This window comes from Pelodiscus sinensis, chromosome 7 (genome assembly GCF_049634645.1).
Source record: "Pelodiscus sinensis isolate JC-2024 chromosome 7, ASM4963464v1, whole genome shotgun sequence".
Classification (NCBI taxonomy): Eukaryota; Metazoa; Chordata; order Testudines; family Trionychidae; genus Pelodiscus; species Pelodiscus sinensis.
Window position 1 is genome coordinate 42003683 of NC_134717.1, and position 144179 is coordinate 42147861.

The 144179-nt window shown below is 42.7% G+C and overlaps 2 protein-coding genes across 11 annotated transcripts; one reads left to right on the forward strand and one right to left on the reverse strand.

The window, feature by feature from the left end:
- Positions 1 to 553: 553 nt before the first annotated feature.
- Positions 554 to 23820, forward strand: PDK1 (pyruvate dehydrogenase kinase 1). 3 transcript variants are annotated; one of them, XM_006116470.3, is made up of 12 exons: positions 554 to 1072; positions 8829 to 8920; positions 9350 to 9491; positions 13737 to 13808; positions 14653 to 14837; positions 15154 to 15249; positions 15556 to 15633; positions 18922 to 18998; positions 19686 to 19784; positions 20879 to 20989; positions 22529 to 22642; positions 22753 to 23820. In XM_006116470.3, exons 3-12 carry the CDS (start codon positions 9382 to 9384, stop codon positions 22891 to 22893), a joined length of 1083 nt encoding a protein of 360 aa, XP_006116532.1. In that variant the 5' UTR covers positions 554 to 1072; positions 8829 to 8920; positions 9350 to 9381; the 3' UTR covers positions 22894 to 23820. The 3 variants fall into 3 exon arrangements, 2 of the variants coding, with proteins under 2 accessions (XP_006116532.1, XP_006116531.2); XR_012905216.1 differs by lacking the exon at positions 8829 to 8920 and having other exon boundaries at positions 20879 to 21551; positions 22753 to 22776; XM_006116469.3 differs by lacking the exon at positions 8829 to 8920.
- Positions 23821 to 26028: 2208 nt separating this feature from the next.
- LOC102463966 (neurabin-1-like) lies at positions 26029 to 119977 on the reverse strand. Of its 8 annotated transcripts, none has more exons than XM_075933635.1 (19): positions 119839 to 119977; positions 117104 to 118983; positions 109049 to 109181; positions 108249 to 108369; positions 101892 to 101996; positions 101556 to 101676; positions 100424 to 100573; positions 98855 to 98908; positions 93194 to 93423; positions 84879 to 84975; positions 84618 to 84798; positions 78039 to 78190; positions 75712 to 76045; positions 67071 to 67155; positions 63484 to 63555; positions 62283 to 62481; positions 47653 to 47769; positions 34599 to 34679; positions 26029 to 27615 (listed from the first exon to the last, which is right to left on the reverse strand). In XM_075933635.1, exons 2-19 carry the CDS (start codon positions 118727 to 118729, stop codon positions 27448 to 27450), a joined length of 4026 nt encoding a protein of 1341 aa, XP_075789750.1. In that variant the 5' UTR covers positions 118730 to 118983; positions 119839 to 119977; the 3' UTR covers positions 26029 to 27447. The 8 variants fall into 8 exon arrangements, 7 of the variants coding, with proteins under 7 accessions (XP_075789750.1, XP_075789746.1, XP_075789748.1 ...); XM_075933631.1 differs by having other exon boundaries at positions 34491 to 34679; XM_075933633.1 differs by having other exon boundaries at positions 34491 to 34679; positions 119866 to 119968.
- Positions 119978 to 144179: the final 24202 nt, after the last annotated feature.

Sequence of the window (144179 nt, forward strand, 5' to 3'; positions counted from 1 at the left end):
TTCTTATTCATGTCTCCACATGGTTTATAGCACTCTAGCAAATCCCACCTTTGTAATGGCTTTCCCATGCTGAAATGGGAGCGGGGCCTGCTTTTCCCTCAGTCACATATGAGCCCCCCTTCCAACCACTAAGATAAAGACGATATGGTCGGCCTTCCCCCCCCCTCTTGATTCAGTTTTTTGGTGGGGCCTTCAAAGGTACCTCACTAGCTCTTTTGGCCACAGTCACTCTGTTTGCTAAGCTTGCCTTCTTTCACTCTACTTCGCCTGGTGGGTACCACCCTCTGACTCCCCCATGGGCTCTCTAAAACACCCCCCAATCTCTGCCATGTCATATGTTCTGTCTCTCCCTTTCCCCCAGCCTGGGCGGGGGGGGGGGGGGGGGGGGGGAAGGAGAAAAGAGAAAAAAGCAAGAAAAGGTGCAGGTGGCAAGAGTCCCGGGGTAATGATTAATCGTGGGACCCGCCCATTGCTCAGTTGCTAGCCAGCGGGACGAGCAGTAAGCGACTGGCTCAGAACCTGCCCCGGTTCCGCAGGAGAGCAGCAATGAAGAGAACCCGCCATCTCAATCGACAATCTTAAACCCAATCTTCTTCTTCGCCGAGAAGTGGGGGCCGGGCCGGTCTTCCCCGCTAGGGCCCGAGCTCAGAGCTCCTGCCCGGCGTAGCAGGGGGGCGGCCCCGGCCCCTCGGAGGCAGTGTCAGGTCGGGGCTCCGCGATCGACCCCCTGCACCAGGCGCGGCGTCCAGCAGGGCGGAGCAAGGAGGGAGGCGGCGCCCGGCCTCCGCTTCCCGCCCTCGTCCAGCGCGGCGGCGCCCGCCAGCTCCTCCGAGGCCCGCGCAGCGCGGGAGGCCAAGGCCCGGCAGAAGCCGAGGCTCCGGGCAGCTGCCCAGGCGGGAATGGCGACCGGCCCGGGCAGGGAGTAGCGGAGCCGCGTCTCGTCCTCGGGCCGCCATGAGGCTGCTGCGGGCCCTGCTGAGAGGCGCCTCCCCGCCCAGCCTCCCGCAGCAAGTGGATTTCTACTCCCGCTTCTCCCCGTCGCCCCTCTCCATGAAGCAGTTCCTGGACTTCGGTGAGTGCCTGGCCCCAGGGGCCCCGGCTCCATCCGGGCTGCAGCCTGAACAGCCGCCCCGCCCCCGGCCTGTGACCCCGCGCGCTGTGTGGCTGCCAACACCGCCTCAGCTCAACGCCCCCTTCGGCCCCGGTTTACCTGGAGCTTTCAGGCAACAGGCTCCTCTTCCCCCCTGCAGGGTCCGCACATCGCCCCCTCCTTCCGTTCCTGGTGCTGCAGACATGGGGAAAGCATCCGGGGCCCTGTGCTGAGGAGAGGGTAGCTGGGCGTCTGGGTCCTCAGTCCCTATGTCTCAGCAGGAGCCTTGCTCAAGAGTGCTCTGGCCTTCTCCCCATGGAGCCTAGTTGGCTGCTCTCCCCCTAGGAAGGGGGCTGGTGGGGCAGGCAGCCAATCAGACGGGGGTTTCCAGCTTTCTGGCCCCAAGCTCTAAAAAGGGGTTACAGCTGCAGCCAAAATGGAAACACTAGTGAACAAATGGTGACAGCTGGCCACAAAGCAGAATATCCCGCTGAGCTTTTAAAGTTCTAATTGCAGTCTGCCACTAGAGAACAAAGTGCCACACACAAAACAATCTTAGAGGCAGACATTAGAAAGCTTATCACGTGAGCCTGGGTATGGAAGTCACAATCCAATGCATCCAGCTTCTGGAAGTTCATCTCTTTGATAAATTCTATGCAGACATACCTGGGAACTCTAAGGCTACGTCTACACTGGCCCCTTTTCCGGAAGGGGCATGTAAATTTCACGAGTCGTCGTAGGGAAATCCGCGGGGGATTTAAATATCCCCCGCGGCATTTAAATAAAAACGTCCGCCGCTTTTTTCCGGCTTTTAAAAAAGCCGGAAAAGAGCGTCTAGACTGGCCCCGATCCTCCGGAAAAAGTGCCCTTTTCCGGAGGCTCTTATTCTTACTTCAAAGTAAGAATAAGAGCCTCCGGAAAAGGGCGCTTTTTCCAGAGGATCGGGGCCAGTCTAGACGCTCTTTTCCGGCTTTTTTAAAAGCCGGAAAAAAGCGGCGGACATTTTTATTTAAATGCCGCGGGGGATATTTAAATCCCCCGCGGATTTCCCTACGACGACTCGTGAAATTTACATGCCCCTTCCGGAAAAGGGGCCAGTGTAGACGTAGCCTTAAGTGAAACACAGGCCTCTACTATTTCAGTTAAGGAATCTCTCAGCTATTGAAAGTGATGGAGTCCCTTGTCCAGTCAACATTTTTTACATCATTATTCATTTTACAATATGCTATGTAAAGACAAGTGTATCATTAATATATAAAAAAACTATTGTAAATTATATTAAACAACTGCAGAATTACACAGTAATTCTATTTACACTATGTTTGAACAAGGATAGCAGTACTGTTCACAATTACAGTAGTTTATTTTTAAAAGTGTTTCCCATACAGTGGAAATTTACTTTAAATATTTTCCTAGAGCAAATCAGTAACTTCTGGCCATCAGTGTTAGATATAAGGTCATAGATAACCTGAAAAAATGGTCAAAATATACCAACTTTTTGTCAGGTTCTCAAAAGCTAGAAACAAGTGGCTGAGGCTAAAAATTGTAGTAGTAGATGACACAGGTTTGTGTTCAGGTGTCAGAATCGGACAAAAATACACAATCATTTTCTGTGCATTACAATAGAATGGCATTTTCAGTCTGGATTTTCTTTTTAAAAGCTGGACCATTCACACTGACACAACTTGAATATTTCATACTACATCTACATTAAAAGAACATACAGGTAACAAAATCATATGATGTCATACAGGATGCATTGATTTAAGTAAAAGCAATTTAAATCACTGATTTAAATGAGTAAATAGGAAGCTTTGATTGTGCTTGCACTTTTAAGTTATTGTCCTAAAGAGCTGCTGATTCACGTCTTAGTAGCTATTAAAACGATCAGCAAGTAAACAAAGCCTTTGTATTAAATTTGGTGCTTCTTTTTTCTAATCATGTAGATATATTGTATCTACACACACATTTAAGCATTTGGACAGCTTAAAATATGTAGTATCTAAATAAATGTTATTAGATTTATTTAATTTTTTACTTGTCATCCAAATTGAACTTGACATAAATCACAATTCAAATGCAATTAAAATGCACAAAACTAACATTTTAAATGGATTATTACATAAGAATGGCCATCCTAGGTCAGACCAAACATCTAGCTAGCCCAGTATCCTGGCTTCCAACAGTGGCCAATGCCAGATGCCCCAGAGGGAGAGAACAGAGCAGGTAATCATCAAGTGATCCCTCTCCTGTCATCCATTTCCAGCCTCTGACAAATATGCAAGAGACACCATTCGTACCAATCCTGGCTAATAAACATCGATGGACCTAGCCTCCATGAATTTAACAGGTTCAAAAAAGAACTAGATAAAGTCCTGGTTTTCACAATATCCTCTGGCATGGAGTTGCACAGGTTGACTGTGCACTGTGTAAAGAAAAACTTCCTTTTGTTTGTTTTAAATCTGCTACCTATTGTTTTAAACTTGCTACCTCTTAATTTCATTTGTTGACCCCTAGTTCTTTTATTATGGGAACAAGTATATAATTTTTTCTAATTCACTTTTTCCAAACCAGCCATGATTTTATAGACCACCTAGTCTCCTCTTTTCTAAGATGAAAAGTCAGTCTTTTTCATCTTTTTTCATATGGGACCCATTCCAAACCCTTAATAATGTTTGTTGCCCTTATCTGAACCTTTTCTAATGCCAATATATTTTTTTGAGATGAGGCAACCACATCTGTATGCAGTATTCAAGACGTGTGCGTACGTGGTTTTATATAGAGGCAAAAAGATATTCTCTGTCTTACACTCTATCCCTTTTTAAAAGATTCCTAATATTCTGCTTGCTTTTTTGACTGCTGCTGCACATTGAGTGGATGTTTTCAGAGAACTATCCACAATGACTCCAAGATCTCTCTGTTGAGTAGTCATAGCTAAATTGGTTTCCATCATTTTGTATGTATAGTTGGGATTATTTTTTCCAATGTGTATTACTTTACATTTATCAATATTAAATTTTATTTCCCATTTTGTTGCCCAGTCACTTGGGGCACCTCTATACAGCAGGGTTAAGGCTGAAATAAGCTACGCAACTTGAGGTATGTCAGTTGCATAGCTCAAGTCAAAATAGCTTATTTTGGCTTTTGGCGCTGTCTACACAGCAGGAAGTCCGAGTTAGAGCACTCTTCCTCTGTCTTCCCTTATTCCTTGTAAAATTAGGGTTACAGGAGTCCGAGTAAGAAGTCCTCCAGCTCGTCATTATTTAGAAATAAACGGTTGTAGTGTAGACATGCACTATCACACTGCTGTGTAGACATAGCTTTAGTTTTCTGAGATCTTTTTGAAGCTCTTCACAGTTTAATTTGGTCTTAACTATCTTGAGCTGTTTAGTATCATGTGCAAATTTTTGCCATTTCACTGTTTACCCCTTTCTCCAGATCATTTATAAATAGATTGAATAGGATTTGTCCCAGTATGGACTCTTGTGGGACACCACTGAACTAAAACTACCTTAAGTATGCAATCATGGTAGGGCTAAGTATTATCTAGATCTGGGGTGTCCAAACAGTTCTGAAGTGAACTAGCTACTAGTTCTATAGTAAATTAGTTACACGGAACCCACCAAATAGTCACATTGTTCAAGCCAACTAGCCATACTCAACCAGCCAAATAGCCACGTGGCTAGTGTGTTGGACACCATGGATCTAGATCATCCCTGACAGGCATTTGGAGATTTTTAAGAGCAAGTTAAACAATGATGGAGATTCCACAGTCTTCCTAGACAATTTATTCCTGTGCTTAAGTGCCATGACAATTAGGAAGGTTTTCCTAATGTGCAAACTAAACCTCTTTTGCTACAATTTAAGACTATTGCTTCTTGTTGCGGAAGAAAACACAGTCTTCACGTTGTGTTTGTCTCAGATTTGCCAGAGACCCCTTTATTAAAGAAAGTAAGCAGCTGCTGGGAGAGTCATCACTAACTGACACAGACAAATTGCACAGTTAAGAGAGCTCCTCCCTCTCCTCCCCCCCCCCTTCAGCAGGAAAATTACAGAGTTGTTATAGTTGGTATACAGCATAGGTTTCTCAGTCCCAAATAAGGAGACAACTACCAAATTAGGAAAAAGCAAGGTCACTAAAACAAAAAACATATCTAACTGTAGTTAACCTGATTGTTCCAGTTTTCTCACAACAAAGAACACTAAGCATTTTCCTATCTTTACTCAACAGCATTTTCCTTATCTTTTCTCATCCCTTTCTCGGGCCTCCAAGCAGGCATGCACATTTAGCCAGAGTTTTAGGCCTAATTTAGGGCCTCGCTTATTCAGATTCTACATTGTCCTATCCTCAGAGATTAAGTGCAGTTTTTCTCCCGCCTCTTTGTAACAACTTTTTATGAACTTGAAAATGGTTATGTCCCCTCTGTCTTCTCTTTTTAAGACTAAACAAATGCAATTTTTCCATCTCACCTCACAGGTCATGTTTTCTAGACCTTTAATCATTTTTGTTGCTTTTCTCTGGACCTTCTCCAGTTTGTCCACATCTTTCCTGAAATGTGGTGCCCAGAACTGGAATCAGTACTCCAGTAGAGGCCTAATCAGCGCAGAGTGAAGAAGAACAATTACTTCTTGTGTCTTGCTTACGACACTTCTGCTAATCCATCCCAGAATATCTGCTTTTTTTGCGACAGTGTTACAATATTGGCTCATGTTTGGTTTGTGGTCCACTATGACCCCCAGAAACCTTTCCGCAGTACTCCTCCTTATGCAGTCATTTCACATTTTGTATGTGGGAAACTGATTGTTCCTTCCTGAGTGAAGTACTTTACATTGTTCTTATTTAACATTATCCTATTTACTTCAGACCACTTCTGCAATTTTTCCAGGACATTAATTTCATTCCTGCCTTCCTCAGCACTTGGAATTCTTCCAGCTTGGTATTGTCTGCAAACTGTATAAGTTTAATCTTTACATTATCTAAATCATTGAGGAAGATATTGAACAGAAATGGATTCCTGCAGAACCCCACATGTTATGCCCTTCCAGCATGACTACGAACCATTGATAACTACTCTCTGGGAGCAGTTTTCCAACCAGTTTTGAATTCACCTTCTAGTAGTTCCATCTAGGTTGCATTTCCCCAGTTTGTTTATGAGAAAGTCATGCAATACATTATTAGAAGTTTTACTAAAATCAAGATATACTACATCTACCACTTCCCCTTGTCCACCAAGCTTATGAAAGAAAGCTATCAGGTTGGTTTGACATGATTCGTTTTTGATAAATCCATACTGATTGTTACTTATTATGTTATCTTCTTGATGTTTGCAAATTGATTACTTAATTATTTGCTTCGTTATCTTTTGGGGTACAAAAGTTAAGCTGACTGGTCTGTAATTCCCTGGGTTGTCCTTATTAGGTATGTTAAATAGTGTGTAATTGAATAGTTGTGTAATCACATACATTTTAGCGGTTACACTTATGTAACAATAGTTACAATAGTCCCTGGGGGCGGGGCTGGCAACAAGTGCACTCTGTTCCCATTCCTACGCTGTTGCTTCTCTGTCAGGCATCAGCATAGGGTGGTAGGCTGGAGTTAGTCCGCTAGGAGATAGGGATGTTAATTTTAGATTAATGCGCTAATTGAATAGTCAGTGCAATTTGCATCGACTATTCGATTAGTTGTTAAGAGCACCTTCGCCTTTGAAGTGTAGCAACAGCCCTAGGGCTGCTGCCAAACTTCAAAAGCGAAAGTGCTACAGGAGCACTCAAGCAGTCCCCCGTGTTCCCTGAGGTGTTCAAAGTGGTAGAGCTGCATGGTGAGCCGGGGAGTCCCCAGCTGACCCCGGGCTCCATGCAGCGCTGCCACTTTGAAATTCTGTGTGCAGCACGGGGCCAGCTGGGGACCCAGGCTGCACATGGTGTTTCAAAATGGCAGACTCTGGGCTCCATGCGGCACTGCTGCTTTGAAGCACCCTCTGTTCTTCCCCCTCCTTCTGATAGAGGCAGCGAGGTGCGGGGGAAGCAACTAGTTGATTAGTGTGTCGACTATCCAATAAGCATTTCCTTATCGGATAGTCAACTAGTAGTTCACATCCCTACTGGAGGAGCCGATTTAAAAACCTGCTGCAGCCTGGCTCCATCCAGCCGTTCTGCACTGCTGCCTCTGGTACAAAGGCAGCAACGTAGGGTGGGTGTGAGCTCCCTGAGGACAGAGGCTGGTCCATGGGATGCGGAGCAGTTTCTGTGCACCATGGGCTCAGACCCCCTGTGGACAGGGGCTTCTGCCACAGAGCAGCCACTGTCTGCAGCAGACCCAGGCTCACCATGGACACAGGATGCTCTCTCCCTTCCTGGCTATTAAGCCGGCTCCTGCCTGCCTCTATAAGAGGCAGCAAGGGGGGGAGGCGGGTCCTCAGAGCTGGCACATGCAAAGAGCTTGCTTGAAAGCCCGCTCTTCATGCATCTCGGTTTCCGTCTGCCCACCTCAACCTCCATGCTGTTGCCTCTTTATCAGAGGCAGCAGCACAGGAGTGGGCTGGGGAGAGGAGGCGGATCCAGTGCTCGTAGGGAGCTGGTTTAAAAGCTGGCTCTCTGTGGGCACCTTCTCCCCCCCCCCCTCTCTCCTTGCTGCCTCTGATACAGAGGAAGCAAAGGTGTGGCGGAATGCATATAGTTGATAGGATTAACCAATAAGCCTGGGCTTATTGGTTAATCATGTAGTTGTCTTTACATTGGCATCCCTAGTTCTTATTTCCCTTTTTATAGATTGGTATTATATTTGCCCTTTTCCAGTATTCTGGAATCTACCCCTCAACCATGTTCTATGACTTTTCAGAGATAATTGCTAATGGCTAAGATATCTCTTCAGTCAGTTTCTTGAGTATTCCAGGATGCATTTAATCAAGATCTAGTGACTTGAAGACATCTTATTTGTCTAATTAAATTGTTCTTTTCCTGGTTTAGCTTCTGATCCTACCGTATTTTCACAGGCACTCACTAGTGTTCTAGTTACCACCAATCTTCTTGTTGAAAACCAAAACAAAAAAGTCCTTAAGCACCATTGTCATTTCCGCATTTTCTATTGCTATTCCTCCTCCCCTCTTGAGTAATGGTACGATCCTATCCGTGTTTTTTGTAGAATGTTTCTTGTTACCCTTTATGTCTCTGGCTAGTTTGATCTTGGACCTTGGCCTTTTAATTTTGTCCCTGTATACTTGTGTTACTTTTTATATTCATCTTTTATAATTTGACTTAGTTTCCACTTTTTGTAGGACTCTTTTTTTTTTTTTTCAAGATCATTAGTGATATCTTGTGTAAGCCAGGGTGGTCTCTTGCTGTACTTTATTTTTCCTGTGCAGTGGGATAGTTTGCTCTTCTACCTGACATGTCTCTCTTTAAAATTGCCAACTCTCTTGAATTGTTTTTCCCCTTAGGCTTGCTTTCCATGGGATCTTACCTGCCAACTCGCTGAGTTTGCTAAAGTCTGCCTTCTTGAAATCCATTGTCTTTATTTTGTTGTTCTCCAACCTACCATTTCTTAGAATCATGAACTCTGTCACTCAAACTGCCTTCCACTTTCAAATTCTCAACCAGTTCCTTCCTATTTGTCAAACTCCAGTCTAGAACAGCCTCTTTCCTAGTAGCTTTCTCTATCTTCTAAAATACAAAATTATCCCCAATACATTCTAAGAACTTGTTGGATAATCTGTGCCCTGCTGTATTACTTTTCCAACAGATGTCTTGGGAGTTGAAGACCCCCATCACTACCAAATCCTGTGTCTTGGACGATTTTGTTTGTTTTAATCTAGTCTATTCTCCCATGCTGAGGTAAAACAAACATTTTTTTGGATGAATGATAAAAATCTGTATTGGGGCTGTGAAGGCACAGGATTCTTCAGATCCTGTTGATGCACACTGCTTTATGGTTGTGTGTGATATCCCTCGTCCTCCCTCCCAATGCCATAATATTATTTGTAAGCAACTGAATTATTTAATTCACAGTGAAAAATCTTTTCTAAAACATAATTGTACCTCAGTGACAAGGGAACTAGCACTTCTTGACTTTTGCTTTGAAGTGAAATAATGCAGTTTTACAAAGGGTCACTTTCTAGTTTATACCTATGTTCCAACATAGTCTAATTTAACGTCAGGGCCAGACCAGAAAATTTGCAGGAAAATACTGACCTATAGCTGTAAAAAGATGTTCCACAAATGTTAATATCATGCTGATTTTTTCCAAATATATTTTGGTTTTAGGATCTGAAAATGCTTGTGAAAAGACTTCATTTATGTTTTTGAGACAAGAGTTGCCTGTAAGATTGGCAAACATAATGAAAGAAATAAGTCTGCTTCCGGACAACCTTTTAAAAACACCATCAGTTCAGCTGGTGCAAAGCTGGTAAGAACTGTCTTGTATTAATTTATTTTACTTTTAAAGGTTATTGCAAGTGCACTATGCACCTGCGTAAGAAACTCTTCACATACTTGTCTATTATATGGTGGTGTTAAAACAGTATCTTCTGAGTGTGATTGTTACTATCTAAAATTCTATTTTGAAAATATCCTGATCTATATTAATAGATTGAGAGAGTGTTGAGTATTTTACTTCTGGCCGATCATCATGTTTTTACGCCTTGCTTTTCTTTCAAGAAAAAAACAGACTAGTCTGTTTCACTTCATTCCATAGTTCATATTATGTCAATTTCATTCATCCTTCTAATTAATCAACGCACTTTTACGATATTTAGGTTGAAGACACTGCGAAGGCATTTGTTTGTTTTTTAATTTTAATGCCCAAAGAGAGACCATCATAATTTAATCTGACCTCGATAACACACACAATCTCAACCATTAGTTTCAGCATCAAGCCCATAACTTTTATTATGACGTGTTTTAGAAAGATATCTACCTTGATTTAAAGATTTTGAGAGATGGATAATTAATCGTATCCATAGATAAGTTATTCCAATGGTTAATTGCCCTGACTGTTAAATTTTTACCTTAGCTCTAATCTGAATTTGTCTAGATTCAGCTTTCAGCCACTGGCTATTCTGTCTTTCTGCTAGATTAAAAAGCTATCAAACATTAGGTACTTTTCAGCTGATCAAGTCACCTTTTAACCTTCTTTTTGAAAATAAGTAGATTAAGCTTCTAAAGTCTGACTAGAAGCGTGTTTTCAAGATCTTAAGTCATTCTTTTAGCTCTTTTCTAAATCTTTTCCAATTTTTCAGCGTCCTTTTTGAAGTGTTGACACCTGAAGTGATGCGGTAGTAGTCTCACTAATGTTGCATAGAGAGATATCATCTCCTCCCCCCGCTTGATGTTCCTCCATTTGAATATTCGGAGATTGTATCATCCCCCTTAGTATCACACACAAAGGCTTGTCTAGGCTCCCCTATGCCAAATGTCCCTTGAATCTTTACATGTATGCTATCTTGAGTCTGTTATATACAATATGTTTATCCCTTAGTTTAGATTAAGCACCCTGAACTGCTCTAGATAGTCTGTCCCGCCCCCACCCAGAAGATTGGTTCTCCTTCTTCTCAGATGATGGCAGACCGAGGCCCACATTTTCCTTTCTCCATTGACGGTGATCCAGTGTTCCACAAAAGAACAGGTTAGACAAACAGGGATGGTCTAGATCAGGGGTCTCAAACTCCCAGTCTGTGGGCCAGAGTGATTGCACAGTCCGAGCTGGGATTCCTGGGGGGTGGGAGAGCTGTCCGCTACTGGTCCCCAAGCTCCACCTCTTATCACTGTGCTCTTCCCCCGAGCATGCAGTTTGGGGAATCATGGGGGGAGGGGTTTGGCACATGCAGTGGAAGCAGGTGCCCTCACCCGTGAGGACAGAGGAAGTGCTGTAGCCAAAATATAGTACAGTAAACTTCCGATAATCTGGCACCTTTAGGACCCAGGGGTCAGTTTCAGCAGCGGCTGAATCGGGGACGCCTGGGGCAGAGTAGCTAGGGTGCTGTTGGGTTGGTCCCGCAGTGCTGAGGGGCGGGCGCTACGGGACCAACGCTGCAGCACCCCAGCTGCTCTGTCCCAGGCGTTCCCGATTCAGCCACTGGAGTCAGCCACTGATCAGTTTCAGCAGCGGCTGACGTGGGGATGCCTGGGGCAGAGCAGCTGGGGTGCTGCCAGGTTGGTCCTGTAGCGCCACCCCTCGGCGCTGAGGGACAAACTGGCAGCACTCTAGCTGCTCTTCCCCAGGCGTCCTCAAGAGCAGCTGGGGTACTGCCGGGTTGGTCCTGTAGCGCCACCCCTCGGTGCTGAGGGACAAACTGGCAGCACTCTAGCTGCTCTTCCCCAGGCGTCCTCAAGAGCAGCTGGGGTGCTGCCGGGTTGGTCCTGCAGCCCCGAGGGGCAGCGCTACGGGACCAACTCGGCAGCACCCCCGCTGCTCTTCCCCCGGCTTCCCCGATTCAGCTGCTGGTCAGTTTCAGCAGTGGCTGAATCGGGGAAGCTGGGTGCAGAGCAGCTCCAATTGTCCAGCAGCTGGAGCACTTCTGGATTCCTGATGGTGCCAGACCATCAGGAGTGCTGGAGCATTGGATGCCGGACCAATGGATTTTTACTGTATTTTGGTATTGGTATAAGAATATAAGTATGATGTATAATTACTTGCTTATAAGTTTTTTTTTATATGCTTCTATCTTCTGTTGTCTCTCTTCTCACTTCTTGGACAGAAAGGATGTCAGATTCTTGCCTCCCTCTCCCTTTAAGATCTTGGAGCCTTCAATGATCTGCAAAATGGATCTATTTCGATTACATAAATCATGAAAATATTGGATTTTGTTAAGTCTGATTTTAACAAATGTTGGCCCAGTCAGTCATGATTACTAATAATTAATTTTGCAAGACATTTTTTAGAGAGTTACCATTGCTATACTGAACAATCATGCACTAGCAGTGAGATTAAATACATAGTGCAATTCGGAAGGTTTTTCCATTTTTAGGTTTGTTACTCACACCTTCTTTTTTTGAATTCTCTATAGGACTACTTTCCTTAGGCAGTAACGTTTTTGTTTTACTGTCACATTTAAATACTGATTAAAAACTTTCAGAGATTAGCTCATTTTCTCCAATATATCACTTAAAATAAATCACAGCATTTACCATATCAAATACATACATTTGGCTGGGGCTTATTTGTTTTGGCTTTGGACTCACCCACTGCCTGTCTTCCTGTTTAGAATTCCACTCTCAAACTACACATAGACTCTCATTTAGCAAACATCATCCCTTTATGGCAGGGATGGGCAATAATTTTTTACTGGGGGCCACATTGGAAATTTTTGAAGTGGCCCCGGAAGGGGCGGAGCCTCAAGTGGAAGGGGCAGGAGCAGGATGCTTCCTCACCCACAGACCTGGATTAGTCTGTGGGTGGGGGAGCGCATGGAAGTCTTACCCCCACCCTTCCACAAAGAGAACTAACAGCTGTTCTGAATCGTCAGCTGTCCTGATTGGCCTGGGGGTGGGGGAGCAGCAGGACCTCTGTGGGACAGATCAACCTGCTTGGCGGGCCAGATCTGGCCTGTGGAGGCCCTTTTGCCCAGCCCTGCTTTATGGGTTCTGGCCTACTCTACAGTTTTCAGCCTCTGGCTGGGTGTTAGCGGTCCTCCCTGCAGCCTAGTGTTTCCTGAAGACTTATTAAGGTCCCATCCCCTCATGGCAAATAGCTCAAGTCATTTGCCCATCTTGCTTATACAGAAAATCCTTTCTCAAATGTTCTCTAGCTCTGTTATATGAGTATTCCTGTAATATGAATATCTCTCTCTTTCTAACTGAGCAGACTCCCTTTTATCGGAAGTACCAGTGTTGATCTGAGGATCATGCAGCTTGCTGATTATAACCTGACCCTGACCTCGAAACTAGGGATGTAAGTGACTAGTCGATTATCCGATAAGCAAATGTTTATCGGATAGTTGACTAGGGATTCGACTAGTCGCTCCCCCCTACCCTCACTTGCTGCTTCTATCAGAGAGAGGCAGAAGTGGGGAAGCAGGATCTGGTGCTGGGGGGAGCTGGTTTAAAATCTGGTTCCCTCCCTCCCCCACCAGCACCATCTCCATGGGGAGAGAAGCGGGAACACAGCAGGGAACTGGTGGCGCTTCTACCTTTGAAATGAAGCAAGAGAAGGGCTCTTGCTACAGTTTAAAAGCAGAAGCGCTGCGGGAAGCCTGGGGTGAGCTGGGGACTCAAACAGTCCCCTGCTAGCCCCGTGCTCCCTACTTTTGAACATTTCAAAAGCAAACTGCCATCGGGAGCGCAGGGCCAGAGGGGGACTGTTCGAATCCCCTGCTGACCCCACACTTTGCTTTTGAAATGTACAAGAGCCCTCCTGGGAGGTCTTTTAGCAAACTAAAAAACTCACTTCATCAGATGATGGCAGGAGAATAAGCCAAGGTATTTTCAGCTTACCAGAAATTAATTTGGAAGTTGAAAGTGCCCAAAAGCAGGAACTGATAATGAAAATACCTCTTTAACCATACCTATAACATGACTGTTTTGAGTCCATGCTATGGTTCTTGATTATAAACTAAAGAAATGTTTAAAAGAAAATTGTTAATGTCTTCACAAAATAGAAGGATTTGAATGGAATATCATGGTAAAAATCTAGCACACAGGATTTATATTTTAGGTATGTCCAGAGTCTTCAGGAAATCCTTGACTTTAAGGATAAAAGTGCAGAAGATTCACAAATTATTCATAGGTAAGTGTGTTTAACATTCTTTTAAATATATATATTTATACACACTGGAAAAATGATGGTTCAGATGAACAAAATCTCTAAGGATATGTCTGCTCAGCAACTTGGCATCTGCATCTGGCCATGCCAGCAGATTTCATTCAGCCTTTGGGACTTGGGCTGTATAGCTTTCCAGGCTCGTGTGGGAGCCAGTTCCAAGAACCTTCCAGTCTGTGGGGCCCTAAAGCCATCCCAAGCCTGGAAATCTACACAGCAGTAAAACAGCTCCGTAGCCTGAGCCCTGCGAACCTGAGTTTTCTGGCATGGGCCACCTGTGGGTGTCTAGCTGCTGTGTAGACATACTTTCATGTCATTGACCTTTTAGTAATGAATCATAACAACAACATGACTCTGTTTTTCACTAAATCAAGAAAAAAGAATGTTTCCTTTTGTTTGATTTGTCAACAGTATAATTGTGTTCCAAAAATCTCAGTTTCTGTGAAACTGGAGAAGTCGAGAGTGAGTAGAATGGTGTGGTTTAGGAAATGGCACGTGCAACCTTTTTACTTTTAGTCCAGGTCAGGTCACCAGTGTCTGAAGGTAGTTGCTATCTGACAGCCACACATTTGATCTCTGCAAACATTGTTGGTCTCACTCCAGTTCTTATTGAAAAATAACTATAAAACCCCCTATTATATATGGCACCCTTATTGGAAATTTCAGTTTAAATGAGACTCAAAAGAGGGATCTGTCTTTTTCTGCTAAGATGGTTCTTTGCTATATCAGTAAAGAGTGGGCTTTGCTGACAGGAATTTAATGAGTGTTAAATTCACTTGAAAGTGAAAAATTGACAGTTCTTTCATGTTAGGTTTACAGATACTGTGATAACAATCCGGAACCGACACAATGATGTCATTCCTACAATGGCTCAGGGTGTGACTGAATACAAGGAAAGCTTTGGTGTTGATCCGGTGACCTGTCAGAATGTGCAGTATTTTTTAGATCGTTTCTACATGAGTCGCATTTCAATCAGAATGCTCCTCAATCAACACTGTAAGTACCACTGTTAAAAGGGAAAATCATGAATGGGAACGTGTTGGTATGTCTTATCTTTAGGTATTGATTATTTAGTTAAATATGCTGCTTGCAGCATTTTCTTGATCCCCTTAGAAACTCCTGAGTGTGCCTACAAAGCATTTTTTGGGGCCATCAGCAAAGCAGATGAACCATTTTTCTTTAAGGTCGTCATAGCCAAAATTATAAGCTATGCTCATTCTTTTCCATTCAGCAGTGCTTCCATTCAGAAGACATGAAAACTGAAAATTGTGAAATCGCATTGCCTATTAAATGTTATTTTCTTTGTTGGCAGCTTTGCTGTTTGGTGGGAAAATTAAAGTTAATCCAGCTCAGCCCAAACACATTGGAAGCATTGATCCTAACTGCAATGTTGTCGAAGTTATTAAAGGTAAATTCAGGCTGACCAGCTGAACAAGAATTTTGAAAAAAAGTACATTAAAATTTAGAACTAATATACATCAGATTCTTCTTATATCTTAATAATAATCTTATGTGGAGCAGAAAACTCCAGTTCAAATTTAATAGTTCTACCAATATTTCAGTTTTTGTGAGGAAAATATAAAAGGTCTGCAATAAGAGTGCAGGATGTTTTTGTTTTTTAGTTCACATTCTTTTCAATAAACTACAAAACATCTTAAAGAAGAGGAAGGATATGTATTTGTTGTTTACATTTTTCTGTCTTGATTTCCTATAGATGGCTATGAAAATGCTAAGAGACTTTGTGATTTGTATTACATGAGCTCTCCAGAACTTATGCTTAAAGAGTTGAATGGTAAGTGTACGTGGGAATTGTGAATCCTGCTTCAAATGAGGAAGCTTTCTGTTAGTTTTTCAATGCTTGCTCCAACACAGTATTTTTCAACATGGGGTCTGCAAACTATGCGTGAGAGATCTGTGAAAGATTGACATTATCATAGAACAAGTGATTTTCAACCCTGGATCTATGGACTGGGTCTAAAATTTCCCCTTGGATCTCCATTAGACTTTAGGGGTTTGCAAATGCAAAAATGTTGAAAATTCACTGGTCTCACAGCATTGCAATAAATGAACAGGAATGCAAAGGAATGTTGACATGGTTTTTTATCAACATAATTTTAATTACATGACTTTTTTCACATTTGGGGAAAATTATTTATAACAGGTCAACTATAAGGTTGGTATTTGTAAAATTGAGGTTCTGCTGTAAAACTCTAGATATACCAGGTCTACTGCAGCTACCTTATCCACTAGGCCAGTAACCCTGTGAAAGGAGGACATTAGGTTAGTTTGGCATGATTTTTTTTGTCAAATCCTTTTTGGCTATTACTTATAACCCTGCTATTCCCAGGTGTGTACAAATTTGTTTCAGTATCTTTCCAGGTATTGAATTTAAATTGATTGGGCTATAATTCCCTAGGTTCTTTTTTGTTCTTCTTTTTAAAGACATCTGATATATTTGACCTTCTCTAGTCTTCTGGGACCTCAATGGTCCTCCAGTTTTCAAAGATAATTACTAATGATTCCAAGATTGCTTCAATTAGTTTAAGTACCCTAGGGCGAATTTCATCAGAAATTGTTAATTTAAAAAATATTAATATGAGTTAGATATATTCCACCTATTCTTTATCTGTTTTGGCTTGCATTCTTTCCTCCTTGTTGATATTGTGTTGAATAGTTGGTGACTGTTAATTTTTTTATGAATATTGAAATAAAATAGGTAATGAATATTTAGTCTTCTTGATAGCATCAGTTTTAGCTCTTCTTCCCTCTAAGCGGAGGATCTACATTTTTTTTCATTGTTCTCATGCTCCTAATATATTTAAAGAATCTCCTCTTAGTGCTTTTCACGTTAGGTGTAACTCATTTTAAACATTTGCCTTTCTAATTTTGTTACATGCTTGTGCTGGGCTTTTTTGTACTCATCCTTGGCAATTTGTCCATATTTCTACTTTTTTCAGATCTTAAAACCTCCTCATGGAGCCTTATTATTGTATTAGGGTTCGTCCACGCTGCATAGCTATTTTGTGTAGCTACCCTGCGTCTACACAAGCCGCCTGTTTTTTTTTAAGTATTTTTCGAAATAACAGACGTGATTAAGGGATGGCTTGAAATTGTGCATTATTTCAAAATTTGGCGCTGTATAATGCACCAAATTTAAAATTTCAAAATAAGATACGCAATTTACGTAGTGCAAATTGCATCTCTTATTTTGAGTTCAGGGTGCTGTGTAGATGCAGCCTTAGTGTTGTTCTTACCTTTCCTTTACATCGGGATAGTTTGCAGTTGTGCCTTTGATATTGTTCTCTTGGAAACTGCCAGCTCTGAACTCTTTTTTTTCCCCTCAGATTTTTTTTCATATTGCATCTTATTTACCAGTCTAAGTTTGATCATCTGTTTTGAAGTCCATTGTCTTTACTCTGCTGCTCTGACCCCTTCATGCTTTTTGATAACTCATTCGCACTAATTAACTAGAATTGTGTTTATTATATTATGTGATTGAATTACTTATTAATTTTATACTTAGCATTTATATTTTTTAGATTTTAAGTACACTACTTAAGCTAGGTCCTCCTATATTGTAGTTTATGCTTTAATGTAGTCAGCTGGTTTTATGATTAGTGTTAATTACAGGCATTAAATTCATAAAGTATGGACATAGGTTAAAACCACTAATTGTAACTGCAGTGTAATTAATTATTGTATAAAACATTTTCAAGACTATCTTTTTAAAAATGGTTATTTCCCTTTCCCAGTTATCTTATTTGAAAATATTGTTAGTAATAACTTAGCTGCTTCTTATTCCCTGGAAATTGTAGGGCACTCATTCAGTGTCCCATAATCTTGTTTCTGACAACCCAGTCTCTACAACAGCTAATCGTGATAGCACAAAGATAAGATTTAGACTTCAGATGATGAATAAATGACTTGATGTTCTATGTGCAACACTTGCTAGCTGAGATTCTCCTGTGCATTATGACTGCCCCGTTCCCATTCTGGCAATACATCCTGGACCTAAAGCTGACAGCCAGCTACAAGAGGATCATCTCAGGGTAGGGGTAACCTACCGTGGAGAAGAGCTTCTAAACATCACCTTGTGACTAGTGCAAAGTGATTTTCTGCATCTCAAGAATGTTTAGCTACTATAAAGGTACCACAAGGCCATAGCAGCTAATGCATCTTACACTTACTTAGTGCCCAGTGATGGAAGCACAACAGTAGTTCAAAGCCACTTTTGCACTTCCCAGATTCTGGGCCAACTGTGCATGCTTCACCCATTATTTGCATGGCTAAGCTGAGAATTGAGGCCCCCTATAGTAATTTTAATCAAAGGTAAAATAGTGCTGCAGCCTGAGTGAGGGATAAGTGTAGACGTGGTGTATGTTAAGATCCAATATATTTGATCTGCGAGGGTAAAAATAATTTTCCATATTTGAAATCCCAGATAGCAAACAGCACTAATCTCTAACTGCAGTGGTTTACCAAATGGAAAAGACTATTACAAATGTAATTAGCTTGGTAAACTGATGGAAATGTTTTTAGAGCCAGTAAACTTTTCCACGCCCTGGTCCTGGATTAATGATAAAAAAGGGAGGAAAATCCACGAAATATTACTAATAACTTGTTTGTTTTAAAGAATGAGAACAAAGAGAGATTTCAAAACCAAAATGAATAGTATTATCTACAAATAGAATATTTATTAGAGGTTTTTGGATACATCAGATCTTTAAATAGACAAATTAATCCAAGACCACATTGTACTGAAGTTATTGCTTAGATATATTCTCAAATGCAACATTAGTAGTAGTGGGAATAACTTTTAAAATTAATTCAGACAAGTTAAAACAAGCTTTTCAGAATTGTGGAAGAACATAGATTTTGAATGAGTTTTGACAAACACAAGAGTAACAAATGTTTCCATGATTTCTATTCAAATTCTCTTTTCATTTCCCTGTACTTTATCAGTGAAAACAAAGAAAACAAAACCAGATTATATTTGTTATTTGAACTGCTTGAATGTTGCCAAAACTAAAAGTAGGCCTCCACTATGTTGTCCAATTAATTAGGTTACTTTCTTTTCCAGCAAAATCATCAGGACAATCCATGCAAGTAGTGTATGTACCATCTCATCTCTATCACATGGTTTTTGAGCTTTTCAAGGTTTGTGCAGTAGGATCACACAATATGCATGACATGTTTGTGTACTGAAATGTGTATTAATTTGGCATGTTGAACCAATTAAAAAAAAAGCAGCTTGCAAATTTGTACCTGCAATTGTAAGATTCAGACTGCACCCATAGATCAGATAGAGGTCTAAATCTTATCATTTGTACACAAATGACTGTGTGTAAAATCAGAGGCTTTGAAAATGTGGCCTTTATCTCAATTGTTCATACAGGAATACTAAGACTTACACATCAGGCCACATCTCTTCGGAGTCTTTTCTAACATATAGAACCTGTGCATGCTGTAGTTTAGTGAAACTAGTGAAGCAATTCAGAACTAAAGCTGCACTCTTTCATATGCCTGTAAACTAATTTTTTTTTCAAATTGACTAGAGAAACAGTGAATTTATGATATTGCAGAAGACTGGTCATTGAGAGAGAATGTAAAACTTTATTTTTCATTAACAGTTGCTGGTATTTTAATTCCAGCGGCTTAATTAATCCTTGGAGAGAAGATGTTTCTGTAAGAATTCAGATCCTCGCCCCTTAGCATGAGGTTACCTCATGATCTACATCTCCCTGTTTTCCTAAGTTGACATGCCAATAGCATAAGTTAAAAGTTACTGTCAAATCTATGATTTGATTAAAACTCTTTATTGTATTTTAATTTGAAATATCTCAGAATGCAATGAGAGCCACCATGGAACACTGTACTGATCGAAGCATTTACCCTCCAATTCAAGTACATGTCACATTAGGCAATGAGGACTTAACTGTGAAGGTAACTACTTTGTTTGCTGTTTAATTACTTTGATGGAAAACAGTTCAGAATCTGTGGGGAATATTTTACTATGAATTGGTGATGTGACACTAGCTGGAACTTGTACCAGTGCTTATAGTGGATTGTGTGAGGAATAAGCCTGGGATTTCAGGCTTTGGGTCAATTATGTGTGGGAACATCATAAAGATGTCAAGTCTTATGTGAATGGAAGATGTCTTTTTACCATTTCAACATATTTATTCTTTTGTTACTATAATGTACATAAACCATGCTTCTGTTCAAGGGTAGAGTGTGAATTTAGGAATGGAAGATAGCCAAATTTGTAGTTTATCCAGAGCAGGTGTCCTGTGTGACTGCTTGAGAGAGGTGTAGCACAGATGTGGAATAAAGCAAGTCCAGCGCAGGTTAAACCTACTAAGGTAGGCCTTGCCTTGTAGATATCTCTTTTCAGTGCAGCATTTCTCTTATGTGGCTAGTGTTGGGTATCCAAGGTTGGTTGTAGGTTTTCCTTAACATTTATCTTTACATAAGAAGTAGAACCAAATCTTCAGATTTGCTCTAGTAGTAAATAAGTACTAATACACATTGCACTATGTATCCTCTTTCCTAAGTGCTGGCTAAAGCACTGAGAACTTAGCACCTGAATCCTACAGTTCAATGACCATTGCTGACTTTTACTCAACCTGACTTCCTTCACATGGAAATTAGAAACTGGAAGGAGGGTGAGGAAGTAAAAAGCAGAAAAAACATGTAAATGGGGAATGTGGATGTGAGCCTCCCAACCCATGTCAAGAGGGGGGTTGTGCTGCTGCACTAAAATGATTAGTGAAAGGTGGACTTCAGAGACTGAACACCATCTTAAGCTGTAACTTAAAATCACCATCTACATGCTATTTTTAGTGTAGCTGGGATTTGTGTATATATTGCTGTGATTTATCAGCTGATGGGTTTTCTTTATAATGATATGATAAGGACAAGTTGAGACACTAGAGTCCTCAGACTTGTTTTGGACTTTATTCTTTATGAAAATCAGCTTGTGTGTGTTCTCTTTTAAATGGAACCTGAAGTTATTTCTGTGCTCATTCATTTTGTAGATAAGTGATCGTGGTGGTGGCGTTCCTATGAGAAAAATTGATGTACTGTTCAACTATATGTATTCAACTGCACCACGTCCTCGTGTTGAGACATCACATGCAACACCTCTGGTCTTTATGAATTTACTTCGTTCTCTTGTATATTTTTAATAGTAGGGAAAGCAGAAATTACCTGTATCTTTGCGGAAAAGTGATCTGGCAGTTCTGGTGTTAATTAAAATGCGTTTCTGAGAATTTTTTTTCAGCATTAAACAGAATTTATAGCCTTAAAGATAAATAAGAAAACCACTATTTTTTAATATTTACCAAAATTCTGCTTCTTCAAGCTCTAAAGGAGAGAATAATGAACAACATCCCTTGAACTGTGGTAGGAGTTACCATTATCTGTTTGAGAGAGTACAGGATTGCTAAACTTTGGTCCTGGAAGGATAGCAGAAAAGGAAACTAACTCAGGGATTGTAATTAATTTAATTTAGGGTTTTAGGAACTTCTGGTTTTAAAACTGCCTCTTCTTTTGGATGAAGTCCCTGTTTGTCATTTTGAGTGAAATAACTGCAGTTTTCAGTCGTATAATCCTGACAAGAACAAAGCGATATGAGATGTGGTCATGCTAATAAAGAGCTTGCTCCTGTGGGCCTCTCACACACCTAGTTACTTCAATGGATGCTTTAAGGTAGGACTGTAGCATTGGACCCACTGTTATTAACTTCTAGTTGATGTTACCATCACATTATTCTGCCTTGGAACCCCTCTCACCCCATTATTCAAAATATTGGCCTATTTTATTAACAATTTTCTATATACAATTGGATAATTCACACCAGCATAAAGCCATCAACATGAGTGAAAGTTTCCTTAATTCAGATTAAACGGTTGCAGAGAGTGTGCAAATTAACCAGCGATTAAGTTAAAGGCCTATTTCTAATTTTTGCTCAGTGTATCATTAATGACTTAGGACAGACCCCTGTCCTGTCAGACTTTTTTTACAGTATAGGCATAAGCAAATTTAAGGAGGGTTGCTTCTTGATGCACTTACCCTGTCCTTGGCAATCCTAACATCTCTGGTTTAAGTCTCTGCCTTCTTGCAGCCAGACTAGAATTGTGCCTCCATAGGAATATAAATCATCCAATGTTCTGCAGCAAGGCAGAATACTTGTACTAGAGCTCTTGCCTTAGGATAGCTGCATTAGCACCAACTGCATTATATAGTAACCCTTTGGAGGGAGGGTTCACTCCATGCAGGGTCTAGGCTCTGCACTCCCCTTCCATTGAAAAGCTAAGATGATTTTTGGGTAAATGAGTAGGAAAGGAGGGAAACATGGAAACTTTAGAGTATGGAGGAGAGTAATAAGATTTAGAGTCTTCACCATCTTTCTGATCCTATATGTCAGGGGTTCTCAAACTTTGTGATACTGTGAGCCCCCTCTAAGTTGCTTACGACCCCCCAGAGGGGTCAGGACCTACAGTTTGAGAAACACGGCTATATGTGATTGCAAAAGCTAACATGTATTCAGCAATATGTTGACCTTACTTGGATTGTCTCTAAATTTAAGGAGAGCTGATATTGGTCTGGTATGTTGGCAATTCTTTTGCAGATGATGCAGTTAACTCAAGTGTGTTTTTTCTCTCTTCTGTCTTCCCTTTTATCAGGCTGGGTTTGGTTATGGTTTGCCTATATCACGTCTGTATGCACAGTACTTCCAAGGAGATCTGAAACTCTATTCCTTAGAGGGTTATGGTACAGATGCCGTTATCTACATAAAGGTATAGTTTATTACCTTAGGGTAGCAGTCTTAATATAAAATGTAATGTAAATAAAACAATTTAATATGCTCAGCAAAATGTCCTCCACCTAGCTTATGTTCTCTTTACAGGCTTTATCAACAGAATCAATTGAAAGGCTCCCTGTGTATAACAAGGCAGCTTGGAAACATTATATGGAAAACCATGAAGCAGATGACTGGTGTGTGCCAAGCAGTGAACCAAAGGACATGACCACATTCCGCAGTATATAACTGTCCAGTATCCAGAAACAGGAAACATACTTTTGTTGTTTGCAAACACACTGCTTTGCTGGGTTACACCAAATATGGTTCAAATTCTTTGTGGAAATGTTTTTAGTGGGGAATAATAGGAAGTTGAAGTCCAGAACAGTTTTATAATACTACCTTGAGTAATTAAAGCAAAGTATACAGTTTAGGAAATACACTTGTAATTTGTTCCACTTTGTATTTTCAGTTTACTTTCCTACCTAGAACTAAGGAGCAGTAAAACTAGATTTTAAACAGGGTCCATGGCAACTTATTTCTCAGCTGCTTTGAATAGCACAAATCACACAACTCTGCTAATGAAAGCATTATTCAAATACCAGCTAGCTAGAGACACCAGTTATTTGTACTGAGCAGTGGATGAAGTTCTCAAATGATCTAAACATTGATGGATGAAACAATTAAGTAATTTAAAGCATTAATAGACTTATAAATTCAGTCAGGCAACCTTTCACACTTCTCAACCATCTTCTAGCCAAGGAGCTCAAAAGTGTATTGCAACCTTGAATAAATTTAGCAAAATTAGAAGCAAATATTTGAATTTAAGTACAGATGCTCCAGTAGGTAATCATGTAGTTTCATTTACTGAAATCAGTGAATTTGTGTGTACTACCAGCATTAGATGCACTCAGAGGAACAAGGCAACAGCTATAAACTATTAAGTTGTGTTGTATTTGCCTATACAATTTCAGCTCTGAAAATAATTTTTTAAAATAGCTCTTTTTGAAAATCCACTCTAAATGCTGCTTTTGGTATAAAGCGTTGTAGGTATCTAATAGTTACAGGTCTTCTGAGAACTATATTGAAAATTCATGACAGACAGAAGATAGCATACTTAATGTGAAATAGTAGCTTCTCAGGGTTTATAATAAAGATTTACAGGTCATGTCCAAATATCATTTGTGAGTAGTGAGTAATTTTGACACTCTGGTGAAACCTTGAGCTCGGGGATCATTTGTTAGGTGACACCAGTACTACTGTTAATAAGCAGAAGGTATTGCAAAATTTGTTTCTTTACTGGGCAGATCACTGAAATAGCTGGACAATGGGTCTACCCAGTTAACCAGCTTTTCAGGTTTATCTAGAGTGCAATTAATGTCAAAATATCAGTTTTTGATATACTGTTTTTTTTTCTTATAATATTTCAGGTCTATCCGCTCCCTTTCTAGTGAGGGATGCAACCATGCTGATACCTTCAGCTTTGCTGTTGACCACACCAGCTATTTAAGACCATATAATCTCCAGGTCATAGATATACATCTCACTCAGTTCTCATTTCCCCAAAACTCAGAATGCTACAGTGAAGCACTTGCAGTCCCAGTGCCTAACAGATGACCAATGCTTAATTCCTGTATCGGTGAGGGATGTGGATGTGCCACCTCAGAAAGCACGACCTATGTTTAGCACTCTACCAGATCAAAATAGAGTAGAGGATGGTGGTCTGCCTGATCACAACCCCGTGATTTATTACTGAATAGAGAAGGAAAGAGACTGGAACAGTAAGTATGTTACAGTCCTATTTGCATGGGATAACATCAGGAGAATTCTCATCTGCAAATTGAGACTAGATACTCCCTTACATCAGAGGAGTGTTTGTTACAAACTTAAGTTTTGTTTGTGAGGCCCAACACCATTGTAAATACGTGTCAAAAAGGCAATATTTATTTCCTATAACTGAATCCGGGCAGGAAAAGAGTTTAAAAAATGGGGTCAAATTTTATATAAAGGAGGGGAGTGTTTGCTAAATGGCTGCAGCTGTCACTCTTGACAACCTAATGCTTAAAGTAACAGCATGGGTTTTTAAAATGAAAAAAGTTTCAAAGCTTATGTTAACATATTTGAACTTTTCAGGAAAATTTGTATAAAATTTTGAAATATTTAATTATACTTGAATTCAATTAAACCGATTTTAGTAACGTTTAAGAACAAATATGGCCAATCATTCTATGGCAAAGCATCGTAACAGTTTGCCTGTAATGAAAATCTTTTGAAAGAATAAAAGATTTCATGTGGAATTACTGATGTAAAAAAACCTTTGCTTATATCGTGGCTACCCATAGCTTAACATAAGTTTTGATTATCAGAACAAGTCATGGCCCTTAAACTATTCCAGTGTAGATTAATACTTTTTTTTTTTCCTCCTCCACTGACTGTGGTGGAAATTAACCGTTTAGTAAATTTCAGAATGTGTAGTATTTACCCCTAGACATGAGGGTTGACTTACTTTGTTTGATTTACTTCACTACAGTAGCTGGTTAAAAACATTGATTTTATACACACATCTTCATTGCTGAAAAAATAATCAGTGAGATGGTTGTCAAGTATCAACAGAAAAATGAACTGGCTGCAACTAAGGTGAAATGGATAGTTCTCTTGAAATACTGGGATTCAGCTATATATTTATATTTGAATTTTTGCTTGTGTGTGGCAAAGTGAAACTGCAAGGTAATTTTTTATCATATTGAAGCAATAAATATGTCCATTGATGCAATTTATAAAAATCAAACTTTCAGCTGTCTTATTCTTTGGGTGATTGGGGCCTGAAAAGTTCCAAGGAGTTATCCATCCCTTTCAGGTGCTAGAGGCTGAAGTAGTCAGTATTCTTCTGCCGAGGAGGGAGGCTCTCTTTCAAAGACTCCACATGCACCACAACCAGTCACTTCATCTGTACCTCTCTGCTCCTGTTCAACTGCCACAGCACTGCAGAGACAGGCTTTTGAAACTACTATTTAGGTATCGTCAAACATGGTGCAGAAGCTGGCAGAAGACAAAACCTTAGGACACAACAACCACCTCCATTCCATTGATCAGCCAGCCCTTCACTTATTCCTCACATACACAAGGGGGAGGGAATCCAGGGTGAGATGGAAACAATGCCAGGCATTGCAGTCTTGTAGCACCCTAGAATTCTGACCAACCTGTTCCAGTAGACATATTGTCCTCCTTTGCCAGCAACAAATCACTTCTTGATCACTCAACCTCTGGAAATTGATTGACTAGATGTCAAGGATAATCTAATTTCTTAGGAATTAAAGTTAAGCAAAGCAATATGTTTTCTTAATTAAAAACACTAAAATAAATAGAGAAGACATTTAATAGACATGTATTTTTAAATTTTATTTGAAAATGAGAATGAATGTGCATTTCCACAGATCTTACCTCTTCTGAATTCCAGAAAATTTTTCCATATTTTAAACACTTGAGAAATGTCAGACATTGAAATGATCATTTAAATAAAAAATGAAAAACTAATTCATATTTTTAAAGGAGAACTTGGTCCACATAATTGAAATATTTTAACTAGAAATTCAGAATGCTAAGACTTTGTAATTTTCTGCTCCACTCCATGATGGAATTAGTATTTTTAATCCATTATTCTTCTGAAATCTAATTAAGGATGTGCTTTTGTAATTTCTAGAAGCTATTATGTAATTACACAAGAACACATATCAAACCATGTTCTAAACTATTTCAAGAATCAAATCCTCCTTTAAAAAGAAAGTCTGTCATCTACAATTGAACAATTAAATACAATGCAGTAACCCAGTGCTTTCTTGAAAATTGTAGAAAACATTTATTATCTCTGTCTTAAGTATGGAAAAACAGTATGGTTAAAAATTAGCAAATATATAGATTTGGTCCCCAAAAATCTTGTAGCGAGTAGAAAAGAGAAATACTAATTGCAAATGGATCTTATTTATAGCATAAAACTATAAAACTATATTATTTAGGAAAACTATGCAAAAATGAACTTTTTATTTATGTTTACACCCTGTTCCAACACCCCATAGTAGCTTGCAAAGAGAATATAGTGTTATACTTTCACATAAGTAGTTTGTGAATACTACTTATACATTTTTCAGTAAGTTGCAACACAAGAAATTCAAAAATCAGCATATATTACAGTACATTCTGAATTAAAAATGGACTACCAGGAAAACACAAGATTTTAAAGAAAACAATTCATTACATTTGAAATAACATGCTTTGTTCTTTTTAAATAAATTTGAAATTGCTGTTTTCTTAATTTTTTTTATTATACAACATTAGTGGCAACAGATAAACAGTGTCACACTGAATTTGATGGTAGGATTTTCTATTGATCATGTACCCAGTTAAACTGAGTATTTATAGTTTGTCAACTGCAAGAGTTGGCTAATATCTGAATGAATACTTCCCACCCTCCCACACCTCATATCCCACTTTCTACAAACATACAAGTTTCAATGGATATTTCAGGGATATGGTGTTTTTATATAGCAGTCTTAGACACACGCACAGTACTTAAGGCAGAAAGTTAAATTATTGACTATTAGTACAGGCAGAGTCAACTAGATATAAAATATTGAAAACATTTCATTTTAATGGAACATGTAATGAGGAGGTACTACAGACATTAAAGTAAATAACCTACCATGTTAAACTGTTGCACTTTCCCTCCTCAATTGTACAATTATGTACAATTTTTGTTTCACTTCTTCAAGGTGAAGTAAGTCTGTACTAAAATAAAACTACATCATTTTAGCAGCTTGATTCTATGGCAGCAACCACTCTGCCACTCTTGCGAACTTCTCTTTCCTTCTTTTGAACTTTTTCTTTCTGCTTTTCCAGTTTCTCTTGTGTTTTTTTAATATCCTTAATTTTCTTCTTTATTGTGGCTCGGTCATTTTGGCTGGAAACCCCCAGAGCCTTTAAGAGAAATTGTATTTTTAGGTACTCTGCTTTCAGACAGAGGCATCAACCCTAGTTTCAAGGAAGTATTACACAAGCTACAGTAAACTACAGTTCTTTACATCGGAGACAAAGGGAATAAATCTATAGAAGATAATTTACATTTAATGATAATTTCCACTACATGCATCTGACGAAGTGGGTCTTTGCCCACGAAAGCTTATGCTCCAACACTTTGGTTAGTCTATAAGGTGCCACAGGACTCCTCGCCGCTTTTATTTTTAATGTAATATGATGGATACCTTGCTGAGAAACGGGAGCAAGGGAGATGGGCAGCTTTTGTATTATGAATAGCATGTTTCACAGGAAGTAAACCATCTGAGACTTTCTAATAAAATCAAACTAAACTCTTATCTCTGGCTCCCCTGATACAGCTGCATTTTACATACACTGACTGCTGTTACTGTATTCCTACTTCCCCAGTTCCTTTACTGAAAATGTGGCTGAACTCATATCAATCACCTATGGCTGCAAACTGCTGGGCCCTGCCAGAGCTGAAGCCAGCTCTTTGCAGCAGCTCAGGGAGACAGAGCTGGGGTACACCCCGGGGCCCTCTGAGCTGTTGCACAGCAGCCAGCTTCAGCAGCTGCCACATGGTAGATGGCTGCTGTACCTGAGGCAGCTGTTTGTGGTGGGTTTGGCGGCCGGGGCATACCCTGGCCCCGGAGCCACCGCAGAGCAGCCAGCTTCAGTTCCAGCAGCCAACATGTGATGGGTGGCTGCTGCAGTGGCCCCTTGGCAGACCAACAACATTTTATTTGCATATTTATTATTTGCATATAAAATGCTACCTGTCTGCCAAAAGTTTGTGAAGGGGTTTGCCAGTTCATGGTATTAAAAAGGTTGGGAACTAATGACCTATGGTATTTAGTCGATTGAGAAAAATACCCATGAAACAAACTTGCAGGAATCTAACAAGCAACTTAAGATCAAGTCACGTACAATTCTTGGAGGTTCAGTGAAGTACATGAAACCAAGGGCATGTCTACACTAGGAGACAAGGTCAAAATTATTAAGGCTGACTTTTTAGCACCTGATGTTGTAAAATCAAAGGTGCATGCCCCCACTCTGGTGCAAATTTTAACACCGCTAAGGCAAAGTAATAAAAAAAAGCCAAAATCCAACTTAAAAAATGGTTTCAAGACACATTAAGGAAAAGCGCATTTATGTCCATTTTTTAAATCATTTCATTAGAAGCAAAAAGGGGGAAGCTCAAAGATTCCAAGCCCTCACCCCTTAAAAAAATTGAAGTATTTTTTTCTGAGGTGACTTTACCTTGGAAATTAAGGTTCTGTTTGCTCTTGAAGACATTATCATGAATGAAGTTGAAAAGACAACATAATGGTGAGATCTAAGTAACTGAAGAGATTTTTATTTTCTGTTTAAAAATCTGGTTTTTTAGTAACATGTATTTTACTCCCCTGCCGGCACTAACCCTAATTTCCCGTGAGCCCATACCAATCACTTCTATTGCACTACTCCATTCTCATTCCCTTCCTAAACCTTTTTTTAGCTTTTCATTGCCCTTTGATTCCTTTTACAATGCAAGCCCACACTATTCTCTACAATCCTCAAACACCACCACACATCCCACAAGAGTTTCTCTCCAAGAGCTTCACCCTCTCTCTCCTAGTCACCTCAACTTTTCAGCAATGCAGCCTACAACTGCTGTATATAATCCCCCCCTTCAGCTCTTTATTTCAGCCCTTTCAGTATTTTTTTCTTCTCCATTCTACTGAAATGATCTACTAATCTCGCCCCTCCCCAAACCTCACGTCTTTAGTTCTACTCTTTATACCTTTCTGTTGCTTTTGATCAGGGATGTAAAATGCCATTTAATTAGTTAACTCGTTAAATGTTAAGTTTAACCGATTAACGATTTAACAGGGGAGGGTTAGCGCCCCTGCATTTGTCACAACTGGGTTGGAGCAGGCCTCGGCCAGGGGCCTGCTCCCAGGTAATGGTTAACCATTAACCCCACTGTTAAGGTTATGCATTCACATCCCTACTTTTGATCATGCCCTTCTTAATACTCCATCCTCATTGCTCCTGAATCTCCTATGTCTCGGGTCACATACAGTAGCACTTATTTTGGTGTAACTAAATAAGGGATTTGGAAAAGCCACCCTCTAAGCACTGTAAGTCTCACTGACCTAAGTGCCGGTGTACACAGCACTGTCAGCAGGAGAAGCTCTCCCAGAGGCATAGCTACTGCTGCTCAGGGAGATGGATTAATGACATTGACAGAGGAGCTCTATCCCATTGGCATACAACGTGCAGTAGCAACACTACAGTGGCACAGCTATATCAATACAGCTGTGTAATGTAGAAATTCTACTGTAGACCTCAGCCTGTTCCTTCACTGCCCATTCAGAGAGGGTTCTCCAGGACTCAGTCCTTAGGTCAGGAGTAGGGAACCTAAGGCACGGGCTGGATTCGGCCACTGGCTTGCCTGGATCCAGCCCGTGAGGCTCAGGGCACCCCACCCCCAGCACTGGACCCCACACCAGCATTGTCCCCATTTCCCTCCTACCCCAACTAGGGATATAAGCGAGTAGTGGACTAGTTGACTACCTGATAAGTCTAGGCTTATTGGGTAGTCAATTCGACTACTCGCATTCCACATACCCCCTTGCCGCCTCTATATCAGAGGCAGCCAGAGGGAGGAGGAAGCAGAAACTAGTGCTGGGGGGACCAGCTTAAAAGTCGGTTCCCCCTCAATACTGTCACTGTGGTGCCGTCTGCCCCCCGTCGCTGCTGCAGAGGCAACGGGGGGAGGGGGAGAAGCAGGGGAGGGTGCTCCGGCAACAGACCCTGTCTGCGGAAGGTCCCAACTTGCCTGCAGCCTGCCCCCCAGCTCCTACTGCGTTTTATATTGCAGACACATAGCAGGGTTTGGTTCTGGCACAAGCTGGCACTGAACCAAGCTGCCTACCTGCCTAGCTCATACTATGTTTTAAATGCAGAGCCTGGGCAGATCTGATCTAAAAGGCAATAGGAGCCAGGCAGGCCAGCTCAGTCCCTGCTCACACAGGGGCTGGGACCAAACCCCTCTATGGCTCTGCAGTTTTAAAATACAGTAGGAGCTCAGGGGACAGGCTGCCCAGCTCCTACTGCATTTTAAATTGCAGAGCTCTGTAGAGAGGTTTGGTCCCGGCCCAAGCTGACTGCCTTCCCCTACCAACTAATCGAGTAATTGATAAAAATTCTATCAACTACTCGATTAGTAAAATAACCACATTTTAACATCCCTAACCCTGACCTCCCAACCCCTTCCTCGCAGCTTCCTCCCACACACTGAACCCCTCATTTTTGGCCTCACCCCCGATGCTAGGGGGCAACTCATAAAATCTACTAGTCCAGGCCCCGTAGGCTCTGGTGTGAATGTGTGTCTTTCTGCTTCTGTCAGAACCACATCAGTGTGGGTTTTTTTCCTTCGCTTCTCACTTTTGTACAGCCACTGACAGATTTTTATATGGGTCAGCAGCCCCTGACATAAAATGGCTCCCCACCCCTGCCGTAGGTCTTTGTTCTTCTTATTTTACTCTGAGTGAGCTCATCCATTTACACAGCATTAAGTATCATTCTTGTGATTCTTCAAAAAGCTCTGCTCTTTCTTTGCAACCAGTACTATATTTCAATCTCCCTCACACATGTGACCCTCTTGGATATCTTGCTATCAGCTTAAACTCAATATGGCCAAAACCAAACACCTAAGCTCCTTCTTAAATTGCCTCCATTTTCCCCTTCTGTTGACACTGCCACCGTTCTCCCTGTCAATTAAGGCATGTGTTAAAAGTAGAAGTCCCCAAACAGAGGGCTGTATCCCCATGGCGTGAGATGAAAGAGGAGAATGATGTGGGGAGGAGAGCATGGTAGAGTCAAGCCAGCCCCAACAAGGGGCAGGAAGGAAGCTACAGCTAGCCACTCCCGGTCCCCAGCTTTGCTCCAATCCCTTATCCTCCACCCTTGGCACAGCTCTACTGCCAGTTCCACCCTCAATCTTAGCCACTTGCCACATCTTTCCCAGCCTGGGGCCACGGTAGGGGGCAGGGCTGCGAGCAGAGTCATCCTTGGCCCCAGCTCACAGCCCCCAGATCTGGCCCTCATGCCCTTGATTTGAGTTTCCCACTCTGCCCTGGAGCAGTGTCCCCTCCCAGCCTTAGAAAAGGTACAGACATTTCTCTCTAGTCTATTTTCCCTGTATACCTGACAGTTACACTTCTCTATAGTCTCTTTCTTTTAAATTTTGTTCCCAGGTTCTTATACTTTAGCACAGCATAAACCCAAGCACTGCAGTCCCCTTTAAAAAAATTCATTAGACTTCTAAATAAATTCATAGAAGCATTACCACTAGTCTTAGTTTGCAAAAGCATGTTCATTACTTAAAATTTAGAGTAAAATTGCCCCAAGCAAGGTACTTTTTAGGCAACTGAAACTACTATAATATTAAAGGTAGGAGTAGTAAGACTGAAAACATCTTCCATAATTTTAACCTGCAAGGTGTTTATACATTTCATCTTCTTTAATGACACTATTGTATTAATAGGAACAATAACATTTGTGAGTAGAATGCATTTCAATTTTTGATCAGCAGAGGGCAGCATCTGATTTCAGTATCCTATACTTCTTAACTCCATTCATCTGAAAATGTGGGTTGTGCCCATGAAAGCTCATGATATCATCTACATGTTTTGTTAGATTCTAAACTGCTGCAGAACTATTCATTGTTTTTTAATTTTTTTCAGTTACAGACTAATACACAGCTACCCTTCTGAAACTGATAATAGTGTTATTTTATATTGGGGAACTCCCAGTGGAACACTGTGAAAATGACTGCTTGAAGCACACTTCCCAAACATAGTTACATTTATCTGTTAAGTTAATGGATATCACTTTCTCTATTGTCCAAAGAAACATTTCTATGTTAAAATTACAGGAAACTTAGACTTGCAAATCTATTCCAAGAAGCAGATGTATTTAAAAAGGCAAAGTTAAAGGTACACAGAGCTACATTTTTCCTTCATAAAAAGATTTTCTAATCCTGCTATTAATCACTAGATTTTGATTTCCAACTATACTGAATTCTGAGAAATCTTTTAGCATAATACCTTGACAATCCAAAAGCACTCCAGTAGCATGCATGAACAAAGAAGAACTGGACTGGACATATAGCATGCAATTATCAGAGGGAAAATGACTACCTCAAGGTGGCAGCTGGTTGTCTCTAACTGTATTTTTTAAACCCAGATATATATCAAGAAATCGTGCAAGGAAGGGCTTTTCTTAAAAAAAAAAAAATCACAGTAGGCTGTTCAACAACAGCCAAATCAGAAAGTAGTAAGATCTTAGTGTAGAGGTGGACAATAATTTTTTATTGGGGGGAGGGAGGAAGAAGAGAGAACACTAGGGTTGCCAGGTCTCTGGTTTTGAACCAGACACTTCAGTATTTGAGCTTTCTGTTCAGGAAACAAAGTGAGAAAATATAAATGAGAAAATAAAAATCTCCAGTATTTTCTAAATAAGATGTAATGTAGATTGTGATGTAATGTCAAGTGTGTCCAGTATTTTTGTTGAAACCATCTGGCAACCCTAGGGGCGACTCCAAGATTTTGGAAAGTGGTCGAGGGCCATACTCTTCCATGATATTAATGGAGGAGATGCGAAGTCTGAGATGGAGGTTAGGTGCAGAAGGGCGCTTGGGGTGCAGGAGGGAGACTGGAGTCTGGGAGGGAGTTGGGATGAAGCAGGCTGTTGTGACCTAGGGCAGGCGACTGGAGTGCAGGGGTTTCGGATGTAACCTAGGATAGGAGAGTACTGTGATCTGGGGCAGGAGATTGGAATACCAGATCTGGGAGGGGGTATGGGTGTAGGAGGGGGACAGAGAGGGTTTGGGTATGTTTGGGGGAGGGGGGAAGAGTTGGGGCAGGAAAAGGCTGGGATGCCAGAAGCAGGCTGTGGCTAAGAGACTTACTTGCCAGCTGCCAAACTAGCCTGCTTGCCTGCCTGCAGAAGTTAAAATGTTTCCCAGCCAGCCTGCTTGCTTGGCAGGCCATGTGCATCATGAATAACTGATTCCAAGAGAGGGGGCGTGATTCTTCTTAGCTGCCTCTTAGTTCAAGAAGCAGGTCCCATTGGCTGGTTTCTGCTAGAAACTGGTCAATGGGAATGTACTAGGGGCAGGGCAGCTCCTAAAACTTCCCTCTTCCCCACCAGTTTTAAAACAGAAACAGAGCCCTTCCAGTTGCATTTGTGCATGGCGCTCAGGGCTGCGGGTCAAGTCTGGAAGCCTGCCTGGGGCTTCCCTCTGCCTTCATGGGCTGGATCTGGAGGTTTGGAGGGCCAAATCTGGCCCATGGGCCGTATTATACCCAGTCCTGTCTTAGGGAAAGAGGGCCGAATTTTCATCTAAGAGCTGTGGATCTGGATGAAAAACAAATTTCAGCATAGTATGCTCCAGTTCAATGTATGAGAGTGAGTCAGGACCTATTTTGCCACTTGAGAAAAAACACACAAATCCCATTTGGGTATTAATTGTTTTGCATATTAATTGTTTTGCATTTTAACACATTGCCACTAAGAAACAACTGTTTCATTTGTTCTTTCATTTTATTGTATCCTTTTCATATTGTTTTGATTTACGTCACCTTTAATTTGATGTAATTCACTAAGTGATCCTGTACTCCACCATAGCAAGCACACAGCAGTAACTGTCACTCACAAAAAGAGAACAGAACAGAATTCATCTATATTTAAATGAAGTATATGAATGGTCAGACAAAACCTCCACACATATTTATAAATTACAAATACACATGGGGCTAACTACTTACCTTCAACTTATCACTGTCAAGCAGCATTAATTGCTGTCCATCTATATTCTTGGCGGTGAACTCTGTAATATATTGCTCCATGTTCATCCCCATTAACCAATGGCATACCTGTTGTGTCGTCCACTCAGAAATTGGTCTACTGTGCCACTGATTTTGTTTTCCTGTTGCTACACAATCATCCTCTAGTGCCTAACCAATAAAGAAAAATACAGTGACTAGTTTAAAATGAAACATTTCTCCAATTTAACTGTACATCAAATTTCAGTTATTGACTGAGTTTGGGTACCAAAGTTTTTTCAATATAATTTTAGCAATTTTATCACACAAAATCAATTTACAATCAATTCTGAACTTGAAAATTAAATATAAAACTTATAAACGTTTTATTTTGATCTAAATTTAAGTAAATTGATTTTAAAGTTTTAAAAGTTGCTCTGGACCTATATAGGACTTGCAATCAATAGTATAACAAGCAGTTTTTTTTGTGCTCATGGTTCTCCCTAAGTGAACACATTCAGGTGGCCTGGAAAATAGGTGTTAAGTAAACCTGTTCATACTTTGCAAAAATTATCCCCAAAATTAGAATTCCCAATAGCTGTTTGCTTTAATCATGTTTGTATTCATTGTTGATAAACACAATCAAATATGAAAATGTCTCTGAATAATGCATTTAGTTCATAAATCGCATAGTGTTAGTTGCATAATGCAACTTTAGCCAGAATTTTAGTCACCATGTACCGGACATGCAGTTAGAATAAAGTTTGGGGAGAGGAGCGGTTAGTTTTGTTTTGGAGTCTCTTGGCGTCACAAACATCTGGAGCACGTGTCCTACTAATATATATTTTGCGTTACAGCATCAGATCGAGGAATCCTGAACTCTGGTACTCGGAAATATATTGCTTTCAAAACTGGTTAAAAAAAATCCTTTTCCAATCCCATTAGTAAAAGTGACGAGGAGTTCTGTGGCACCTTATAGACTAACTGAAGTGTAGGAGCATAAGCTTTCGTGGGCAAAGACCCACTTCGTCAGATGCATGTAGTGGAAATATCCAGAGGCAGGTATAAATATGCAGGCCAGGATCAGGCTGGAGATGACGAGGTGGATCCAATCAAGGAGGATGAGGCCCACTTCTAGCAGCTGATCTGGAGGTGTGAATTCCAAGAGAGCAGAAGCTGCTTTTGTAGTTAGCAAGCCATTCACAGTCTTGCTAACTACAAAAGCAGCTTCTGCTCTCTTGGAATTCACACCTCCAGATCAGCTGCTAGAAGTGGGCCTCATCCTCCTTGATTGGATCCACCTCGTCATCTCCAGCCTGATCCTGGCCTGCATATTTATACCTGCCTCTGGATATTTCCACTACATGCATCTGACGAAGTGGGTCTTTGCCCATGAAAGCTTATGCTCCTACACTTCAGTTAGTCTATAAGGTGCCACAGGACTCCTCGTCACTTTTGCAGATTCAGACTAACACGGCTACCCCTCTGATACTTAATCCCATTAGTAGTTTGTACAGTTGACTTTCTCTCTGAACTTCAGGAAACTACTGCCTGACATCTGAGGTAGAAAAATCCAGTACATTGAGTATTTCACACAACACTGCTTTGAAGCTATTTTGTAAAATTGTGAGACCTTCTTGTATGTGTCAACTAGGGGTGTGAAAGTTTAACTGTCAAAGGAAGCAGTGCGGGGAAAGGCGACACTCAGGAAAGCTGGCTGCAGGGCCATATGCTGCTGTGAATGCTGAGAGCCTAGAAGCAGGGGGCAGAGGCTTCTCACACTGCTTCCACCCCCAGCAGCTCCCACTGGTCGTTTCCAGTCAATAGCCGCTGTCTGTTGCTACAGGACAGGCAGTATGTGAAGTGCCCCTTCCCCCAGGCTCAAAGCAGCAAACATGGCCCCTGTAGCTACTATGAGCTGTACAAGAGTGTGGAAGGTAGGGTTGCTGGCTTGGAGCCATCCAGGTAAGGTCTCCCAGCCAGAGCCTACCTCTGCCAACCGAGCCCTTTCCTTCCCTCCCCTAACCTTCTGCTCCCTCTGTCTCCCACCCCATGTAACCCAAACTTTCTGCATCCCTGCTCTAGCCTTCAGACACTTTCCCAGACACTGCACCCCTTAGCTTACCCCTCCTCAGGTTACAGTCCCCTCCAAGACCTTACACCCCACTCTGCTATCCCTGGTCATAGCCCAAATCCCTGCATCACCTCGTGCACTCCTGACTCAGGTTACAACCCCCTCCCAGATCCTGCACTCCCTCCTCGTACACCTCTCCCCCACACAAGAATTCTCTCCTGCACCCATATCCCTTCCAGACTCTGCACCCCAATCCCCCGTCCCAGGTCACAACCAAAACCCCTGCACCCGTACCCCAGGTCACACTCCCGGGTGCCATTTTTTGAAATTGACAAGACTGGACTTACTGCCCGCATCTACATGCGGCAGTGAAACAGCCGTTCGAAATAAAACCCTATTTCGAACTACCTATTATTCCTCCTGCAATGAGGTTTAACAGGTAGTTCAAAATAGGGCTTTATTTCGAACGGCCGTTTCACAGCCGTGTGTAGACGCGAGCAGTTAGTTCGGTCTTGTCAATTAAAAAAAAATGGTGCCCGGCTAGGAAGATGCAAATCAAGCGCGGGATATTTAAATCCCAGGCTTGATTTGCAATTTCGAATGCCTACATTTGAAGCCCTATTTCGAATTAGGCTGCGAGTGTAGACATACTTTAACAGATTTATTTGGGCATAAGCTTTTGTGGATTAAAAACCATTTCGTCAGATGCCTGATGAAGTGCTTTTTACCCACAAATGCTTATGTCCAAATACATCTGCTAGTCTATAAAGTGCCAAAGGGCTCCTCATTGTTTTTGCAGACTAACAGGGCTACCCTTCTGGGAATCATATTGTTGTCATTCCAGAACACCAGTACTTAGGCTGATATATTTCAGATAGACAACCTCAGGGACCTGCTTTCCCCTGTTGCATTAAGTGGACACTTAGTATATCAGAGAATCTCGATCAGTTTATCTGTTATAGCTATGTAGTTCCCAGGGAAGATCTGTGCTGGCCTAACCTACTCCTGATGGCAACACTCAAAGGCGCTGACACTCAGGCTATGTCTACACTACAATGTTTTTGCGCAAAAACCTTGGAAACGTCCACACCTCAAATGAGCTCTTGTGCAATTAAATGGGCAGTTAAACGGCAGAAGGGAGGGCTATTTCCACTGTAGGTAAGCCTCCTTTTCTGAGGCATAACTGCTTTTAGTGCTACAGCTATTGTGCAAAAAGGCCAGCGTGGACACTCCAGAGGGGTTTCTTGCACAAGAAACCCCTATGGAAAAAGCACAGGTGCTCTGATGGCCATTCTGTGAATGGCCATCAGAGCTTTCTTGCACAAGAGCATCCAGCAGTGGCCCCACAGTATGCTAATATCTTTATGGCTGACCTAGAACAACATTTCCTCAACTCCCGTCCCCTTTTACCCCTTCTCTACTTACGCTATATCGATGACATCTTTATGATCTGGACGCATGGCCAAGAAACGCTGGAGACATTCCACAGAGATTTCAACAACCTACACCCCACCATCAACCTCAGCCTGGACCATTCTACACGAGAGATCCACTTCCTGAACACCACAGTACAAATCAGCAATGGAAAATTAGACACCACTCTCTACAGAAAACCCACTGACTCATACAGTTACCTACATGCTTCCAGCTCCCATCCAGAACACACCATACGATCCATCATCTATAGCCAAGCCCTTCGATACAACCGCATCTGCTCTAATCCCACTGACAGAGACCAGAAACTTCAGGATCTCTACCAAGCATTTATAAACCTCAACTACCCTCCCGGAGAAATAAAAAAGCAAATTGAAAGAGCCAGATGAATACCTAGAAACCATCTACTTCAAGACAGACCCAAGAAAACCAACAATAGAACATTGCTTGTCATCACTTACAGCCCCCAACTTAAACCTGTCCAACACATTATCAATAAACTACAGCCTATACTGGAACAGGATACTAAACTCCAAGAGGCTCCTTAGACAGACCCATAGTCTCCTACAGACAACCGCCTAACCTCAAGATGATTCTTACCAACAACCACAGGACATACCACACTAATACCAACCCTGGTACCTTCCCTTGCAACAAACCCCGTTGCCAACTTTGTCCACATATTCACTCTGCTGATACCATTATTGGACCTAACCAAGTGAGTTATAAGATCAAGAACACATATTCCTGCACATCCAGAAATATAATTTATGCTATCATGTGCCGAAAGTGTCCGTCTGCTATGTACATTGGACAAACGTCTCAGACACTTCGCCAAAGGATCAATGCCCACAAAACAGATATTAGACAGAATCACAAAGAAAAAACAGTTTCTTGCTATTTCAACCAGAAAGGACATTGTCTCAATGACTTAATTACCTGCATCCTGCTTCAAAAGCCTTTTAAGACTGCACTTGAAAGAGAATTCTCTGAACTGTTATTCATGCTTAAATTCGACACTTTACACCTGAGTCTGAATAAACAATCTAATTATCTTGCCCATTACAAAGATAGCTTCCCCAATTATAACCTCTAATATCATTAGCTCACAGACATTTACCTCCCCCCCCATCCTCCTTCTGTTCTGAAATTTGATTTGTCCTTTTCATATGTGTTCATCTTTTTAAATTGTATCCTTTGGTATATATGGTTGTGACAATTTTCTTCCACTATTTGATCTGAGGAAGTGGGTCTGGCCCACGAAAGCTCATCACCTAATAAACCATCTTGTTAGTCTTTAAAGTGCTACATAGTCCTGTATTTTGTTTCAGCAGTGTAGACGCTCTCTTGCGCAAAAGAACATCGCTTTTGCGGTGTGCTTTGACGTGTGGACGTGCTCTTGTGCAAAAAGATTTTGCACAAAAACTCTAGAGCAAAAGGCTTCTTGTGCACGAAGCCTGTAGTGTAGATGTAGCCTCAGTGATATCCTCAGATTATCATTCCCGAACCTAGACCCACCCCCTATGCTAGTGTTGCAATGCAGAAGCCACTTAACACTGATTATGCCTGCTCAAAGCTCCCCCACATCAACAGAATTCCCAGCTGGCCAGATCCAGCTTCTTTCCAGCTGCTTTTCTCTCTAGAATACCCCAAGAGAGCCAGAAGCTGGCTCATATGCTTTCCTTTGTTATTAAAAAATGACATGTTAACATTACAGTATTATGCTCCTTACTTATTTGCTTATTACATAAAATAATTTGTAAAATAATCTTATTTACTTGTTATATCTTATTTTCTGTTCCTCCAAAACTCTTTGCTCTTTGGTGCCAATAGGTCTTTCACTCTCCACCCCTTAAGATTATAATTTCTGACTCAAATTGTCAGATTCAGGCCTGGTTTATACTAGAAAATTAGGTTGGAAAAATTAGGGCTATGAAAAATGCAAACCTCAAGCAGCATAGTTAAGCCAACTTAAGTCCCCTTGAGAAAAATGTATAGGGTTTTTGAACATGTATTACATACATACCGGAGAAATTAGGGCTAAAAACAGCTTCTGCCCTAAAACAAACAATACAATACAGCCCCCACTTTACAAAAGTCAGAGGTTTCTGACCCTATACACGTTTTTATTTTTCATTATCACACAGTGAAAGCAAGGGGGGGGGGCGGGTAGAAGAAAGAAAACAATAGCTAAAATTTCTTTAAAGAATATTGAGGAGGTGGGGAAACAGAATGTTAGCCTTTTGTAATTTAACAGAGTTTATAATGCAGCAATAAATGTGATTAAAAGACTCTCAGAAGATTATGTTTGGAAGGTATCTCAGGAGTAATCTACTCCAACCCCATGCTTGATGCAGGACCAACCCAAACTAAATCATCCCAGCCAGGGCTTTGTCAAACCCTAAATTGAAAAACTTAATTTATGGTGTGGGAAGGCTTAAAGAATGGGAGGTGGTGATGGTTAGTCACTGTGAGCAGTAACTACAGGTTGAACTTCCTAGACCAGCACCCTCAGGAACTGACCAGTGCTGAACCAGGGAATTTGCCGAACCACACAGGTGGTCAATATTGTTGAGCAGCATTACCAACACTTCCACTGCTTACTGGGCTCTTACAAAACATTTTAGGGTAAATCAGAACTAAATAACAGCACCGAACATTGAGATCCAGGACTGGTGGCTGTAAACAAACTATATGGGATCACAGGAAACTTGGCCACACCCATGATAAGTGGACATCTGGCCCATGATAAGTGGATATCTGGACCATGGATGTTGCCGAACCAGTGTGCGCCAGACTAGAGGTCCAACCTGGTAGTTCATTGAGATGTGTCCCCCATGATGGCTCTACTTCAATATGCATTCATCCCATGCACCTTTGATCTGAGATTTTCATTAGCAGTGTCTGTTCAACTCATACATGCAGTGTTGATTGATACCCTTATGCCCTGCACCAAGGCTATATCAGGGAAGAGGTTTCCCAGAACTTTAATTAATTTTAAATCTGTAGAGTGAGCAAATACCAAGAATCCTCGATTGTGCAATGCAAAGCTGTTAAGGTGACCAAATGGGGGGTTGTAAGCTGGCTGATTTAGTCCTGGGTCCCAGACCTGAGCTTGGGCCTGTAAATAAATGTCCAGCAGTCCCCTTCAAACCCTGGGTCCTGAGTACAGTGTAGACCAGGCAAACAATGACATTTAGCAGTTCCCTAGTTTGTAAGGCCCCAGGCCCTGTTTCAGGGCGGGGCAGCAAAGCAAACACAGTCTCATAGTTAGTAAGGCCCCAGACCCTAGTGCAGGGCAGGGGAGGCCCGTAAACAACAGGCCACTGGCAAGAGAGAGGGGGAGACTGCCACACAATATGTGGGATAGCAGGGGGACATGGGCCCTCTCCACTCCTCCATGTCTTGGCCCAGGGCGCTAGCAGTGGCTGCCCTGGCTGCCACTGAGGTCAGCGGGGATTCGGCCCACAACACACAGTCACCCTACAGGATGATGAGGTCAGATTGACTGTTGTCAGCTTCCCCGGGCCACTTCGCCCCAACCAGTCAGTAAATGATAGCTGTTTTCCTATACTTTCACTGAGGGAAATGGATTAAAGCATGGCTGGACTTTTAATGGAAATAGAGAAGCAGCAAAAAGAGAGGCTGTCACAATGAGCAAATGCCCATTTAAAAAAAAAGAAAAGAAACCTAGTGGTATGTTAATTTTTAATATTTACGAATCTGTATCTGATCCTCTCTTTTGCATAGGCAGAAGTGCTATCCCTGGCTGTTTGTACATCAACGGGGTGAAGCGAATCACAGGAGCCGTTGCTGGGAAAGTAGTTCTTACTTGAAGAAAAAGATGATTGCTGTTTCATAGAACAGGATCCAAGACCGCTGTAGAGCACGGAGACAAGGGAGAACTACTTTCCCCACCCTAAAGAATCTGGGCAATCCTGGGAGTGACTGAACCAAAAACAGAGGGTTCAGCTGAAGATGTACCTGTAAGGGGATGGTGGGACACCAGTAATAGATCAAAAGGTTCCCAAGAGAGGAAGAGAGGAGCACCTGTATGCTGGATGGCAGCCAGTTCACTATCAAGCCATTTGAGGAGCTAGGAAGCTCAATATGCAGGACTGGCTTCACTGCTTCTAGTCTGCAGAGCTCCCCAGTACTACCACTCTTCACTGACTCCTCTATATATTGAAAGTATTTTTGTGTTCTGTCATGTCCTCCATTGCTATAGAGGAAGGAGTCAGAGTCAACTCCTTTCTCCACCCAACTCATGCACCTTTAGGTGTTATTTCATCCCCAGCCTGCTCCCATAGTGTAGCACCCCAATGAAACAACCATATCAAATACCTCAGTTACTGCACAGGAGAGTAATTTTCTCTTCTTCAGGGAGTGTCCCTGTGAGTGCTCTACTGTAGTTGACTGTAGACTCAACTGACTCAGTGAAGGGGAAAGGCTTTGGAGTTGCTTAATGTATGCTTCCAACTGACCAGAGTGAACATCAGCAGCTGACTGTTGCTTCAATGTGTAGGAATGAAATGATGCCCTACTAACTGCTTTACAAATGTCAATGATAGGCATATCTTTGACAAAGGCTACTGATGCAGATATAGCTCTGGTAGAATGTGTGCAAAGACCAGAAAGAGGTTCCAGATCATGTTCTTGGTAGGATAATCAGATACAGTTAAAAATCCATTTTGAGAGTTGCTGTTTTGAAACTGTTACACCTTGGAAAAATTCCACTGTGGGTACAAATAATCTGGAGGATTTTCTGAACCTCTTTGTTCTTTCTATACAGAACATGAGCTCTCTACAAAAATCTAGCATGTGAAGGGACACCGCCCTGATGTTAGCATATGACTTAGAGAAGAATACAGCAAGCAGATGGGTGGGTTGAGATGGAAGGATAGAGGCCACTTTGGCTATGAATTTAGGATGTCAATCAAAGATTATCTTGTTCTTGAACAAGGGATGTTAAATTGCGAGTAACTGACTAATCAAATAGTCAATGTATTTTTGCATTTGCTTATCGGATAATCCCTATCTTGAACGTGGTGTAAGACTGGTTTACCATCCAGGCAACCACTTCTCCCACCCGCCCTGCCGACATGATCACTACTAGGAAGATAAGCTCCAAAAACAAGTGCAAAAACAAGCAGGTAGCTATAGGTTCAAAGAGTTTGCCCATAAGAGTACGGAAAATGAGGCTGAGGTTCCTCACTGGAGTTGGGTCTTTCAGTGTAGGATAAATATTCAGTATGCTTTTGAGAAAGCATTTTGTGAAAGGGTGGGTGAAGACATTTAGTCTATCAACCTTGGAGTGAAAAAGAGGCAGGAAAGTGCACTCTGAGTGAACTAATCAAAAAGTCAGGCCTTTGTAGCATGAATTGGAATATTTTGGGCAGTGAAGCAAATCGCAGGGTAACTTGTTTGTCCTGGCACTATCGGAAAACGTATTTCCTTTTGTGTACATATGTTTTTCACATGAGTTGTTGGCTATTCAGCAAGATATCCTATACTTCCCTGGAACAGAATACGTTAATCAGCCATAGATTATGCATGCCTTAAGACAGAGAATCAGAATGTTGGGTAAAGGAGGCATCCCACACTGTGTGTGAATAGGTGAGGCATGAAGGGAATGGTATATTGTGGTCTTGTGGCAATCTGGCTCTGGTATGGAAACCAGATTTGTCCGGGACATGTTGATGCAATTAAGATTACTCTGGATTTATCCTTTTTGATCTTCTGAAGGACATGCCTCAATAGTGAACTTGGGGTGAGGGAGAAAGGGGAAAGCATTCATCAGAGGGATGTCCCATTTCAAGAAAGGTGGTCCCCAGGGAATTTTGTCCAAGTCCTGCCTGGGAGAAGTATTGTGAGCATTTGACATTATGGAATGTTGCAAAGCAATCTACTGAGGGAAGGGCCCGCTGTTGGAAAATAACTGTCAGAATTCCTGGGTCCACATTTCATTCATGCACTTGAGAGATGTTTCTGCTTAGGTCATCCACTATGACATCCTGGCTTCCCAGTAGGTAGGATGCCATAAGATCTATGTTGTTCGAGATGCATCAGTCCCAAAGATGAACTGCTCTGCACACAGACTGGGTAACATGGGGCCCCCTCTTTGGCAGTTTATGTAAAGCACAGTGACCAAGTTGTCCATGAGGATCTGTATAGTCCTATTGTTTAAGGCAGGGCAGAAAATGGTGGAATGCATTTTGGACTGCTGAAAACTCCAGTAGAATCATGTGGTGCATGGTTTCTGCCAGGAACCATCAGCTCTGGATGGTATTCTCAAACAGGTGTGCTCCTCATCCCACAAAAGAAGTGTTAAAATGGACACCTATGCAAATGTTTGTTTGATTTGTCCACTATGTGCTAGGCACTATCAGTCCTCTGTGGATAGAGTGCCTACAAGGCGTATAGAAAGCACAGAGATAGGCTTGTAAACACCTTACATGAAGCCTGGTGTGTTTCATAACGCACATAGTCACAAATGTTTGCCCTAGGAGTTCTAGGCACGTTCTGGCAGATGTATGTGTGCTGTTTTTATGGCTGTAATGGGGTTCATTAAGGCAGTAAATTGTTGAGGCAGTGATGCTGATACCATGCTGCAGTCGAGGCATGCCCCTATAAAATCCAACTGTTTTGCTCGGATTAAGGTTGCTTTCTGAAAGTTGATTTGTAACCCTAGTTTTGTTGACGGGGGTGTAGTGAGGTGAAGGTCATCTGCTATATCCTGGTATGCTGGAGCTTTCAGCAGGTAGTCATCTATTCAGGGAAATCTAATCACATCCTGTTTGTGACAATATGATGTAACCAAAGTGATAACTTTGTAGAATACCCATGGGGCCGTGGATAATCCAAAGGAGCATATACTGTACTGGTAGTGGAAGTTCCCAAGTGTAAAACAGAGGAATTTTCTGTGCTTGGGATGAATAGTGAAATGGAAATACATGTCCTAGAGGAAGAAGGCCGAGAGCCAATTTCCCTTCTCCAATGCCAGAATTATGGAGGCTAGGGTGATCATTTAGAAGCACTGTGTTCTGGCAAACTTATTAATTTACGCAAGTCCAAGATGACTTTTCATCTGCTTGTTTTCTTGTGTTTCCTCTATGCTCGGCAGGCAGGGTTCTACTGCACTGGAGGCAGGAAATGGTTTATTTTCTGCTTTAACAGGTGCTTGTGAGATGGGTCCCTGAAGAGAGATGGATAGGTGGGACAGAGGTAAAGGGGACAGAATATGCTGTATGATTTCCAGAACCTACCTGTATGATGTAATGGTTGCCCAAACCTGGTAGAAAGGTGTCAGGCAGTCCCAAAATAGGGTGGAGTGTATCAATGAAATATGTGGTGTTCTTGTGCCCTCGACCAACACTTGAAAGTGCTTGTTTAGAAGTGGGTGGTTGATACATCATTGACTGTTCTGGGGGTTACTGGCATCTTGTCTGGCATTGTTTATGGTGCTGGTCATGTAATCTTTGAGGTAGGGCACATGGGGCAGCACAGACGCGCATGGGCATAAGGTCTGCCTGGGTTTTTTTTGTTCCCAGGGATCTATATTCCCAGGATTTTCAGGATGACATAAGAGTGAGGGTGCAGATAGCTGCATCCACACTATCAGCAAAAAGCTTTTGTCCTTCAAAGTCAGTCCTCAACTATAACCTGAACTTCTTTGGGGAAACCTGAAAGGTGGAGGCAAGATACCTTCTGAATGACTATGGATGTCGCAATGGAGTGGACCCCTGTGTCAGCAGCAAAGAAACCTGGAAGGCCAATCTAGCAATGAGGGAGCCCTCTGTGAAGTTGGCTTTGTATTGTTCTTTTATTGGTTGGACCATGTTCAACAGAGGTTGACATATGTGCAAAGATGTGTAACTGGCTAGTAAGATGGGTTGTAGGGATGAATATTTTGGCCCTATACAATATCCGCAGGTCCCAGTACAGCCAGTTTGATGGAAAGACCATTATGGGGAGTTGCCACACTGTGGTCTACTGCCATGAGGGTCCAAGTCTGAACAAGGAATGGCTAGCAATGCACATTCCTGCTGCCACTTCTTCCCTGCCACTCCTTCACTGGAAAGAGAAGGGGCTAATCCCACAGGAGCATTAGTCATACTTGTCCTTGGTCTGGCTGGGGGTACTATTGGTGCTGAAGAGAGGCATACCCAGAGTAGAAGTGATGAAGAGGTCTGACTGACAAACTACTGCAGGATGTCTAAGAATGATACCAACAGAGGAGGCACGTTTTGGCTGGGGTGTGTTACTGGTGCTGTAGGCTTGCTGCCATGTATTTGTGCAGTAGGTGGCACCATTTCACCACTCAGTGGCTTAGATTTGCTATGTGTACCTGCCTGCGAGCTAGGATTTTTGTTCTTCAGGCCATCACTGCACCAGATGGTCCAAGTGCCTTGTGATCTAGGTGCCAAAGGTATCCGGGCAAATTTTGAGGGTAGAGATAGTTTTTATGACGGGATTTCTCCATCTTCATGAGTTTTACCTGGCGAATGAGATCCCTAACTTTTCTTATTCTCACTGTCAATTTTTTGCAGTTGTGGCACTTCTGAGTAACACGAGTTTCCCCCAGACAATGGATACACTGTGCATGGCTGTCTGAGATTGGTACAGGCAGTCTACAAGGTAGGTGAGCCAGGCATGGCAGAGACTCCCTTCTAGATTGATAGGCAGATGTCCACCAGTGGCGAGGGGAGAAAGGGATAACTAGAACAATTTCCTGGGGGAGCTGCTGCTGTTCTGACCGAAGTCAATGGAGGTAGAGAAGGAACTGGGGGATGGTTGACTCTGCTTGTGGAATAGCTGCTCAGAGCAGTATAAGATGCTGACACATATGCACGGCCAACCAAGCCACTGCTACTACAAATCTCTGACTATAAACACAGCAGGGGCACACAAACACCTGACGTGGAGCACCCACAGGGACACTCATTGAAGATTAATATATTTTATGCACTTTACCAAGTTAATTGAATAGCATCAGATCATTCATGACCTACTGTTAAAATTTCTCTTCAAACATCACTATCAGTTTAGCTAGCTTGAAGGTGCTATCTGAAAGATGACTGAAGTACAAATTTTGCAATTGCTTTTGTTCTTTTGTTTGTTTGTTCTATAAAACATAATTACTTAATAGTTCCTTTAAACAGATTTTTTTTAAAGAGTTTAAGAGACTAGATTTACTCTAAGATTTCAGTTGAGGACAAAACGAGTTTTGCAAGAAAGAACTCTGACAAATATTTATGTAACCTCACAGAATGTTTTTAATAGATTAAATATATCTAAATAGTTCAAAATCTCATATGTGAATAAGAAATGTAAACATTCACTGATGTGAAGCAAGTTGAAAAATGCTGCAAATTTCATTTACCCACTCAAATTTTGGGGGTTACATATTTTTTAAATTAATAATTGTAATTTACAGTATAGCATTACTACCAATTCAAGGTATATTTAACTATAAATTCTGAAGCAAGGGCTAAAATAACTCCTTACAATCTGATTCTTTAGTTGAGAAACTATGTTAGCAGTAAAGATGATAAAGATATCTGTGATTTTGGTTTTATAGATGACCAGTTATATGAATAAACAGTCTGTAGTACGAATGGTAACATCAACAAGACACAAACACACTTTGAAACTCACCTCATTTGAAGAGACGGTTAAAGTGTGTGAACGCCCTGACAGATTTGGTTCTGTCACTAACCCTGACAGATCACAACTTGGCCTGCTATGGTATGAATCATCTATGACAATTCTACTCTGCAAACAAGTGAAAATAATGTTTTGTTAACTGAACCCTTGGAATAGATCACAAGGAGACATTCTAGTACCCTTGATACTTTCGTAAAAAGGAATTATACATAAGTTATCTATAAATTTTAGATCAACCATGTATGAAATATATTTACTACATCAGGAGTCTGACTTCTTTTTGCTGAACTCCCAAATTAATAATTATTATAACAGTACTGAAGTCATTTTGGTAGTAATACCAATTTATGCAGCAAGCCAGTCATGTTAATGTTAAGTAGAGTTAAACCATGTTAGTACTTGGAAAGCATATTTTAAAAAGGCACACCCAGATTATGCATGAAATGGTTGAAAATTCAGCTGATCGAATTATTCCCTTTGAATCTGTATGAAACCACAGCCATAGCTTGGTATTATGGGACATTGAAGATGCTGTCTTTTGAATGACAGAAAGTTAAAATCCTGACAACTTATGATCATTTAAGTTTCCCTACCACAAGAGTAACCCCGTGCGTTGGGGAAATTTATACTCTTATAATTCTTCTTAAATGACCTCTGAAGTTTTAATTCTGTCTTAAGCTGTTGTGCAATAATGCTATATACTTAAAAAGTATCCTTATTTCATCCTGGAGGTGGCTGCATTTCCACAGTGGATAAACTGATCAGTGCACAGCTAGGTCTGTAATGTACACTAGAATAGTATCAGCAGGAGGAACTTAAATAGGAGTTATAGCTGCTCTGTTCTGGTATTTTTTTAAAAGACAAAATGTGTCAAGTCTTCTATGTATAATCAATTTCAGTCAAAATGGTTTTACACGGCAGAAGCCCCGTTTCTGTACAGAACTGAAATGAACAATATATTTTAAAATGCAAATAAAATAATTTCCCAGAGATCTTCACAACAAATGCTTGTGGTAACATTTACAGGAGCCACTTCACTGGATAATCTACATAAGCTAATACATTCTTCTAAATATCTCCCAAATAGTAAATTTTGGTGTACCTATTCTTAGATACTTGCCATAAGTGACTATACCAGAAGTGGGCAATAAAAAGGCAGCAGTTTACCATGGTTCACCTGATCAGCATCAGTGGGAGCTGTGATCCCCAGTACCTGTGGAGGTAAATAAGGCAGTGTGGGGGACATCAGGGCCTAACCCTGGCAGACCAGATGCAGCCCATGGGCCTATATTTATCCACCGCTGGACTATACCTACTATACTATCATTCAATATTTCTGACTATACATTGTTATTCAAGTACATTTCAGGTTAGAAAACAACTAATGTATAGCATACATTGAAAATATTTAATCTTCCTACTGATAAACTTTTAAAATACTTAAATCAATTACTGCTTAGTCTGGAAATCACTTTAATCTATAAATCTTGGTAAGGAGCTGAGAACCAGAACATTCTGGGTTCAAATTTAGCTGCAGCCACTGACACCTTGCATAAGTCACCTCAACCTCTTCTTGTCACTCAATCAACACAGCTGTAACTTCAGATAAAACTAAAGTCCTCAAAAAAAAAAACCCCCAAAAAAACCACACACACACACCAAATACTATCGCTAACAAACTTTTCAGAGCAAATCTGAACACACAAAAAACTACATTGCCACAGGATAAACTCAGCATTCCAAACAAATAAGACCCCAAAAGAATAGGTTCTAAGCTCCTAAACACAATCTTCTACTTTTATCATGCTAAAATAGAATTCACTGAGGCATGTCATCAAATGAAGTTAGTTTTAAGCAATATAGGAATTGCCCATACAGAACTTATATTTTGTTCCCAGGTACACACATACATACTCCACTGAAGATAGGTATGCTTATGGAGGACAGCAATAGGCTGCATGGTATATCACTGTATATATTTAATAGCATCTCTTTTTTTCTGACTACTGCAACATCTGTGTCTTTGGTGTTGACCCCCATGTTACCTTTCTCAGGATACTGCAAAATACTTTATCAAGAGCACATGCATTATACATTGCTTTGACCAAGTCACTGGTCATCCTTTGGGTTGAGTTAAAGTTGCTTAGATTCTTTACTTATATATTTCCATACTTGCTGTTTATGGATTTTTAAAGCTTAGCTTTAACTCTAAAATCCCTGCACATTAAATACTTGTTTGGGGGAATAATTCTTTCTTCACTGTGTTATTCTTTACCTGATATTACTGATAGATATTCCAAATTTAATATCCTATTAAAAGTTTGCTCTCTCACTGGGATTTTCCTACTTTTTTTTAGAGAAGGGTGTATTTTAAATCTGTACATGCTTATTAGTAGGGTTTGCAGCCCAGATCTCTGGTTTTACTGGTTATATTCGATTTTAGGGTTTGTTGAAGCCTTCCAGAGACAGAAATGTTATCTCTAACACTAGTATCTGTCCGACAATCTGATTATTACTGCCTTCTTTCACCAAGTCACAAAGCAATTCCAACCAGTAGAGGAATAGACAGCAGCAGCACCCCCAGTAGCATCTTTATTTCTTTCCTAGTAAGATTAAATAAAGACCCAAGAAAGGGCTACACTTTAAACAAACAATTAATACAAGGAGAGGGGGAGTGACACCAGAGTATTAGAAAGAAAACAGATTCAGTATGGGTTCTCTTTCTATTAGCTGTCACAGCTTCTTGTCTCTTAGTTTAGAGACAACTTCCTGTCAGGATTTGTAACCCTGAACCTATTCACAGAATGATAAGCTGGTACTTTTCAGTTAATGTTACTGGTTAAACTATGCCCTGCTCCTAGGGAGGCGGCTTCCTTGCAGAAGCAAAATCACCTCCCTGGAAGCAGAGCTAGCAGCCCCTTCAGCATGTATCTATTTAAAATTGATATCACAGAGCCTATTGCACAGTTACCTTATTATATGACATTTAACATCCCTAACACTGAGTAATTTTTCAATCTCAAAGGGCAAACAACTGAACAGACTGCTGGAGCATGTTGGCAGGACAGTATAGTATAGGGAAATTTGTACTATTGATGCCCTTGCTATGCTGAGAGTACAGTACTGAAATCACCAATGCTGTCATGTTTCACAAACATTAACTTCTCTTCAATTTTTCATGTCTTCTCCGCAATGGCTGTAAAATTATTACCAAGGAATAAAGAGAAGTTACTCACTCTGTGTAGTAACGATGGTTTTTCGAGATGCATGTCCCCATGGATGTTCCACTGTTGGTGTCAGGCTCATCCTGGTGCCACAGATCAGAGACTTTTACAGCAGTGTCCAGCCAGGCTGCGCGTGCACAAGTGGCACTTAGTGTTCCTGCCTTTGAAATTAGAGTGCGCAGCTCAACTCCTCTCTGTTTCTTCACTGATGCCCTACTGGCAAGTTGTCAATGCCCAAAGAAGCGGGGAGGAGAGCAGGTAGTGCAGCACCCACATCTCGAAGAACCATTGTTACTGCACAGAGTGAGTAACTTCTCTTTCTTCTTCAAGTGATGTCCCCATGGGTGCTCCACTCTTGGTGACTGTGTGGCAGTGCCCAGTTAGATGGTAGGGGGGTTTCAGTAAGTTGTTGCAGCCCGCAGAGATGTGCGCAGTATTCTTTGGGGTGCCTGTTGTCGAGCATGGTGGAATTGCATAGTACTTCATGAACATATGGTTGGATGACATGTTGCTGCTTGATGTATTTCATGGAGTGACACTCCCCTGACGAAGGCAGTTGATGTTGCCATCACTCTGGTGGAATGAGCTTTGGGAGTCATCGATAATGCTTTATTCTGGAGTAACAGGTGGTAATACAGGATGGTATCAATTTCGATATGTGATGTGAAGAAAGTGGTTTTCCCTTGGACCTTTTGGCTAGAGATTCAAGCAGTCTCTGTGATAGTCGAAAAGACTGCATCCTGTCTGAGTAGAAGGCAGTGGTCCTTCTCACATCTAGAGTATACAATATGGCTTCGTCTCTGGAGCGATGTGGTTTTGGATAGAAAGTGGGAAGGACTATTGGTTCATTGATATGAAATTCAGAACAAACATTGGGTAAGAAGGAGAGGTGGTATTGTAGAATAACTTTATGTTTGTGAAAGCTCGCGTATGGAGGTGAGGCCGTGAGTTCAGTAACCCTTTTTGCAGACATGATTGCCAGAGGGAACAGTGTTTTCATGGTGAGAAAGGTAAGTGATGAAGTTGCCATTGGCTCGAAGGATGGTTTTGTGAATGAGGACCAGTTCTAAATCCCACAGGGCAGTACAGGTGTAGATGGGGGATGCAGGTTCTGTAGGCCCTTCCAAAACCTCTTAGAAATGGGGTGGGTAAATATGGAGAATCATTTATCGCAGTGAAAAGCCGTAATCATGGCCAGTTGAACTCAGAGTGATGAAAAAGATAAATTTTGTTGTTTCAGATGCATGATGTATTCCAGGATGAAATGGAGCGGAGTCATAGATGGTTGGACTCTCTTCTGGGTGCACCACTGTGTAAATTGTTGCCATTTGTACAGGTAGTATTACATGTAGTTTCTCTTCTGCTTTGTAGTAATACAGTGCTTACTTGTTGCAAGCACTGTTGCTCTGCTCCCAAGAACCAGATAGGTACAATGCCATCAAGTCAGTGTTTGCAGCTGGGGGTAAAGGATCATGCCCTTGCTCTGGGAGAGGAGGTCCGGGCGGGTCAGAAGTGGGCACGGAGGTCACAGAGATAGTTGATAAAGACATGGAAATCATGTCTGCCAAAGCCAAGCTGGGGCTATTAGAATTACTTGGGCCCCATCTCTCTGTATCTTCCACAGAACTCTGGGAATCAGAGGGATGGGAGGAAAGGCGCAGAAGAGGTAAGTATTCCATGGGAAGAGCATTGCATGTCTTAAGGAGTTGTGGCCTATGCCCAATCTCAATCCGTATTGGGGGCATTTGGAATTTTGGCTGGTTGCAAAGAGGTCTATCTGTGGTCGATCTCAATGTTGGACTAGATCATGGGTGACCTGACTGTGCTGTTCCCATTTGTGCTCTGTAACAAATTAGCAGCTGAGGATATTGGCCATGGTATTCTTGTCCCCAGGTAGGTATGCCGCCATGATGGTTATGTTGTGGCAGATACACCAATTCCAGAGCCGAATCACCTCTACACACAGCAAAGGGGATCTGGCTCCTGCTTAGTGGTTGACGTAGAACATCGTGGTCATATTGTCAGTGAGGATACGCACCGAAGATCCCAGAATATATGGGAGCAAGTGTTTGTACACACTGTGAACTGCTTGAAGCTCAAGCAGGTTGATATGGAGTCTGGACTCATCACTGATCCTCTTCCCTTGCATGTATTGTTGCTAGAAGTGGGCACACCAACATAGAAGTGAGGTGTCCGTAGTGATTTGTTTGGATGGTTGATCTCGGTGGAAGAGTACCCCACAGCAGAGGTTCTGTGCCTGGGTCCACCATTGTAAAGAGGTTAGGACTTTCAGAGGAGGTAAAACATGCCTGTGGACGTGGTGTTTGGTTGGTGTATACACTGAGGCAATCCGGTGTTGGAAACATTGAGGCTACGTCTACACTACATGCTTCTTGCACAAGAAGCCTTTTGCGCAAAAACTTCTTGCACAAGAGCACGTCCACACCTCAAAGCACATCACAAAAGCGATGTGCTTTTGCGCAAGGGAGCATCCACACTGCATGGATGCTCTTGTGCAAGAATGCTCTGATGGCCATTCAGAGAATGGCCATCAGAGCACCTGTGCTTTTTCCCATAGGGGTTTCTTGCAAAAAAAAAACAACCCCTCAGGAGCATCCACACTTGCCTTTTTGCGCAAGAACTCTTGCGCAAAAGGGAGTTATGCCTTGTAAAAGGAGGCTTACCTACGGCAGAAAAAGCCCTCTGTTCTGCTGTTTTACTCTTGATTTCCTAGCGCAAAAGCGCATTTGAGGTGTGGACAGGTTTTTGCGCAAAAACCTTGCAGTGTAGACGTAGTTTGAAAGTGCAGTCTGGCAAGTAGGACAACATATGTGGTAGCTGCCATATGCCCCATGAGTGTGAGACAGGTTCAGATGGAACAGTTGGGCTGGTGGTCATGATTGTGACCAGGCTTTTTATAGCATCGAAACGTTGACTGGGGAGATAGGAACATGCTGTCTATGTGAGCCCCTATAAACTCTAGGGATTGTGTGGGGTGTAGAGTAGATTTTTGCTCATTGATAATGAACCCTAAAGACTGGAGGAAGGCCTTTGTGAATCTGATCACGTCCCTTTTGGTCTATGGAAGGGATCTCAAATGAGACAATTGTCCAAATAAGGGAACATTGTGATGCCTTTTCATTGGAGATGCTCCTCTGCAACTGCCAGCATCTTGGGGGGTAGAGGAGATTCTGAACAGAAGGACTTTGTATTGAAAATGTTCTGATACTACTGTAAAGTGTAAAAAACATCTGTGCATGGGATGTATCGTCATATGGAAGTATGCATCTTCGAGGTTGAGGGCCTCCAACCCTGTGTTTTCTTTCCAGTGAGAAAGTAGTTTGAGTAAAAACCTCTCCCTTGGTATTGTTTGTGCACCCGTTCTACAACTCCTATGATGAGAAGGTGCTGGACTTCTTGGCGGAGCAAGGTTTCATGAGATATAATGGATATAAAAGGGATAGAGTACCCGCAGCTGATGATTTCTAAAACCCACCAATCTGTGGTGACTGCTGCCCACTGGTTATAAAAAGGGCGCAAGCAGCAGTGGAAGATGTTGGGGTTGCCTGGCACTGGTGTGGGTGGAGGACAGGGGTCAGGCAGAGTCTTAACCAAATTCTCAAACCTGCTGTCTACAGGCCTGACTCATGGAAGTGGGTGTGTTTGGGGCTCTTCTACATTCGTTTTGTGGTTGGAAGCGGATTTGGTCAAATGGCTGATGCTGCTCTTGTCTGCCAAAGGTTGTGTCCCTGTGTCTTTGGTAGGGCACAGAAAGCTTCCTTCGGTGGCGGGGTGGAGGGGGGGGGGGGGGAAGTATGCATCGCCAATGTGTGCAAGGTGATGCATGAGTCTTTGCTAGAATGCAAAGCTTCATTGGTCTTTGCAGCAAACAATTTGTCCTTATCGAATGGTAGGTCAACTACCTTGGCCTGGAGGTCTCTAGGAATTCCAGCTGCTTGAAACCAGGATGAGCATCTCATTACTATGGATGTTGCCACAGCTCGACACAGTCTCGGCGGTGTCAAGGGCCATCTGTCAGGCTGTACAATATATTGTATACCCCTCTTTATTGGTGGTGGTGAGGGTAGCTCTCTTATTATCTAGATGTCGCATGAGCTGTGTTAGTTTTGTACAGCTGTCAAAGTCGTGATTAGCAAGTATAACTGGGTAGTTAGCTATGCAAAGTTTAAGGGTAGAGGAGGAGTACATTTTCCTCCCAAACAAATCCAGGCATTTGTGGTCTTTGTCTTGTATATTTGTTTTGTATTGAGGATTTTTAGACCTTTGATTAGCAGTATCTCCACAAAGGAATTGGGTTGAGGGTGTAAGAATAAAAAAGTCCATGACTTCTGATCGGACAAAATATTTTCTATCAGCCCTTTTGTTGCTTGGAGAGGCCGTGGCTGGCATTTGCCATACTTTGTCCACTGCTTTAAGTACTGCCTTGTCTAAAGGCAGTGCAATTTTGGATTTTGTAGAGACTGAAGGTTTTTTAAGAGCTTGTGCTGCTTTTCATGCACTACTGATAGCACAACCTCCTGACTAAGGTGAAGGATCGACTGGGATAAATGCTTCATCAGGTGCAGAAGACGAGTTATCATTTGGTGGCGTGTATGATTGTGTGTAGAGCAACCATCAGGACGGAGATCTACGAAAGTGTATTTTACACATGTAGATTCTTGTTTATTACATAACTACACTCAAAAATAAAACAAATGTAAAACTTTAGAGCAGGGTAGAGCAATATTTTTTGATGAGGGGGCCACTCCAAGAATCTGTAAGTGGTCAAGGGCTGCATTGTTCCGTGATATTAATGGAGATGCAGGGTCAGGGATGAAGGATGGGTGCAGAAGGGAGCTCAGTGTAGGGTCTGGGATGCAGGAGGGGCTATGGGATCAGAGAGAGAGTTTGAGTGAAGGAGGGGTTGTGACCTGGAAATTGGGGTGTAAAATCTGGGAGGGGGAGTTGGGTGCATGGGGGGGGGGGGAAGGTCTGGGGTGCCAGAGGCAGGCCTTGGCCAGGATATACTTACCTGGATGACTCCTTAGCAAGGCTCCCTGCCCCCGCAGGCTGCTCAGAGCAGCTGGCTGCAAGTGCCATGTGTGCTGCTCTGAAGGCTGATGGGAGAGGGACAAGGGTATTTCAAGCAAGCACTGACTGTTCTTCAGACTGACCAATGGGAGCTGAGAGATTGTGCTGGGGAAAGGGACAGTGTGCAAAGCCCTCTTCCCCTGGGCTCACAGCGTTCAGAGAACTGCTCACAGCAGCATGCAGGGGCGGGACAGTCAGGGAGCTTAGATGAGGCTCCTGCTGGGCTGCTGGATGGCTATGACCAGCCTATGGGCTGTATTTTGCCTGCCCTTACTTTATAGCCTCTATTCCACATAGTCTTACTTCTTGTTCAGCCAGTTGCCAAGACACACAAGTTTGTTTACATTTACAGGAGATAATGCTTCCTGCTTCTTATTTACAATGGCGCCTAAATGTGAGAACAGGCATTTGCACAGAACTTTTGCAATGCCAGCTACAAGGTATCTTATGTGCCAGTTGGGGCATACACATCTTTAGCATTTCATGCTTTGATTACCATTCTAGATGACATGCTAATGATGCTTGTTAAAAAAATGCATTGAGTTTGTAACTGAATGCTTTGAGAGAGAATAGTATGTCTCCTGTTCTATCTCCATTCTGTCATGTATTTCATATTATAGCAGTCTTGGATAATGACTCAGCATATGTTTCTTTTAAAGAACACTTTCACAGCAGAGTGGACAAAATTCAAAGAAAGTACCAATGTGAAATTTTTTAAAAGCAGTTCCAGAAGCATTTGACCTCTGGTTAATGCAGTCCAAAATCTGAGTGGGACAAGGTATGGAGCATGCTTTTCAAAGTCTTAAAAGAACAATATCAGCAGGTGTGTTGTAAGCAAAACTTGTGAAGTCATTCTGCCGCTCTACTCTGCACTAGTTAGGCCTCAGCTGGAGTACTGTGTCCAGTTCTTGGCACCACATTTCAAGAAAGATGTGGAGAAATTGGAAAGGGTACAGAGAAGAGCGACAAGAATGATTAAAGGTTTAGAGAACATGACCTATGAAGCCAGGCTTCATGAACTGGGCTTGTTTAGTTTGGAAAAAAGAAGATTAAGGGGAGACATGATAGCGGTTTTCAAATATCTAAAAGGGTGTCACAAGGAGGAAGGAGAAAATTTGTTCCTCTTGGTTTCTGAGGACAGGACAAGGAGTAATGGGCTTAAAGTGCAGCAGGGGAGGTTTAGATTGGACATTAGGAAAAAATTCCTAACTGTCAGGGTGGTCAAATATTGGAATAAATTGCCAAGGGAGGTGGTGGAATCTCCCTCTCTGGAGATATTTAAGAATAGGTTAGATAGACATCTGTCAGGGATGGTGTAGACGGAGCTTGGTCCTGCCTTGAGGGCGGGGGGGCTGAACTCGATGACCTCTCGAGGTCCCTTCCAGTCCTATTATTCTATGATTCTATGAATATTCTGCTGGTGGCATCTGACTCAGATGATGAAAATGAACATGCATTGGTTTGCCACGCTTTGTATCATTATTGAGTAGAACCCATCATCAGCATAGATGGATGTCCTCTAAAATGATGATCGAAGCACGAAGGGACACATGAATCTTTAACACATCTGACAAAAATATCTTTCTATGTCATCTACAACAGTGCCATGTGAACACCTGTTCTCACTTTCAGGTGACACTAAACAAGAAGCAGGAAGCATTATCTCCTGCAAATTTTAACCAAAATTGTTTGAGTGACTGGCTGAACAATAAGTAGGATTGAGTGGACCTGTAGGCTCAAGTATAAAAACTATTTTACTTTTCAATGCAGTTATTTTTTGCATATAATTCTACATTTGTAAGTTCAAGTTTCATGATAAAGAGACAGTACTTGTAACAGGTGAATTGAAAAATCTTTTTTTTAATTGTGCAAGTATTTATAATCAAAATAAATATAAAGTGAACACTATACTCATTGTATTCAAACTTGTGGTTGAAATCAATATTTTTAAAGTGTAGAAAACATCTAAAATACTTAAATTGTATTCTATTTTTGTTTCATGACACATTTAATTGTAATTAATGTATTTACAATTCTAGTTTTAAATGTATTTTAACTACATAGTCATGTCATTAGAAACTAGATAAGGAAAAATCAGCACTAGGATATCAACGAACTCCATATACTTATTAGTGACTTCCCTATACTACAGTATAGAAAATCTCTGTTGTATATGTTCCATATTAGCCTAGATTAAGTGGTGAAACAGAGTGTGTTAAAGTCCATTGTAGAGGACTAAAGACAAAAACAAACAAAAAAATTGTGGGAATTAAAACTGAATGTTGTGAAAGTTTAATATTTTAGTCGTTTGGCTTATTTCTTGTCTGAGATTACAAAAGGAACACAGGAATAATGATAAACAGATAAACAGGTAAATTAAAAATTAAATATAGTGATTAGTATTATTTGGTTTTAAAAGTATTTAAATGTATACTGTTTTTAAATGTATGAAAACAACAACCAGTGTTTTATGGAAATTATATTCACTTTAAATATAGCTAGTAAATGAAAGAGACAAAACTACTTAATGGGACGTTATCAGAATTTCTAGTAAATTCCACTTTCTGCTTCTTAACCCCTCCACCTCCCCTAAGCCTAACAATAATCTTAGCCAAAAAGATTAGACTGTCAAGACAGAAACTTGATGGTAGCACAGGTTGGACCTCCCTGGTCCAGCACCCTCAGGACCTGACCAGTGCAGAATCAGGGAGTTTGCTGGACAAGGGGAGATCAATTCTGGCCTCCCTGCCACCGACCACCCCACCCCGGCTTGCTCCTGGCCCAGTCATTGGCCCAGCTGAAATTGTGACCATAGCAAGGATGCTAGCCCCCATACCGCTGTCATACTGATCCCCACTGCTGTTGCAGCCCTGCTGGCCCCGCTGCTGCCTGCTCAGCTGGACTCCCAGGGAAGGGCTCCCACTACCAGTCCCCTTCTGCCAGTACAGCTGATCTTCTGGCCCTTAGAGGGCTCCCAGACACTGACCCTACACAAGGACTCTGTGATCCAGGAGCTTTCATGGTCCTGCCGGTCCACAGATGTTGCCAGACCTGAAAGTCCCAGTTAAAAGGGGTTTCACCTGTAGTTTGAATTATGTATTGTCACTTTTTACACAATATAATGAGAGCTTCTTTTAAATTCATTAAATCATTAATAGAACATAAGAACTGCGATACTGGGTCAGAACAAAGGTTCATCTAGCCCAGTATCCTGTCTTCCAACTGTGGCCAATGCCAGGAGCCCCAGAGAGAATGAACAGAAGAGATAATCATCAAGTGATGCATCTCTGGTTGCCCATTCCCAGCTTCTGACAAAACAGAGACTAGGCACCATTCCTGCCCATCCCAGCTAATAGCCATTTAATTTAACTAGCTCTTTTATGAATCCTGTTTAAGATCTGGCCTTCACAACAGCCTCTGGGAAGGAGTGCCAGACTGACTGTACGTTGTGTGAAGAACTACTTTCTTTTGTTTTAAACTTGTTACCTTTTAATTTCATTTGGTGACCCCTAGTTCTTGTGTTATGGAAGCAAGTAAATAACCTTTTCCTAATTTACTTTCTCCAAACCAGCCATGATTTTATATCAGTTATATCCCTCCTTAGTCATCTGTATTCTAAGTTGAAAAGTCCCAGTCTTATTAATCTCTCCTCATATGGCAGCTGTTCCATGTCCTAATCATTTTATTGCCCTTTTCTGAACTGTTTCCAATGCCAAGATATCTTTTTTGAAATGAGATGACCACATCTGCACACAGTATTCAAGATGTAGTTGTACCATGGATTTATATAGAGGCAATGAGATTCTCAGTCTTATTCTCTATCCCTTTTTTTTTTTTTTTAAATGATTCCCAACATTCTGTTTGCTTTTTTGACTGGCTGCTGCAAATTGAATGGATGTTTTCAGAGAACTATCCACAATGACTCCAAGATCTCTCTCAAGTAGCTGTAGCTAAATTAGCCCCATCATATTATATGTATAGTTGGGATTATTTTTTCCACTGTGCATTTACGTTTATCAACATTACATTTCATTTGCCATTTTGCTGCCCAATCACCTAGTTTTGTGAGATCCTTCTGAAGCTCATCATCTGCTTCAGACTTAACTATCTTGACTTGTTTTATATCATCTACAAATTATGCCACTTTTCTGTTTACCCCATTCTCCAGATCATTAATCAATATGTTGAATAGAATTGGTCCCAGTAAAGACCTCTACGGGACACCATTACCTCTCTCCATTATGAAAACTGACCATTTATTTCTACACTTTGTTTCCTCTTTTAACCAGTTATCAGTCCATGAGGAGACCTTCCCTCTTATCCCATGACAACTTACATTGCTTAAGAGCCTTTGGTGAGGGATCCTGTCAAATGCTTTCTGGAAATCTAAGTACACTATATCCACTGGATTCCCCTTACACACATGCTTATTACCCCCTTCAAAGAATTCTAGTAGATTGGTGAGGCATGATTTCCTTTTACAGAAACCATGTTGGCTTTCCCCAACAAATTATGTTCATCTATATCTGGCAATTCAGTTCTTTACTATAGTTTCAACCAATTTGCCTGGTCCTGTAGTTAGACTTACCAATCTGTAATTGCTAGGATCACCACTAAAGCCCTTTTAAAAAACTGGCATCACATTAGCTATCCTCCTGTCATTTGGTACAGAAGATGATTTAAAGCAGTGGTTTTCAAACTTTTTTTCCTCATGACCCAGTTGAAGAAAATTGTTGATGCCCGCAACCCAGCATAATTATATCTTTTGATTAGAAGGCAGACTATGAGGTGGGGCCAGGAATGAGGGAGGGAGCTCAGGGCTGAGGCAGGGTATTGGGGAGCAGGCTTACTTGGTCAGCAGTGCTGCAGGGATGTTAAGGCAGGTTTCCTGCTTATCCTTGCATCACAGACTATGCTGCTCCCTAGAAGCAGCCAGGAACAGGTCCAGCTCCTAGGTAGAGGTGTGCAAGTGCACTGCTCTCCCCAAGCTCCTACTGACCAGGAACCAGCCAACGGGAATGGGGAGTTGGTGCTCACAGCAGGCGCAGTGCTTGGATACCTGGAGCCCCGCCCCCCCTTGGAGCTGGACCTGTTGTTGGCCACTTCTAGGACCCAGTGCCTGTCCTTCTAGGACCAAATACTGGGTTGCGACCCATATTTTGAAAATCACTGATTTAAAAGGATAGGTTACAAACCACAGTTTTCACATCTGAGTTTTCAGAACCTGTGAGAGTGTCATCGGATCACGATGACTTATTACTGTTTAGTTTATTAATTTTGAGAGATCCTTTTGTAGTTCTTAGCAGTCTTCCTGGGATGTATGTATTTTGAGTTTTGTATAGTCTGCAAATTTTGCCACCTCCCTATCTACCACTTTCTCCAGATCATTGTGAATGTGTTGAATAGCAGTGATCTCAGTATTTACTCCTGGGGGAGACCATTAGTTACCTCTCTCCATTCTGAAAAATGACCATTTATTCCTACCCTTTTTCCCTATCTTTTAAGCAGTTATCAATCCATGAGAGAACTGTCCCCCTTATCCCTCTTAGTAATATTATTTGGAATTCCTTAGTAGGATTACTCAGTAGCACTGTCGATGATTTAAAAAACAGCATTTCTCTCTTCACTCCCCGATTTAGCAATTCGGAAAGAGCTGGGTGGTCACAACTTACAACACCTGTTTGTGACCTCACATTAAGAACCCCAGATTACGTTTTTTAAAAGACATTGGGTGAATTTTTCAAAAGCACCAAAATTATTTAGGAGCTTTTCAAAAGAGAGCTTTAGAAAAAATTTAAACATTGTCAAGTTTTACTGTTTGTACTCGAAGATCAATTAAAATTCATTTTGTTTTTCCTTCTGACATGTATTGCTTCCTCCACTCTGATACTTGGCTCTCTATGAATGCTGAAGTCAACAAAGCGCTATTTTATTTTCCTTCCTTTCTTTTGCATAAAATTAGGTGGCCATCAAAAATATGCAGTTTAAGGAACTGTTAATTTCTGCACAACCAGCTGAAAGAATACAAAACAAAATACATTGTTTCTGAGCAGGACCTATTTAATTCCTTTGCAAATATAAAGTAAGATGTTTAGCATTTCAAAGCTACCTCTCACTACATTCTCATTTTATACAAACTCATATGTTGCCTACAAATTCTGTAAGAAATTGAGAATAATTTCTTTTACTATCTGCTGACATTTATACTAAGTATTAGCTTTCAAGATCCTAAATACTTAGAACCTGGACCCTGAATGAGTAAAATCACATCAAACACAAATGTTCAAATAATCTGTATACATTTACCTTGCTTCTGTTTTTCTCTTGACCCTGTTCAAATACAGTGGTCTGTCCACTCTGAGCAAACGTTAGGCTGCTACTGGAAGCCTGAGGCTCTTTGTGACTGTCCCCAAACCAAGAGAAAGGAATGCAAGTAGGAACAGGGGAATCTGAATCTGATGCAGACTGATTGTTGCCAGAGTCTTCCAATAACTCTCGGGAACCTCTGAAATAAATAAACAGAATGATAATCATGCTGCAATAATCAGCTGTACATCTTTAATAATTGCCAGCAGATCTAAAGAAGTTATTATTCCCCTTTATTTGGCACTGGTGAGGCCACATCTGGAATACTGTGTCCAGTTCTGGGGCCCCCACTATAGAAAGGATGTGGACATATTGGAGAGGGTTCAGTGAAGGGGAACCAAAATAATTAGGGGGCTGGAACACATGACCTATAAGGAGAGGCTAAGGGATTTGGGCTTATTTAGTCTACAGAAGAGGGGAGGGGGTGGATTTGATAGCAGCCTTCAACTTCCTGAAGGGAGGTTCCAGAGAGGATGAAGAAAGGCTGTTCTCAGTGGTGACAGATAGCAGAACAAGGAGTAATGGTCTCAAGTTAGAGGGGGAGGTCTAGGTTGGCTATTAGGAAATACTATTTTACTAGGAGGGTAGTGAAGCACTGGAATGGGTTACCTAGGGAGGTGGTGGAATCTTCATCCTAAGAAGTTTTTAAGTCCTGGCTGGGATGATTTAGATAGGGTTGGTCCTGCTTTAGGCAGGGGGCTGGAATCGATGACCTCCTGAGGTCTCTTCCAGCTCTATGATTCTATGATTCTATATCTAAATGCCATATTAATCAAAATGTATGTATTTCAGAAGATTAATAAATAACTCAGGAATTATTTTTATAAGAGCTTCAAAAAAAATTATTCAAGATGGGTTACCCCGTATCCTGGGACTACTAAGAATTATTCCCAAAGTGAATTTCTTTGTTTCATTGCAATATAATTGTTGCTTAAAAGCAGAATGGAATTTCTTTCATAATATGAGTAACATGTACATCTACTTTCCTTATTTCATAAGCAGAGAAACCCATCTTCCCGTAAGTGTAATAATTTATGCAATATTTAATTATTCTTATACTGAAATGTACTTGAGCCTTAAGAACATATAGTAATGGTAGTTAATTATTTTTAAGAATGCAATATATATTTATAAAAAATACCGGCTATCCAGAGAGCCTCTCAGATTTTCCTTTTCTTGTTTCTTGCCTTTACCACCAGATTTCCGTAAACCTCTGAAGTAAAAAAAAAAAAAAGCTTTATAAAAATATTACCACCAAATGCAATGCCATATTTTAAAATGAGTTAAATTTTTGTTATGCATTAATACAAATTTAGTTCAGAACACATTCATAAAAGTCATTTAAAATACTACATACTGTGGAGCCCAATTTTTTTAGGATATCTTTCAGGAAATTTAAGATGCATTATTACATAAAGAAGCTACACAAGAATGAAGGAAAATATTTAATAAATCTCCTACAGACATGTACATGCTAAATATATAGATACAAGAACCAGTGCAGAGAAAAGTGGTTCAAAGGAAAAAAAAGTTGGATCAGGGCCCGTGTACTTCATTTCACAATGGCACATATTCCATCTGAGAACTCCTATGTTCCACAGCAACATTTACTCTATTTCCATGTATTTACTCTATTTTCATATATTCTTAATGTCACTTTGTGTGAACTCTGTTAATTACTTTCAAGGATTTTGTTTTCTTTTGGTTTTGTTTTTTCCCTATGCTCTCTGGAAAAATCATGGACGGGATGTTCAAGGAATCCATTTTGAAGCACTTTGAAGAGAGGAAAGTGATCAGGAATAGTCAACATCGATTCAACAAGGGAAAGTCATGACTGAACAACCTGAATGCCTTGTGTGACAAGGTAACTGGCTCTGTGGACATGGGGAAGGTGGTGGACGTGATGTACCTTGACTTAAGCAAAGTTTCTGACACAGTCTTCCACAGTATTCTTGCCAGCAAGGTAAGGAAGAACGAGTTGGATAAATGGTGCATAGAAAGCCTGGCTAGATTGTTGGGTTCAACAGGTAATGATCAATGGCTCAATGTCTGGTTGGCAATCAGTATCAAGCAGAATACCCCAAATGTTGGTTCTAGGGCCGGTTTTGTTCAACATCTTTATTAATGACCTAGATGAGGGATGGACTGCACCCTCAGCAAGTTCACAGATGACACTATGCTAGGAGGAGAGGTAGACATGTTGGAGGATAGGGACAGGGTCCAGACTTACCTAGACAAATTGGAGGATTGGGCCCAAAGTAATCTGATGAGATTTCACAAAGAAAGTTCAAAGTCCTGCACTTGAGACAGAAGAATCCCAAGCACTTCTAGAGGCTGGGGACCGACTGGCTAAGCAGCAGTTCAGCAGAAAAAGACTTAGGGATTACAGTGGATGAGAAGCTGGATATGAGTCAACAGTATGCCCTTGTAGCCAAGAAGGCTAACAGCATACTAGGGTGTATTAGGAGAAGGACTGCTAGCAGATCTAGGGTATGTCTACACTACCCCGCTAGTTCGAACTAGCGGGGTAATGTAGGCATACCGCACTTGCAAATGAAGCCTGGGATTTGAATTTCCCGGGCTTCATTTGCATAAGCGGGGAGCCGCCATTTTTAAAACCCCGCTGGTTCGAACCCCGTACAGCGTGGCTACACGGGGCATGAACTAGGTAGTTCAAACTAGGCTTCCTAGTTCGAACTACCGTTACTCCTCGTGGAATGAGGAGTGACGGTAGTTCGAACTAGGAAGCCTAGTTCGAACTACCTAGTTCGTGCCCCGTGTAGCCGTGCTGCACGGGGTTCGAACCAGCGAGGTTTTAAAAATGGCGGCTCCCCGCTTATGCAAATGAAGCCCGGGAAATTCAAATCCCGGGCTTCATTTGCAAGTGCGGTATGCCTACATTACCCTCCTAGTTCGAACTAGGAGGGTAGTGTAGACATACCCCTAGATAAGTCACTATTCCCCTTTATTCAGTACATATGGAGTATTGTGCCCAAATATGGGCCCCCCCATTACAGAAAGGATGTAGAAGAAAGTTCAACGGAAGGCAACAAAAATTATTAGGAGGCAGGAGCACATGACATATGAGGAGAAGTTGAGGGATTTGGGCTTATTTAGTTTACAGAAGAGTGAGGGGGGAATTTAATATCAGCCTTTAACTACCTGCAGGGAGGTTCCAAGGAGGATAAAGAGAGACTGTTCTCGGTAGTGACAGATAATGAGGAGTAATGGTCTCAAGTTGCAGTGGGGAAGGTCTTGTTTTGATATTAGGAAAAACTATTTTACCAAGAGGGTACTGAAGCACTGGAATGGGTTACCCAATGAGGTGGTGGAATCTCTATCCCTACAGGGTTTTAAGTCCCGTCTTGACAAAGCCCTGTCAGGGATGATTTAGTTGGGGTTGGTCCTGCTTTGGCAGGCAGTTGACTCGATGACCTCCCGAGGTCGGTTTCAACCCTATGATTCCAGACAGTTTGGCTTCATCCCCAGATTCCTGCTATGTTAGAGAGATGAGGAAGACACGCCATCATTTTATAAATGATCTGGGGAAAAGGGTAAACAATGAGGATACGTCTATACTTGCTCCCTAGTTCGAGCTAGGGATGCAAATGTAGCTGACTGAAATTGCTAATGAAGCAGAGATTTAAATATCCCGCTCTTCATTAGCATAATCTCGTCCATGCGCTATTCCGCTCACCAGCTGATTCGAACCAGGAAGTGCGCTCCGGGATGTGTTAGTTCGAATCAAACCTCTTGGTTCGAACTAACGTTACTCTTCATTTTGAGAAGGTCAATTACATTTGCATCCCTAGCTCAAACTAGGGAGCAAGTGTAGACGTATCCTGAAATGGCAAAATTTGCACATGATACTAAACTGCTCAGGATAGTTAAAACCAAAGCAGACTGTGAAGAGCTTCAAAAAGATCTCACCAAACTAAGTGATTGGGCAACAAAATGGCAAATGAAATGTAATGTTGATAAATGTAAATTCACAGTGGAAAAAATAGTCCCAACTATATATACACACAATATGATGGGGACTAATTTAGCTACAACTCCTCGAGAGAGAGATCATGGAGTCACTGCGGATAGTTCTCTGAAAACATGCACTCAATGTGCAGCGGCAGTCAAAAAAGCAAACAGAATGTTAGGAATCGTTTAAAAGGGATAGAGAATAAGACAGAGAATATCTTATTGCCTCTATATAAAACCATGGTACACCCACATCATCCCACAGGCTCTGAAAGGGGGAACAAGCAGCCCAGGAAACCACTCACCAGGAGGCCTTATCGCTGCTCCTATAGGCCAGAATCACACCCTCAGGCATTTCCCTCATGTCCAGGCCCCATAGCTCCACCCCCGACACACTCCTCTCCCAGCAAGACCCTGCACCCTCATTCGGCTCCTGCATCCTCCCTCCTACCCAGACCCCCTCATCCTCAGCCCTCTCCTGCACCCTAGCGCACAGCCAGGCCCCCACCTCCAGTCCACTCCTACACCTTACCTACCGCCCAGCTAGATCCCGTAACTCCACCCCCTCCTGCTCCCACTTTGTCATCATGGATGGCTGAGTAGTAGTCTTTGGAAAGGTCTGTGTTGAGCAGGGTGAGCCACGGGCCAAAAGGTAAAAGTAAAGTAAACCACTGATTTACAAAATATGGTAGCCTATCATAAGTACCATTTTAAACCCCTTATTAACAAAACAAACTCAAAATAGAAGTCTCTTACCCAAAATCTGGAAATCTTCTTTTGGCCTTTCCGGATGATATACCTTCATTTGTTTCTACTAGCTTGTCTTCATTTCTTTTGTCATCTATACGAAAAAAAAAAATCTGTGAACTTAACCACTTACTAAACCTATTTGTAAGCTTTGAGTGTATTTGTTAAGATGCACACCCAACCTAACCATAACAAACATTTCAAAAAACTCAAAGCACAAATTCACTGTCTAGTTAATTCACATCCATTGTACATCTACAGGAGTGGAAAACTAGTGTTAACTGAAAGGAATAGATCTTTCAACTTCCCATTTTAAAAAAACTGCAATTGCATCTTGTACTGTTTTACCTGATATAAAATCCTTAAATTCCTGCCATCTTGTTTTGATTCAAGTAGGTCTTAAAATTACATTCTGCAATGTATTCCATCGGAAATTAACAGAAACTTACATTTCCAAAGTTAAAAGAAAATCCACCGTTAAGGTTGTCTCACTATTCCTTCAGTCGGTATTCCTTTTTCCTCAAACTATTCTCACCTATGTCCTTTCCTTAGATATCTTCAATCAGGTATTTACAATTATCAAAATGACATAACACAGTGAACACCCATCTCTGGTGGGTAAATATTAACACTTTGGATTAGGAATGTGGATTAGGAATATAAACAAAAATTTATAGGTTAATGCTATAGACTACACACATTCCCCACCCCGGCCAGTAAATTTTTTAGCAGGCTAGGCAACAGCCCGACTCAGTCCTGGCTCGCATCGGGTCCGGGACCTATCCCAGCCGCAGCTCTGCATTTAAAGTGTATTAGGAGCCAGGTGGAAAGGCAGACTGGCTCAGTTCCGGCTCGCACCTGGTCCGGGAGCTCAGTTCCCCTTTCCCCCTCCCCCCCAACAGGGGCTATTGCCACCCTGTTCTGCTGCCTGGGTATCAGAGGTAGGAGTGCAAGGCAACAGGCAGCTGGTCCGCAAGGGGAGCTGGTTTTTAAACTGTCTCCCCTCGCGGACCAGCTACCACCCTGCACCCCGCGCTACTGCCTCTGATACAGAGGTAGCAGCATGGAATTGGCAGGGGGCTCCTTGGAAGTGGGGCTGGAGCACACTGGCTGTCTGTTCCAGCTGTGGGATCTCCAGAATAGTCGACTAACCAATAAGAATTCATACGGTTAATCGACTATTCACTTAACCGACATTTAACATCCCTACTTTGGATTAGGGTTAAGCAAAAGAAAGGAGATATTTACACAATTATTTTGATGAATTAGCATATAGATATACTGGCATGAGATATTTCTTCTGTTTTCCTTTCATTCTGGTTATGCTATATTGCTATTTATCAGTAACTGTTTTTGATAAGTAGCATGGTTTAGCTCCTCCAAATAATCAACTCTGTCATCTTAAATTTGTTTTGCTCAAGTCTTACTTTCCAGGGTGCACAAGAGAAAATGGCTTCAGAATGGTTTTGTCTCCTCCCAAAATATAAACTCCCAAGTCACATTGCTCTGTGTTGTCATATAAGCTGTACTAGGTACAAGGTACACTTCCCCTGCATGGCTTCCACACCCCTACTAATAGGTTGCTAACTGTCTAATTGTGCAAACCCAAAGATCCTTACCTCAACCCCCTTCCCTGAACCCCCTCACTCTATCAGTTCCTCTCCTTCCCCACCCTCACTCACTTTCACCTGGCTGGTGCAGAGAGTTGAGGTACAGGAAGGGGTGTAGGCTGTGGAAGGGATTTTGGGTGTTGGCTTTGAGCTGGGACAGGAGGCTGAGGTACAGAAGGCAGATGGGGGTTGGCACTTACCTCAAGCAGCTCCCAAAAGGACCAGCACATCCCTCTGGTAGCAGTTCTTAGGAGGGAAGGCCAGGAGATGGCTGCATGCTGCTGCCTGAGGCACCGCTCCTACAGCTCCAATTGGCTGCAGTTCCTGGCCAATGAGAGCTGTAGATTTGGCACTCTGGGGAAGGTCAGGATGCACTGTCACTTGTGCCCGCGCCCTTCCCCTCCCCCCGGGACTCAAGGAATGGTGCTGACCTCTTCCAGGAGTAGCACATAGTAGAAATCTTAATGTGTTTAAGTAATTGTGTAACCGCTGAAAAATTCAGCAGATGCATATAGGGCACCAGCGTGTGCTCTTGCCTTGGACAGAAGCTGCTTCACAGCAGCCTCCCCTGGCCCTCCCCCCGCACTGCTGCCTCTGATAGAGGAAGTAGTGTGGGGGGTGGAGGAGCCAGGCAGTACCACAGAGACAGTGCTGGGGGAACCAGCTTTTAAGCTGGCTCCCCCAGCATCTGTTCCTGATCCCCACCCCTTGCTGCCACTGTTACAGAGGCTGCAAGGGGATGGAATGTGAGTAGTAGACTAGATTAACCGATAAGACTAGACTTATCAGTTAATCATATAGTCCACTCTCGCTTACATTCTTAGTGGTTACAGTTAAATTTAGAACCCACTCAGGAGTATGAATAGTTTGTTATTCTTTCCAATGTTTATTACCTTACATTTGTCATAAGTGAATTTTTTTTGCCTTCATTCTGTCCATTCCGATAGCATTGAAGGCCTCTCAAATTCCTCAATCTTCCTCTATTATTGACTAACCTAAGTAGCTAACTCCTGCAAAATTCATTATCTCACTGTTCACATCCTTTTCCAAATGTTTCACAGGATCATTTAAAAAAAAAAAAAAAAAGAGAGAGAGAGAGAGCGTGTGACAAAGCAATGCCAATCCTAGTGGTTTGTCATGGAACAAGATCACCAGTTGGATCTTGTGACTGATCGATGAAATATTTTCTGCATCCAATATATAACTCCATTCAGAAGTTCTAAATCAATTGTCTTGGAAGCAAACAAAATTTTATGGTTAATTATCCAAATTGTTTTCCTCCTGGAATATCAAACAAAGCATCCAATATGCAAGGCACTGAACCAGAATTCCATTTTTTAAATTGGAACAAAGACGCATTTATTCCAAGAAGTGAAAATTCCAGCAAGTTTACAGTTTTTTCCGGTTAGTTTATGCACAGTCCTCAGGTACAACTTAGTAGGGCTGAGCTTTTCACCGTCAGAAGCTTTTTCAACTCAGATTGCCACTTTTCTTTGGCATACCATCCCCCCATAACCTCTTTTTCTCTTGGGATCTCCTTAGACTATTGTAAACCTTTATGTTTTCTTCCTTTGAACCCCTCTACTTATTGGAATCATTTATTTTAATAATTCAATGTGTTTCTACTTGGCAATTAAATCATCTAGCTGGAGGTCTGAAACAACTGTGATTTCCATGAAAGAACTATACCACATTGTCATGAGGCAATGTCATGAGGCTCTTATAAAAACTTCCGGATAAACACTGCACTCCACATTTCCCAAGAGATTGTACAGCTTACATTTTGTTCTAAACTCTCTTTCTAAGCAATGACTATGAAAAACTGAGTCCTTATGGCCTTGAAAATGTTACAGCCACCCATAGTCTGTATACAGTACAGAGAAAGGTAAAATACAATCAGCTGAGGATTAGTGATTTCTTTTCTTTTAAGACATGGAGTGGTTATTTTCATTCTAAGCACATTACCATCCTTGTATCCACCTTGAATTTCATCTGCATCCATGTCACAGTTCCCTAACATTTTTTAGAGCTTACATTACTCTGAGTAACATAGAAAACGTTACTGGCAAATTTTGCCACATCACTGTCAATCATCCAAATAAATACCATTTAGGTGCACCATATCAGAAATCTAATTCCATGTTGAATATTTAATTCTACCTTTTGTTTTCTAACGTTTCCCCTGAATAATTTCCAGGCAATGACAAAACTTTACCTTCATCTCATGACTTAGTTGCCTCTTGAGAAGCTAAGAGGAATCTTGGGGCCACAGGCCATGCCCCAAACGTGTGGTCTTGGATAGGAAGTGACTTGGAGTTCCTGGGCCAGGAACACAAGCGGGACAAAGAAGCAGTGTATCCCTCACCCCTTTGCCTGCTTACTCAACAACCTAACTACTAGGCTACACAGCTGCCAGAGACCAACCACAATACATAGTAAGTATATGCTATAAGACAACAATTCTTGTATAGTCAAGTGTACAAGAATTGTTGTCTTATAGCATATACTTAATACATATTGCGTAGCATTTCAGTGCTTCTACTCTAGAGATATGCTTAATCAATAGATTACAAAACAGCTGCTGTTGGCTGAAGATATAAAAACTACATTGTCCAAGCTATGCAATAAAGAGTGCAATCATTATCTGCCTTAACAGCCTGTTAACTGGTAGAAGAAATACTTGCCTTACAAAATGTTTAATCTGGTTCCCTTTTCAATTACTCTATGAGAAAAAGAACATATACTTCTCACATATTATGACTATTAATGACCGGCATGATTATAATCTGTCCAGCCTTCTCCCATTTTCTGCATCCTAAAATATGAAAGCATTAATATAGTAACTCACTAGAATTTTCATAACCTGCTATTTTGCTTGAACTTTCAGATCACCTTGGAAAAGGTCAGGCCATTGCTGAAACTTTGCAGGAGTTAATTTACATCAGCTAAATGAATAAGTCTAAGGTCATGGCCCAAGGAAATGATGGGCTAAACTTGTAGCATATGTTCAGATGATAAGTTTTCTAAAATATGTATTCTAATTCAAATAGAAATTATTTCAAGGAAGTTCTGTGTCCTCTACTATACAGTATGTCTAGATAATTACAGTGGTTTCTTCTGTCCTTGGAATCTTTGAGTCAAATAAGGATAGATAGTATCCTTGAAATGTATTACTACATTACCCACAGATTAGCTCTTTTGTATACCCAGACAACTGACATGGCTTCTTTATTACTTATGTGTAGACAGTATCTTAGACTTCTGGGAATTATACATTTGAATTAGGGATGTAAAATCCTGTTTAGTTAGTTAACCGGTTAAAATTAACATTTAAACGGGGGATGGCAGCTGGGATGCAGCTAGGCTGGAGCAGTCCTCTGCCCAGGGTGGGCGCCATGGAACTAGAGCAGCTAGTCTCCACCAGTTAACCAATTAACCATTCACATCCCTAATTTGAATTTGGGCAAAACTGATTTAGACTCTCTCCCGCTGGAAATAGATAAATTGAGCTGTACTGTTTAATCTTCTATCTGCACTCTATATAGATGTTGAAGAACCCATGACACTTAAGAATAAGGGAATTCAATTTCAATAATCTTAGTCAAAACTTCCCCCTTCCCTACCTTATTAATATACAGCGTGATGTATGTCAGCTATCTTATTGCACTTGTCTACCCTAACAGGAAGCTTGCTATGTTTCAGTGGTGTTGTATGCACATGGCTTCTAAAGTGCTTTTGGATCTTTCAGAACAAGAAGCTTATCAAAGGACCCTGATAAGCTATTCTGTTATTGTAAAATTTGAAATCCTGTGATAGACTTTAAACAAGATAACGTTTGGCTATATATTTGAAAATGTGTAAGATGACAACGCATGTTCTAAGCAGACTGAACACGGGACAGAGCAAAAAATCCCACAACTCTGATAGACTCAAGCCTCAGCAAAACAATTTCTCTCTGTTTCTCTTTTTAGAAAACAAAAATGGAGAAATACCAACCTAATAGCACTGTGAGAGTCCAATTAATATTTGTAGAGCCACTATTTTTCATAGTATTAAACAAATTATTCATTTTCCACTTTAGATGCAGAATATTACACAGTAATTTATTAGCGTGATTAGGGCCCTACTGAATTCATGATTCATTTTGGTCAATTTAACTGTCACAGGATTTAAAATTCATTAAGTTTAATGATTTCAGCTGTTTAAATCTGAAATTTTACAGCATTTTTATTGTGGTGGTCCTGATTCAAAAAGGAGTAATGGAGAGTGGCACGGTAATGGGGGGCGGAGGGGGGCAAATGGTAGTGCTATCCCTATTACTCTGCTGCTGCAGGAAGCCTTGTCGCTGTCAGAGTTCAGTGGTTGGGAGTGGCATCTTCTGGCTGGAATCCCAGCTTTGAAGGCAGAGCAGCTGCCAGCAGCACCGCATAAGTAAGGGTGGCATGATATAGTGTTGCCACCATTACTTCTGCACTACTGCTGGCAGGACACTGCCTTCAGAGTTGGGCACCCTGCCAACAGTCACTATTCTCTGGCCACCCAGCTCTGAAGGCAGCATAGAAGCAAGGATGGCAATAGCATGACTCCCCTTAAAATAACCTTGCAACCCTCTTCCAACTTTTTTTTGGCTTAAAACCCCCAATTTAAGAAATGATGGTCCCAGGAAATCTATACCGTATAGAAAACTGTGTATAAGAGACCAAATGTCACAGTCAGTGATGCATTTCTCATGGCTATGAATTTTGTAGGTCCTTCAGCATGATTCTTATTTAGCATATATGTTAAATAAGAGTTTAATCTCCACAAAGAAAGCATGACTATTCTACTTGCCCATTAATCTATGTCAGGAAGCTTTCATTGACAAGTATGGGGCAGGGAGAGATATGGATCTAAGCCAAAAAGCTTCAGCATGTGTTTGAGGGTGGAATCCACCCCAAATTTATGAGGCCCTGACTTCCTCCATGTCCCTTCGTGCCATTCTGTAATATGTCTAACACCAACAACCTAATTTACTGCCTGCTGCTCTGACATAAGGGCCAGGGATATATGTTAGTTCCAAAAGTGCCTTTTGGGCATCAATGGGTATTAATTCAAGGAATAAGCAGTGACATTTTAAACAGCAGGCACAGTGTTGTATCAAGCATACAGTAAGCAGAGCTGTACCCTAGGTGTCTAAAGCAGAAATGTTATCTGACCTCATGCTCATGATGTGAACCCAAAGCATGATATGAACTGAACTCAGAGTATCATTTAAATTTATTTTTTAAAATTTTCAGAAGCTTATACATAACAAATAGAGAGGAATTTAGTCTGTGTATTTCTTCCAAACATCAGGTTCTAAATGGTACAGGTTGCAGTACAGGCAGTCCCCGACTTACGCGGATCCGACTTATGTCGGATCCGCACTTACGAACGGGGCTTTCTCGGAACGAGAAAGCCCCGTTCGTAAGCTGCTCCGGTGCCCCTGGTCTGCTGGAGACCGCCGCTGCTGCCGCTTCAATCTGGGTGCCTGTGGTCTGCTGGGGACCGTCCCCAGCAGACCACAGGCTCCCAGACTGAAGCCGCAGCCGCGGCGGGGTCCCTCCCTCTGAGGCTTTGCCAGAGCAAAGCCTCAGAGGCTCTGCTCCCCGTGTCCCTGGTCTGCTGCGAGCGGGGGGGGGGAGGAGGGGGGGCGCAGCTAGTGTGCTCCCCCCCCCCAGCAGACCAGGCTTTTGTTTTGGACTCTGGGGCACAGCAGCTGGGGCACTGCCGATTGGTCCTGCAGCGCCCGCTCTGGGCACTACTGGACCAACCCGGCAGCACCCCAGCTGCTCTGCCCCAGGTCCTGATTCAGCCGCTGCTGGTCAGTTTCAGCAGCGGCTGAATCAGGACGCCTAGGGCAGAGCAGATGGGGTGCTGCTAGGTTGGTCCAGTAGCATCCAGGAGCGGCGCTACTGGAGCAACCCAGCAGCACCCCAGCTGCTCTGCCCCAGGCGTCCCCAAGTCAGCTTCTGCTGAAACTGACCAGCGCTGACTACAGGAAGCCCCAGGCAGAGTTGCTCTGCCCCGGGCTTCCTGGAATCAGCTGCTGATCAGTTTCAGCAGGTGCTGACTTGGGGACGCCTGGGGTTCTTAAGTTGATTCTGTATGTAAGTCAGAACTGGCGGTCAGTTTCAGCAGTGTCTGAATCTGGATGCCAGTTCCGACTTACATACAGATTCAACTTAAGAACAAACCTACAGTCCCTATCTTGTACGTAACCCGGGGACTGCCTGTACTCACTTGTGTATTTGCTGTTATTGGCATTGTCTTTTCTGTAGTATTTTTAAGCTTTTTAGTCTATTATATTAAATGTAATACATTTTGCTTTCTGCAAAATACTGTGTCAGCTGTTTTTCTATAAGAAGGGAAGAGACATATATCAAAACATCAAATGAACTGTTTAATATTTAACCCATGAGAGCTAAGAGAACAGTTTGCTTCTCTGAGCTGTTTGTGCCTATGCAAAAGTAGTCGCTTAGAGTCAAAGCTAATTTAACTGAAATTGCATTTTGAATAGTTTATTTGAAAGAGATATTGAGTTGGACCCTTTTAGACACCTGGTTGCTGCCAGATGTATCAAGGAAGAGAAACTCACTTTCAGCTTTGCTTCAGGTATATGAGATACTGGAATGCTGGCACTTCAGCAGCAATGTAACATATATGGACTTTAGGAAGTATTGTCCCCCTCTGCACAGAAGCTGTCACTATTCAGTCATCTAAATCTAAACTTTGTTCCAAAAGAACATAACCCACAAAATCTTCATTTTGTAAATCTTTCTAAACCTTGCTACAGTATCGACTAGGTATCTTGAAAAATCACAGTAGTTCTACAGTGTTAAAATTTTTAACTAGTCTCATGGCATACAATTTTAACTAAGAATATATTTTACATGAGATTACATAGCTTCTTTTTTTCCCCTAGACAGAGGATGCAAAAGCTATAATTGTTCAATAGTAATTTCTAAAATGGAGCAAAAATATTTTGATTAAAAGGCCTTCAAATAACCTTTATGACTTACCTTTGGGCTCTCTTCCTTTCCCTTTTGATTCTCTGTGCCTGACATTCTTAGCATACCCTTGAGGAGAACTGGGAGTTACATCATCACTTGGAGGAGAGTGAGTGGTACTTGTGCTGTTTTCATTGTTTGGTTTGTGTACTGGAGAAGAGTGAGCAGAAACAGAAGGACTTGACTCTAACAGACTCTCTGTGCTTTCCATATGTTCAGGCTTTTCAACCTTTTGATCTGCATCATTCAACTGGGATAAAATTGGCTGTTCTGTTATTTCAGAAGACTTGATTTTATATACTGTACCAATTTCTCTATTGTGGATGGCATCCTCTGTATCATCATCCTGTAAATACATTTTTTAAAAAGGGTTATGGTAAATACAGTATGCAATTGTGCAGTTACAACTTTTATGGTAAACACCTTTTAAAAACACAGCATTACAAAAATAAGCCTTAAAACTTAATTTGCTAAAGAAATTACATTGACTGTTTCCTGTTAAAGACTTGAGTTTATTTTTCCATAAGGCACATGGAGATTAAATTTATATTACATAAAATCAATTATAATAAAAACAGCGGCTGACTATATTCCTTGAGCTTTTTATGACCTGAGCACATAACCAAACATACTAGGATATATGTGCATACAGACAACTAAACTATCTTAGCACACAGAGAGCAGTCAACATCAAACGTCAGATTTTATTAATCACTTTCAGTTATCAACATGAGATAATCTTTAACTCTCTCCACTTTCTACATCTTCAAAAACCAACATTTCCTCTTCATCTGAACCAATGAAACCCTCATAAATGCCTTGGTCGTCTTCTAAGAATGGTGATTTCATTAACTGTGTCATCTTCCTAAGCTTCTCCTAGGTCAAACTAAATAATTCAAACTAAAATCATTCAACTCCTGCCATGTTACAAACTCCTGAATTCTTTAACTGGCTTCCCTCCTCATCTGCCTCCAGATTACATTTTCTCACCTCACCTTCAAGGCTTACTGAGAATGTTCTACTCACAACTCCAGTCTCAGTCTTTTCTATTTCCCCTCTCAGTTTCCTTGGTGAAGAAGCCCCCTTTCTGAAATCTGTAGCCTGTTCCATTTATCAGCCCATGGTCATCCCTTTAATCCTTATTGTTAGCAGTGCAGTGATAAATAATAAAATGTTTAGAAACTAGATATCCTCCAATGTCTATTAGAAAACTATAATGACACCCTCTTTTTTGTGGAATCAAGTGGCCTTCCCAAAGTGGGGAGAGATTTTATTTTAAACCACATTTTGGAAGATATAATGAATGGAGAATTAAACCTTAGTAAACAAACAAACATATTCCAAATTACCAGACTACTTGTTTAAATTTAATCACTTATATCAGGCCCATACCCAGGGAGGGGAAGGGATGTGTGTGCGAAGGGTGTGAAAGACTCCCCCAAGTAAGCATGCTCCAGCTAGCCAGGGGAAGGCAGGAGTGGTGCGCTGCCAGAGCCTCTAGCCAGTGGTGGAAGGCTGGAGCTGATTTCCCGGCTTACTTTGGGGGGGGGACTACGAGGAGTGCATTCATACCCACATTTACAAAAAAAGGATCCCGCACAGAAATTCCTGTATATTCATGTTAACAGTTGCTTTTCACAAAAGATTGCCATTGAAGTTATGAATAGAGGGATCCGGTCTGCCAAGATTAGACCCTGGAGAGCCATCACTGCTATATTTATCTGTGCCTCCACAAGTATTGTTGACTGCAGCTCCCATTGACCATGGATTGCTTGTTCCCTGCCAATGGCAGGTGTGGGAAGCAGCGTCCCGGTCTGCGCTGCTTCCCACCTCTCCCATTGGCAAGCAACGGTGAACCATGGCCAACAGAACTGCAATCACCAGTACCTGTACAGGCACAGGAAAAGATAGCAGTGGCAGCCTGTCAGAGGCTAACCTTAATAAACCACCCGTGCACAGACAGTGAACTTTGATGGACTTGTTCAGTCAACCAAGCATGAGCATCTGTGATACTTCTGCTCTGAATAGGCTGAATATAAAGTCCAAGATTCTTGGTGTACTACATTTCCACAACAATACTCCTGTATTAAAAGTAACATTCATCACAATAGTATTTATACTTATTTTTTCACCCTTACCTACTTGATTATTGAAAATATTAAATACAAAATAAGAATCATAAGTTTTAGCTGATTTGACCTACATATTTCTAGCTGAATGGATTTATTGATTCTAACTGGAAGTCACAAAACAGAACTTAATGTCGGTCAGTATTTAAAATGGTGAATATAAATCAACACACAATGTACTGAATATATATTATACATAGATACTGATACCTGTAAATCTGAATTCTGCTGTCCAGTTCCCAGAGATTCTTTTAGCTTTGATCGAGAAGGTGGCTGACGTTTTACTTTCAGAGCAAGCTGAGCTCTTGCTTTGTGAGCACTAGTGTCTAATCTTGGGGTATCCCCCATAAAAGCATCAAAATCTGCAACAAACATAAAACGCAAGTTGTGCCAGGAAAAGTCTTCCAACAAACTAATCTTAGAAAAAGTCAAATATTTTTTATTACTTTCTATATACATCTTCAAAAGTAAAAACAAAATTTCTCTCACCTTCTAATTTTTTACCATTATGACAATATCTCTATACATGAAGGGTTTGTCCCTATATCAGTCAGACACATGGCAAATAGGCTTTTTCAGTTCCTTTTCTTCCTACAGGGAAGGCATATTTCCTAATTCCCACCCTCCCACACAATAGCTGAGAATTTCCAAAACAGCAGAAAAACAAGTTAGCTTTCTCCAAGTTTCCCAAAAGGCCACCTTGCCTGAGTCTGATATCTGACAAGCAGCAAGAGATCGTGAAAACCTGAATCTGATTTGTCTGATTCTCTGACAGCTTCTGAGCAGGCAAGGTGGTTTTTCTGTAGTCAGATGTCCCTATTTCAACGATCTGAAGAATGGATTAACACATTATAAGTGACCTGAAAAACCCTCCTACCAAGAAGCTGGTAGTCTATCATCCAAGATTGATTTTTGCTCTCAGACACCTTCTGAGTGTCTTAGTGAGGAAGGAAACTAAGTAGCCTGTTCCTTGGGGGAAACACCATTAGGATTTTCCAAGGCATGAGAGAGTGGGGCAGGACAAAGGGCAGGGAAAGGAAAATTAGCATTTGGCCTAGTTCTCTCTTTTTCAGGAAGTCTCACTAGGGTTGGAACACGAGATTTTCCTTTTGAGAGGCAGCACACAAGTCCCTAGAAACAACAAAAGAAAGGGATTAAGAGTCCCACTTCAGATTTTTCTTTGGAGCCCCAAATGAAGAAGAGATGAATAATCTAAAGTTAACCCAAGCAATGGCAGAAATATAAAGCAGGCCTAGGGAGAAGATAGACACACTGAGCAATAAGAACTCATTACATTTGTTGAACAGGATAGAGCTTTTTTGGCATCTCTCCCCTCCTGATTCTTCTGCTTCATAGCTGAAGCATGAGGTCTCAGGAAAATCTCTTGTGTTCCAAACCTACTGAGACTTCCTGAAAAAGGGAGAACTAGGCCAAATGATAATCTAAAGACTGCTCTGTTGCATAAAAAGGCCTCTGCCTGAGCTTACTTGATTTTTCACATGCATTTTCTGGAAAATACACTAACTGCAAGGTCTAAGGTTTTAAACTGAAACCCATTGTAACCTTTGTCAAACCTTGCAACTTGCTGAAATCTTTGTAAAATTTTGTAATCTTTATAACTCTCAGCCACCTTGCTTGTAACTTGCTCTAAACTGCATTCTCCTGAGTGAATGAAGAGGTGTGTGTGTTTTTGAAGTTTGCAGTGCTGAGGCTGGAGCACTTGGTGAAGAGTCAGAGACTGCTGCTTTGCTGGATAAAGGGAAGCCTGGGCATGCTCCCTGGTGAAGAGGTGGATGAGTCACAGGGGCCACTCAGACACAATAAAAGAAGAGGGAGCACATGTGAGACTCTCTCTTTTTCCTCTTCCTGAGAAGCACCTCTACAGCCAAGTGTCTTACCTGATCAGTCCCTCCCCCCTCCCCTGCCATGATCAGCAGACAGAGCCTCCAGAATCTACATGCCTTGGCTCCTTCTGCAACCCATATGCCTGTGTAAGAGTACGTCTAGACTACATGCTTCTGTCGCCAGAGGCATGTAGCTTAGGCTACCAGACATAGGAAAATGAAGCGGCGATTTAAATAATCGCCGCTTCATTTAAATTTACATGGCTGCCGCGCTGAGCCGACAAACATCTGATCAGCTGTTTGTCGGCTCAGCGCAATAGTCTGGACGCGCGGGTGTCGACATCAAAGGTATTTGTCGACCACCCAGGTATGCCTCCTCGGATGAGGCATACCTGGGTGGTCGACAAATACCTTTGATGTCGACACCCGTGTGTCCAGACTATCGCGCTGAGCCGACAAACAGCTAATCAGCTGTTTGTCGGCTCAGCGCGGCAGCCATGTAAATTTAAATGAAGCGGCGATTATTTAAATCGCCGCTTCATTTTCCTATGTCTGGTAGCCTAATCTACATGCCTCTGGCGACAGAGGCATGTAGTCTAGACGTACCCTAAGTGTGTGAGTGCCTGAGGGCAGGAATGAATGTCTGTGAATGAGTGAATGAATGGAGGGGTGTGAGTGTGAGTGTGAGTGTGAGAGAGAGAGAGAGAGAGAGAGCTGGTTCCCTCTTTAGTTAAAACCTTTGGTGGCAGCTCTATTTTTGTAGTGCATATAATGGAGTGCTAATTCCTCAAATAATAAATCCATGCTAGTGTAACACTGGGTAGTCTCCAGTGGGAATTTTTTGGGGTAACACGTTCTACTGCAGCTGCTCCAAAAAGAAGCCTGCCTTTCACAGATAGTGTGGAGGGGGACTAAGCACAAATACTTCTAGCTCTGGATTGGCTGCTATCTCTTTGACAGGTATATTGGACATATGGCAAAAACCGGTAACTGTGGCAGATGCCATATGCATTGATATGCCACTAAGTGTTAAAAGTTAAACATTTCACCTATTGCAGTTTCTAACAAACCCTAAACAGCCAGTCAATCAAGATGAAATTTGCACATCTTTATAAATAAAGCTGACCTCAAAATCAGTTGCATTTGTTTTCAGAGGAGACCATCCAGGAAATTTGAAGGTATAAGCTGAGGGCAACACACAGGAATAATACAGATGACAACTCAAACTATATAAAATATGAATGTACAGTAGACTTCCGATAATCCAGCACCTTTGTGCCGGATTATCAGATATGCCGGAGTATCGGGAGGTACTCCGGCGGGGGGGCTGTGAGGGGTCTGTCAGATCCGCACTGCATCTGGGGGCTGGGCAGGGAATGGCCCAGCGAAGGGCAAACCCTCCGCCATTGTGCAGGAAGGCGGGGGAAGCCCCGCACCGCTGCTGAGAGTTTCTGGGAGGGGAGAGGAGAGAGCTCCCCACCCCCCAGACTTCAGTAGTTATCCCCGAGCAGGGGGGTAAGGGGCGACACTGCGGGACCAACCCGTCAGCACCCCAGTTGCTCTGTTCTGCAGCTTCCCCAAGTCCACCCCTCGTTAGTTTCAGCAGCGGCAGACTTGGGGAAGCAGCGCAGAGCAGAGCAGCTGGGGTGCTGCCGGGTTGGTCCCACAGCGCCGCCCCTCATCCCCCTGCTCGGTGCCCGGCTGCACCCCAGCTGCTCTGCTCCACAGCTTCCCCAAGTCTGCCACTGGTCAGTTTCAGCAGTGCCAGCGGCAGACTTGGGGAAGCAGCTCGGAGCAGCTCCAATTGTCCGGCTGGCCGGAGCACTTCCGGGTTCCAGTTGGTGCCAGACTATCGGGAGAGCCAGACAATTGGAATTTTACTGTATAAGAAGTATCTCCAATAGAGATAAGGAAGGCATTATAAGTAAGATCTCATCTAGTACACTGTGTTCAGTTTTGGTCACCCATGTTCAAGAAAGATTCATTCGAACTGGAACAGGTGCAGCAAAAGGCTACTGTGAGGAGATACAACTCTTGCTATAAATACATCAGGAAGGCAAACACTAATAAGGGAGAAGACAGAACTAAAGGATAATGTTGGCATAAGAACAAATGGGTATAAACTAGCTATGAATAAATTTAGGCTGAAATTTAGAAGAATGTGTCTAAACATCTGAGGAATGAAACTTGATAAAAATCTTGCAAAAATAGGAGAAGCAGAGGAAACAAGCAACATTAACATGGACTTATATTAAGTATGTGAACTGGATAATAATCTGATGGGGCTGCCTGCAACAGCAGAGGACTGCATTTAATAACCCAGAGGTACCTTCTCAGCTGATGTTGAGTATTGAAGACATGATCTGTTTCAGATTTTTTTTTAAGACCTCAGGTAGTAGCTAACAGCAAATCTTAATTCTCTATTCCTCCCATAAACACTCCAAACTATGCAAGACTTCTGAAAGCAGTATGGTAAACCTTGCAAATTCCAATCTCTCAATTGGAATTTTTTACAGGATATTCTCACTTTATCTTTAAATCTCGTCAGTCTACCCCTGCAGTGGGCAATAATTTTTGGCCAGGTGCCACTCCAAGATTTTGGAAAGTGGTCGAGGGCCGCACTCTTCCAGGATGAGGGAGTGGGGGTTGGGGGTCTTGGATGGGGTTGGGTGCAGAAGGGAGCTTGGGATAAAGAACTGAGGTGCAGGAGGGAGAGTGGGGTCTGGGAGGGAGTTTGGGTAAAGGAGGCAGTTGTGACTTAGGGCAGGGGACTGGGGTGCAGGAGTTTGGGTTGTAACCTAGGGTAGGAGGGGATTGTGATCTGAGGCTGGGGATTGGGGTACCAGATCTGGGAGGAGATATGGGTGCAGGAGGGAGGCAGAGGGTTTGGGTATGTTGGGGGAGGGGGGGAAGCAAAGGGTTGGAGAAGAGAGGGACTGGGGTGCCAGAGGCAGGCTCTGTCCAGGAGACTTACCAGCCAGCAGTCCAACCAGCTTGTCTACCTGTAGAGCTAAATGCTTGCAGAGCTAAAAAAAGTTTCTCAGCCAGCTTGCCTGCCCAGCCATGTGCTTGTGTGAATAACTGAGGCAGAGGGGAGAGGGGCATGGTGCTTCATGTGCTGTCTGTATTCAAACAGGTAGCTCCCACTGGCCAGTTTTTGGCCAGAAGCCAGCCAATTGGATTGTGCTGGTGGTGGGAATTATGCCTGTAACCTTCCCCCTTCACCTCCAGACTCACAGTTTTTAAAGAGAAACTACCCCACAGCTGCTTTTCTGAGCAGTGTGTGGGGCTGCAGGTCAAGTAGAGGAACCTATCTGGCGCTCCCCACTGCATCTGCAAGTCAGATCCAGTGACTTGGTGGGTTGGATCCAGCCTGCGGGGGCCATATTTGCCCAGGCCTGGTCTACCCTAACAATTAGACCCAGAATCAACATCATCTTAGGGCAATCATTCTCAACTTTTCCCATATAGCCAGGATCTCCCTCCCTATTTAGTACTATGAAAGAGGTAAGATGGTTTTGACCTTATTTGCAGTAAGAAAAGCAAATATGGTAGGCAACCAGATTGGCTTACCAGGGAAATCCTTGGCAAGCTTGTTTAAGTGTGTGCCATTTTAGTAAAATTGGTTAAAACACAGACACACACACACACACACACACACACACACACACACACACACACACACACACACACCCCCCAAAGCTGATGAAAACCAGCATAATCTGGCAAACCTGTGTATGGGCACTGGTAAGCAAAATATTGCTTGAACCACACATAGAACCCCTATAGGCCACATGACCAGTACTGCCCACCACTCTGCTAGTAAATACAAATGAACCTAGAAAAAAATTCAGTAATGTTTTTCATTGGAATATGCAAATGGGCATGATTTAAGTTACCAGATGGAATATTTACATGGACCTACTACTGACAAATTTTCATCTTGTAAAACGTGTAGGAAGCAACATAGTGCATGTCTACAGTACAAGCCTTAATTTCAACTACACTTTCTAAGATTGTATCACAGGTGTTGTCAAAAATGCTTTTTTTTTTTTGCACTTGTAAAGAATTTTGATAAGATCCCAATCATATAAATACTGTCCATCATGTAAACAATCCTCTTTCAGAACATTAAGAAAACATCAATGAGCCGAAGAAGAACTCACAATGCTTTTTTAAAAAGCATTCTTTAAGTACTTAAAAAAAATACATCAGTGTCCAACCTATACACTTTTCTTTTCAATAAGGTATGTATAATGATCCATTAAACAGGACCATAGCTGACTTTGTGCATATCACTTCCCACATAGGGTTGCCAAATGGTTTAACCAAAAATACTGAACACCTCCCACCCCCACCCCCAAAAAATGTGGAAAAAATTCTGTTGAGGGCAAAAAAAGGGGAAGACCATTAAAACAGCATGGCCCCTTTAAGTGCATGAGGAGTCAGAATAGGGATAGGAAGAGGGGAGAGGTTGAGCACTAAGACCCAGAGAAGGCATTGCTTTCCATTCCTTCACGTCTTTAGGCTTTTTGCTGGCAGGCATCTTTATCGAGTCCGGGGGCGGGGGCAGGGGCTGGGCCCATTTGCTGAGTGTGTCATAGGGTTGTCAGGTGTCTGGTATTTTTGCCTCCTGGCAGGGGAAAAAACCCAGAAAATACCAGACATTTTAGGTGTCCGGTATTTTCTGAAATCTTTTTACTAGACAGAATGTCAATACCGGACACCCGGAAACCCTATTCCTACACAATACACAAAATCCAGTATATCTACAAAACACTCTGTGCTACAATGAGGACTAATAAAAGAGGTCCTTAATTCTTCTTTTAAAAACACAGAAACATAGCTCTCTTCCATCACACACACCTAACAACTTGTTTGGGTACGGTCAATATTTTAGAGTTTTATTAGCACAGATTTTTATCTCTATTACTGCTCATCTTACCAGTGTCTGAAGAACCTAATTTTTCCACTGCTGATGACTCTAATTTTTTTGCATTTTCTTTAATCTCTGAGCATTCATTTAGTTTTTCTAGACTTTGAGAGGCAGTATCCAGCAAAATGCTATCACCAATCACAGAAGGCATTCTCTCATATATTTTTAATTTGTTCTGAAGCTCTGAAATCTGCAAATGTTAAAATTAAAAGTTAGATGCCAATTCATAATAAATGTGAAAACTGTATTAAAAATGCAATATTGCCTAACCTCCTCCTGCAATATTTTCAGCTGTTCTGCATGTTTCTTGTCTCTCTCTTCAAGAACCCTTGTATGATCCTCTTCTTTTTTCATAAATTCTATTTCTCTAGTGGAGGAAGATACAATTGTACTGCAACATTAAAAGGATTTCAGCTGATAAGGAAAGATTAAAATTGATTATTTATTCAATTAATGTAATTATCCTTGTTGTAAGATCAATATTTTAAACATTGCAAATGATCAAACACACAACTTTCAGTAATTATGTTCATTATTTTTGTAAGCCCACAAACTCAAGTATGTGCAAGAAAAACAGGAACTACAACTGTTAAGTTTATTCTGGGTTGTAGCTTAAAAATGCCATATAAAGTAAGTGGCACTCGTACCCCCTCAAGATTCTTTCCATTTGGCTATTTTTACTTGAAAAAAAATGCAGGAAAGGCTAATGTTGAAATTGTAAAATACTTCTGTAACAACCACTTTGCAGAAACTGCTCTGAAAAAAGTGGGAGGAACCAAGCTAACTCTCCCACAAGACATGCAATGGAACTCAGTACTGTACTGTTTTGAGCACTATATCAAGAACTGGCCTAATCTGAAGACAGTTTGTGAACAAAATAGGGAAAAAATAGATGGCACTATTACAGCCAAAGTTCTCAACACTGGGCTTAAGAGAAATGTTCAACACATGCTGAGTATCCTGAAGCCAATTTCTGTAGCCTTGAACAAAATGCAGGGAAAGAGGAAGTTACTCCCCTAGTGGGAGTTTGAGATGTGTGTCCGCATGGGTGCTCCACTCTAGGTGCTGGTGCGTCCTAACACCAGCAATCTTCTTTAACAGTGGTCTGCTGCACCACACATGCACAGTGGTGTCTCCTTGTGCCGTTAGCATCTGTTAGTTGCGCGCGTGGCACCTCCGGTCCATCTCTACTTTGGACATGCCCCGAAGAGACTCCAAAGTAGGGAAGAAAGGGTAGTAGAGCACCCCTGGGAACACACATCTCAAAGAACTCTAGTTACTGAACAAGATAAGTAACTCTCTCTTCTTCTTCTTCTTCTTCAAGTGATGTCCCTTTGGATGCTCCACTCTAGATGTCTGAAGAGCAGCATCTGTCTCGTATAGGTGGTGTTGGAGCCTTGCCCCAGAGACTGTACAGAGAACCACCTGACCCACTAATGCTGTCGGAATTAGGCCGGAAGTCAAGGCACAGTTTTTGGTAAATGTGTGCTCGGAGGACCAGGTTGCTGCTCTGCAGATGTCTTCTAATGGGACATGTTCAGGAAGGCTGTGGTGGAAGCCACTGCTCTGGTGGAATTTGCTGTGATGACAGGTGGTGGCTGCTTGTTATGGACTGTGTAACAAACATGGATGCAAGAGGAGATCCTTTTTGATATCCTTTAGGAGAAGACAGCTTGTCCTTTTGAGCATTCAACAAAAGAAATGAAAAGTCTCATGGACTTCCTCCAGGACTTGGTCCTAACGAGATAAAAGGCAATCGTTCATTGTACATCGAGGGCGTGTACCACTGCTTGAATTGCGTCATCATGTGGCTTTGGACAGAATGCAGGAAAGTGGATTGGTTCATTAATATGGAAAAGTATAGGAATTTTCAGGAGGAACTCTGGGCGAGGTTTGAGTGTTACACTCTCTTTGCTGAAGATTGTATAAGAGGGATCTGCCATCAAAGCTGCTATTTCTCCTACTTGTCTGCTGGAAGTGATGGCTATGAGAAAGGCCACCTTCATCGAGAGATGTAGCTATGAGCAAGTGGTTCAAAGAGTGGCTTTGTGAGACTCTTAAGGACATGATTGAGGTCCCACAGAGGAGTAGATGGTCTCACTGCAGGGTACATATTTTGGAATCCTGTTAAGAACTGTTTGGTCATGGGATGCGAGAAGAGCGAGATCCCATCCATTAGTTTGTGAAATTCAGCAACCTTTATTAAACTAAAGGAGGTCCTGACTCCCATAGCTTAAGAAGGTAGTCCAGTATGATTACTAGAAGCGTGGTGGAGATGGAATATTGTGTTTTTCCCATATCCACTTTGAGAATCTTTTCTGTTTATAGGTGTAGGATTTTCTGGTAGAATACCGTCAACTACTGATTAGTATTTACTTTACTCTGTCACAGCAGGATGTTTCAGCATCATGGAGCCATGAAGGAACCAGGCTTTGAGATGAAGTGTGACTGGGTCCGGATGGAGGGTTCTGCCGTGATGCTGAGATAAAAGATTGGAATGTGGAAAGAATGCATGAGGAACGGAGATTGCCAATCATTACAGATAAGGAAACTAGGTCTGGACTTTGATGGTGCTACTAATATGACGTGTGATCAATCCTGTTTGATTTTCATGATTACTCGATGGATCAAAGGTAATGGTGGGAACACATATAGGAGTGGGGTTTCCCATTTCAGAGAAATCATCCCCTAGATATTTCTTGCCCAGGGCTGCCCTGGAGTAAGGTAGTGTTGCCTTGGCTGTTACTGAATCTAGTTGAGCAGCTAAAACTCAAGAGTCTGTGTGGGCTGCAGCGTGAAGTAGGTGGCTACAGCCACCAGAGTTTTTGAAAATACTCTTGGTGCTGTTGATAGGCCCAATGGGAGAACTCGGTACTGGCAGTGGTTGTTTCTGACTGTGAAATGTGGGAAACATCTCTGTGCTGGATGGATTGTTATATGGAAATAGGCATCTTCGAAGTTGTGGGCTGAGAACCAATCTCCATGGTCTGATGGTTGCTAAAGTGGCCATTTTGAACCTTCAGTATGTTATATACTTGTTGAACTTTCCGAAATCTAGTATGGGTCTCCACCCCCTTGTCTTCTGTGTGAGGAAGTATTTCGAGTGAGAGTGGTTCCTGAAGAGGGGTGGGGAGGAGAGGTAGGTAGGGGGAGTGGATGTGAAGGGGATGAAGATCTGTGGATTCTAGAGAGTATCAGTTTGGTCGGATGTTATTTCGGTCCATTGTTGGAAGAAGGACCATAGCTAGTGGCTAAATTGGAGGTTTGATGGTGCCGGCGATGGTATGGCAGGGATGTTGCTCAAGCCCTAGACCAAAGCTTCAAATTTGCTGTTTCAATGTGGATGGTTGGTTAGAGTTGGATTACTGCTGGCGGTGTGAACTCCCTGGGTATCCCTGAGGCTTAGAGCCATGAGGCTCTGCGCATGACACTTGCCATGGCAGTGCTATGTGTGGCAGTGTCTGTGACATCTAGATCCACTTGGAGTGCCGTACAGGCGATGGTATAGCCCTCTCGAATTATGCCCTGAAGTTGAGGCCACTTCTGTTCTGGGAGGAACTGTAAGAGGTCTTGTAATTTGAATAGTTAGTATAATTGTACCCAGTTCAACAGGTTAATCATTAACATTTGGAGGATTTTTCTTGCCATGCTGTAATAGGAGGAGAACATCACCAGATAGACATTTAAGTTGTTTTATTTAACTAAAACAACAATGTTATGTATTCTGGATTTTTTTCTTCAACAGCAAACAAAACAAGCATATGAATTTTTTAGTTTAGTTAAATATCCAATTTTAAAAAAATCAGGTTTGTTTTTGTTAAAATTTAAAAATATTGAAATATTAAAAAATGCAAACATTAAATCAATTGTCAGCCAGGTCAACATGAGAAACTTAAAATATTGGCTTTTGCAGCTATTTCAGTTGTATTCACCTTCATTTTCTTGTTTGTTCATAATCTGTAAATGAAAAACAAGTTTTTCTGCTTTTTCAGGTCCCAACAATTTCTCAGCTTGGAATGAATTAGTTTAAATTCATATGATTGTTTTGTTTGCTGTTGAAGAAAAAATCCAGAATACATAACATTGTTGTTTTAGTTAAATAAAACAATTTAAATGTCTATCTGGTGATGTTCTGCCCCTATTACAGCATGGCAAGAAAATCCTCCAAATATTAATGATTAACCTGTTGAACTGGAGATAGTTCATCTCCCAATGACTTCATAAATATCTGCTTCAACTAATCTTTGGTAAATAAAAGAACCAAACAATCATTAATTTTCTGATATAGCTGTAAAATTAATCTGAAAAGATTTCAAACTAAATTACTATTTAAAGATGTATGGGTATGTCTACACTAAAGCGTTATTTCGAAATATCTTATTTCGAAATAGTTAATTTGAAATAAATTATTTTGAAATAACGCGTCTACACACAACATGCATTTCGAAATAGTATTTTGCTATTTCGAAATAGAACGTCTACATTGAGTGGATGCTGAATCGCATTTAAGGCCAGCAGGCTTGGAGCTGGCACAGGCACTGTGGCCAGAGTCAATCCCTTTAAGGACTCTGGGAAGGGAGGAGGGAGAAGAGTGTTCTTGGATGAGGCTGGAGTGGCCACCAGGGCACCCTGGGAAGACTGGAGGCCCCCTATTTCGAAATAAGTGCTGTGTAGTCTACACAGCACTTATTTCAAAAGAGCTATTTCGAATTTGGCATTATTCCTCGTGCAATGAGGTTTACCACTATTTCAAATTAATAGTGCTCCACTATTTCAAATTAATTTTGAAATAGCGGTTTGGCTGTGTAGATGCTAGTAAAGTTATTTTGAATAACAGCTGTTATTTAGAAATAACTTTGCTGTGCAGACATACCCTATAGTGTGTACCTTCTAATAATGAAACCTACATCTCTGAGTTGTGAAGAATATGTATTAAGGTTATAAAAACCAACAAAAATGCACTTTGATGTAGAAAATCATGATTCAATCGAGTCTTCCTGGCTAGTAATTTAAATCATGATTTAAATCAAAAAAACCACTCTGGTGCTAAAGCACTGCATCACCACAAGCCAACCCTCTCTACACATCAACGTGCTAGTCCTTTATTTCTCTCAGCGTACCAGAAGCACTGCTACATCCTCTTGTTGCATAACTACTTGCATCAGCTGTCAATCTATTCTTCAGCAAGCTGCAGAGTAAAAATACATCCACCTTGCAGCTGGGACTAGGGATGGAAGCAACTAATTGACTAGTCAACTATCCAATAAGCGAAAGCTTATTGGATAGTCAACACACTAGTCAACTAGTCACTCATCCCCCTTGCTGCCTCTATCAGAAAGAGTCATCAAGGGACGGTAGAAGAGAGGATGCTGGGGGAAGCCGGCTTAAATGCCAGTTCCCCCAGCTTCAGATCCGTAGGAGGGGAAAGGGGCAGTAGTAGCATTCCACCTTTGAAACATACAAGAGCCCCAGCAGGGACTCTTGTGCATTTCAAAGATTGAAACACTCTGTGGGGCCTGAGGCCAGCGGGGACTCCCCACTGGCCCTGGGCTCCATGTGGCATTTCAAAGTGGAAGAGCCGCATGGAGCTCAGGGTCAGCAGGAACTTCAGAGTCCCCCGCTACCCCTACCCCCAAGGCTCCATGCGGCATTTCAATCTTTGAAATGCACAAAAGGGCTCTTATATATTTCAAAGCCGGAATGCAGCGCAGCACTTCCACCTTGGAAATGTATCAACAGCCAGGCTGGCTCCTGTTATATTTCAAAGCAGAAGCACCCTTATCAACTAATCGAATAGTCAATGGAAATTCCATTGACTATTCGATTAATTGACTAATCTAATTTTAACATCCCTAGCTGGGACATCTAATTTCCAGATCAGTAAGATGTACAAACTCACTCTGTTTGACCAAGTGAACTAAAAATAGCAGTGCAAGCATGGCAGCAGAAGCAGCAGCTCAGGCTTGCCACCAGACTATATACCAAAAATCTCTGATCAGAGGTAGCAAGCATACAGCCACACTAGCTAAAAATTACACCTTCCAGCTGCCAGCATAGACATATCACAAGGCCTCAGCAGGAGCTCTTGTACATTTCAAAGGAGGAATGCGAAAGTGCCTATTGACTAATCAATTAACCGTATTTTAACATCCCTAGTGTCAATCACTCAAAAGTTAGAAAGTGGCAGAAATGAGATTGTGTCATTCTGTATATGTACATGTGCTGAATTAAAACTACAGGAGCAATCTCCCTCCACCCCCTCAAATAACAGGACTTATTCAATAAATGAATAGTGCTCACTGGATTTTTTTTTTTTAATTCTTATTCATTGTGTAGCCAAAGAGGCCTTATTTATCACATAACATCGTGACTCATCACTCAGTATCAGGTGAGCCAACCAGCCCATACTAAATATAGTATCATTATTTTCTCATGTACTTTTATGGTAATTATCACCATATTTCCTGAATGCATCACTATTTTCACATTTTAAGAGGCAAGGTGGAATTATTATCAACATTTAAGAGATGGGGGAACTGAGGAACATATTATTTGTCTCAATTTGTGGCATCTGAAAAATCAGGCCCAACAGTATTTAGCATTTCATAACCCCTCATATGTCCAAAGCACAGCTCTCATTGAGGACAGCTGCTCTTGAGTGCTCAGCACTTCTACAAACTACACCCTAAGCATCTTGAGATAAGCACCCAGAAAATAAGGAGCACACAGTTAGTGGCCAGCTATTGAACATTTTAATTTAGGTGACTTGCCCAACCTCATATAGGAAATTCGGTTACAGAAACAAAGATAATCCACTCTTTAGGTCAGGCCTGGGTAAAATACAGCTCATGGGCCACATCCCACCCACGAAGCCACCAGATCCAGCCCGTGGAGGCAGCGGGAAGTCCCAGGCAGGCTCTCCTGTTTGCCCCTACAGCCCCACACGCTGCTCAGAAACACAGCTATCAGCCCCCATTTCTGTTTCAAAACTGAAAGAGAGGGGAGAAAGATTCAGGAGCTGCCTCCACCCCCTGCACAATCCCATTGGCCAGTTTCTAGCCAGAAACTGGCCAATGGGAGCTGCCTGTTTGAATAACAGGCAGCCAAGAAGAACCAAGCCCCTTCTCCTTGGCTCAGTTATTCACTCAAGCATACGGCTGGATGGGCGGGCGGGCAGGCTGGCAGGGAAACGTTTTAAGCTCTGCGAGCCTTAGCTCAGCAGGTAGGCAGGCTGGTTTGGCTGCTGGCTGGTAAGTCTCCTGGCCAGAGTCCACTTCTGGTACCTCAGCCCCTTCCTTCCCCAACCCTCTTCCCACCCCCATAAACATACCCAAATCCTCTGCCCCCCTCTTGCACCCATACCTCCTCCCATATCTGGCACCCCAATTTCCTGCCCCAGATCACAATCCCTTCCTACCCTAGGTCACATCCCAAACCCCTGCACTCTAGTCCCCTGCCCTAGGTCACAACCACCTCCTTCACCCAAACTCCCTCCCAGACTCCATTCTCCCACCTGCACCTTAATTCCTTACCCCAAGCTCCCTTCTGTACCCAACCTCCATCCCAGATCCCACATCTCCTCCATTAATATCATGGAAGAGTGCAGCCCTTGACCACTTCCCAGTGTCTTGGAGTGCCTCCCCACATCAAAAATTATTGGCCACCAAGGGCTGAATTAAGGTTGCACATAACTTTCACTCACTTAAAATCTTTTTAGTTAATAAAACTTGTTTTAGCTAATCCAGCGTGTTTAAATTGAAGTGTTTGGGAAACTCCATACTGAGTGGCAAGTTGTGTGCATATTATTTATTTATTATTGCTGACTTTTTATAAGCTTGCACTGTCCAGAAGAGGGTTGGGCAATACAGTATATTCATATCTGGGGGAAAATCTAAGAATGGGTGCGTGTGGAGGTCATCCTGCGGGATAATAAAGGCTGATAAGAACCAAAGTGTGACTGCCTGGCTGCAGAACATACACTCCTGGTGTCTGTCTAATACGCCAGCCACTAGGCCACATGTAGCTATTTGGCCAGTTGAGTGTGGCTAGTTCACTATAGCAGTAGCCATTATAGTGGCTATTGCTTCAGAACTAGTTGGATACCATGGACATAGACAGACATAGCTGGGAGCGACATGCATGCTGGCGGCTATAAGTAATCCAGGCTGAAGGTTCCAACAAAGCATTGTAAAGGTTAGAGAGGCAGGGGTGACACAGCTACTCAGTCTGGATTGCACCATGGTATGTCACACAGCTAAGCAGCTCAAAAATGTTTAAACATTCTTTTGACTGTGTATTTTTTCTATACCCATTCTCATAAACAGCTAACCTGTTTTTCTGAAACTTCCCACCCAAAATCAGCATTTGACAGACTGACTATAGCTTGGAAAAATTCAGCCTGAATGGTTAAAATCTGGAAGAATCATAAGCAACTGAAAACAGGATCTTACAATGGATAGTACTAGGTAGCTTGTACTATAGGTGTTGCTACCAGCTCTGCTTATAACATAGGACAAATAGAACCACGAAAGAGAGAATTAAAAAAAAAACCTTTTCATGAAATTATTCCACTTCAGTGTACTTACTTCTGTTGGTAATCTTTAAGTAATTTCTTGGCCTTGTTGTATTTCTTCTCCAGGGAATCATACTGTTCCTGGGTTTCTTTAAGGTGTTCATTTACTGTCTTGCATAAACTTTGTGCCTCTAACCAGTAGGTCTCCAACTTCTTAATTTTCTCTTTGCTCTCTTCTAAAGTTCGCTGAAGCTGGGACTTACTTGATTCATGTTCTATTTTTTCAGCTTCAGTAGTTTTTAACTTAAAAAGGAAAATATTCAGAAAACTACTTAAGAACTATGTCTTAAGATAAAGTTAAAAATCAAAATAGCTGCTTAAAAATTGTAAGTGGATAATTACTACTAACTTACTACATCAATCTTAGTAGTATTAAAAGCAAGACTTTGAATAGGTATACAGTTTTTCATCCAGTAGTATCTAAAATGCTTTAAGTCTTTATATATAAATATCATTTCAACACATCCATCTCTTTCCATGTTGTGAGAGTTTTAGAAATCAAACTATATGGTACATAAGTGGAAAACACACACACCAGCCTGCTGTTCCAGCCTATTTCTCAAAACCCACCAACACCAGGCTAACTGCAAGACTGAGACAAAACAGTTACCTACCTTTTGTAACTGTTACTTCTTTGAGATGTGTTGCTCATGTCCATTCTATTTTAGGTGTGTGTGTATGCCTATGTGCACAGTTGTTGGAGATTTTTGCCTTAGCAATATCCATGGATTAGAGCTCCCATGCAGCAGTATATTTGGGGCAGATGGCCATAAGCTCTCTCAGTTCCTTCTTTCCAGCAACTCCTACTGTGGGGTAGGAGGACAGTAAATGGAATGGACATGAGCAATACAACTTGAAGAATAACACCTACATAAGTTGGTAATAGTTTTTTCTTCAAGTGCTTGCTCATGTCGATTTTAGGTGACTCAGAAGTAGTATCCATGGAGATGGGCTTGCAATTCACAGCTTAGCAGCGTGCAGTACTGCCCTGTCAAAGACAGTATCGTCCTAGGCTTGCTGGGTCAGTACATAGTGGAACGTACAGTATGAACAGATGATCAGGTGGCTTCTCTATAATTGTCCTGAATAGGCACATGGCCCAGAGAGACTGCAGAAGAGGCTTGCACCCTGGCAAAGTGGATGGCTACAATCACCAGAGGCAGCATTTTCACCTGGTCATAGCAGAAGCAAATGCAGGTTATCTCCAAGAATAATTTTTTTGAGTGTTTACAGGACAACCTTTAAGTTTGTCAGCCACCATGATGAACAATTGTGTTTATTTATGAAACAACCTAGTTCTGTGAACATCCAAGGCATGGAGTCTAGACTCCTCCTCCAATTTATACAGTTTCAGAAAGAAGACTGTTAAGTAGATGTCTTGACTCAAAGGAAACTCCAGGTGGTCTGAGCTGGATGTTGTAGAAGACTATGCATAGAAGTTTAGAGGTGAGAGCCCAAATTTCAGATACTTGACAGGCCAATATCACTGTATCTAGGAAGAGGACCCTGGGAATCAATGGCAGTGGGAGGAAAGCATATATAAGGACTCCTGACTTTGGCAGAAAAGAATCCAACAGGGATCTTCAATTCATGCCCCCAGTTGAGCAGAAGATGTGGCACTTTCTGTTCTGCCTGGATACAATCAGGCTCACCTGGGGACTTCCCTCTTCTGCAGAACAGGAAACGGACCACCTCAGGGTCTAGGGACTTCTCATAACAAGACGAGAGTGTTCTTGGACACTGGAAGGTGACTGGCAACAAGACGTATATCAAGGCTACTCAATACATGGCCCGTGGGAGACATGAGGCCCACGGCCCATTTGTTTGCAGCTCGCAGTGGGAGCCAAAATAAAAAGTAGTCAATATCATGGTCTTCTGTTGAAATGTGTTTAGTAGTTAAATTCCTGGACTGTCATTGTTCATTAAAAGTGCTCTCATATGGGGGAAGTGAAGTAAATATTGCATTTTATTAATATCAGCAGAACTGACTTAAATAGGACCTGTGTGTTGTGTAGTCTTGCCTTAATCTTTGTATTCATACCCTTCAGTGTGAAAGAAGCTATTTGCATGTATATGCAACCACGCTTAAGTTGCGGCCTTCGGCATGTGCTCAGAGTATCATTGTGGCCCCTGGAGCTTCCAAAGTTGAGTAGCCCTGGTGTACATTGTGCTGCAAATAAAAAGTCCCAGAGCCACAGGGCCTCCTAACACAGGGTAGATGACCTGGCTCTTCCCTGCCTCCTGATAAAGACGACCATAGTCATATTGTCCACCAAGATGTGGATCACCCAGTCTCAAATCTTAGATAGAAGGGTTTGTCATGTCAGGATCCAGTAGATAAGCTGTGGCACCATCTTTAGGTGCACCCTCACAATGACTGCTTCTGGCCACCCTGACTTCTGGGAGAGCCCCATTGAGCAATATGACAGGAGGAAGTTGAGTAGCGTCTCTAAGGTTCCTTGTTCCTTCTCCCATAGAAGCCAGATCTGGAAGCCCCCCCAGGATCAAGACTGCAGTGCAGGGTGGAACAGCTCCCTAGATGCTGAGGGGTATGCAGACCCATGGAGCACAATGTAGTTTGGAAGTCTTTGAGCCCAGGGCACCTGGAGTTAGTAAGTTCTGAAAAAAGCCTGGCGCCCTCAAATAGTTGCTGGCTTGTCTGATGCAGCCAGGGAGGAGTGGGAGTATTGGACCAGCATTATCCATGGATTCCAGTACTACTGCAACAGTGGGACCCCTGTCCCTCTTACATCATGGTCCCAACTCTGACCCCTGTCCCTCCAGAAAACATGGCAGGGCCACTGAGGCCTGGGTTTGTCTGCTGAACCTAGAGGACAAATGATAAGGTGAACAGTGGTGCCTGCCTGAACACAAAAAAGACTGATGCCAAGATCCCAAATGATCTCTCCAGGATGGTGACTGATATCAAGGAGATCATCGCCTAGACAGCCTTTCACTGGCAGAGCAACCAGGAGAGCAAAGCGGACAGGAGGCTGCAAACAGGGGAGTTTAAGAGGGAGAGCAAGAGAGCCTGCCGCTGAACAGGCTACCAGGTGAGAGTGAGAGTACTAGCCCCTTCCTTGACGCCCAGTCCTCTCTATTCTCCTCCTCTCCATCACTTGCTATTCCCACCTTTATACTGCTGCTTTTTTCCCCAATTCTTCTGTAGGAAGAAGTTTTTCCAACATTTGGCCTATCTAGACTGGACCAAATGTCAGAAAAACCCCATCTTTTGGAAGCCCCCTTATTCCTCGTGGAAAGACGAATATAGGGGTGACCGAAAGATCATGTTTGCTCTTCCACTAAAAGAAGTGGAAGAACAAATGCATCCCTGGATGCAGAAGAGTTTTTCTGGGATAGCTCCAGAATCCTGCAAAACCCCTGCAATCTAGCCATACCCTTGCTGGGTTGAGACGGGATGTGTAGGCTACAGGGTGAGAATGAGGGATTTGGGTGTGGGAAGGGGTGAGAGGTGCAAGTTCTGAGAGGAAACATGGATGCAGGAGGAGGTGGATAAGGGAACACTGGTCGGGGAGGGGACTCCAGGACGGGCAGTGTTAGGGTCAGTTTTCAGGTATCTAAAAGGATGACACGAGGAGGAGGGAGAAAACTTGTTCTTCCTGGTCTCTGAGGATAAAACAAGAAGCAATGGGCTTAAACTGCAGCAAGGGAGGTTTAGGTTGGACATTAGGAAAAAGTTCCTAACTGTCAGGGTGGTTAAACACCGGAATAAATTGCCTAAGGAAGTTCTGGTATCTCCATCTATGGAGATATTTAAGAGTAGGTTAGATAAACGTCTATCAGGGATGGTCTAGACAGTATTGGGTCCTGCCATGAAGGCAGGGGTCTGGACTCGATGACCTCTTGAGGTCCCTTCCAGTCCTAGAATTCTATGTTTATATGATTGTCCAGTACCAGTGGAACAGTGCCTTAACTGAAGAGTCCCATGTTTGATTGTTGGGGACTTCATTGGAGATCTTGTCATGGACCCAGGCCTTCTGACTGGCAAACCGGGTCGTGGTGCCAGGGTCCAAAATTACGGCAAAAGAGACCTGCACCTGTGGTCTGGTGACAACAATCTACGCATCCCGATCACCTTGATCTTCAGTGCCAGAGGCAGATCTGCCTCAGTCCCCTTGTACAGAACATGTGGGGCCAGTCAGCTCTGGTTTTTAGCTTATAGATCTGCTTTAGGCACTAAAAGCCCCCATATAGGCTGGGAGCCCTTACCACCACCCAGAGTATGGGGGGGCCAAATAGGTGTCTGGCTGGGCTTGGGGATACGTCTGCAGTGCTACCCTCTTGAAGCCTCAAGATGGGCACACGGCCTTACATAGGTTCTTTTGCACCAAAAGGCTCCAATTCTTTTACTCTTTCTTGGACACTGGCAAAGAAAGTGGTACCAGCCAAATCCGGTTTCGGTGGCTCACTTCAAACTGAGTCTGATCCACTTGTCACAGTCAGATGAAAACAATTTTGGTGAGGGACGGAGAGCCGACTCCATTAAGAGAGCCTTCAAGTAACTATCCTGCTCTTTCTGTGTAAGAGAGCTAAAGATTTTACAAATCCAACACTTGTCCTTCCAGGCTTTCTCCCAGACACTTGAGACAACTGTTAAGTGGGTCACTGATGGTCAACAGCCCGCTGAATGCTGAACACAACTTGAAGCCAGGAGACTGGGGCATGCCGGGGAAAAGTCCCAGCCAGGACTAACTACTACCTAACATCTATACTTAACAACTGGCTACAAACATTATCAACAAACTATTTACAAAGACCCTAAGACACAAAGCTGGAGAAGACACTACTAGCTCTTACAATACAAGGAAAGGCATTTTGACCAACCACCACAAATGGTAAAAAGAAACTAAGAAGGTACAGGGCCTGCAGCGCCTAATATACCCCTACTAGGGAGTGCCACTCTAGACATCACAATGGCTGGCACTAAGATAGTGCCAAGGCAAAAATCGCTGCTAACTGCACATATGGATGCACACAACCCTAAAATGAACTTGACATGAGCAAGCACTCAAAGAACTAGAATTATGTTTCTACTAAAGTTTCCTGTTTAGTTTTAGTAATAGCAGCGTTTTAACGTTCCATCTCACATTTGGGTGAGAAGTATTGTCTTTTTGGTTTACAGATAATTTCCACATGATTTCCCTTCTGTCATATTGGAAAGTAGATTTAGCAAGTTAATAATGAACTGTTCTATAGTTCCAAACATCTGTGTGATTAGTAGTTTATTATATACTATAACACTCCAGAAACTCCTTCCTAAAAGTGACCACTGCTCCAAAGTGGCAAATACATCCACTGCTTTCTAATTTCTATACAAAGACACAGAATTTTTATGAAACATCAATACTGACCCAAGACAAGTTTATATCCATTGAACTATTTAAGTCAATAAATTCTACTCTAAACAGTATTATTTAAGCATTGATCCTGTTTTAGAATTTCTTCAACCTGTCACAGAATTCAATATTTGAGTACCACATAATTTAAGTTTAGCTATGTGTGTGTCTAGTATGCCCAAAGTACAGGCGTCCTAGTATTGAAAGAGACATCTACTTACCTTTTTTTGGTTTCCAACTTTTTCTCTGGTCATGAAGCTTATCATGAACAATATGGACAGTAAACACTGTAAAGCTTTTAAAAAAAAGTAACTTACTCTCTCTTTTAGTTGGTTAACTTCAGCCGTTGCTACTGCGTGCTTTAATTGAAGCTAGAATGAAATGTAATAATTTTGTCAAGAAATACGCAGAAAGATACTTGAAAGATTATTGCAAGTTTGTTTTTATTTAAGTGATTCACCTCTCACTTAAGATAGTGTAAAGCCATTCACTTGCTCAAGAAAATTAGTCATGATTTTCACCAGTATGAGAGAGAACAGGCTCTTCTATTTTGAGTTTTTCGAAATCAAGCTCTCAATTTAAGAAGAAAAAGGTTTAAAGGTCTTATTGTATCCATATCTGCTGTAAAAATCAAATCATATATCTTAAAAAAAAATCACAAATTAGCTTGAGGAATATTAATAAGAAAAAACAAATAATTAAAATAATTTCTGAAATGAAGTGAACATGCCAAAACCAGTGAAAGTCAGTAATGTTTTGTAAGTGGGCAAGTAGTAAATGCAATCAAATGAAAATACAGTAGTGCTGGGTCTTGTTACATAATGTTCATGAAGAATATAATCATAAAGTATAAACCATAGATTTAAGAAGCAAGAGACATTAGTAGATTAAAGAGGTACATAAAGGCTTCACTTAACTCAAGAAGACTGGCACTGGGGAGGGGGAGGTTGGGACTGGGGTGCATCCCAGCTCCCTGAGCTGCCACACAGCAGCTAGCTGAAGCTAGCTGATGGTGTTTTAAAAACAGCTGCTCCAGGGCACCAGGCCCTACATGATGGAGGGTGGGAAGGGAGAGAAAGTACCAGGCTGGCAGAGAGAGAAGAGACTCTGGCTGGAGGGATATGAAGGGAGGAAGAAGGGGCCCTGGCTGATGGAGAGGAGGAGGGGGAAGGGGAAGGAGCCCTGGCTGGCGTGGCCAGGGAGAGAGTCAGGGTTGCCTTCTTCCTGTGACAGGGGGGTTGGCGAACACAGCAAGCAGGGGACATAGCCCCCTAGTTTTTCCAAAAAAGCAATCTGCAAAAAAGCATCTTAGTGCATACTTATTCACAAAACAACATGCTAATCAGGTTGTAGGGAAGGGCTATATTTCAGATACTCCCCCATTTCTGTTTAGTGTATGGGAAGAATATTCCTAGATTTGCCTCACATACCCTTTCCAGAACTCCTATACTATTCTGATAGGATAGACAGAAAAATCAACCCAAAGAAGATGACTGCACCTAAGTGAAAATAAATAAAAATTTGAGTTCAATAGAAAAGTTGATACATATATTTGATGAGATTTTTTTTTACTTTCTTCAGTTGGAACGGGGAACATAGTACTCTAAGAAGGCAGTAGAAACAAAAACCCCCTCTAATTTCTGACAGTTAATGTCTTTTAATCCATTTTTTAGGTTCTGAAACATGTATTTCGAATTTTATGTACATCAATTTTGACAAAATCCACAAAAATAAAACGTCATTTATAAGAGGCCTTTTTTGTCAGAGGAAAAAGAAGAATATGATGAAATAGGGCACAAAGGAAACTAATACAAATTTTAGAAGACCCAGATGCTCTTCAGCACATCACATAAGATTGGTAAAAAGCTTGGGTAATGTTGTTGTACCTCTTTAAATTTAAGGAGGAACTGTGCTGAATCCATATCCAGTGGCAAATTCATATCTTCATTTTCGTTTTCAGGAAGATAAAAGACTTCCACAGATTTTCCATGTAAATCTGACTCAAAAGCATCTTCATCATCATCATAATCATCATCCTAACAAGATATAAAAACATAACTGAAGTAAATAACAGTCCATTAACGGCAAAAATCTCTAGTCTAGCACACTCTGGTCCGGAAACATAAATAGTCCGGAATTATTTTAGTTAGCCAGATGTCCACTTATCATGGGCGTGGCCAAGTTTCTCACAGTACCATAAAATTTGTTTACAACCACCCGTTCTAACTCTCAGTGTTCTGTGCTGTTATTTAGCTCTAATTCACCCTTAAATGTCTTCTAAGAGCCCAGTAAGCAGTGTAAGTCTTGGTAAATGCTGTTAGACAATATTGACCTTCCATGGTTCGGCAAATGCTCTGATTTGGCACTGGTCTGGTCCCAAGAACATCAGACTAGAGAGGTTCAAATTGTAGATACAATCTTCAAATAACCCAAAAATCATGATTATATCACTTCTGCTGACCAACAATTGTCCTCTTTTGATGGTTGAGCAACTTATAACATACTGTTCAGGTAATCTGCAAACATTCTATACAAAAATTCCCCAAACAGGAAGGGTAAGAAACAGCTATCCCAAATTAAAATAGATTTTTAAAATTAACTTCCTCTCTTCAGATTCCTCTGAAGTTTTCTCACAGAAGATTTTGTCCTGTTCAAAAGAGTGCCAACCTGAGGCCTGGTGGAAAAAAGTATTAAGAGTCACTATTATATGGATTAATATTACAAAGTTTGTATGTTATTATTACCAAGGCTCGACAAAGCATTGAATCTACTCGCCCATGGTGAGTAGATTGCAGACGGGCGCCCCGTTTTCGGCACGCGCATGCGCAATACAGGGCTGGTGAGTGGCTTTCGCTGCCGTTCGTCAAGCTCTGACTATTACCATTTTTAATCAAGTTGGACCTTTTCCTCTTTATCCCCTGGCTATGTGATTCAAAAACATTTAGTTCATTTTCTGTAAAATATCCTTAAATCATGGTTAAAAAATACAGAATTTCTTTATATATTTTGTAGATATACCTGTTCTGTATCATCATGAGCATAGTGTTGCTCATATAGGCACCTCTCTTGCTCTAATGTCTCACTGATAAGACGTGCTACTTCACTCTGAGTTCCAGGCTTCTCTCTTCCAATTAGAAAGCTATAAGAAATAAAACACCACAAATAAAAAGGTATTATGGGGCAAATGTATGTTTGCTAGATGGTAGCCCATTCTACTGCTGTCTTTGGTGACCACTTCTGTCAAATTCTTATCAAAACATTTTACACAACGTGCTGCTTTTCTTTTATCTGTTAATGAACAATTTATTCCCAAAGCATTTTTTTAATTTAAAATTTGTATAAAGAAACACATACCTCACACTGCCTTTAGTGTTTTTTAGCACAGTGGCTGCAAAAAGCTGAGTTACTCCTACTAAACTTATACCATCAACCTCAACGATCTGATCATTTACTTGGATTCTGCAAGACAAATCATTCAGTTTTTTAGAAATAAATAGGACAAAAATTTTAGTCTAACAAGTTATGTGCACAATATAGACTGAAATTAATTCTATGTGATAAATATTCCTTGAAATTCTGCAGTATTTAATTTGACAATTTGTTGAGCCTCAAAAGGCGAACATCTAACAAACTGATCTCCTTACCTCGACTCCTATGAAATTAATCTGAATTTGTTTAATATCTGCTGTGATATTTTCATTAATTTACATTCTTACTGACTTTTTGGGCTGTCACTATTATTCTTGTGGGAATGTGTTGTACATGCATATACTGCAAGTGTAGTCATTGCTGTGATAGGCAAACACAGCTTATGCCTTGTAAAGGTAACAACTGTTTGGAGATCTGAGTTATATAGCTACTAAAAAGCAAAAGAGAAGATTGAAACCATCATATATTCACATGAATTCACAAATAAAATATTCCTAGTCTGAAGACAGAACTGCACCACAAGCTTATTAAATTATAGTCTTTTCAACAGGGACCATACTACAGGCTTCTAGATCAATTCATTAGTTGGAAGATGTCACCATATTGGGATGGATAAGCAAAGGAAAAAAATGGCCACCTTTTTTCACAGGCACTGCCAGTGAAATAAGTAGCATAGATGAAGAAATGCCCTGCAAATGTCCTTCCCTAAAGCCTATATATTCAGACTAGATATATGATGGTTTCTCTAGGTGAACAGAGAACTCTAGATTTAGTTTTGCTTAGTTTGGATTAGACTTCATAGGTACAGATGTCACAGTTTGGTATTAGACATAAGTCATCATGTCACTCTGCAACCCAGAGGCTCTGCCCTCCCACAGCCTCCCTGCCCCAGACACTGTTTAGGGATGGTAATACTGCCTAGCAGCCCAGCCTGGGCAGATTCCTCCTCCCAAAAGGCTGTGGCCAGAACTGCGGGGCAGGATCCTTTGGAGGCGGAATCTGCCCAGGCCAGGCTGCCATGTGGCTTTGCCAATCCCCAAACAGTGTCCGGGGCAGGAAGCAATTCCAACCTCCCTGGGCGCCACTCCGGATTACCCTGTTGCAGGGAATGAGGCTGTGGCAGTGCCACCACCACCGCTCACAGGAGAGATCCCAGGCAGAAGCTCCAGGGAAGCTGGACCTGGGAATACTGGGGGCCTTCCCAGCAGAGAGAGGGCCTGAGGCACCATGGGGGAGCAGGCCCACAGGGAAAGTGGCATGGGGAGACACTGGCTACGCTGACATGGCTGGGAGGCAACTACTGCGTCATGTCCCCTTCTTTCAGCTGGCTGTCATGTGCAACTGCATGTGTGGGGCGGGCTGAGCTGCCCAGGGATGGGACCACAAAGCTGTGAGCCTCCCAATTAGGGGCTGTCAGCCCCCCAGCTCAGGAGGATGCTTCAGCTGGTGCGAGGCCCAGCCCACCCACACCGGGAACACAGGCAGGCTCTGCATCCCCGACCACCCCATCCTCTGCCACACACAGAGAGGCCACACCAGTGCCAAGTTGTCCCAGTGGAACCCGCGACTGCAGTCTGGCAACCCCTCAGGCATCGAAGAGGGGAGGCCCAGCAGTGTTTGCAGGGGGGTATTCCTGCCTCTGCATGGTGGTGCCCGGAGACCCCCCTCTCATTGCATGGCCCCCGACCCTCCTTCACGAGTGTCCTCGGCCCCTCTCCTGCCCCCCTCACAGATTCCCAGCCTCCCTTTTCCACCTGGCATCCCAAAGGAACCCCCGCTCTCTCCTCCTCCCTCCAGCCTCTTTCTCTGCCTTCTTTCCATTTCCTCTCCCCACAGACATCCTCCCTTCTCACTTCAATGCACCCCAGCAATGACACCTTTACTGCCCCTTAATTCCAGGCAGCTGCCCAGATCCTGCTGCCACAGCACCTCGAGCAGCCCCCTACACACAGAAATTCCTGCATATGGGCCTGGTGCAGTTTCTTTGCTAGTTAAGTTGCCTGTTCATGGAAGGGGGCAGGGTGTGCATAGGGAAGGAGGAAAGAGGATAGGGCTGTATGTGGGGATGGGTGGTGCGGTAAGGGGGAATGGTGGAGATGAGGAGGATATAGGAATGGAAGCAGTGGGATGGACAGTGTGGGTGGGAGTAGGGTGAGGGATTAGAGAAGGATGTAGATGTAGGAATATGAAGGAAGGTGGTGGAAGTAAGGATATTAAGGACTGGTTGACTAGTCGCTTTCTCCCCCCCACCTCTTGCTACCTCTAGCACAGGGGTTCCCAATCTTTTTGATACTGGGGACCAGTAAATCCATTCACAAGCTTTTGGAGGACCGGTAGCATTTATTTGCATATTTGCATATTCATTAAGCAAATTATGAATATGCAAATAGTTTCTGGTCCTCCCAAAGCCCCCAATGCCAACTTTAGCAAAGCTTTTGATATGGTCTCCCACAATATTCTTGCCAGCACGTTAACGGAATATGGATTGGATAAATGGACTGTAAGATGGATAGAAAGCTGGCTAGACCAGGGTTTGTTTCCCCAAACTTTATATATTTGGAACCCGGTTTTTTTCAGTACCTTTTTCTGCAGCCCAAAAATATAAACGCATAGTAAAAAAAGAATGAAAAATGAATAAATTTTCACTCGTTATTTATTCACAATAATAATAGTACATAATATAAATCTTGACATAAAAATACTTAAGTGCCTAACTTATTGTTATTACCTTAATTACAATTTAACCAGTAGAATTTTAACAGTTGTAAAGTCTGTTTATTTATAATTGAATGAGCTGAATATAAGTCATTTATTATGTGAGCCCTTTATAGCTTTTAAATAACTAAAAGGAGAACTAATGGGAAGGGTGATGTTGTTTTGCATCACATAGCAACTTTGTGTCAGGAGCAAAAGAAGAAAGTTTTAGCCTCAAATCTGGTTTGACATTCAATCTATTTCTATATTTATTTTTGAAGAAAACCGAAGACGAGAAGCTAGTTTCACACTTACGTGTTGTGATGAAAGGCATTAAGAATTTGACTGCTTTCTCAGATAAATGTGAATATTCATTTCTACAGCTCAACCAAAAATCAACCAAGGAGAGTTTATCAAAGTTCTCTTTTAAGGCAGAGTCACAGGAAAGTTCAATTAATGAATCCACTTCTGATGCATTCAACTGTAATATTTCTTCATTTTCTACCTGTCCAGTGTCAACAATAAACGGGTTCTTAATCCACATTTTCGTGGCATCAATTGGAGGAAAATATTCATTTAAGCTTGATGTTAGCCCCAAGAGATGCTGTGGGTGTCTGGGTGGGATGGGAGGAGACAGGGACCGATACCTGGGGATCGTGTAGCTGCATGCCAAGGCCCAGGAAGCGCGCGGACTGCTCCCCAGTCTCCCAAACACTGGTCTGTCGCGCACCTGATGCCTTCCTGTGCGGGGTGGGAGGGTGAGGGTAGGGAGGATGGGGACAGGCACTCCCGGACCACGCCTGCAACAAATGCTCAGGCAGCACGCGCCTTGTCCCTCCACTCCCCACGGCAGCGCACGCTGACCAAGCAGCTGGAGCAGGCGCACAGGAGAGGAGAGGGGGATTCCCAGACTGCGCCAGCCCCAACCACTCGGGCAGTGCGTGCCTTGCTCCTCATGGCAGCGTGCGCCACCCGAGCAGCCAGAGACTCCCATCCCCTCCCCTGAACGCAAGAAGGCAGCAGGGGAACAAAGTCCCCAGCATGCAATGGACTGGCGTTTTAGGTACCGCGCCGGTTGTTGGGGCGGGGGAGAAGAGCAGCCCACCCACTTTTGGGACCTGGCACACAGCTGCAGAACTGCCATCCGACCCCGCAGGAAGCCCGCGCTGGCCCTACCTGTCCAGCAGGTTGTTCCAGCCCCCCTCCCATCCCCCTCCCGCTCTAATCCTGGCCGCACTGGTCGTTCTGTGTCAGTGCGCACGGCGCACGGCCTTCTCCCTGGATCCTAGCACCTGCCAGATCTAGCCCTGCCGCCTGGGAGCATGCTTGGCAGAGACGCCGTGGCAGCAGGTTCTCTGCCAAGAATATTTCTGAGGACTGGTATTTTTTTAAGGACTGGTACCAGGCCATGGACCACACTTTGGGAAACGTTGCTCTAGTAATTAGAGGCAGTAAAGGGAGGGGGAAAGAGAGGGTACTTCAAAGCGGCAGTGCCGCACGAAGCCTGGGGTATGGGTTCTGTGAGGCACTGCCCCTTTGAAACACCATGGAAGTGTTTCAAAGGGGCAGCACCTCATGGAGCTGACCTCGGGCTCCATGCAGCACTAACACTTTAAAATGCTGCCGCAGCGTTTCAAAGTGGCAGCGCTGCATGGAGCCTGGGGTTAGCTGGAGACTCTCTAGCTGACCCCGGGTTCTGTGCAGCATTTCCACAGAACCTGGGATCAGCTGGGGACTCCCCAACTGATCTCGGGCTCCGCACAGCATTTCAAAGCGGCAGCCTGGGGTCAGCGGGGGACTTTGAGTTCTCCATGTGGGTGCTTCCACTTTGAAATGTATAAGAGTCCCCAGGGGGTGCTCTTGTGCATTTCAAAGCTGGCACGGCACGTGCAGCCTGGGGCCAGTGGGAAGTCCCGCTGACTCCAAGTTCCATTTGGGCAATTCTGTCTTGAAATGCACAAGAGCCCGCGGGGAACCCGGAGTCAGCGGGACTTCCTACTGGCCCTGATTGCATGCAGCGTGCCAGCTTTGAAATGCGGAATGCAGAAGTGCCGATCAACTAGTTGAGTAGTCAATGGAAATTCCATCGACTACTCAACTAGTAAATTAATCGATATTTAACATCCTTAGGTGGGAGTAGGGATAGGCAGTGTGGGAGGGGTCAGGGAGGATGAGTAGGTGTACGAATGGAGGTGGGGCTGGAAGGAGGGGGAGGGAGGTTAGGGAGGATGGTGGGTGTAGGAATGGAGGACGGCGGTGGGGCTAGGGAGGAAAAGGGGGGGGAACTGTGGGCCATGGACTATTTTACTAGCAGGTGGGGCAGGAGCAGGAAAGGTGCTGGCAGGGAAGGAATGGCTGGTGACTGAAGGGCCTGAGCGGGTGGGATGGTCTGAGAGCATCTGGATAGAGGGGCCTCTGCAGGGGTGTGGTAGGCAGGAGCGAAGAAGGGTGAGAGTAACTTGGGGCCATGGAGTGCACGAGCTCAGTGCAAGATTAACAGACTCTCTGGCCGTGAAAGCGGACAGCGAGAGGAGGGGTTGGCTAGCATAGCGACTAGTGTAACTTTTTTTAAAAGTCCAATGAAGTTAACCAAATATTAATTTTTGCAACATAGGAATTAGGAAACTGGATCAAACCAGTAGTCTATCTATTCTCCTATACTCTGTCAGCACCTTATGGATAAGTGTAGGCATTTGCTGTAAGGAGTAAGAGACCCTCTTATTGTATTGAAAAATCTCACCATATGGGAAGGTTGTTCCTAATCAAATAATTAGTGATTGGCCTATAACTGAAACAATTTATTTCTCTACTTTTTCTTAAAATAATTGTGTACAAGATGGAAGAAAAGGCGTGAGATTTGCAAGTGGGATACATCAGTCTAATGCCACTGAAGTCAAAACCACTGTGCTAGTTTACACTAGCTAACAGGTATACCATGTTTAGAGTAGGGATGTAAAATCCCAGTTAAACGGCAGGTCTACGGAGCATTTAACTGGTTAACCAAGTAAAGCAAGATCCCAGGCTACAGACCAGCTGGAGCAGCCCCCAGCCCAAAGGGCTCCCACCCCCAGTCTCATGCTGGGGCTGCCTCCAGCTCCCAGCCCCTGCCTGCAGGGTGCCTGGGCTCTCCACAGACAGAGGCTACTTTGGATGCAGGAGCAGCCCCTGTCTGCAGCGGGAATCCTGTGGGACTGGAGCAGCCCCCTGCCCGCAGCAGGCAAGGACCTGCTCCAGTCTCCCCCAACACTAGTTATGCTTAGCTGTATAGCAAAATGATGAAAGACGTCCAATATTAAATTATGCTGTATTATATTATGTCCCCTTATACTTTAGGATTAAAATAAGTTATAATAAAAGAATTGAGAAATTAAATCCAATGAAAATTTCAGTTACTTATCTTATTAAATGTCACAATATTTTGAGAGATTAACACCACCAGTTTTTTGCATTCCAGATTTCTATAATACATGTTGTAAAAGTAAAAGAGCATTACATTTTATATTTATTTTACTGAAGAGTCCTTAACTAGAAATTGTATTTGCAAAATCTGTGTTCATTAGTAAAATAGTAACTTGAATTAAAACTCACCGTCCATCTTGCTGAGCAGCTCCACCTTCAGTTATTGTTTTTACAAAAATTCCCAGTTTCTCCAGTCCCTGATCAGCGCCAACACCCATTCCAATAATACTAATGCCTAAGCCACTGTCACCTGCAGGACTCAAAAATTCTAACATTAGCCACAGTACATTTTATAAGGTAGTGTTCATAAATTATCACAGTCACCAATGAAAACACACTTGTGCTATTCTTTGTCTTCGTCTAACATGCTTATTGGCTCACTGTCTCCCCCTCTTAGTAATATTTGCAACATAAAGCTAAATCAGACTGGCTCTTTCCAGGATTACAACCCAATCGACTAATATAAAATCATAGTTAAACAAAACGATATCTAGAATAGCAAAAGCTTTTATATTCCCATTTTGAAAGTCTCTGTGTGATATGAAAATACATTAATGTTACTATTCTAAGCACCCAATTTAGGAGCTTCTCTCCACACTCTACTGTAGTATCCAATAACATTGGACTGAATTCTAAAATTTTAGGGGTTAGAGCTAATAATGGTTCCCATTTTACAAAGACTTATGTACATTATGGGGCCAGACATGTAGGCTGGAGAAAACAGCCATACCTCAATTGAACTATAACAGAGCTCCAGCAATTTACAATAAATACTGAATTCAGTGAAACTATTCAGATTTAAAGTGAATCATGTGTGCAAAGCTTTTCAGGATTGAGGCCTAAATGTAGTAGAAATCCATCTTAACATGGCTTCAGCCTACATAAGAAAGATAAATAATTGCTTGTGAAAATTAACATTTAACTTGCACCTTTTTCAATTTCCACAGGAAATACTTCCATTTTTTCTACCCTCTTCTCTAGTTCATATTCGGCTGATGCTGCCACAGGGTCAACCTCTTCATTACGTCTATCATAATCTTCATTTGAATAAGTACTGAAGACCTTAAGAAAATAAGAAATATTATTTGAGTGCAGTTTTGACTCAACATTTTTGAATATCAAAAAGAAAGCCATTCTGTAAATTAAGACAGTAACATAACCATTTCATTGTCCTACATATTCAACTTACCTGAGCAATAATAATGAGGTTTCAGAATTTTATTTTCAAATCACATATATAAGGTAATATTTTAAAAGTGTCAAGACAAATACTTTAGAACCTTTTTAACTGAAATGAAACAAATATGCACCAGAACTCACTGAGGCACACTTCTCTCCGCTTACATAAATAGAGAATGATATTAGAGAGCCTACATAAGATGGTTATCAAAAAACAGAGCATAATCTGCCAGTCACTATACTACAAACAGATGCAGTTTGATTTTGCAAGAGATCCAAATGGTCTTCTAGAAAAACAGAAAGACCATGTAACATACATTACTATATTTAGTAATCATTGCAGCTGAATGTTTGTTAAAAATAAAGTAGTTATAATTAGGGATATAAAGTCCCAGTTAATCAATTAAATGGTTAAATGTTAGGTTTCCCTAATGTTTAACCAGCTAACCAATTAAATTGGGACACTAGAGCAACCCCTGACTGTGGGGCACCCATGCTTCTTGTGGACATGGGTGTTCCAGATACCAGTGCAGCATCAGTCCACAGTGATCTCCCTGCAGAGCTGGAGCAATCTTCTCCCCACAACAGATAGGGAACTGCTCCAGCCCCCACCAGTTAACCAAAACTAAGAAGCATCAACCATTTATGGTGATGCTTACCAGTTATAATAAATACTAATGAATAACTAAGATGGCAGGCCAGAGAGAAGAAACACTATGCCGACTATAAGGTGCCACAGGACTCCTTGTTACTATACCAACAGTACTTTTATTTACAGTGAATGAAAATGTTCACGCTTAACTATATACTTTTATGTTAAAAACAATGCAAGATACAAGTTTAGAACTGTACATAGTTTATTTAAAAAAAAAATCAATCAATCAAGGTATAAGACTAGCGAGAGGACAAGTCCCCAGGAACAGTGGAGGCCAGCCCACTGCTGAAACAGTTCCTGCACGGGAAGTGCTTCCACACCCCTGAATGGTAAGGAAGGCCATGATAGCGGAGCTGGAGATGGCTCCCTGACTAAGTATGGGGGCACTGACACCCAATCCTTGAAGGTGCAAAGTATAAGGGAGGCTGTGGGCTTGGTGAGGCAGAGCAGAAAACCCCAGCCAGGACCACAAGGACTAGGAGCCAGCTGCAGTGGAGGCCACACTGCTACTAAATGGTTACTCCCTGGGGATGGAGCCATTTGGCAGCAGTGTAACCTCCCTGGCAGCTGAGGGCTCCTTCTCTTCTGGGGGTCTCTGCTCTGCCACCACCTTCTCCACAGCTTGTGCCTGCAAGGAATGGGTGTCACCGGCCTCATTCTCTCTCATTAAGAGCCCGACAGCAATTAATACATTTAAAAGGTAGAGCCGCAGAAGGGTTAGCTCCCGGGCGGAGCTAACCCCACTGTGGCTCCGCAGTTTTCCCCGTTATCAACTAACCAAGCAGTCAATGGAAATTCCATCGACTACTCGATTACCTGCAATTTAACATCCCTAGTCTATACTAGGGATGTTAAGATGCAGTTAATTGGCTAATCAAGTAGTCGATAGAATTTTTAATCGACTAATTGATAAGACAGCCTAGCTCAGTCCCAGCTTGCACCAGGTCCGGGACCTATTCCCGGTGCAGCTCTGGAGTTTAAAAATACTAAGAGCCAGGCAGGCAGGAATGGAGGTTGGGGGGGAAGGAAGCAAGTAGTCGACTACTCACTTACATCCCTAGTTTACACTACAGCTGACGTTGGCAGAATTTACATCACTCATAGATGTGAATAACCACCCCACAGATTAACATAAATTACACCAACATAAGCACCATTCTGTACAATGCCATGTCAGTGGGAGGGCCAAATGCATGACCCCGATTCCATGTCAACCCTGTTCTTGACAATTCTACTTCAAACTGGCTTCTTCCCCCCCGCCACTATGTTATGCTCCTCTATGGCTATTTCAATGTATGTACTCCCAGATGAGGCAGCAAGCTGTCATCCTACTCACTGTCAACAGCCACTGTAGCATGGACTCTGGGCACAGATATGTGCCAAGAAGCCCCAGGCATCCAGTGAAAACACATACTAACATCCACTGCTGCTTCCAGGACTCAGGAAGACAAAGGAGCAGAAAGAGACTGCTCATTCAAGTTTTGTGCTATTAGGAAGCAAACCACTGCAAGTAAGGTTTCCCAAGTCAACCCCTTCAACCAGTAACTCCAGACCACCTCTCTGGCTCACTGCTTTAATAGATTTGCTAAAACGTTAATTACATCCACCTTAAAAATGACCAGTTTTGTAATAATTTAGACAGTCACGGCTATACCTCCATTCTAAAAGCATCCCCTCATCTCCATTTTAGCAAATCTCCTAATCAACTTTAAAAGACTTTCTGAACATACTCCATAACACTAAACACCTGTCTTATTATTGGTTTTCATGCACGCTTAACATGAAAAGTTAGGAAAGATTCTATATAATTCTGAAAAGAATAAAGGATTCAGTTAATTGGATCCAAAGAGGTCCCAGGAGCAAGGTTGTCCAAAATGATATGAGGAAATACAAGAGGACAAAAGTCAAAGCATTTGTGAAGAGAATGGGCATTCCATTGCCAAATAATGAAATTTCTCAAGCTTTAAACAACAAATGCCAAACGTTGACACAGCTACTGTCAAATTAAAAGTATTTATTTCCAGTCTGTTAAGATCTCCTTAAAAAGGAAAGTCCTTTGATATAGTTAGGACCAAAATAGGATTTTAGAAAACAGGAATGCAAACTTCTAAAATAAGATTAAAACTTATGTAAACAATTAAACACCGCAACTGTAATTTATCAAAATTGTAATTTACAAAAATGAATTTCACGCTAGAAAACAATTTAGATGCATTTAAAGTAATGGAAGCTGGTGATAAATACTCAAGCCTGTATTTCATTCATTTTTCAGTCTGTTTCTAGATACAAACATCAAGAACTTTGATTATTAATACCGTATTTTCCGGCGTATAGGGCGACTGGGCGTATAAGACGACCCCCTATCTTTTTAATTAAAAGATAGGGTTTCATCTTATACCCCAGCGCCCCTCCGCCTCCTTTGCTCCCGGTGTCCCTGGTCTGCTGGAGATGGTCCCCAGCAGACCAGAGGCACCGGGAGCAAAGCCGCCGGGAGCAAAGCCGCCAGGAGCGCCTGGGCTTCCCCCCCCCCCCCCCCCGCCGGAGCCCCTCCGCGGCTTTGAAAGCCTCGGGGGAAGCAGGCGGGGGGGCATCCCAGGCGCGCATGGGCTGCCCCCCCGCGGCTTTGAAAGCCTCGGGGGAAGCCGGCGGGGGGGGCATCCCAGGCGCGCATGGGCTGCCCCCCCGCCGGAGCCCCTCCGCGGCGGCGCTGAGGGGCTCCGGGGGGGGGGGGGGGCAGCCCATGCGCGCCTGGGATGCCCCGCCGCCGGCTTCCCCCGAGGCTTTCAAAGCCGCGGAGGGGCTCCGGCGGGGGGGCAGCCCATGCACGCCTGGGATGCCCCCCCCCCCTCCGCCGGCTTCCCCCGAGGCTTTCAAAGCCGCGGAGGGGCTCCGGCGGCGGGGCATCCAGAGTACAAGACGACCCCCGATTTTTGGGGGATGTTTTTTAACTTCAGAGGTCGTCTTGTACGCCGGAATATACGGTAATTTAAGAAATCAATGAGATACAAAAAACATTTTGAGTATACCAGCCTATAATTTTGTACCTTAACAATTAGATTTCCTTTATCACATAAGAACTGCAGTTCAGTTGTAAAAATAATTAATTTAAATTGATGAACTCAGAACTTTAGGTGGAAAAAATCTAAAAGCTACACAAGAAACTCAAACTCACTCAAGTTATTCTTCAAAAAGCACCACATTCTCCTTGTTCAGCAAAGAATACTCTTGGCCACCAAAGTTATCTTTTGGAACCTTCAGTCTCTTCAGAATTAAAACAGGACTTAGAACTGAACCTCTGAAAAGACATACAGATAGGCTATGTCTACACTGCAAGGTTTTTGCGCAAAACCAGCCTGTTTTTGCTCAAAAACCCATGGAGCGTATACAGCTCAAATGAGCCTTAGCACAAGTAAATGAACAGTAAAATGGCAGAAGGCAGGGCTTTTTTCAGCGTAGGTAAACCTCCTTTTACAAGGCATAACTCCTTTTTGCACTACAGCTATTTCACAAAAAGGCACGTGTGGCTGCTCCAGAGGGGTTTCTTACTCTGATTGAGATTCAGAGAATGCTTTTGCAATGTGCTTTGAGGTGTGTACGTGCTCTGGTGCAAGAAGTTTTTGCACAAAAACTCTTGCACAAAAGGCTTCTTGTGGCAGAAGCATGTAGTATAGACGTAGCCATACTGCTTCCACAAAGTCTTTTAAGGGCTGCCCTTTATTCCTACCACTTCCATCACCAGAATATGTTTCCAACTCTCTTCTGTCCATGTTGAGTAGTTCTTAGCCATATCCCAAATTCATCAAAAACAGGAAAAAAGTAAACATATTATTCTATGCAGGTGCAATAAGGGCAACTGTAGAGCTGAGTGTCGTTATAATACTTGCACTGCAATTCAAATCATTGCATGATCTTCTTCAGTGGCTTCACAAATACTCTGAACAGGAGAGAAAATAGAACAAACAGGTGGTACTCTGAGAGCAGATGAGCAATTGCTCTGCATCACCCACTCACTGGATGTTAGAGGAAAGACAAGTAACTCATTCGATGCCACATATCTGCCAGGATCCTCTTAAGTTCCCTCTAAGCTACACATTATGCAGCAGCCCTGAGCCACTGGTTAGGACTTGTTAGGCAGCTGTACTAGAGTGCTGTTTCTGCTCCAGCAGAGAGCACTGTTTCTGCCTGCTGGCCCCAACACAGAGCTGCCATGTCAGGAGAGAGGCACATTCCTCCAGGCCCAGCACTGAGTTGCCATGGCCAAGGCAGAAGCACTTGGCCCCAGCACAAAGTTGCCTGAGCTAGGGAGAGGGGCTCCTTTCTCCTGGCAGCTTCATGCAAGGATCAGGGAAGAGATGCCCCTCAAGAGCCATGGCTGATCTGTGCTAGGACTGGGAGAGGGGCACATTTCCCTTGGCCATGGCATCTCTGTGCTGAAGCCAGAGGAGGGCACCTCTGCCCTGGCCACCTCTCCCCCGGCCACAGCACCCAACCCAGAGCTGCCCCAAAGCTGCCTCTGCCAGGAGAGAGGTGCCCCTTCCCAGCCCTCCCCTCAGCCTATCCTGGATCAGTTCTAGCTAAGGACAGGTGCTGCTCCTCGAGGTGTGCCTGCTGGAGCTGCTGCAGCCATGGAGATGCTCTTCTCACCTGGCCCCAAGCTGCTTCAGTGAGTGAGGGCTGCAGGTATTCCTTTCTCCCTGTGGCAGCTTGTACCCAAGCCCTTCATTCCCAGCCCCACCCCAGAGCCACACCCCCAGCTAGAGCCTTCACACTTCACCCCAACCCTCTGTCCCAGCTATGAACCCCCTCCCTGACCCCAACCACAGTCAGTTACTTTTGTTATGTGATATATCACCTCAAAAAGTCATTCTGCACACAGACATAAAAAATTTGAAGGAACATTGGGGTCCACGCGCATCAAAGAACTGCAGAACTTGAAATATTCACTCAACTAGAGGAAAGAGTTCTACTACCTGTATACCTGTAGAATCTATGCTTTTATTTAAAAAACATCTCTAACCCTCCTATCTGAGCAGATAATCCTCTAAGCTTAAAAGTAAAGTAAACTAATGCAATGTTGGCTACCTAAGTTCTCAGACAGCTATAGTGCCTCTTCTACTGCTCAGAATCTTGTTGGTTTTCACTGTTGAGAACAGCGACCTGACCATCACAGTGAAAAGTGATAAAATCAGACCAGTTTCATGCTACTGTTGTTTGAGAAACTCTGAACAACAATACAGTTAGGCACCCCTCCTGAGAGAGGCAGGGAAGCAGTAAAGCAGCAAAGTCCACCTGTTCCCTTCCCAACAACCACCAAGAAGCTATGGGATAAGAACATAAAACAGAGAACATGTATGTATCCCTTCAAAACAGTATGCATTTTGAGATGCTTCAAATGTATAAGATATCTAACAAGCCAAAGGCTCCAGAATAAGACTTAGGCTTTGGGGACGAGGGGACTAGTAAAGCTATTCTTGCAGCCATCAGAAAGATAAAAGAGGAAAACAGCTGAAGCCATGATATCCAGATGGTCACAGCTAAAGATAATATATTGTAGGGAGAGGGCCAGGGCTCCAAGATGGCACAGAGTATCCTTTCTTAGGTTCTTGGCTGGCTGGTTCTTACTCAAATACTCAAAGTCTAATTGATCACTGGGCCAGATTAGCAGTGACATTTTGGCTTTTCACCCTTCGCTGCAGCATGCGGGCACGCATCACTTTCCAGCATTATCTTATACTTCATCATTCCACTGCCATTGTGTGGGCCTCAGGCACTGGTGCACCTCCGTCCCTCATATTCTCTGCTTGTGGCACATCATAGACTAGATTATAATACAGCATGATCTAATTTTAGTTGTTGGGCTTAAGCGTGTACGTGCTGGGTGGTGTTGCTGACTTATGATACACTGGAGGTCAGACTAAATGATCCAGTGGTCCCTTCTGGCTTTACACTCTTTGACTATGAGAAACAAATATTTCAATTCACTTACTTCAAATAATACTCTCTTTGTTTAATAAATCAGCTTTAAATGCAAAACAGATTTTGATACATTTATTTTATATATCCAGCACATTTAAGGTATTTTTATTTAACTAAGGCATAATTTTAAAATGCTTCTCTGTGCATTTTAATTGAATTCCAATTTCCATCCAAATACAGCTTGACATAAATTACAAGTAAAATAACTTTTACTTAGTTCAGTCCTGGAGTTTAACTAAGATCAAGCCTAGTACTAACTCTGTACTTAAACCATGGTACTGCCCAACAAACATCTGGGAACAGGATTAGAACAGTTTTGTCTATCAGGTTGATAGTATACAATTCCTGTCTTAGCCATATTGGTAAACTATTGGATCCTCGACTATATGAATTATAACACAGACAAGATCCTTTTTAGGTCACCCTGCTCAAAAGGAGGGAAAACATGCCCCAGCAAGGTAATTATCATGACTATAACATAGATGAAATCCTTATCCCTGAATAAAATACAGGACTATGTGGCACTTTAAAGACTAACAAGATGGTTTATTAGATGAAGAGCTTTCGTGGGCCAGACCCACTTCTTCAGATCAAATAGTGGAAGAAAATAGTCACAGCCATATATACCAAAGGATACAATTAAAAAAAAGTGAACACATATGAAAAGGACAAATCACATTTCAGAACAGAAGGGAGTTGCCGGGGGGGTGGGGGGGGGGGAAGGAAGGTGAATGCCTGTGAGTTAATGAATAGACATCTACCCTTCCCCACCTCTAATATCATTAACGCACAGGCATTCACCTTCCTTCCCCCCCCTGTATTTTGTTTTAGCTACACCAGACTAACATGGCTACATTTCTATCATTATCCCTGAATATTATCTAGGAGAGAAAAGTTTGCTGAACAATCACCACCATCACACTTTTGAGTTTAAAGCATACTGAAATAACTCCGGTTTGCTAGATGATCACAGATGGAGAGAGACTGAAATCCTGAAGAATTCTGCAATGAACTGTTTAATTATAGCTCTACAATTTTGCAATTTAATCTAGCACAATAAGAAATAAACACCATTTTTAAAGTTCTGAAAGGCACACTATAAAATGGACTTCATGTATGGTTAAAATAAGAACATATTAGAAACAAAGCAAAATATCATTACAACATACTTTACCTTGATAGGGGCTGTTGAAAACTTGACTCTTCTGTCTGGCTCAGGATCTTCCTCTTCAGATAGCCCAGGAAACTCCTCATAATCACTGCCATAAGTATACTCCTCTTCCTCCTCCAATACTTCTTTACATTCTGGGCCCTGGTTTTCAGACTCTGTATCCCTGTCATCATCAAAACCTGCGTTCTCTATTCCAAAAGCACTGACAGAAAATTCAGTGAACTTTCCCCTCTGATTTTCCACCACATGCTCCTCCTCTTCTTCAGTGTCCCCCTCCTGTTCTAGATTGGCTGGAACCTGTGTGATAAGAACCTCATTCAGAGACACACCCTCTCTTATTTCTTTCTGATTGGGCTCACTGCATACTGTAACTTCTTTCAGTCCTCCAAAGGCATGACTGTTCCCATTCTTTTCCCCAGTTTGGTGCCTCAGTGGTTGTTCCCCATGAAAGACACTATCTTCTTTATTCACTGAGGTTTCTTTTTGCAAGACAGCCAGCTCAGCCTGAATCACCTCTACCTGAGAGGCTGATGGGGGGGCACTGTCTGCTAACCACATGGACTCCTTACAAGATGTATTGTTCACAATTTGTTGGCCTCTCCCAAGAGCCACCTGCTCCTTTATATGCACTTCTTCAGGTGTCTGGATCAGCTCATCCCTGCTGCTGGTAATGAGACAAGCAAGCTCTTTGGAGCATGGACTCTCCTCCATGCATACCTGAACAGCAGCAGGTGAATCCCAGCTACGGGGGAGCACGTAGCTTTGATTTGAGTTGTCCTCACTTCTGGACATGTCTTTGGATTCTTCAGTGTCACTGTCACCCAGAAAACTTTCCAGCCTCCTAGAAATTGGCCCTGCATTCAAGGAAGAGGATTTTGGGCCACCAGTGGGATGCTGCTGCTTATGCTCATCATTGCCTTGACTTTCAGCTCTTTCCAGGTCCACATGAGGGACCACATCTATATTGAAATTAAAATGATCCACCACACTACTGCAATCAGGAGAGGCTGAACCACGTCTCATCTTATCTTCACCTCTTTCACATTTGCTGGGAGAATGTCTATCAACTGAGCTCTGCTGCTTTATGTTCCTCTCAAACAGTTTCCTGGTCTCAGAAAACTTTTCTGCCAAGGCAGCTTTGTCCAGATGGCCCTCATCTTTGCTGCAGATGATTTTGTCATTGGTAGAAGACACAGGCACTGTATCCAGAGGGCTACAGCAGGGGCTGGTATTAAGGAGGTTATTTTTTTGGACACTCTGGAAAGATGGACTACTGGGAGAAGGTACAAGATCAGTCGGTACTGCCCTGCTTATGATCTTAGCCTCAGTGGGAGAGCTGCTCTCACACAGTGGTGTGGCAGAGGAGCCCCCCATCTGCAGAAACATATTTTTGATCTTGTGTACTCTGTTGCCATAGTTGGCTGCTCTGCCTCGGCTATGTGGGTCATTTCCCCCTCCACTGGAGGAAGTGTTCAGCTTCTGTTGAGGGCTCACCTTGTGAGAAGCATTTTCAGGGATGTTTACTCCATCGAAGGAGCGTTTGATGGCATGGAAATCAGATTTATAAGCATTTCTATGTGGAGAAGCACTTCTCAAAGTCCTTTCCCCTTTGCCTTCAGTTTTCATCATTTTCAGAAAACAGAAACCTTTCACTCTGGGGAAAGAATGTGGAGGAAAATCCACAGCACCAACAGCCTCTGCCACCACCACGCTGGCTGGGTATGATCCTACTGTAGCCTGAGAGACTAAGACTTGGGAAAGCAGCCTTTACCTGGGTTATTCTTCCATGCTCACACTGAGAAGAGTTATGGGAGCAAGATCAAGACATAGCTGGATATATAGGATATTAAATCCACTGCTGATCACAGTATCCTGAAAGCCATCTGCAGGGAGAGAAAGAATAATTAACTTGGGACTTCATCAGTGTGTGACATGCATCTGAAATGCGTCGGTCTACCCAAGGCTTCATAGGGCATTTCCCACTCTGAGGAAGGGCAAGAAACCAAGCTCACTGTCTCCGTGCCAGGAAAGAGTAGATCCATTTCCCTAACTATCTTACAAAGAACAATTTGAAACGCAGCCCCAGACTGACACCCAGCAAGCGTTTCACTCTCACTCCATGCCCTCCAGAGGTGCCATGGCCCCACTCCCCCGCCCCATACATGCCTCGCCCCCTGGGGTTTCCACGGCCCCTCCCTCTACATCCCCCACAGCCGGCACGGACTCGCCTCCCACGAGCCACCTCAAGTCCAACCCGCCCCGTTGTTCGTCCCACCCACCTCGGCCCGGCTGCGGGGGACACGCTGGCTCACCCACCCCGCGCCGCTGCGGCCAGCCCAGCCCCTCCCGGCCGCCGGCCCCGCCGTGGTGTCCCAGGGGCGCAGCCCACTGGGCCGGGCCGGGCCGCCACACGCCCCCGGGCGGATCACAAGTTTCGGCCCCAAGTTGGAGCGTCCCAGGAGAGCGAGTCGCCCGAGGAGCCGCCCCGGCCGGGCGGGGAGCGCAAGGAGCCGGGGCCGGTGGGGCGGGAGCCGGGCCCGCCACGGAGCCGACATTACAGCCCAGCCCCGCGTCCCAGCGCCTCGCCCCAAACTTTCCAGCCCTGCGGGGCAGCTGCGCGGTTCCCTCCCTCTGCTCTCCCGGCCGCCCGCCCCGCGCCATCGCTACCCACCCCTGGGCTCGGCGGTCGCTGCCCGAGCGCCTTTCCCCACCCCCAAACTGCCGCCCGCCCCACTCACTGGCTGCATCACGCCCGTCCGACTCACTCTGCCCAGCCCGCCCGCGCGGCGCCCCCTCCTTCCCTGTGTGTCGCGCCCGCGCGCGCTCTCACACAAAGACAGGAGCGGCGAGCACGAGCATTCTCCGCTCTGCGTTGAGACTGGGGGGGGGGGGGGGGGGGAACAGGCGAGAGGAGAAGCTCCTCCTCCGCTGGGATATACCACACTACATACTGGGATAAGGGCTTGGGATGGTACCATCCGGGGAAGGGCAGCAGAGCGCTCGTGTGTCGATCCACTCTGCACCCAGTCAGGCTCCCACGGCTTGTTCCCTCTGCTCCGCGCTTTCCCCTCCCATAGTAGCCGATGCCGATAGAGGGCTCGCTGGGAGGTGTTGATAAGCCTCAGCTCCTGGCCAGGTGATCAGCGGGTCTCAGGATTCCCGCCGTGTTTTCAGAACTAAAGCCAAAACCATGTTTAAAAGATACATTTTAAAATAAAACTTCTGTCCGTCCGTCCCCCTTCAAAATACCTCGGCACTTCTGCAATGCAGGAGTTGTGCAGAGTTGGAGGGATGATTGTGCCCCAAACTTTTAATCGTGACACGCAAGATCGCCAGTCTTGCAAGCTGCTCGCTACAGACGCAGGTGTCTCCTTGCGGGACCGCAGTTATGGAGCCGAGAAAAACATCTTAAGGACATAGATAATGATGTGTTTACCTTTAAAAAAGTCAGTTTGCCTAAAAAAATAAACAATACTGTCAGCTCAGATGTTTACTGGGTTTTCTTAAGGTCACAGCTAGCCCAGTGAAATGATTGTGTGGGAATCTTAACTTTCATATTAAAAAAAATTCCAGCCTTCCTGGTTGCAGCAGGGAAAATCTTGAACACCGTACTTTAAAGGTTAAAAAACAGAAGGCTAAGAAAAATAAATGTATATATTTTTTAAAATCTCATAATGTTTGAATATGCAGGACTGACACAATAGTAAACACGAAAAATCAGAAAAATAAATGTCAGAATCCCAAATCTACTATATATTTGAGAGTCAATCTCTCTGTTGGTTCAAAAACTCCTCCTAAACTGTAAGAGCTGGGGCCATCAAATTCAGTATAGTACAGCTTCCTCTGATCATAATTTAAATCAAAGTAAAAGATTGGTTGTGCCAGGAAAACAGGATGTGCCTGGAATGGGATTACTTCTCAGAAAATCATACAGAAAAGAGACTGACATACAGAAAAGAGGCAGGTGAAAGGAGCTGACTGAAAGCACTTCCCCACAGCTCTCTCCAGAACTGTCCCAGCCCTGAACCTCTCATACCCCAGAAGCCCTTTAGAGAGGTGTGGGCTGAAGCTACCCCCAATTCATATGGGGACATCACTGCCTGTTCCCCTTCATCAGAGAGTGAAAAGAAAAGTGCAGTTTGCTGCATTCCTCATTTTGGCTGGGGAATGCAGGGTGCAGATGCACCTGGATCTGCCCCAGCGAGGGGACATGCACCCTTCTCCCTGTCTGTGTCCACTGGAGCTGCAGTGTCATGAAGAGACACTTCTCACCTGGGCCCCAAACTGCTGCCATGAGAGAGGGATGTAGTAGTCTTCTCTCCCCAAGACAATCTGCATACTGAACTCATCTCCAGTCCCACCCCAGAGCAATGATTTAAATTAAGAATGTACATTTTCATTTTCCAAAAAACAAAAATTGAGTTAAGGACACAAGCAAAGCCAGGTACATTTTCTAGTATTGCATAATTATCAGTCACGTAGGCCCCATCAACTTCACCCTGTGACTGCAATAGAATTGGATCAAGTCTATTTAGAGAACTGAAGGAATGAAGTGAAAGAAAGAGAAAGGAATGGAGTGGGAGGTTTAACAGGAAAATGCTTGTGATCAACTGAGAGCACAGAACCAAAAATGGGCCATTTTGTATTTGGAATAATATTGTAATATACATGGCTGGTAAGTGTACACCTATTGCTAATTTCCTTAGAGTGAAATATGCTAAAAACAGTTTTCTTCACTCTCTAGGTTTGCTGTAAACATACCGCGCAAGGAAGTAAGTGAGCTTAAAGCACTCTACTACTCTTATGTGCAGGCCTATCTATATTGTGAATTATAACATAGGAGAAGCGGCAACCTCCAAGAGGCTACTATTGTTGTACAATAGAAAATTACATTCTGCATAAAAAATATTGCAGGTATCAAACTCTCTTCGGGTGCATCTACACTGCAGGGCTTAACTCGAAATAAGCTATGCATATTGAGCTACATCAATTGCGCATCTTGTTTCAAAACAGCTTATTTTGAAATAGGGAGTGTCTAAATAGTACTTATTTCTAAATAGAGCACTCTTCCCCCACTTCCCTTATTCCTCGTACAAGAAGGGTTACAGGAGTCGGAGTAAGAAGTCCTCCAGCTTGACAGTATTTGACACTATTTCAAAATAACTACCTGCTGTGTAGACACAGACTAAGTTATTTTGGAATAGCGCTGGTTATTTCAAAATACTGCTGCAGTGTAGACGTAACTTTCAAGTACGGCTAGCCAACACCAGTGACTTCAGCCTGGTTGCCTAGGTGTATGAAATTCAAGGAAGAATTACATGCACCTATTGTCTGCTTTGTGGAGTAGCCAGTCACATATGACATTTATGAAAGCACACAAGCTGAGCCTTTGAAGAATCAAAGAGCACTTGGCATCAGCAACTGAGACAATACTGAAAGAATAATAGAGCTGGTCAGAAGCCAGAATTCTTGTTCTGTGGGAAATTCTGTTGTTTTGTTATTGTCCTGAATTGGAACAAAAATGCAAAATTCCCATGGAATTGGAATTTAGAAAGCTAATTTTGGTAAATAAACATTTCAACCTTTATGATATATTATATGATATAATATGATATTAAAAGACATTTCAATTTCATTGAAACATTATTTTCCAATTGAAAATTGTTCCATCAGAAAAATTTTGATCAGCTCTAAAGATGAGTACTTCTCTGTTAACTTCCCTTTGGCTTTAGTGGGAATTACACAGGATTTAGTCCTAAAACCATAAAGCAGTTTCTAATCTGTTTTAATAATAGTTTAGCAACAGAAAAAATAGCACTACTATTTAAACAGAATGTTTCATTAATATTTATATAGATGTTAAATTTCAACATTTTTCTTCTGATAATAAACAGGGAGGAAATTAGTTCACAGCTTCTTCCATTGTTTTTAAACATTGTCTGTGTCAAAAAAAAACAAAACATTTTTTTCCACTGTTTGGCGGCCTCCAACACTAGACTAAGGGACAAATCTGCAATATAAAATAAGTCATCCAATGTTACATTGACTTATAGCCACCACAGTCATTAAATTGTTTTTGCATATCCACTGTACCTCCTTGTGTCATCAGTGCATGTCCTCACATCCAGGGCTTGCAATGATGCAGAGAGCAGTGCACCATGGGTAGCTTTCCAAGGCTATGTCTACAATATAGAGTGTATCCTCTGGTATCCCGGAAAAACTCTGCCACGTCCAGGGAACGTGTCTGCTTTTTTGGATCAGTTTCTGAAAAAGCAGGCATGCTCTTTCGGAAGCCCTGTATTCCTCATTTTATGAGGAACTAGCTGGAGTTACCTGGCATTGCTTAGGGTGGGCGGTAGGGTCCTGCTGGAGGTGCCCCATGTGATGCAGGCGGGAGGCGGCGAGCACGGGACCTAGGCTGGGCGGGGCAGCCCAGCTCACGCCTGGGGCTGCAGGTGCCATAGGGGGCAACAACCCCACCACTCACCCCAAAACTTTCGCCCCACTACCTGTCGCACCATGGGGCTGTGCCGGGGGCTCCCCTCTCCCGCGGGCCGCTCTGAGGAGATGCTGGACTTCCTGCCACGCAACCAGACCCCGGGCTGCTCCCAGCACCACCGCTGCCTCCCTGCTGTGCTCGCCCCGCTGCACCTGCAACTGCCCGCTAGTTGCAGTCGCAAGCTCCAGCCCGCTGCTCGGCAACCCTCGGCCGCTGCCAGAGGGGAGGGAAGAGCCCGGGATGAGTGACATCACGGGTGGGAGGAAGGAGAGGGCTCCCCTGCCCTGGAGGCGCCTGTGCAGTGTAACAGCCTGGTAGAGGCGAGTGGGGCAGCTGCCGCTCGGAATGCTGCCCCTCCCTTCGTGTGGCCACCGCCAGCCTTAGTGAGTGACTGTCCCCACTGCTTCCCCACCCCTGGGAAGCTGCTTCTCCCCACACTGCCAAAAGTACCTTAAAACCTTCTCCTGGAGGAAAGGTTACCCTATGCAAAGTTTGGTTGCAGTAGCTCTTATAGTGCCCAAGTTATTAGTGCACAAACATACAAACATTCTCCTTTATATATTAGATAAGGGCTCTTCTGAAAGAGGTTTTTCCCACATTTGGCCCCGTGTAGACGGACCGAATGTTGGGAAAGCCTCTTCTGAAAGAAGAATCAGAAAAAGGTACATAAAATGCGGTTTGCAATTTGCTTATCTTTTTCCAAAAATAATCTGCAGTGTAGACAGTGTAGACATCACCACCATCTAGCACGGGCAGGGTTGTCCCTAGGGGACGTGCGCAGCTGGGACACCACCTCCTGTGCCCCCTTCCCATCTCTTCCTGCGCCTTCCCCCAAACCCCTGCCCCTGCTCCATCCCTCCCTGTCCCCATTGCACCCTTTCCCTCCAGCCCTCTCCTTAAGCAATGCTGGAAGCCAGCGGAGCAGATAAAGCTGGGGCCGGGTCATTCCACTTTCTGCCATCTCCTGTGAGAGCAGAGGCAGGTCCAGCACTTGCTACTGGTGCCAGGCCTCCCCACTAATCCCTTGGGCCACTCTCAGCCCCACACATCTTTGTCCCCCTGAAGCACATAGCCCCCCAAAGCACAGGGTCCAGAGCTGTTGACCTCAACTATTCTATGAGCATAGTTTGTTTTTAGAAGGTCTTGCAGTGCATCATGGGAGCAAACAAGTTGCACAGGGATGACTTGGAACATGGTTTCAACATTGTGATGTAGTTTTCTCCATCCCACAATTTCATCTGTATCCCAGTATTCTTCATGCCTCTTTCCAAAAGTCCCACATACCCACACATCTGCCATTGCTGTGAAAAGCACGACCCTACATAGCTCTTCACCATTGCGAATAATGTGGTGAGGATAATGTGCCTGATCTTGCAGTATTAAACAGCTTCCAGAAGAGTCATGTGGGTGGCAGAAGGAGACAATTCCTTGGAGGCTGCCTCTCTGTGGAACCCAGAAAGAAACAACTCAAGATTGTTGTTGGCATTTACAGACTGGCTCTGCACATGGTGGAACACTAGTTCTGGGCCCAAGAAACAAGCATTTATTCATGGACAGTGGGTATCAGAGGCAAGGAAGGAATTGGCTTCCCAAGCTGACAAACATGGCCCCACCCACACTCTGCCTCTAGCCTCTCTGAGGCTGGGGCCACCCACTTTCCCCATGCTCTGGGACTGAAGAAGCTGGGGCTGCACTCCACTCACCTTCCCCATGCTCCAGGGCTGGGAAACCTGGGGTCACAGGGTGCCCCCCAATGCTCCAGGGCCAGAGAGGCTGAGGCTGTGCACCACCTGCCTTCCCTGTTTTCAAGGGCCAAGGAGGCTGGGGCCACATGCCATCTACCTTCCCGATGATCTGGGACTGGGGAGGCTAGGACTACCCATCCTCCCATTCACTCTCCCTGTGCTCTACACTGGGAATGCTGTGCACAATCTGATCTGCCTGTGTTCTGGGGCCGGGAAGGCTGAGGCTGCACACCGCCTGCCTTCCCCATGCTCCAGGGCCGGGAAGCCTGGAGCCATGTACCATTCACTGGTGGGCTGAGAGCCTGTCCCTATAGTGGGAAAAGAGGGAACTTGGCTCCCACAGGCAGGCCTCAGGCAGAATAGGGCAGAGCTGGAACTTCCCTTCCCACTTATTTGTGGGATTGCATCATTATGCAGGTATGTGATGGTTAGTGGCTGTAGAACTTTCAGATGCACAAGACCACATTCCTGGAAGTGTGTGCGGGGTTTGCTCCAGCCCTACACCAGGGTGATGAGAGCTCAGTGAGAGCTATTCACCTCAGGGAGGCACAGAAAAGCTGTTTTAATAGTGAGTCATAGTTAACATGTACTGCTGTATTGTGCTCTGCCTGGCCTTGGTTTTTTGCACCCCAGTAGGAACCTTATAATGAGTACAATGTGTATAGTAATATTAACATTGAACATGCACCTTTTGCTATTATCACTGAGGGTATGTCTACACTTGCAGCCTATTTCGGAATAGGGCTGCAAATATAGGCATTTGGAATTGCAAATCAAGCCTGGGATTTAAATATCCCGCGCTTGATTTGCATCTTCCTGGCCGGGAGCCATTTTTGAAATTTACAAGCCCAGAATAACTGCCCGGCTACGTCTACATTGGCCCCTTTTCCGGAAGGGGCATGTTAATTTCACGAGTTGTAATAGGGAAATCCGCGGGAGATTTAAATATCCCCCGCGGCATTTAAATAAAAATGTCCGCCGCTTTTTTCCGGCTTTTAGAAAAGCTGGAAAAGAGCGTCTACACTGGCCCCGATCCTCCGGAAAAAAAGCCCTTTTCCGGAGGATCTTATTCCTACTTATTCCTTTGAAGTAGGAATAAGATTCCTTTGAAGTAGGAATAAGATCTTATTCCGGAGGATCTTATTCCTACTTATTCCTACTTATTCCTTTGAAGTAGGAATAAGATCCTCTGGAAAAGGGCTTTTTTTCCGGAGGATCGGGGCCAGTGTAGATGCTCTTTTCTGGCTTTTCTAAAAGCCGGAAAAAAGCGGCGGACATTTTTATTTAAATGCCGCGGGGGATATTTAAATCCCCCGCGGATTTCCCTATTACGACTCGTGAAATTAACATGCCCCTTCCGGAAAAGGGGCCAATGTAGACGAGCCCCCCGTGTCTACATGTGGCAGTGAAACAGGCGTTCGAAATAAAGCCCTATTTTGAACTACTTGTTAAACCTCATTGCAGGAGGAATAATAGGTAGTTCGAAATAGGGCTTTATTTCGAACGCCCGTTTCACTGCCGCGTGTAGACACAGGCAGTTATTCTGGGCTTGTAAATTAAAAAAAAAATGGCACCCAGCCTGGAAGATGCAAATCAAGCGCGGGATATTTAAGTCCGGGGCTTGATTTGCAATTCCGAATGCCTACATTTGCAGCCCTATTCCGAAATAGGCTGCAAGCATAAACATACCCTGACTGATGTGAGTCCCAGCCAGCATATGTTGTGAACTAATAAAGATGAATTTGGTTTCCATAACTACACTTCTATTCCAAATCCATGTAAACAAAATTTATACATGAATTAAACCTCCTAAATACAAAGAAAAGAACCTATGAAAGGGAAAAAAAAGTCATTTTCACTTTACAAACCCATAAACCAACTGTCTCTCAGAGGTCAGTGTATGTTCAGCTGCAATTGTCTGTACCGTCCTCCAGAGTAGAGGCAGAACACCAGTCACGGTTGCTATGTGGAATGTATGGGGCGGGGGGTCAGTCTGGAATGCAGTTCTCCATACGCTGCAGAGGGAGGTGAGCATGGGTCTCTTGAACCTGAAGGTCAATAAGAGTCTCTTTGTGTGTTTGCCTCTTGAAAGTGCTAGTATGTCCTGCTGCATGTCTCTCTTCTCCTGTGCTTTTCTCTCCACTCTATCCCTGGCCATTCTGTCTGAGGTGATGATCCTCCAACCCCTATATTCAGTATCTAAAGTACACCAGAGACTTATGAGATCTCTTGGAACATGTCATCATGCCTTCTCTTCCTTTCTCTCCTTATCTGGCTGTGTCTCTCTGCTAGGAGTGTGGATGGAGAGACCCTCAAGATCATATTCCCAACTGCAAATGATACAATGCCCAGAGGAACTACTGTGAGCATATTCACAAGATAAATGCAAACAACAGACACTTGCACCTCTTTAAACCAGCAACTCTGGGAAATAGGGTATGCTGGATTAAAGATTTTGCTGGGCCAGAGAGGGCACTGCAGGATCTGAATGTGAGGGGGTTGGGGCGGGGGCACTTACTTGGTCAGGAGCAGCCCTAGACTAGCTGCCAGCAACTGGTGCCCTAGGTGAACCATGCAATCGGCGCCCCCACCTCCAAACCCCTCAATGATATTGCACCACCATTTGGTGCCCCATTGCGCCCCATTTAACTTGGCACCGTAGGCGACTGCCTAGTTTGCCTGTTTGGACAGGCCACTCCTGTACTCCGCTCCCAGGGGCACACACGGCTCTGCCTCTGTACAGCTCCCAGGCTCTGCCCCCTGCCACTATAGAAATGGCAGGGAAAAGCTGCAGGGGAAGTGTGTCACTACACTGCCGTTCCCCCAGCTGTGGGGAGAGGGAGTGGCAGTGCGCAGAGCCACTGCCTCCTCCATACCAGAGGTGTTCCCAGATTAGGGCTCCAGCAGTATGAAGGTTCAAATGTACTGAACTCACTCGCCTTGATCCACACAAGTTGCAAGCACTGCATTTTCACTTCTCCTTGGGATTCACAGAGCATGGCATCAGTCTCAGCCATAGGGAGTATGGTTGGGGGTGGGTGGGGTAGAAGAGGAGTTGGTGAGTTGGGACTATAACAGGAGGGGATTCACAAGCATGAATATATGCAGATAGGACCACTGAACTGAATATGGACACCATTCTCTATGAGTGGTTGGTAGTGATTTTAGCTGATAGCTCCTGCATGCATCTGGCTGCAGACTCTGTACGCTGCTAGCTTTCATGCTGCAGTTCTGCCTGCTGAAGAAAATGCTCAATGGTGTGGGAAAGTGTCCTATAATGGTGGAAGAAATAGGGCAATCTCTCATCCACCCCACCCCCAAAAAACATCTCCAGCCGAAGATTGCAAACTACCTTCAGGAAACTTTCCTTGAGATTTCTATGGAGGATTCAAACTGTTCCCCTGTGCCTAATTGTACATGGGAATGAGAAGCAGATAGACGTACATCTACACAGCAACATTATTTCAAAATAACTTAGTCCGTGTCTACACAATAGGCAGTTATTTTGAAATAATGCCAAAATCCTGTCAAGCTGGAGGACTTCTTACTCCGACTCCTGTAACTCTCATATGAGGAGGAAGGGAAGTTGGAGGAAGAGTGTTCTATTTTGAAATAAGTGCTGTGTAGATGCTCCCAATTTTGAAATAAGCTATTTTGAAATAAGCTAAGCAACCGACGTAGCTTAATTTGCGTAGTTTATTTCAAGTTAAGCCCTGCTTGTGTAGGCGCACCCAGAGACTCTAACTCTCTTGATTATTTCACTTCTTCTTTCTGATTAAAAAGATTAATTGATACAAAAGAGTAAATTAATAGATGTGTCCCTGCAATGCCAAAACTGCTTATGTAGCAGAGATTCCTTCCTCTGCATCAGGCTCACCCATTCTGGACTGTAGGGACAGGCTCAATTGCTCTCAAGTCAAGAAAAAATTCTGGCTCTCTGTGCCATTGGATCCCCTAATTGCCTGTCCAGGTTCTCCTCCTCTTCTTCTTGGACAAAAACCTCCTCCCCACTGTTAATTTCAGGGGCCTGTGACTTCAAGCGCCCTGAAGTATCTGTGGGACTCTTGGCAGTGGTGATGGAGTCTCTGCCAAGGATGGCATGTCTGTGGCTCCATACAAGAGTGACTATTTGCCTCCTTTCCTTTTGGTAGGCCTGCCACATCTCTTTGACTTTCTGTAGCATTTCTGCATGCCCCTCATGTAACTGTTCTGCCTCATGCCTGAGTGCTTTGTTCATAGATATCTCAGTTTCTACAGTTGTATCAGAGATGTGCTTGTTCTCCCCTCACAGCCAGGAGACCTTATACTTTAGGCATTACCAGCGTGGAGCTGTCATTGTCAGTGTGGCAGTTGCTAAGTGAACTCTCCAAGCTGAGCAAACAGGAAATGGAATTTTAAAAAGTCTCAGGGTTGTAAAAGGTAAGGGGCATATAGCTGTCTAGCTGGCTGCCAGAGAGTGGAGTTCAAAATGGTGACCAAACCAGTCATAATGGGGCATTGTGGGACACCTGCTGGAGGCCACTAAAGTGGACATAAGAAACATAGTATCTACACTAACACTGCATTCCCCTGACTACATCAACCTAAGTGCTACACCTTTTACAGAGTTGGAATTAGTCAGTATAACTGTAGCATACCGCGTAACTGTAGCATACAGCACAACTGTAGCAACATTTTGGCATAAACACTTACGGAGTTAGATCAGTGTACGCTGCCCTATATTGACCTAACATTGAAGGATTATTCTAGGAGAAGGTGGGTGAGATTCTGTGGCCTGCATTGTGCAGGGGGTCAGACTAGATGATCATAGTGGTCCCTTCTGACCTTAAAGTCACTAGTGGCTGCGTCTAGACTGGCAAGATTTTGCGCAAAAGTGGTCGCTGTCTACACTGGCCGCTTGAATTTGCGCAAGAGCACTGACTTTGTACTGTACAAAATCAGTGCTTCTTGAGCAAATACTATGATGCTCCCACTCAGGGATAAGCCCTCTTGAGCAAGAGTACATGTGCAAGAGGGTCAGTGTAGACAGGGAAGGAATTTTTTATGTAAGAAAGTCCTGATGGCGAAAATGGCCACTGGAGCTTTCTTGTGCAAAATCGCATCTAGACTGGCCACGGATGCTTTTGCACAAAAGCACTTTTTGCGCAAAAACATCTGTGCCAATCTAGACGCTCTTTTGCGGAAATACTTTTCCATGAAAGTATTTCCGCAAAATCATGCCAGTCTAGATGCAGCGTATGAGTCTATGAGTCTAAGTGTAGACCAAGCCTAAGAAAAGCTATTTGTATTGAAACATTTGTACAAATCATTTTACTATTCACGATGACAAGCTAAGTTGTTCGACTACATGGCTGTGCAGCTGCCTAACAAGCCCCACACAGGGGCTCAGGCACTGACTGTTTCACAGAGCACAGTCTTTGCCCACTAGCCCCAACATAGAGCTGCCCTAGAAAAACTGCTATGGCAGCTCTGTGCTGGGGTTGGGGGTGGAGAAGTGACCACACACCCACCTGTGCCACAGCTCAGTGCTAGGGCTAGAGGAAACTTAACCTGGAGCTACCCCACAGCTGCCACTGACAGGTGCCCCTTCTCTGGCCCCCACCCAGCCTAGCCTCGCCATGCCCTTGCTGGGGGACAGGCGCCTCTCCCCTGCTGTGCCCACTGGAACTGGCACAGCCATGCAGATGTACCTCTCACTTAGCCCCAAGCTGCTACAGTGCAAGAGGGCTTGAGGCATTCCTCTCTCCCTAGGGCAGCCTGCACCCTGAACCTCTCATCCTCAGCCCACCCCAGAGCCTGCACCCCCAGCCAGACCTCTCACCCCACACCTCAACCCTTGGCACCACTCCCACCATACACTGTCCGTGTGTGGAATGACTTTTGTTATGTGATACAGCACTTCCATACTGGTGCATATAATGAAAATCATGTGTACCTGGACATAAAAAATAGAGGAAACTTCGACGACAAGTGATATGGTGATCTTGAAAATGGCTAGGGTTTATACTGAGCTTTAAGTAAGGATAGAAGTCTGTTATGTAATCTGTCAGATTTTCCAGACAGACTTAGTAAGAATAATACGTAAATAGGAAAAGTTTTTCTTGGCACTTTTACCATGTGCTCTTAAAGCAGAAGCTCAGAAGGTGGGTGCTGTTACCTTCTGCTAGCTACTCATAAACTCATTCCTAGCTAAAACAGAATCTTTTAGTTCCAATATTCTCTCACTCAACAAAGCCAGACTAGACCTTCTTCCCAGTGCTGTATGTAGGGATATGCAGGGGCTCAGACAACCGTGGCCCTGCCCCAAGCCCTGCCTCCACTCCGTAGCAGTGCTTTAATGCAGTAGGGCAGTCACAGCACCAGCACTAGGAGAGAGCTGTACCAGTAGTCTAGGTAAACCACCTCCGTAAGTGTGTTACTCTGGCACTTTACAGTGCTTAACTTGCTGCGTGGTGGGAGGGGAGTTTCACACCCTTGAGAGAGAGAAAGTTATAGCATTATAACTTGCCAGTGTAGACAAGTATTTGGGCTTTTCTGTTGGTTCTTTTCAGCTTTACTTCTTACACTGGAGTCCTCTTGACATGCTAAAATTTCTGCCCATGAGAGTATTTTTAGTAGTCTAAAACTGCTTTTTTAAACACATTGTATGAGGTCATCTTTAATTCTCCACCATTATGGTAACAAATACAGAGAAGGCTTGTTACTCCTTAACAAGATTACAAAATACAGAGAAGTAAAGCAAAACAAAACAAAAGATGATGGGGGGGGGGGGGGAGAGAGAGGAACTGCTTATACAATAGATGCTTATATAAGTACTGGAAGTTTGAAATTGGCACTCAGCTGATAAAATACTTTAACCAACTCATGCATGTCTTAATTTTAAGAAAGAAAGTTAGTCAGTTAGCATGAACACTTCTTTTGGTAGAGATAGGATCTAAAAAGCTCCCTCTCCTCTTCCCCATCATTGCTTTGGTAACCCCGATAATTGACTAGGCAGTATGCAGTAGAGATGGAATAAATGCCTCACAGGGAAAAGAAAAAAAATCAACATTGAGTATAAAGTGCATTGTTAAAGCCTGTGATCCGCTGAGCTAAAGAAGCATGCATGCCCATTGAACAGAATCATGGCTCCTGTATTCATTGTAAAGCTTTATTCTCTGAACTTTTACTCTTCAAGTCATCTACTTTATCCACATTTTATCATGTGACCTGAAGAATACTGTAGCCAAGTATATGGACAATCTCCCATTTAATGATAAAATGACAACATTGATTTAACTTTAAATAGAGTTGATGTATATATTGTACTTTTGTGGAATGCTAAGTGCAGAGGGCTTAAACAAAATTTAGAGATTAGTGAATATTTCTATAGATTTTAAATGATTTTAAGCAACTGACTGTTCTGAAAGCATTTGACAGTATAATTTGGGTACTGATTTGAATTTTAAAGGTATTATCACTATTTCTGCTATGCTAGATGGATAATTTTATGTTATGGCTTTGTTTTAAAGTAAATAAGCAAAAACACTTACTATTTTAAAAGGTTGCTATAATTATAAATAATTTCTAATGTGATTTTTAAGTTAATTACTTTATATAATTCCTCTGCAAAGCAAGATGGAACTGATTTTAATACAGGTTTTGGTCTGAACTCAAAGCTGATAGTTCATGGACAACATATGCACCATTCTTGAGAAAGGTGAAAAGCTGTATTGGAGCGGATGAGATGTCAAATGTGGTGAAGACAAGTGTAAAGGAATGTACACCGGCAGTAGTTCAAGAGCCTGGTGGAGAGGCAGAAAAGGGCACCTCTTCAGGGTATAAGGGTATGCTTTGGACTTGGCCTGGTAGAACACATTCAGAATCGCTCCATGATAAAGTACAAGGGTAACCTAACTTATGCTTTTTCTACAGTTTGGTCTCAGATTTAAATAAATTAATTTAGATACATTTCATGTACCAATGTCTGTAGACCAGCCCTTAAAATCAAGTCTGTCTGCTTTTAAAGGAGAGTGAGGAGCTGCAAATCATTAATCTGCAACAGCAAACACATTCAGCCACTGAGCTGTAACAACTCTTATTCATTTACCTGTGTGTAAAAAAAAAAAAAAAAAAAAAAAAAAGTAAGTGGTGCAGCCAAAATGGAGTTTTAAAATAAAAAAGGACGAGAGCTATTCTGAGCAGATTTAGATGTTATTCCACCTGAAGTCTCTCGTATCTACACTAGCATCCTCTCTGTTACTAACTCTTGGAGTTGCACTGATGCTAATACTAATTTTTTCCAGAAATTAAGCTAGTACAAATTTAGCCTTTCTGTGCCTCTCCATCTTCCTGCCTTATTTCTCCTTTTTGTTTGACAGGCTGAAAGGCCTACTGAGGCAGACAATGTGGGTCTCTTTGTCAGTGTTCCCTGTAATCTGTGCGCTTGTGCAGACACTCAGAAGAGGTTCAAATACCACCCAGCTGATTAGTAGAGTGCAAACAGCTAGGTTTGTTTCTGTTGGTGGTGTACATTCACACATGCCCCAGTGCACATAGAAAAATATTTGGGTGGGTTGGAGGGTTTTTTTGGGGGGGGGGGGTATTTCTTTCTCTCAGTCTTTCACTGATACACAAAGTGAAAGCAAGTGAGAACATGGGGGATAAGAACAGAAACATGGAAAAGGAGAGGGAAAGCAAAGGGAAACAATGAGTGTAGGGAAGAAGCAATATTGAATAAGGAGTATGGAATTATTGAAGAAGGAAAGTGATAGAAATGTAGCCGTGTTAGTCTGGTGTAGCTGAAACAAAAAACAGGACTATGTAGCACTTTAAAGACTAACAAGATGGTTTATTAGGTGATGAGCTTTCGTGGGCCAGACACACTCATCACCTAATAAACCATCTTGTTAGTCTTTAAAGTGCTACATAGGGTGTGTCTAGACTGAGTTTTGTTGACAAAAGTGGACTTTTGTCGACAAAACTATACCTGCGTCTACACTACCGCTGAGTTCTGTCGACATTATGTCGACAGAACTCAGTTTTGTCGACGCTGGTATACCTCATTTTACAAGGCATAACACCTTCTGTCAGAGTTCTGTCGACAGAAGGTGTTATTGCCTGTAGGGTTGCGTCTAGACTACAGGGTTTTGTCGACAAAGCAGCTTGCTTTGTCGACAGAACTGAATGTGTCTAGACGCTCTATGTCGACAGAAGTTGTCGACAGTATCTGTCAACAAAACCCTGTAGTCTAGACGTACCCATAGTCCTGTTTTTTGAAGAGGGAAAGTGAGTCATTGTGATAGGAATGAAAAGAATGAACGTTGTTGAAATGAGAAGTAGAGCAAGAATGCAAAGTCAATGTCTCAGCCTCTGATTTCCCGGAAAAGCTCTGTCATCTAGATGTACCCTGAATGAGAAAGAGAACAAGAGTGAGAGACCGTACTCATACAGTTGAACTTAGGCACTCATTCATTCTGTTCACAGAAAAAAAAAAGTTTTTTGAAGGTGTTGACCTGGTTTGTGTCATATCAAACCAGGGCTGAAACTGAACAGATGACCAAATGCTTAAAGACTCTGCTAGTCAGTACCAATTTCTCATCTCAACCAGTCCCTGATTAACCCTATTTTAATAAATACATTTCTCAAAGGATTTGTTATTTCTTTGGCTGAAGACATAAAATTTCAATGGAAAATTAAAGTGTGAACTTAATCACCAGTCTTAATGCATGCCATTTTAAAACTGGAATAAAATAGTGTAGACATAAGTAAGGTCCAAAAGGATTTTATAGTTGTATTTTCTGATTATTACACTAGTATTTTTAAAATGAAACTTTACACCAGTGTTGTTACTCACTGAACACGAGCATTGTAAACACAACTCTATGAACTTAAAAAAAAATAGTCTGGTAGCACTTTAAAGACTAACAAAACATTTAGATGGTATCATGAGCTTTCGTGGGCACAGCCCACTTCTCATGATACCATCAGCATGTTGTGTTAGTCTGGTAGCATTTTAAAAACTATTTGTTTTTTTTAAAGTTTATCTTGTACAGACTAACTTGGCTACCCCTTTCAGGCTACTTACAACTCTGCCACTCCTTTTGTTATAAAGTTAATGAGTAATCTGCAATAATGAATAACACACCATATGACAAATCTTACTTATATATTTCATATTGGAGCATATATTTCATATTGGAGCATCACAAAATGCTTTCTATAGTTAACAAAACAATTGTACATTTAAATAGATAACATTTACAGAATAGTTGCATGCCATAAATTGACTATGAATGGCTTGGCAGAAATCAATTTTGATATTTTATAATTTTGACGTATCTATATTTTAAACATTTTATTTTTATCAATATAAATTTTCACAGTTACAGAAAATTATTAACAGGGTCAGACAAACTTTAATGACAGTAGATGTTGAGATTTAAATAGTTACAGCTTTCTAATAATTTAAACACATTGTATGTCAAAATGTACAAAGTAAATATCCTTAAATCAAACTCTAATAAGTTCTCAAGTGACATTTTTCTTACTTTGCCTAACTTTAAATTTGTATTATTATTGATGGAAACATTTTTATTGATTTGTATGTTTATAGTGAAATGTGTGTTTACCAATATTTGCTGATAAAATTATCCTTCCAAGATTAGTGGGGGAGGGGAAGGACTAAAGTTTAGGTCTGTAGTATAAAACTCAACCAAACAATAACCAAAATTATTCTAAGTGCTTATTTTTGATACAGAAGTAGTAGTTACATTAGAGAAAGAATAGAGAAAATGCAACGATGTAGGTAAATAACTTCAATGAACTAACAAAAAAATCAAAATTAAAAAAGCAAGATTGAGATTCTATCAATCCAAAAAGAGAGAAGGGCTGGCTGGAAGGATGTTTGTTTAGAATTTATAATTAATATTATTTAATACTAAAAGAGATGTCAGTAGAACACAAAGTCATGTGCTACTATGAATCTAAATCTTTGTCTGGATCACAATTACTGGAAGCTATCTTCATAAAATTAAAAAGTAACTTTTGTGTATATATACACATATGTAAAGAGCTTCTACATAGACAACTTGTAGCATGCTAGAAAACAAGTATTTCTTTTGGAGTCCATTTATTGAAATACCAATTATTCTTGGCTGGTTTTAAAATTCCCTCTTACAACAAAAATGGTGACTTCAAAAAGTGAGTGGTCTGTCCCTTACTGGTCTCTTTCTGCCCTGTGTGGAAATGCCTTTTGTTTTTTTCTGTTTCAGTTTCACTGATAAATATTATTCATTATTTTGTGCTACAATAGTCTAGATACCCCTGTTAGGATCAGAGTCCATTACACTGGGAAGTGAACAAACATACGGAGAGACAGTCTATAGTCACAATCCAAATGATCATGTGAGCAAGAGCAAGGAGCTTCCACTGAAGTCAAACCTCTTACAGGTACCACAGTTTTACTATAGGCTATTGGTCACAGGATCAGGAGTTAGATTACAATGTAAGAAATGTTACAGCTAATATTTTAAACATTTTGTAACCTTTATATAAATAGGAATCAGTTCATCCCCCCCACTGAAGTGTAGTTATAATGCTGTTGGAAATGAAGAAAATACCCCTGGTTTTGGAATTACTGATCTCATCCCCAAATTGGACTATTTAATGAACAAGAGAAATTATAGAAATGTTTGGACCAGGAACCTGGGTGAAGATTTAAAATAGGATCAGAAGAGTGTTTAAAATTTGTTCCTAAATTCCTGGAGGTGCTGTTCAGGATCACAGTACCATTCTTTAAACAAATGAAAAGCAACCACAACATGGGACATTGAGAAAAATATCATAAACTTCAGAGAATATATTATGGTGATAATATACAGGCGACATTTGGTCATTGAAAATCTTACTCCATCAACTCCAAAATCAAATGGAGAAAAAAAACCCACAATTACTAAATTGTGTGACACTAGTATAGAGCAGAGTCTGGAGAACTAAATGTATTTATAAAATCTAATCTAAAAAAAACACATAAGGGTCACATTTAGAACTACTCTAAAAACATAAGAAACAGACATGAATTCTTGGCAGATTATTATCACTATCACATGCTGTGATGGGGGCGGACTCAACGCTACTGTGCTGCCTGCTGGCTTCCTGGGAATCAGCTGTGTTCACTGACATGCCTTCATCTACCTTGGTACCATCATGTCTGCTTCAGGACCTGTGTTGCTCCCAGGACCTCAGTGTCCTCTCCTGGACATAGCTCTCTGGCTGTGCCCCACTCGGTTCTCCCCTCTCCTGAGGGAGGGACCCAGGCCCACACACTACTTCAAGTTCTGGCTCAGGGATTCTATAGGTGGCTGCCATGTGCAGCAACCCTTCCAACCCTGCAGTTTATTTCCCTGGGCCACTTCCCCACAGCCCAAGCACCTTCTACACTCATTTAGGAATTTGAATGAAACACTCAGGGTCTTGAAATGGATCTGACTTGGGAGAGACAGTTTGCCTTGGAGCGGGGCATGGGTGTGATGAGCTCCACCAATGCATCTGCTTGTTGAACCAGATATAGTTTTCAAAGTGGTCTTCAGAGTCAGCCAAAGTTAGTGTATTCTAATAGTCCAGTTTGGAGGTGATCATGAAAACAGTCATCACTGAGGCAAGATCTGCAGCTAATAAATGAAGACAGCCTTCTAAACCAGTGGTCCCCAACATGGTGCCTGCGGGTGCCATGGCGCCCGCTGGGGCATTTACGCATGCCCGCCAAGCACTCAGGGCTGGCCCTGCCCCAGGCGTGCAGCGCATGCATGGTGCTGTTCCCGGGTGCGTGGCACATGGATAGCGCCGGCTCTGGGCATGCAGCTATGGGGGGCACCGGCCGTGGGCGCGTGGTGAATGTGTGGCCCCGCACCCAGACACACAGTGCATGGTGGGAGCCAGCCCCGGGCACGTGGCTATGGTGGGCGCTGGCCCCGGGCGTTTGGGGAATTGGCGGTCTCACCCCCAGACACGCGGCGCATAGGGTTGCCGGCCCCAGGCATGCAGCGCATGCGCGTCCCCGCCCCAGGCGTGCAAGTGGCCCCGCCCTGGGTGCCTGGCAGCTCCAAAAGACTGGGGACCACTGTTCTAAACAACTGAAGACCAGAAAATCTTTGTACTTGTTTTCAATTTGTCAATACACTTATTTCTCATATACTTACTATAATTTTAACAATTAAATGTTCATAAAAAATCCTGGGTGTCCATGGACTGGAACATTTTAAGTTTGTTTTCTGGAAATGGAGCATGAGCTTTTATTTACAGAGGCTGAAGTGTACTAGTTGAGAGACACCCTTAAATAGCACATGCTTAAATTAAAAGAACTTGAACTGTAGTAGCTCTAAAAACAAACATTGTAAAACAGAGCTAATCAACAGGAGTAAAAAGCACAAAGCTTCTCCTTAAAACTGTTTTTAAAAAGTGTCCCCTTTATATTGTTAACAGAATGGGCCAAATTCTGGTACTTAAACCTAGTGAGAATGCCCCATGTAACTGAGGGGGGAACTGTCCCAGAATTCTTATCCATTTTTATATCAAATGATAGTCGCATAAAATAAAGGACTATCCTCAAAAGGTTCTAGCCCAGCATTTATTACCTCCATACTTTTTCTTTATGGTTTATAATAGTTCTCATGAAAATGTTTTACACAAACAGGTTGCCAGGGCACTGACTAAGTGCCCTGAAACCAGTGAAAACACCCCACTAACTATAACAGGCTTTAGAAAAGTTCCATAAATCCACTATTATTTTTACAACACTTATTTACTTGATACCACTTTGCTAGAACCAAAAAAAAACAGCTACACATTGCTCCCAATATAATCAGACTGGTCCATGTAACAGCAGACATGACTTTAATACATTCAGAATGCATGCCTCAGATGTTATGATGCAGACAGTATGCCTGGATGATTATCAAATATGGATAGACTGAATCATACTGGGGGGAAGAGAGCTTCACTTTCACCATAGAATTTCTCTACCCTGGAGTTTAGGCATCTAATAATAAAACATAGTATAGTTGAATCTGAAAAATCATAGTTTAAAACCATCATAGCAACTTCAATTTAAGTTACATTTTCATGTTTTCAATAAGTTGCTATAATCAGCTTTTATGTAACCTCAAAGTAGGTCACAGGCTTTTTTTAATGGTATTGTGTGTAGCAAACAGTACAGCAAGATGTCTCAAGATTTACCAGAAAGGGTACTTGCCAAAAGGCACAATTTAGCCATAATGTATTTAATATATGTGTAAATATCAATGTAGTAACAAACTCCAGATATGTGGAAGTGACACTTGTGTGAAAAACCACATAGGCACAGTCATTACTCACACACCTATAACCTTTCTCTTAAGTTATCTTTCTGGAATTTGTGATAATATTCCTAACTTGAAAAGCTGCCATTTTAAACAACAGCTTGCCAGATAAATATTTTATTCTCCAGAACTTCAAAATGTGGATTTTCCTACTCCAAATTACCTGTGGCTGTGGTCCACGTTGAGCAATGTGTTTCAGAACAGCTTTATTTTAGTTTTAGAAGTCCAATATCTAGCTGTGATGAGGCTTAATCACATTACCTGACAGGTTGGGGAAAGCCCCCAGCTAGTCATGCTCCACACATGACACTGGGCAGCTAATTGTCCCCTGGCCAGAGGGGGTGGAGCTAAGATTTAAAAGCTGATTGAAGGTGCCTAGGTAGGAAAGACTACAGTAGAGAAAGAAAGAATAGTGGTAGGGTTTAACAAGGCAGTGATGGGAAAGTATACTATGAGGAAGGTCTGGTATTCAGCTTGTAAATGAGATTTCAGTAGCCCAAAGAGGTAAAAAACTATTTGGATTTATTGTTGCTTGTGTGACACACCCTGGAAGGAGTTTGAATGTTATTACTGGGCTGGAGGGCTGAGTCACAGAAAGACCTGGAGCCAGGGGCAGGCAGCCAGAAAGAGGTGCTGGAGTTGAGGATACAAGGGGCATGCTACCTGGGTGCAAGGGGCCAATCCTGGTCTGATTGTGCTACATCACATTAATGGGGGGTGTTAATCCTTTTGAGAAGCAGAGGTTCCTCTCTTTCCAATGGAATTCAGTGTTTACTTTTAGTTCTGAAAGGCTTTGAGAACACCAGTCTTTAGATGAGTCCAAGAAAAACTACTTTAGGTCATTTGTGAAGTATTTGACATTTTATTACTTTTAATTTCTCTCAAAGCTCTGTATACTTGGATTCAGCCACCTGGCTTTATAGGTTACAATAGTCCAATAAAAATATTCCTAAAAGCATTTCTATGAAATATGGTATGGTTCAGGAGTTTCATTAAAAATAGTAATTATCAACTTTGCTTACAAACTGAACTATCCATTTCTAGTCACAGGAGTATGTGCAGATGTTCAAAATATGATCCAACACATTGTTGGAATTAGGGTCCTTGGTCTAGGTTCCCCTGAGATTTGACCTCACCTATTTAGGTGGTCTCTTCTTGAGTGCCTTACTGGGCAACTTTAGACTGAGTTTCAGGGTCTGCAAACTCTGGCAAAAAATCAGTTACTCAATTCATGTTTAGAAAGCTTTCTTCAACAGCAGTGGCTTAAAACAAAGGGTCAGATTCTCAGCTGATGTAAATCAGTGTAGCTCCACTGAAATTGTGGAATTAAAATTGGTTGAGAATCTGATCCACCATTCTCTTTTAGAATCTTTAAAAAAAGACACACACAGGATGGGATCTAGAGAGAGATGGATCAAGTCTCCATACCTCCTCCCCTGCAATTCAGTCTGTGGTGTGGTATCATTTATCTACTATAGCGAGCCTCACAAGGTCTTGGGCTTTATCCTTACAGCTCTTAGGTGAAGTGGGAAGTACATTTTCCAGATTGGAAATTGAGGCACAAGTGTAGTTGACTAAGTCTAAGTGACTTGCCCAAGGTTACATAAGCTGACTGTGGCAGAGCATGACATTGAAGCCAGTTCTTTGAATCCCAGGCAAGCGCTATAACCATTGTGTTATCTTCACACAAAATGGCAGACAGAAGTGGTATGTCACCATGAATGAGCCCATTTAAACCCTGCTCAGACTCAAATTTCATTTCCAATTGGTCAGAATTAAGTCAGTTTGTTTCTCCTCAATTGAAAATGATCATATTTACTGTTATGTACCTTTTCAGCTGTACAAGTGAGAAGCTACAATGATTGTTCTGCCTACTGGTTATGAAAATGTAGCAATGGTTATTAGAAGAAATGTTAATCATGCACACTAGGATGACCCCATCTGTATTTTCTAATCAAGTGTTGCTACTTGCTCCAGTTTTTATGACTAATAATTTTCTAGTAAAATTTGTCTGTTTCATCATATTAATTGAAATAATTTAACAAATCTAGTTAACCAAAACCACATACTATAAACACCCTCAGTATTGGGAATTAACTGTGATTGATGCATTTGATTGACTGTATTCTACTCTCAGCCAGTGTTCCCTACAAGTTGTGTGCTTGTCTGGCCACTCAGGAGAGATTCAGATGCCACCCAGCTGATTACCAGACCACATACGGTTAGGTTTTGTTTGTACTGGTGATGCACATTTGCATGTGGCTCAGTGCACATAATATATTTGTCACATGGCTGGAAAAAGATTAGAGGGAACATTACTCTCCATTCCCTTAATATTGGGGAAGAGTGGGGAAGTTGAAAGAGGGAATTAGAAAACCTGCAATTAACAGGCATACAAGGAAATCCCTTGTTAAAATTTTTACATTAACAGGGAAACTGGATGGTTCAGGAAATCAGCAGCTCTATGGATGTTTAATAAAAGTATAGGTCTTTTTCCATTCTCTGCAAAGAACTAATACAGAGTTAGAGTTAAATAGATATTTATGAACAATAGTTGTGGGGGGGGGGGGGGGATTTAGGGCTTGGTCACCAGTCTAGCTATAGGTCAGGTCAATAGTTATTGAAAGTTACCATTTGCTACTTTTTCCATGGGCTTCTGTGAAATATCATGGGGGTGTCTGTCCAATTTACATCAGTGCCTAAATCACAGCTGTCATAATATTTGGTGCTGACTGGCATTTTTGGAAGGCACAAACCATTGTGGAGACTACACTAGCCTTCTACTCCAATAAGTGATCCCTCTGTCAGATGTGAGGTATATAACAGAGTAATATGGGGAAGCTTGCACAATATTGGATCCACTGGTTCTGGGGCAACAGACACATAGCATGCAACTACATTTTGAATTGTGTCAAAATAAGTTTGTCCTTATAACTAGATGCCCCAAATTTTGGCACAATTTGGGGCAACTTGACTCAGGAGGTCTAGGGCTGGAATGTCTAAGCCCTTCTAAATTTATCTAGGTAGTCTTACTTTTAATATGCCTGGAAGCAGAGTACCTAGGCACTAGTCAGATCAGAACAGAGGTGAATCAGCAGCAGTTTTTCTGCTGTGTCTATGCAGTCAATATCACATCTTCATGAGCCAGTTTTAAAATGTTTGCTGACCTTCTATATTCATCTACTTTAAACCATGCTAAAATACTGAACCCATCATCTATACTACATCTGACAAGTGTGACTTCAAGATTTGACATAGGGCAACCATTTTTAAGAAGGTCTAATAGTAGATTGGCAGCTAAGCTGCAGCCACACAAACCTAACCAAATGAAACAGATGGTATGATGATGATCTCATGTTGTAGTCTAGACAGGCCAATGAAATAACTGCATAGAAAGAAATGAGTCTCTAAATGAGCTCTATCCTAACCTCACTTACCCCTGATTTGTCTTGCCTGAGCATGCTCTGTTCCCACTTCTCCCCCTCCCTTCTGGAGCTTTCTGCATGCTGCAAATCAGCTGTTTGTAGTTCTGGGGAGGCCCTGGGAGGACAAGGAGGAGTTGGTCAGTGGAGCCATCAGCAGGTGTGAGGTGGTGGGGAAGAGAGACAGAGGAGGGGAGCTTAGCCACTGATTTCTCCTTGTGGGTGCTTCTCTTCTGGAAGGGTGTAGCTACGCAAGCATGCATGTGCGCACCCTTGCCCAGTGACCTGGTGTGGCCATCAACTCCCCTGAAGGTGATGGAGTTTAAGCACAGGGCAACTCCAATAATTATTTGCTTTACCTTGTCCATTTATCCAGTGCAGAACCTATAAAGCATGTGTGATTAACTTAACTTCTCACAATCCAACAGATTAGCCTGATGATCTTGATTTGAAATTTCCCTTTTCCTTTCCTATGTGCATTGTTGCCATGGCAGACAAACCCCACCTGCCTATTTTAATCCTATATTAGGAGGTTAGTTTAATCCTATACTAGGAGTTGGCTATGCCTACCACCCCTCTTTCTCTGGGGGTAGGCATCCCAGGCTCTTCTCCTGGCAACAGGGAAGGCCTTGGCTGCAGCCACACCAGCCCCGGCACTTTCTCCCTGTCGATGGCCATCCTGGCTTTCTCCACTCCAGCTGTGCTGCCTCTGGCTCTTTCCCCATCCTGGCCATGCCAGCCCCAGCTCTACCCCCCGCCCCCAGCTGCACCAGCCCCGGTACCGGTTCCGTCTCTCCCCCGCCCCCCTACCCATTATGCCAAAGCTGTGGTGCCCCAGGCCTGGCTTTCTACATGGCTGCTGGAGAAGGCTGGGTTGGCAGTGGGTGGGGCTTGGCTCCAGGGATGGAGCCTTGGGCAGAAAAGGTGGGGCTGTGGGCTGCCTACCTTTCCTCCCCCACCCCCAGCCTGTGGATGCTGTGACATAATGACAGCACTCAGTCATCTTGCAGGACTTTATTTATATAGAGAGGGAGAGATTTGCCATTAATTTAGCATGGGTGAAATTCAGCCCAGTGC

Coding starts and splice junctions, on each gene's coding strand:
- PDK1 (XM_006116469.3), top strand. CDS start 955: ATGAGGCTGCTGCGGGCCCTGCTGAGAGGCGCCTCCCCGCCCAGCCTC. Junction 1,073..9,349: donor GAAGCAGTTCCTGGACTTCG/GTGAGTGCCTGG, acceptor TTTTGGTTTTAG/GATCTGAAAATGCTTGTGAA. Junction 19,785..20,878: donor ATGAGGACTTAACTGTGAAG/GTAACTACTTTG, acceptor TTCATTTTGTAG/ATAAGTGATCGTGGTGGTGG.
- LOC102463966 (XM_075933631.1), bottom strand. CDS start 118,729: ATGATGAAAACTGAAGGCAAAGGGGAAAGGACTTTGAGAAGTGCTTCT. Junction 76,046..78,038: donor AGCAGAATTCAGATTTACAG/GTATCAGTATCT, acceptor ATGTATTTACAG/GATGATGATACAGAGGATGC. Junction 27,616..34,490: donor TTGACAGTGATAAGTTGAAG/GTAAGTAGTTAG, acceptor TTTCTCTTAAAG/GCTCTGGGGGTTTCCAGCCA.